The sequence below is a fragment of the Colossoma macropomum genome, unplaced genomic scaffold (assembly GCF_904425465.1).
Source record: "Colossoma macropomum unplaced genomic scaffold, Colossoma_macropomum, whole genome shotgun sequence".
Lineage (NCBI taxonomy): Eukaryota > Metazoa > Chordata > Actinopteri > Characiformes > Serrasalmidae > Colossoma > Colossoma macropomum.
Genome location: NW_023494809.1, coordinates 12,634,740 through 12,747,263, shown reverse-complemented (window position 1 = coordinate 12,747,263; position 112,524 = coordinate 12,634,740). Strand labels below are relative to the sequence as shown.

Here is a 112,524-nt window from a genome sequence, read left to right as displayed (position 1 = left end):
TTACGCGATGAGTTAGTTTCTTAGACAAAGATTAAGTCGTGTGCTAATACTCATTATCTTTACGTTAAAGAACATTTTTACTTGTTGGGTGATTATGTGACGATGACTATGCTGAATTATTTTCAGGGAACAGCCAATATGTGTGCTGTGTAATGGATGCTAGTTTCCTTCTGGTGAGTGTTCATTTCACAAAATGTTTGGTATCAGCGGTGACAAGATCTGCCCCATACAAATTAGAGTAGTCACTGTCTACATACCATGGATGATCAGTCTTGTCCGCAAAGGCTGCACGTTTTAATTCCAATCTAGCAGGAGCACACCTGATTCCACTTGTTTTATCAGTTAAGGGTTCCCACACGTCCTGGAAATTTATAGACTAGTTTTCCAGTCATGGAAAATCTAAAGAAAAATCATCAAATGTCATGGAAATATTAGTGAAAGCTTGTGGGCCATTAAGCCACAAAGATCGCATACTTTATGCAGTATTTTTTCTTGCATCCTCTAGTTTTACATGGACAGAATGGCAGGTAAAGCAAGGCTACATGAACACATGCCAGCTTCTTGCAATGTGTAATGTTCACTTATAGTATGAAGAACTTGGAATCAAATTATGATTGTTTGAGGAATGGTTTGTTTGACCGCATATGTCAGTATATCACATTCAGTAAGGGGTTTCTTGATTAGTTGGTCTCAGTCTTTAAACAACTGACTATGTGAGCTTCTGCTTTGCTGGAATGAAAACCTATCACATTGGCCCTTTCTGGATAAGACTGAGCAGCCCTGGTCTGTATGTTTTGTATGTGGTGCAGAAGTACCATGATGCTGTTACTATTAATAAACTGGGTAGTAAGAATGTGCAGATGCTTTAGATGTTAATTAGTATGTTTCAGGTGTAGATTCTGCCCTGGGAACAGAAGGAACCCGTGAGATGTACACATGCACAATGACCTAAGGAAAACCCCAGTGGTACTATAAAGAACATGGTAAGCAGGAGTGTTTGAAGAAGATATTTCTACTTTTTGCTTCTACTGATATACTTTAAATTCTGCTGAAATTCCTCCATATGGCAACTGAAGGAAAACATACTTTTAGATGAGTAGTGAAACACCTTTCTTAACTCACAAGCTGGTTACAAATTAGAGCTAACATCACTATACCAGCTACAAGTGGGATGCATATTTTTAATCTTTGAAGCTACAATTTTTCGAATTGAACAAAATGGAGGATGATGTCCTGTTCTGTTTCCTGACCATAGAGCTGTTGCTTCACTGTGATCAGTTGTGGAATCCTTGGGCATTACATGTAAGCATAAATCTAAATTAAATTCACATATGATTGTCTCTGAAAATGTGCTGTTAGAAGACACAATGAGGTGCAGGTTTTTGACAAACTTGACCAAATGGAAAAAAATGACACAAAACAACTGTTTTCTTGGAACCAAAGGTGTGTTTAATTCAAATACTGAGATTAAAAATGAACTAACATAAATATTGTCTTCACTGCTGACATTTTTGAAATATCACAGTTTGGCCGTAATAGTTGCATGAACACATGAGGGGCGCTCAATACAAAAAGTGCTATAATTCAGAAATAACAACTTTGAGGGAATTGCTTATGACAGAATAGAAGCTCTTTAAGAGGACACTATATATTATATAATGAAATCGCTCAATTTACCTTTAATCTAAACTTAATTCAGTTGAGTTTTTGTTAAGGCATAAAATAATGAGGTGTACTGGAAGTGACCTAAGTAAGTAAGTAAGTAATATAAAATACAAAACAAGAAAAAAAAAGCAAAGCCCACAGAACATACATCCATACAGACATTTTAAGCTCATATGATTTGTTGCAAGATGCCTTGTTACTTTTCTTTTGCATTTTTAATTCCAGGTGTCTAAGATTAACTGGAGTGACCGATTAAGCAATATTTCTTGTTCTCACGATTTTATTATTATTTCAAGAAATTCCTATCACAAAAAACGGCCCATCCCCGTTCCCCAACACACACGAACGGCGTTCTGTTCTGAGACTTTTATTTTGAAACGTAAGACTTCAGGAACTTCACAAACATGGCAACAGAAACAAGAGTTCATTCAAGTCTTGTGGCTTTAAGGCGTACAAAGCCCCGAATGCGTTAGATAATGCTATACGAACGTTTAGCATACGAAGGACGACAACGATATAAACTTATTTCGTTTGGTTATTCCATTCTGATCAGACGTCCAAAGCACTATGGCTCACATTGCTGATAATTCCTTAACCAAACTGTTTAATCTGCGGGTGCTGAGCAGCCTCGCGTTCGTTATACGTTTACTTCTGGTCGGCTATGGGGTTTATCAAGACAAAACCATGGTGGTCAAATACACTGACATTGACTATCACGTGTTCACAGATGCTTCAAGGTTTGTGACACAGGTGAGTTTCCTTGTAGAGCAGTGGTTACCAGTCCTGGTCTTGAAGTACCTCTTGTCCTGCACGTTTTAGTGTTTCCACTGCTCCCAATGCACCTGATCCAACTAACCTTCCCATTAACAAGCCCTTCATGACTTGAATGACATGAAGTGGGTATGATAAGAGCCGGAAAAACACTCAAATATGCAGGATAAGGTGTATTACACGAGCAGCGTTGGGGACCTATATTGTAGAGTAATGGATAGGCATGCTGTAAGTGCAGTCATCTATTCGTGAGGTTGTCCGATTGTTTGTTTTTCAAAGCAGATTGTCACAATGACGATATAGGCTAGACCTAAGAAGATCTCAGACATAATTTTTAGTCTGTAACATTTTCCAGTAATCCTGAAAAATGTACATATTTATGCGTAGTCACATGATGTTGTATTGCGTTATATAGTTATACATAGTAATATTGCACTCTGCTTATTCTAGTCATTATTCTTCTTGGTTTGAAGAATAGGGAATTCGGTATGTGCAAGGGTGGACAAAATAACAGAAACACCACATAGATAAGTCATTTTAGCTTGAATGCTAAAAAACAGCTACAAAAGTGTCACTTTGATATGTTTTCAAAGTAACATGAGGCAGCTAAACAGATCATTGGTTGCATGTCAAAGTTCTTAGACAGAGATAGACTGACAGTTAAAGGGGAATTCCATCAATTAAAAAAAATCTACATAATAAAATCATTAAGATGTAAACAAAGTCATTCAGAGAGGTTTGATATAAAATGCTCCGTTCTATAGTCAGAATTGTTCAGAGTGCTAGTGATGGGAACCAGACATCTGAGGAGTTAAATTGGGATAAAATAATAAAAACAGACATAATAAAAAAATAATAATGGAAATTGTAAAACAATAGTCAAGCAGCAACTAAACAGTAAAAGCTTATAATAAAGTACAACCCCATTTCCAAAAAAGTTGGGATGCTGTGCAAAATGTAAATAAAAACAAAATGCAATGATGTGCAAATCATTTTTTACCCTATATTTGATTGAAAATAGTACAAAGACAACATATCAAATGTTGAAACTGAGAGATTTTATTGTTTTTTGAAAAATATATGCCCATTTAGAATTTGATGCCAACAATACGTTCTAAAAAAGGTGGGACAGGGACAACAAAAGGCTGGTAAAGTTGTGTAATGCCAGAAAACACCTGGTGGTTGATTGGCAACAGGTCAGTAATATGATTGGGTATAAAAAGTGCATCAGAGTCAGAGTAAAGATGAGGAGGGGTTCACCAGTCTGTGAAAGACTGTACAAGCAATAGTGCAGCAATTCAAGAATAACGTTTCTCAACGTAAAATAGCAAAGAAGTTTTGCTTTTCATCGTCTATGATGCATAAAAACATTAAAAGATTTAGAGAATCTGGAGAAATTTTTGTATGCAAGTAAAACCAGTATTTGCTGCCTGTGATCTTTGGGCTCTAAGGCGGCACTGCATTAAAGACCACCCAGCTTGTTATCAATGCACAGTTCAAAAGCCAGAATTCATGATGGTATAGGGGTGCATAAGTGCGCATGGCATGGGTGATGTGCACATCTGTGAGGGCACCATTAATGCTGAACGATATATACATGTTTTGGCAACATATACTGCCATCCAGATGACGTCTTTTTCAGGGATGGCCTTGCTTAATCAGCAAGACAGTGCCACATTCTGCATGTATTACAACAGCATGGCTCTGTATTAAAGAGTCCGGGTGCTAAACTGGCCTGCCTGCAGTCCAGACCTGTCACCGCTGAAAACATTTGGCGCATTATGAAATGAAAAATACAACAAAGGAGACCCTGAACTGTCTCCTCAGTTCCCAAACGCTTACAGAGTGTTGTTAAAAGAAGAGGTGATGAAACACAGTGATAAACATGCCCCATCCCAACTTTTTGGGAACATGTTGTTGACATCAAATTCAAAATGGGCATATATTTTTCAAAAAACAATAAAATTTCTCAATTTCAACATTTGATTTGTTGTCTTTGTACTATTTTCAATGAAATATAGGGTTTTAATGATTTGCACATCATTGTGCTTATTTACATTTTACACAGTTTTTTGGAAATGGAGTTGTAGTGTACCACAAGTTTTCTTCATAAGACTCATTTATGACTGTAAATCATTGTAAGGCATTAAAAGAATACGGCAGTTTTTCCACTACCACACCAGTATAGTTGGCCGAGCAGTTCAGAATGGTGTCACTGGCATATAAATGTACTTTGCAATCAACAATGGAGGTGCGAATGTCATTAATATAGATATCATATACTGGTCTGAGGTGGTCTCAGAGGGACAACACGTTGCTGTCTCTCAGAGGGATCATTTCTAATCCAGTTATTAGCACTACGGTCAAACCCAATATTTTGCAGGCTTTTTAAAAAGTCAGGAATGTTCAACTGTATTAAAGGCTTTAGAGAGATGAATGAAAAATACTGCACAATGTTTCTTTTCATCAATGGCAGTGAAAAGATGAGTCTAGCAGCAGATATTGTGCTATGCTTTTCTCTAAAACTAGACTGGTTGACAGACAAAACTGAGTTTAGATGGAGGAATGTCTGAGGATCATTCACTAAAGATTCTAGGATTTTGGCTAATCATGATAATTTCAAGGTGTGTCTAAAGTTATTAAGATCTGAGGTGTCACCTCCTTTATGGAGTGGAATTACGTGTGCTGTTTTCCAGATTTCTGGGAATTCTGCTTGATAAAATAGATGTCCAACAGCTGCAAAGTGAGTATTAAATGCTTGCCAGAGCTCTTTCTGATCAGAATGTGATGATTATTAAGTAAGATACGGGTTGGAATAGGCACCCATTTGTTTTGAGTGAATTAACTCTCTTCTGGAACCTGAAGGAGTTTCAAGTGAAATTTGTAAATAACTGCAGGTAAAATTCTGCTTTAGCTTTTCTGATGTAGGAAGTACATTTAATCTTGAGCTGTCTGAATGTAAACCATTGGTCTCTCTGTCCCCGTTTCTTCTTTTGAGGGCCCATTCTTAATTTCTTGCATTGAGCAAGGAGGATTTTTCAGTGTAGAGCAAGAGATTAGATCTATTGTGAATTCTAACATGTTTATAAGAGGCATGCTTGTTTATCAGAATCACTAAGTTTCTCTACAATGAACCATTTCACATAAAGCCGAATGAATGTGTTTACGTCTCAATGATGGAATTCCCCTTTTGCAGGACAGTTGGTAAATGAAATCTGTGATTTTTAAAACAATACAAGTTTTAGCCTTTCTGAAAGCAAAGATTGTTATTTTTCCACCACTTCGTGTTATGGTATGGGTTAAAGGAATATTTAAGCTTTTTCTTTCGGGTCTCCATTTGCTGCATCTGTATAATACCGTTAATTCCTACAGAGAATAATTTGATTTGTTTCCCTGTATTTAGAAAACAGTTAATAAACTGTTCATTTGAAATTTGCTTATAATTGAAGCCTTTGGGCAGTTATTATAGTTGCATTTCAGGTCAACAGGTTTTTATGTTCTTTCCTATGTACAGGGAAATCTGTCTAAATAATCTACTCAGTTTGATCTATTATGGTGATCTACTGTATGTTACAGATGTGGCAGATAGATATTAGAATCTGGAGGATTCCTTTGAGAATTGAGATGATTTATGACGCTGTTCTTTATATTTCTTTAGAGCGAGTCTCCATACAACAGGTCCACCTACCGCTACACTCCACTCCTCGCGTGGATGCTGTTGCCCAATATCTATGCAACCCCACACTTTGGGAAGCTGCTGTTTGTCACTTGTGATGTACTCTCAGGGGTCTTGTTGTACCACATCTTGTGTCTTCGAGGTTTATCCAGTGATGCAGCCTGTCGTTTCTGTGCTCTCTGGCTGCTTAACCCTTTACCGATAGGTGTGTCCACACGTGGGAGCGCTGAGGCACTGTTGTCTCTTTTGGTCCTCTCCACACTCCTGTGTCTTGAACTAAAGAGACTTTTTATGGCAGCATTTTTCTATGGACTGTCTGTCCATATGAAAATCTACCCTGTAACATATGCCCTTCCCATCGCTCTCTACATATCAACTCATGGGAAGTTGGAGGCTCAGAAGAGAGATGTTTTCAGGATATTGCAAAGGCTTTTCAATAAGGAATTGGTCCTGTTCGCAGCTGTGGCAGGAGCTGTGTTTTTCGGGCTAACTTCAGCCTTTTATCTCTTGTAAGTAAAAATGGGGAAAAAAAACATATGTTGGGTGTTTGTTATTTTGCCAAAGGAAATCCAATTTTGCATTGAATGACTGTATGCATTTGTGGTCAGTTTTATTAATTCATTTGCTACTCTCTGGTAATTCTTCAGGTATGGCTGGGATTCCCTTCATGAAACCTACCTCTATCATTTAACAAGACGGGACATCCGTCATAATTTCTCTCCCTACTTCTACATGATTTACTTGACAGCGGAGAGTGAATGGAGCTTGGTATTGGGCCTGGTGTCCTTCCTACCCCAGCTTGTCCTCGTGCTCCTCACCTCTCTGGCCTTCTATGCGGACTTGCCATTCTGCTGCTTTCTCAACACAGCCATTTTTGTCAGCTTCAACAAAGTCTGCACCTCACAGGTAGTGTCATGGTCAACTTTGTTTATCATGTACCTTATAAACTGTCAACTCAGTATGCAGGGTGATTCAAAAAGATTCATCCGATTTCAAAGCGCAATATTTTTACAACATTGAGGCGCCTAGGAACCAATCACATACCAATTGAAAGAGGGGGCCATAGAGTTTCTGACTGTCTCCCTTCAGTCTGCGAGGAGATGGCGACCCCTGAGCAGAAAGCGTTTTGGCATGGAGTCATACACTCCATGCCCTAGAAGACTTCAAGCTAGCATCCAAAAAAGGCATATGCAACAAAATTCTAACCTAAATACAGTACTACACACTGACCTACATAAATGAAATAGACACTAATGTCTGTCTCTTTAATATTTCAGTATTTTTACTACCTTATTTAAGTTTTCTTATTTGAGTTTCACTTAGCAAACCTGGCTGTTATTGCTTGTTGTTATAATTTTCTTGATGCATACAAATGGAAAAAATGATGAATTCAGTAATAAATAGACAAGGCATAAATTGTATTTAGATGGTGTCTATATCTGTTTTGCTGTTATCTGAACTGAGTTTATGGAATGTCTTGTGTTCACAGTATTTTCTGTGGTACCTGTGTTTCCTGCCACTCATTCTGCCATGTTTGAGGCTCTCTATAAAGCAAGGGATTGGACTTCTACTGCTGTGGTTTGCTGGCCAGGTACAAAGTTTATTACTACTTTACATTAGGTTGATAGTGTCCTTTAGAATGATTGAAAACTTAGTGGGTAAATTTTACTATGGTTTATGGAATATATTTGATTTTTTTTTTGCCACAGGTTCATAGATGCTACAGTTATATCAGCATTTTTTTGGCATTTCATTGAAATGAAACAATAACAATTCCTGAAAACCTGTACAGAATTACAGTTTTTAGATTATTTACGTCAGACAACGGTGACAGACTCCAGTAGGACTTTCATTCTGGAGAAGTAATAGTGCCTCCTTATTCACCTTATGAGTGTTCCTCTTCACTAGAAGATGATTGATTTTTATGTATTTATATATGACCATATATAATCACTAGTAAAATAACATGAGGCATTTCACATTTTAAACAAAATGTGACTGGCCAATGTACATGTTCTAAATCTCAGCCGAAAATGGTGTTCCATAAAAACATTGTGATGTCCTTCAACTTTGTGAGCAAGTTAATGATTTTATGAACTTAGCATTCCTTATAACAAAATCTTTATACAACCAAATGTTTTGCCAATAAAGGAGGCCAGAATGTTGTTTTATTTACTGGAATTAAATGTAATATTCGATAGAATAACACGGCAACAGTGTGGTTGTAATTTGAGAAGACTTCACGCGTACAAAAAACTGAATGCTTTTATAAATAAAAAATTATTATCAATAACTAATGTATTATACTCATAAATAACTAATTGTTATTAATAAATAATGATTACCATGAATGTTAGGTAGCTAACTCTAGCTATAGGAGCTAGCTTGCCATTGGGCAACAAAATCAAGTTCTGTATGGCAACAGCTAACGTTAATATTAACGCCAGCTAATGTTATTTGTCTGTTAATGCATAGCTGGAAACTGTAATGATATTACTGAAGGTAGAGCTGACAGAATGGATTATCCTCTCATCAAACGAGTGCATCACCTTTATTCTTCCTCTGCTTCATAGTTTTGAATATTTCAAGTCATTGTCTCTGTGTCTTCACTATAATAGCGTTCACCCCAGTAATGGTTCATATCCTCTCATCACTTGTTACTGAGCAGCAAGAGTAGGTCTACTTTGTTTACGCTATATAGCTAACTAGTTGACGCAGGACAAAAACTGGATTTCAAAAACTGCATATGTACTATACACTGTAAAAGGCAGAACAGGGCAGTTGTTGATTTTCTTACATTTGCTTTAGTAGACTTTGCTTATATTTGCTTATAAAGCAAAATATCGCTTTTGATCATCTGAAATATTTTACTTTGTTTTGCATTTCTGGGGGTTGACAAAACATTGGTTACTGTGTGGGCAAAGCTTTTTTTTTTAATAAATAGGCATTTTTGCTGTTTAACTATAAAATCATTATTTTATCATTGATGAGCTTAAATTATGAATAGGTTCATTGCATTCATTAAACAACATGGTTCTTGTTACTCATATACACTATTGAAACTTTTTTGTGAACTTTTAAAAAATTGTTAAAATCTCCCTTTACAATGGACATCAAAGTGTCCGTTGAATGTTTTTGTGTATTTATTCTGACATGGGGTGAAATTTGCATTGATTTTATTTTTGGTTTATTTGCCTTAATAGGGTTTGTGGCTGATGCCAGCCTACTACTTGGAGTTTGAAGGACACAATACATTTGTGTACATTTGGTTGGCTGGTCTGCTGTTTCTCTTCAACAACTCGTTTATAATGGTCCAGATCATCTCCCACTACATACCAGAGACAGTCCAGCGAAGAAAAAAAAATGAATAAAAGACCACTGTGAATAAATCGTTGTGTAATGAGGCTGTCTTTGTCTGTCTGCCTCAGATTGTGAAGCACTATTATAAGAATCCCCTTTCTTTTACTTCTGATACCTACATGCAGTGGATATGTACAGTACTACGCAAAAGTCGAAGACCACCTTTTTTAGTAATGTCTTCTTCACAGCTACACATTTCAGACCCTTAGGTTAAGTTGTCCTTAGCGTTGAGTGGTCCACCAGGTCTAGAAAGTATTTTCCCATTTGAACTGCATATTGGAAACTCCTGTTTTTTATGACTAATAAGTTTTTAATACTTATTTTTCCTTTGACTATTCCTTATGAAAGTGGATTACCATGTTTCTAATCTCCTCTCCTTACTGTCGGTGCACTTCCCAAAACTCTTGACGTAATTCTCAAAATGGTGCCTCAAAACTCACAGGATTTATCACATTTCTATTTATTTCATTTCTCTTTGAATGCAAAAGAATAAATGCACTTCTTCTTAAACACACTTTTGGTTTACATATGCGCCTTTATAAAAATAAATGCCCAATAAAAAGCCCAACAAACAATGCAGCATAAAATCATGCAGAACAATGAGGTGCCAGAGCTTTTGCAGGTAACACGTACACCTCCAAAGTTCAGTGTTAGGCATCATTTGCATTTTCTGCTTGTCATGATCCAAGCAATCCCATTCTATAACACATTCAATTACATTAAAGGAGAGTGATACAGATGGAGCTTGGTTATACAAATTCAACACCGTCATAAAACAAACTCTGCGAAATAACCTTGTGCTTCCAACTCAGCGAACAACACTGATGACTTTTGCCAGCTAATATTAATACATTTCAATCCTACATTTGCATAGTGTAATGTTTTACGATATTCATATATACTATATTTGTATTGTTCAAAAATGGCTCGGTGTACTGCTCTGTGATCTTACAATACATTGTGTACATAGTGTATTTTGTAATTATTTTTTTTTAACTTTAGTGGTCTCTCAGTATTTTCAAATAAATTAGTTGCTTCTCTACTCACTACCATTAGGTGGCATAGAAGTTTAGGTCAAAAGACACTGCCAATGCAGGATGTTCCCTGAAGCGCAGTTCCTTTAACATGGCAGCAGATGGCGATCAGTAGCAGTTAATGAGGCTGATGTTGTAGGGACCTATCCTCAGACGCCCTGTGTCAAATTGAGGGCAAGCATCCTTCAATATGAAGGAAAACAAACAGTAATAGAGACTGCTTCTTTTCAGCTTGGATTATAAAGATTAGAGTATGATTATTCCTCCAGTAGATAGTAGATGCCAATGTTGGGGAACATGCTTGACCGTGTGTTTGTGTGTGTTTGGAGTGTAAATCTCTGATCTCATAACAATTTGATTCTTTAGGAAACAATTTTTCATGAAATTGCACATTTCAACAGGTTTGGTTATTTATAATTCAGAATTACCTAAAAAAAATACATTTGAGTACTGAAATTCAGACAATAAGTAAAAAACTCTTTGTCTTTCTTTCTTTTTCTTTCTTTCTTTCTTTCCATCAGTTTTAAAAGGTGCTAACAGTGTACTTGAGTGTATGAAGGAGACAAAACACAAAAAGACACACGGTGCGCCTTGTATGGACTCACGCCCTTGTATAGGCTTTGAGCTGCAAATTGTCAGAGCTAGCCTGTCTCTATGAAAAACATGCATACAACTGTTCAAATAAGTTGTCAAGTCTTCCTCAGGCCTTGTTGAAAGCCTACATTAAATCAAGCGTAGTTTATTGCTCAGAGGTGGGTAAAGCCTAAAACCACAGTCAAGGAAAAGTATTGGAACTTAATATTACATAATGAAATAATGAAGTGAAATACTGCTGCAAAAACAACTAGAGTAGGAGTAAATAGGTTTAAAAAAAAACTATCAAGTGAGAAAAAAGGACTTAAGTACTGAGATTCCAATAGAACAGGCATGCCAAACTGGGGACCTTTTACGGCAAAGCGCTGTGGAGATCACCATTTACCCTCATCTAACGTTCTTTATTCAGTTCAAGGCCTTGAAGGTCTTGCTAATTAGCTGATGAGCTGAATCAGGTGTGTTTAATGAGGCAGTGTGCTGAAGTCTGCAGGGTTTTGGCACATGAGGACTAGAGCCTGACACGTGCAATAGAACTAGTACATCTAAAAAGACACTGCCAATAAGGAATATCCTGTATTGGCAGTGTCTTTTGACATAAACTTACCACCTTATGGTAGTAAAGTGACTAATACTGAGACACCACTAAAGTTACAAAATTAATTACAAAATACACTTTACAATGTATTGTAGGATTTTCCAGTTCTTAGTACATCCAGCATCCATTAGTGTAAGAACTGAAATTTGTTAAGCACTTCTCTTTAAGTAAATATAACAGTTTACTCTCTACATTTGGCGTTGTTAGGTGTTTTCGCTGATAAAAATAGAGAAAAAGTGGGCCTCGACTCTGTCCCTCACATAAGAAAAACGCATAAAATGGTTATGAATACACAGCCTGATAACTGAGACATTGTTTTAAGATTTTTACATAAGATTTTGGTTTAAAATATTTTTTAAAAGTCCATCCGTGCGGAGGTGTGCAGGAAGTTGGATATAGTGCCCAAAGAAAGCATAATCTTTTAGATTTTTACCAGTATTTTAACATTTTCAGCAGTGCATATGAAAACTCAGACGACACATGTAGGTTCAGTGTTTTTTGGAAATCAAATAAAGCCCTTTTATTTACAATATAGACTTTGCAACCCCTGGTTTATATCACCACCAGCATAAAGAAATCCAAGTTGGTTAATTTCTCCATTTCTTTTCTATTAGTTTCAAATGGGTCAGTCTTTTACAAAAAGATGACTTATAGTCTCTAGCTGTACACTTAAAGGCATAACAACAAAAGTATGTTAGAAACTTAAGAAACTTTGTTAGTCCTACAAGGGAGCTACAAAGAAATAAATGTGTGACACATACGGACCACATGATCTCTAGTGTTTACCAGAGATGTGGCCATTAGAACATTTAACCATGGGGAGGCCAGTAGTACAGCTCCTTCAGTGTTTTTGAGTGGTATTTAAAGGTTCTGGGAGTTGATATGAAGGTCAGAATGTGCCTGAGGAAAGGATCATAGAGCCTCCCTTCCACTAAGCATGCTGGGCTTTTACCTGCTAGCCTGCTGTTGCTGTATAAGTGGCACAGCTCCCCTGGCTCAGAGAACCACACTCTCCTCTAAAACCTGGCCTATCACTTGTTTTCCAGTCACACACACCTGCTGAACTCCACTTAATCTCTTTAGTGTTTTGGATGCAGTAGTAAACTCTGCAGTTGCATGCAAATGGTCATGTAATCCATCAGACATGCACACACACAGGCTGCACCTTGTTTAAAGACGGGTGGAAAACAAGCAAGAGCTTCAGTGCTAGATGCTACATTTCCTACAATATATGACATGAAGCTTTGATTGCATTATATTAATACAATCATTTTATATTTGTCATTATACAGGGTAACTGTAGGCCCTTGTGGCCAGAGCTCTGTGTGTGAATTTTAAAGAGACAATAATAGGTTTATGGCCTGTGTAAATCTTTGGCCTTACCTGGACTTGACGTGTGCTACTGAGGAAATCCACAGGGTTATAGATCTGTCTAAATCTGCAATTTATCTAGTTCATACTGGGGAACTGTGTGGACTTTTTGTGAACTTCCAGAGAAATTTGGGATGCAGAAGGTCTTCCAGTGTAAGTAATACACAATTCATGTGCCATCACTGTGTATTTATTTTCAGATGCTGGTTGATCAGTTGTTTCTATTAATTCAGCTTTAAGTGTTTGAAGTTCCCTCTCATTAGCACTTTTTATACACTTGCAGACATGCAGATGTGATGTTTGAATAATGACATTTCACTTGGCACTTCAATAAACATTGCAGGAAGTAACCTGAAGTTTAAGTGAGCAGAGTACACAAGTGCGGTGTCTGGGGATTTGGAATAGGCTTTAGTCAGTATTAGAAAATGCAAGATACACAACACTGTTAGAGTATAATATTAGAAGACTACAAGAGTAAAATTAGCAAAATGACGACTCATTTGTGTACAATAATTTTATTGCATCATTTCAATTTTGACAAATAGAAGATAGAAAAAGTGAGAACATGCAATTTAAGAGTCGCTGCTTTGCAGCTACAGTCTCCCAAAGACGTGACGTGTCACTTCAGGTAATATTTTTGTAAATAGATAAAGAGGGGTAACGCGCCTTTTTAAAAACTTCCTGGAACAGTGCAAGGCCCTAAATAGTTCTGGTAAGACAATAAATACAAATAGTTCTATATCAAATGAGTTATACAATATAAAAACTGAACAAACTAGAAAAGCAGAAAGGGAGACCAAATTTACAATTGTGCATATTGATTGGACACTGAATTAAGAAATTTACTAGTCTGAGTAGTGCAACTTTAAAAATGAATTATTTAATGATTGCAGCAAACACAATATGTAAAGTTGTATGTGTGTGGGTGGGTGGTTCGAGGGAGGGCGTGTCTAATCACTATGATAATCGTGTAGGGTTAGTTGGGACTATTAATGTGCTGATATACAGTATTATATATAAAAATAACATTAATGGCAGGGAATAGCATTAGCAATGACCCTTACTCTCGTTTTAGCCTTTGGGCAGCTTATATACATTGGGCTAAGGGCACTGGTCTCCAAAGTTTCCATCTGGAAATTAAATAGCAATTTACGTTTTTTAGTACCTTTAAAACTTATCAGAACTTTTTTTGCCTGAAATACTATTTAAAAGCGAGCATGCAACACACAAACGTATTACTCACCTTACCAGGTAACATTAGTGTAAAACTTGATATTTGCAAGACATTTTTCCACATCACAGTGTATAAAACTAGTACAAATACTAACACAGACATAATGTGAGAGCCAGAAAAATAGTAGGATATCATTCTATCAAAAGTGCATACAATAAAAATATGTGGGGGAAAATTTTTTTTATTAAAAGAAAGCTTGATGCTCACTCTTTTACTACAATATCACAAAATATCCCTGCCCCTGAGCCATGTTCTGAAATGTAAAGAATGTGTGCGTATAAATGGCTTAGTTCTGTATGCTTGTCTGTATTAGCCGGGCTACTGAAAATATTGCTTTTCATGCGAATATAGTATGTATGGGTCAATAAAAAATGGGTTCTTCATTACAAGTGTTTGCTAACAAGTCATAATTAAAAATGCTGTCGTGGTAAACCTTTGGTTTAAGCATCTTGTTAGTTGATGATAAAAGAGGTAGCTTTCACTTCAACAGACAAGCATCCAGTATGTGTTCCACTATTGCTGAGGTATTCGGATCTAGACCTCAATTCCTTAATTAAGTCATTTCTAGTAGTTAACTGACCTATGCATGCTCTGCCCACAGATGCTTAGCTGGGTCCCTTCAATCTGATGAGAAATTGTGGCACTCATTGTTAAAGTCACTACATAATGTTGAGTTTTCAAGGTAAAAAAAAGCTAATCACTTAGCTAATCAAATCTAGGCAACTAGGAAACGATGATGACAATGTTGCCACCATTGTCTCATTAGCTTGATTACACTTTTTTTTTTTATTACATCCAATCTATCCAAACCGTGTCCACTTTCACATGAATACAAAATAAACATGATTTGAAATTAGAATGTATGAACATTTGTTGGCAGAGTATGGAAAGTCAGTTAACCTAGTTGTCCACTTTAACACACCTGGTTCCTAGGTAAAGGGCAGGTGGTAAATCTGTATTACCCAGACCTTGAGGGATGTGATCTGAATAGTTATGCACTATTGCATATAGATATATGGATTAGTTTTGGGCTGCCCACCATTCATTATGCAATTTGGCATAATATTCCTCTGTACGCCCATCTGGTCATGTTCGCCGTCATGCCAGGGTGGAGAATCCATGGGCTCACGCTTAATGGAGTGAAGCAGACCCTGCCCTTTGAACTCATATCCAAGTTTGTAATCCTGCTGCATGTAGCCTTTGTGTTCTACAGGCCCACCGCCATAGCTGTCCATGCAGTTAGTGCTTTGGCTGCTGCAGAGTGGGTCTGGGTGTCCCAGCTTCTGGGGGCTGAGAGGTTCTAGATCTTTATTGAACCCACATTTTGGCAGCCGTGCATTTATACCGCAGACATTTTGATAGTGGCCGCTGTATACCTGGCCATTACTCCCTTTGCCCCTCTGGCAGGGTGAGTACTGTTCATAGTAGCTATCTTCTGCTTTCATTTGTAGGCTATCGTAAGAGTTTGGATAACCCTCTCTGATTGTCCATGGCCTGCCATAAACATCACATCCATTTTCAGAGTCAGAGTCCTGCTCAACCTTAACTGGAAACTCACCAATTACACGTTCATCATAGCCTTGACCTTGGCCTTCATAACAGCCATTTTCGCTCTTGATGCTCTCCACATAACAACCATCCACTTCTCCTGGTTGTAGAAGACTTCCATAGAGCTTTGGAACATAATGTTCTGCCCTGTTGTTGTGATAACCTGGGGACATTCTGTAGGGCTTCCCGTAGTGACTGTACTTGCCTAGTTTGCCGCTCGGCAACAAGTTTACTCCATGATTCGTGCGAACAGACCCACAAGAGGCTCTCAGGGGCCACATGGTGTCCATGTGACGGACTTTCTGGCCACCAACAGTGGACTTGCAATAGTTGAGAGGCTCCTCTTGGCTGTAGTAGTCCTCCATCTTGTACTTGAAGTTGTCTTTAGAAAGAGGTGCCCAGGGGGTATGGTGGCGTGTGGTAGGAGTGGGGCAATTAATCAAAAGCGTGTCTCCACCTTCATTCATTGCTGACTGTCGTCTTAAGTGCTCTTCTCTGTCATTGCAGGCAAACACACAAAAGGAGAATGAAAATAGTGTTACAGAAAAGAATATACAGCTTTCTTGGTCAGACAAAAAATAGATGTGTGTAGATTTACATTTTTTCAGGAATCATCAGAGCAAAAACAGTGACTGTCAAAGGGGCCAAAAATGTACAACAAAGGTTTAGCCATACACTTTGTACAGTGCTAACTGGTGTGGTGTAAGCTTCTATTAATTGTTATGCACATTGGCCTAATAACTGTGCAAAACCAAACATATCTTGATTGATTACTTTTGAGGTACATGGAAGATGGGTAAATTTGCTCTTGTTTTGAAGAGCAGTTTAAACTATGCAAAAACTCAACATAAGATGGCGATTCATACCTATGATCTAATGCTGTGATCATGTTCATGTCTGTGTTTTTGTGCTTGCTCCTCATCATCATACTCTTCATCTTCATCTCTGTGATGGAGGGCAAAAGCAGAGGCACGGCCACACAGAACAGAGCCAGCTGTGGTGGCAGAGGGGTGCCTGATGCCGTCTTCTTTTTTTGGCCGTGCAAGAACTTCAGACGCCCCTGGAACTGCATTGTCTTCAAAGGAAAGAAACAGATGAAGAATCAGCTTAATCAGCCATCGTCCTCTTAAACATATCCTATTTTTTGATGTGTCTAGAGCACTGAATGGAATATTTGACCTACTTAACCAACCTAAAATGACCTATTCTCCAAAGAATAAGAATACTATCAGCAAAACATATTCAACCAGTCCCACCCTGGTGGTTTTCAGCAAACATACTCCAATCATATTAGCTGATTCATACTTTCCTCTTTGTGAGCCAAGAGCAATTCTAATCACAGCAAATCACACTAAGTGGTGGAAGAGCACCTTTACTGGTTAAATGATCCCTGATGGTTCCAAACCGCACTCTGAGGCCTCTACATTGAATAAACTGCCTGTGGTTCTTCTTTCCCTCAGCCCTCAAACTGTATCCAAACCAGTTTCAACTGTACAGTGGTGGGTTCCCACAATCAGTCTATGTTAAATTCTCTAGTGTTTTTTTTTCTCAGTAGCTTGACTCTATTTATAGAAAAAAATATATCTTTGGAATGTGCAATGAAATTGAGTCATTCTCAATATGTAAGGTGTGAAAATGGGCTCGAGTCAACAGTGCTGCTTTTTAAATAAGCAAGTCAGTGTATGCAGCATTTAAACAGGTCTAGTAACTGTTCCACTTTCATCTAGGTCTTGGGTAAACAAACATATTAATGTAGAAATCTGGAGATATTGTGGAGTTTCACTATAGTTTCTAAGAACACTAACTGTAGTAGATTGTATATATTCTCTATAAAAATGTTTTTCTAATACTGTCCTTTTCAGTCTTAATTATATCGGTTGTTTCCACTTCTGTAAAAAATCTAATAATAACTAATCTAAGGTAACGTGTCTCTGGGTTGAGCAGGCCATCACTTGCCAGGAATCCTGAGGTGCTGTCCAGGAGGCAACGTACTCTCGAGATGAAGCAACGATTAAGGAAGGAGGAAAATTCTGGAGGAACGCCACCTGTCTCTTGAGAGTGGAATAAGCTGCTGACCACAAAATCCTCACCTATGAGCCAGACATTTGAGAGATAAAAGGCATTGTTGAAGGTCATCTGTTGTTGTGGGGCCAAGTAGGAAGAAAAAACAACTACTGTAAAGAGAAATACTAATATAGTATATGAAGCATGTTTAGTGCACAAACAATACTGACACAATGCTTCTACTTTGGGTAACTAGTTAGGGTTTATGTACCCCAAGTTAAAGTATTTATGATGTTTAATGATGTGTAAATCATAACCCACCAGTTCCTGAGGCCAGGTGCTGATTAGAGGCCATCTGCTGTGAAGGGTTCATGGCCCAGTGGAGCTGTCGCCTAAACTCCTGCCTGTCGTCTACATGGATGTATTCAAAGACATTCTGGTGCATCACATCAGTCTACAAAAAGAGAGAGTGACAGAGGGTGAGAGGGAGGCAAGGACATACAATAAGATGGAGAGGGAGACCACCATATTAGGTACCAAAGGTGTTTCCTGGCCTGGAATATTTTTCCCATGAACCTTATAATGTTAACATATTACACGTTTCACCCTGGCACATTTGCACATCATTCTCAACATCCATTCTTTCATTCAAGGGCACATTCACCCACTCCTCAAACTCTGGAGCCATGAAATTTTGGTTAAAAAAAAATTTACTATGGAAAAATTCAATTAGAAAACAAGCCCAGGTCAAGCCCGATTTGCGAGTGAAAAATCAGCCCCTCACATACTTTTCTGGTTGAGTAGATCTCCAAAATGTTAATAAAGACACTCATTTTATCAGATACGCTTACTATATAGGCTCACTTTGTAGGTATGCAGTCACTATGCATTGCCACTACCTATATGATGTCATTGCTGTGCTAAGCACCACCCGAAAAAAATCATGTCCTGTGGTGGTCTGGGTGGCTGGCAAATTGTGCATAGTAGTAGATTGTCTGCAGTCTGTAATTGTCCTAATGGTAGATGTACCTGATAAGTTGACCAATGACTGTAGGTTTCAGGTAGGTATACCTAATAAACGGGCAAAAGATTTGAGAGAGAGGCGGTGACTGTGTTAATGAGGGCTTTTTCTTTGGTGCCCCTGCCACTTAACCTCTCTTCCACTTCAGTGAATCAGAGAGAGGAAAGGGGAAGGCAATATGTTGCAATACCACAAATGACATCTGACCCATGATAACTCTCATGCTGACCGCTGGCTTTACACTGGCAAACTCTTTCTGAACGACTTTTGTAGTTTTTAAAGTTTTGGTTATTACTTTGGTCACAGAATGCCTATCTTATTTGATAGATAAGTACTCACTGGCTCCTTTATTAGGTACACCTACCTTGTATCTATGCTCACTGTCCATTTTTTGAGGACACAGTACATGCACTTTGTAGTTCAACAGCTGTATCTCTGCATAATTTATTAGTCTTTTCTTCAACCTGTTCACCAATGGTCAGCCCCCCCTCAGGGCATGTTAGCGTGTGTGTGCTCTTGACAGAGTGCTGGTGGAGTTTTTAAATAACTCAGTGTCACTGCTGGGCTGTGAACAGTCCACCAACCAAAAATATCCAGTCAACAGCCTTCTGTGACCAGACGCTGACCCCTGATGAAGGACAAGAAGATAACAAATGCAAACTATGTAGCAACGGATGTATTATAGCCTGTAACTTGACATGTAGAAGATGAACAAATGTGGAAGAATAATATCGACACAACACTCACTAACATGCAAATACCATGTCAGTGCCAAGAATGATCTACCACCCAAATAACACCTGCGCAGTGGTGGTCCTGTTGGGTCCCTGACCATTGATGAACAAGGTAAAGAAAGACTAATAAATTTATGTAAATTATGTATTATGTAAATAATAAACGTAGGTATGCCTAATAAAGTGGCCAGTGAACATATAATTACAGTGAAGTGCCATTCATCATCGCAGATAGAATATTACACACAAATCCATCATTTTAGTGAAAGTGATTTCAATATCCATGGCTTCTTCGGTGTCTCTGTCTGACTTTACTCTCTGTTTACTTTTTTAGTTTTCCCCACCCAACATAGTTGAGATTCCCGGAGATTTAATGCCATGTTCTGTTGTTGAGTCAGTGTTACAGGACCCTACAGCAGTAGTACTGACAGTACTGACAGCTGACCCTACAGCAGTAGTACTGACAGTGAAATATCAATGAAGAAACCAGAAAAACAGAAGAACGACAGATAGAGAAAAAAAAAGTTTATTCCTGTCTCCAGCAACAGCTTTTTTGTGGACAGAAATGAGACATTCTTAAAAAAAAATAATAACCACACTTTGATATGTCCTGATTTTAGATTTTAAGCTTTTAAACATTTGTCTCATGAAAGTAATTCCTCCACATTTACTGTTTTTGTGAACTTCTCTCCTCTAGGATGATTCTATTACCCCACAGTGATTGTTCTTCAAAGCATCACTGCTGGGTCACAGATGGGGCAAAAAGGCATTATGTTGTTGTGATGCTTTCTTGTGGCGACATTCTTTAAAACTAACTGCGGCACTGTTACGTCAAGCCTGTCCCCTGTAATTTCATTTTTATTGTAATGTGTCTATTGTTTTGGTTGTCTAAGACTTTGCAGAGACACACACACACACACACACACACACACACATGTAACTAGAGATGGACAAATGTTTAGTGAAATCCTGAAATCCTACCACTTCTGTGCAGCTATTCCCATTTGGAAAAAAATACATAGGCATGTATGTCTACTGGAATGTATCCTGCATTACAGACTCTCTGAAATAAAGTCTAAGCCTAGTATAGCCTACAACTCAGAGAGCTTTCAATTTGAAAAGAGCTTCTTACTTCGCAATAACATTCACACATATATCCATCTCCCTCCATCTCTTTCCATTGCTGATATAAACAGCAAAGTTTCATCAGACTCAGAGTGGAAGCATTCAGCAACAGTGAGCACGAAAAACCTGCTATGCACTTAAGTGCTCCTTTCCGATTTCATTTTAATGTCGGTATCAGTGAATCGTCTTCCCCTGGGCGTCGGGCAGAGTGTCATGGTGGAATAATTCCCTACTTGTCTGGAGTGAGAGAGCTGGATTCATAATGTAGAGCACTTTATTCATTAGGTGGCGCCGGCAGTGGGGGATGTGTGCGTGATTTAAGTGGATGGTGTGGGTGCATATGCCCAGATTTGATACTGTCAATAATTAAGGAGCCTGGAAGACCAGCGAATGAGAGCACGGCCTGGGGAGTCTAGCACCTCTGTTGCTAGATCAGTTTCGCTGTTAAGCACTTGAATGATTTTAGACTTGAATTCTTGTGGACAGGGAAGAGTTGATGTTAGGTTAGCACTCCAGGACTTGGCCTTCCCTTTACAGAGAACAGACTCCCTCAGGACCCATGACATTATAGTGACCTCATCTTTTTCCTGAAAAGGACTTCAGGTGACATGATCTGATAAGCTCAAATATGCATACAGAGAGTGAGAGAATGATGTTTACAGTGAAAGTGAGACGGGTCAGCGGAGATGTAAAAGTGGAGTGTGTTTTATATATATATATAGTTGCATATCAAAGCCATTGGAAAAAAAGCCTTCAGATCAGTTTTTGTAATTTGGTACTTGTTTACAGTGAAATGCCAGTTGGTATCTCTGCAAACTGCAGCACCCTTTGGAAAAGCCAGCTGCCCTTTACATGAGAATGGACCAACAGACATTGCTCAAAATGACAACTAAATTAAAGCATTTGCAAGAGATAAACAGCATCAGTGTTCTTTTTATTACAGTTTCTATAACTGTGGGCACTTAAACAGAGCTTGAAGATGAAAGCGCATGTGTGCCATAGCACAAGGTGATACAGTAGAAGTGTAGAAAATATTATGATTTTTCTTGACACATTTCTACAGTTTATGGCAATTATGTATTTAATATGTGAATGAGGTGCTTAGAGGCCAATAATACAGGCTTATTCTGGCACAAATTAAGCACTGAGTGACAATATATAAAGAAAAAGTATCAGGGACAAAGAGTGAAGATGAAATAAAAGTGTTAACAGAAGGACAATTACGCCTTGGGGAAGTGTCTGTATCTGCATTAGAGAGACATAAACATGTACACAAGAAAGTTCTATTACATCTATAACTTACCTGATGGAAGCCCAGGTAGTCCACAATTGTGGAGGAAGCATAGAAGACCATTCCATCACTGCTCACAACCAGAGCAAAGCCAGTCAGGGACTGAAAAAAAAAAATCAAAACAGATAAATACAGATGAATTACATCATGAGATGCTTTCCTGAGTACATTGCATTTATCATAAAAAAACAGACAATGAGACCAATTGTAGAAAGCCATTGGTGATGTCACTGTCAAGCTACAAAAACTGTTTAGTAATAAAGAGCTCAATGGATAACTGGATATTATACCATTGTGTCATTATTTTCTTTATTTATTATTTAGCATAATACGTGACAGGAGGGAACTCATATTCCTTATTATGCTGGGGAAAAATAAAAATCATTGCATGTATGATATACACACAAACCAGCCCGTCTGGCACTGACAGTCATGGTCAAAATCACTGAGATCACATTTTTCCCCATTCTGATGTTGATGTGAACATTACCTGAAGCTGCTGGCCCATAACTGCATGATTTTATGGACTGCACTGCTGTCGCATGATTGGCTAATAGATAACATACAGGTGTCGCTAATGAAGTGCTCAATGAATGTAGTTTTCTGTGTTTTTTTTGTGTGTTTTGGGGAGGTACTACTGGCAGAAAAGATGATTTTGGATAAAATGCATTTATAACATGACTTCTCTGAATTGTTATCATAAAGATTTCAAAACGCAAAAGAAATACATTTATTTTAGCATGTTTAGTCAATTTACATCCACTTCCATCTGTTTTTTTTTCCCCAGAAATTATAAATTCACTCAAGGCTTAGCTCCACCCTACCTGGCCCATGGCATGCTATATATCTCTGAAAAGCCTGTCTCTTGTAGAATCTAAAAAGATTCATTTACGCCTATCTCTTTTGTAATTTTGACAACATTCACACAAAAAAATCTCACTAGCTTCTAGAACACCTATATTGATTAAATTTTACATTCCTTACCATATTCTGAAGATTTTTACAGAAAGATAATGTATTCATAGCTGGATTTATGCAAGCCTGTTCTATAAATTCACCTGAAAAGCTGAAAAGTTTTATATGAACAAATATAGTATAGACAATAAAATAGGTAGATTTCAATAATCTGTTCAGTGAAATCCTTTCTCTGAAGTGTGTCTTCACAATGAAATAAACCTTTTTAAATTCTAAAATCAACTGGCAAAATTAAATGGTGATATCTATTATTTCAAAAATTACCCTATTCATCTGAAGTGTCTCCCCAGTTTTTAAGAGGAAAAAACTACATACTGTAATACATACAAGTATCACAACACTGCATTTTTGCCATATTGCCCACCCCTGTCCTCTATACATAAGTAACATTGTTGATATTTTTGACAACACTTTGTCTTCCACAAATGCCAGCACTTTCTCCTCAGTCCATTCAGTGCCAGTCACTGAAGCTTTTGATAGGCCTCATCTTGGTGAACTTTTCTTCATGAAATCTCATTCACGCAGTATGCTTGTAGTGGACTGGGCCTGCAGCAGTCGAGGAAGGGAGGAAAGCACGGAGGTTTGGGCTCTGAGCACAGTCCTTTGTTAACTTGCCAGAACGTTTGTTCCACCGCCAACTTGCCGGCGATCGCGTGAGTTGTAGTGCGCTGTGGGCCAAGCCCTGTCACCTCCACTTTAATGTGAGACAGAGCAGGTCAGCACCACTAGGCTCTTCTCCTGCCAAGTGTGTGTGTGCTGCAAAAGCCATAAACACTGACAAAAATTAGACAAAAGTCTAATAAGCCTGTCTGTTGTGATGTTGAACATCATGTTATTGGAGTAGAATTAAAATGAATTTGAAGCATTGGTATGCCACTGAGGCGTATTTGTACAGTGTTAAAAAATAGTTTCATAGTGAAAGCGCTGTCAATTTTGCATTATTTTTTCTGTTTTTTTTTAACTGCAGAAAAATATAGGTGAAAATACAGAAAAGCACTGTTCATCCTATAAAGTTATAGCAATAAAATGTACATGTGAAAAACTGTCATTTGCTGTCAATTAACAGCATTGAATGTAATACAATTTACTTTTCTATGTTAATCACAAAGCTCCTATAAGCCATCCAAATGTAGCCCAAATTTTTAACACAGAAATTTCTCAGGGTTATTTATTATTTCACTCATAGCTTTCGCAGATGATGATCCATGAAACATGAATCTGTTTACAGCAATTGAAAAATGTGGTGCTATCCCTTTGTTTTGCAATTATGTGTTAATATACAGTCATTAACAATAAAAGTACATGGTATTTTGTATTTGGTTATAAAAAGATGGAATCTGGGTTGTTTAGCAGATTTCTACTGGCAACTTTGCTGCTAATACTTTTTACTTTTTTTTTTACAGAATTTTACTTAACAGTGTATGTACTACATGTGCAAAATGTTTGTAGATGCCTTTACATGCACACACAGGCTGTATGTCTACAGCAGCCATGTATGAGTCAAAGGTCACCATGCCCAATGCCAAGCATCAACAAGATGGGTAGAAAGCTCTCCAGCATTGAGCTCTAGAGTAGTGGAACAGTGTTCTCTGGAGTGATGTTGTAGTCACCATCGAATACCTGCTGTTTGCAATCCAGAACAAATCATTCAGCATCAGTACCTGATCTCACTAATGCTTTATGGCTGAATGCAATCAAATCTTCACAGAAATGTTTTACAGTGTTTTAACATCTAGTGTAAAGCCTAAATGGCTAAACATTTGCCATCCAGTAGGCTAGTCATTTACCAGGAAATCATCAGATCTCCTGGTAATTGTAGGTGGACACTAGAGAGAACTCTATCTACTTAGACTGGTCAGTTGCTAACTTATACAACGAGTGTGTTGTAGTCTGCAAGGCCAACAAAGATGTAAGGAGGTTTGAGCCTTTCAAACTTGCTATACATTATGTTGATTATGATGGGTCTCGCCTGGTATAAACCAGAGACAGACATGCCACCACTGAGAGCTTCTATGAATTTATATTACTGCTGACATGAAAATAAGTGTTAGCACAACTAGCAATCATTTCAGCACCACAGACACCATGAAATCACCATGCCACTTTGCCCATTTCTGTCATTCCAATTTGTGTTCTTTTTTTGTCAATCCAGTTTATGTACATGTCTGAAAAGGGGATGCAAAAACACTCAAAAACATGTCCTCGTGCCTAATGAATTCAGTGTCTAGGCTAGCAGCAACAAAGAATCCGACCGTTCTTACCTAGAAGTTCGATTCAAATGACCCTTTCTTCTTAAAATTTAATCGTCCTCTCGTCCGCTTTGTATCCACGTCTATTTTGATGTCTGTTGCTATGCAGATATTAAACTAGAAAGTGCGTCCAACCACATGCATGCTCAAAAACGAGCTCTATATCAATCTTGCAGCTCAGACATGCATACGATTAAATATTTAATGAGAAATTTTACAGCGATACTCAAGATTCTTAGTTTAGCGAGGCCATCAGAACTCACAATGTCACATGTCGAAATGGGTTGCAAGCATAACTAGCAACTAGCATGGAAAAAAAAGTTAGCTGGTGAAACAAATGGCTAGAGATAGAGAATGGATCCATAGATATTTGACAATGAAATATTTCAGAAAAGGTAAAACCATTCAGATAACATATCATCTAATAGTGGTGCAGCTACCTGTAAGGACAATTCTGCAAGGTTTGCTTTTTAAGTTGGCTTGAATGGTAGAACAAGATTTGGCCAAACTTGGTGCTGAACAAGTACTCTCTTGCTGACAAATGCACGAAGTGTGTGTTGAGCTACAAGGAATCATAAGATATTGATTGTGTGGTGTTTTAGATAGTGCATAGGCAAATTTATTTGATGCAACAAATAGAATTTTATTATCACTTTGGAACTGTTGTGTTTCTACTACAGTGTTCAGTGAACATTTATTGATAAAAAAAGGGCATAGAGGCAAACCCAGTGATTTGAATAGACTTAACCCTATAAACGGTGCACGGTTAATTTAGCTATTTCTTTTAAAGTGCGTGCTCTGTTGCATGGTAGCTTTAGAATGGCTGACAGAATGGTGTAATGAGTTATTAAAGTGTTTTTAACTTTTTTCTCTTATTCATGACTTTTATTAACCAAACATTTTTATTTATGAGTAATGATGCCACTACACTCTAATGCACAAGGCATTTTACTGCATTCTTTTCCATAGAACTGTAGGTAAGCGCAGCCAATTCAGAACAATTTAATATCTGGTTGCTTTGTCTACAGATACCTGTGTGAATATGACTAAATAGCTCTTACAAAGACCAATGTGCAAAGTTAGTACACATCATTCACTGTATTAGCAAAGGTTAACATTTTGTCACAGTGTACCTTTATCATTTACTTGTTGATTTCCCTTTACAAAGATGGACGTAGATTTCCGAGGAAATGTGTACATTTACAACAAAGATGGGAAACGTGTACATTTCCTAGGAAGTCGTATACATTTACTTTCCTAGCTGGGAAATGTATACATTTACCAGGAACTGAACACAATTCCTTTTTTACACATTTCTTGCAACACAAGCATATAAACCCATTTACAAGAGTAGATGCGCAAGAGTTGTTAGCGAGAGCATGTACGTGTCTGAAGAGATTCTCTAGCTCTCTCTCTCTCTCTCTCTGTCTTTCTTTCTCTTTGTCCCTTAGGCCCTATACTACTTTTCAAATAACAAAACTTATGAAAGTCTGCCTCCCTCTAGCCCACCCATCTGTGCATTCATCTACCTACCCATATTTCTCTCTCTCTCTCTCTCTCTCTCTCTCTCTCTCTCCCCTCTCCCTCTCCCTCTCTCTCTCTCTCTCTCTTTCTCTCTCTCTCTCTCTCTCTCTCTCCCCTTCTGGACAGTGAGTTGGCCTTCGAATGTTTGTATGATCTGCTTTCTTCCAGAATTCCATTTCACTCCAATCAGAACTAACTGGCCCCACAGAGTAGTCATGCAATCAGCATGATTCCCCATGTGACTTAAACAAAATACCTGTATACAAGGAAACCTGAAGGGTGCGGTGGGTTATAAACTTTCCACATTGCAGTACGAAAGTAGTAAGATAATGTGATTCATAAATTCATTCAAAGTTTCTGACCACAGCCTCTCTGTTTCTTAGTTTTTATTTGTTTAACTGACTAATCGATCACTGCACTTTCTACTGTTTCCTCTCATTTTGCCCCCATCACTGTACCGCCATTATTCAAAGTTCTATCAGTGCAGCAGGTGATTTCTTTGTTCATGGAGCATCAAAAACAACTGAAACTATATTGCCCTATTACCCTTTTTTTCTGTGTGTAGTATTTTGTCTTGCATTCTACTAATTGACTCCTTTCCTGATGAACTACCTTTACCTTTTTTTCTATTGCTAAAACTGTCATCACTCAGATAGGCCACTGCCTGTCACCGTGTTAAAATTGTTACCAAGACAGCATTTCACAAGACATCTTAATGGATCATCTTAAGTGTGCATAAAGTTTGTATAAAAATGAAATATGTAGTCCCTTTTGTGCCTTTCTCCAGAGATCAAACCCACTTGCTTACTTAAAAAATAAAAAATGCTGCCGTTGAAACGTAATCAGTTATAAAAACAGTGGATGCATAGCCCGAACCATCATTGGTGGAGAAGAACAGGTAAGTGAATATCTGGATATTTATAAATCCATTATTTATAAGGCAAAAATATAAATTGCTCTAATTTACAGCCCCCCACCGCCCCCATCCTGTGACTAGACAGTTTGGATCTGGTCACCTTAGGTTGTTTTGTTATGCTAGTTTTGTTCTAATGTCAGTCTCAAACGTCCAGCCTCAAAACAAAATCTCAATGTCTCTAAGAATTTCATATCCATGCTTCACAGAATTCTGATTTGATTAGCCGTTGGAAAGCATTCAAGCTCTTTGACCACAGAGAGCAAAGTACAGTTCCAACTCCATTACTAGTTGATTTCTAGTTTATGTACTTTTGGTTTTTATGATTTGAACTCTTTGCAAGAGTGACATTTTTTGCTTGAGATGCCAGGACTGCCACACATTCGGAAACTACGAGTCATGAGAAATCAGAGAAAAAAACGAGTGAAAGAAGCAGGCAGGCTTTTTTAAACCCTTTCCTTTTCTTCCACCAGCTGAGCTGACATCCTGGTCATTTACTTTTTTCTTGACATTGTTGGTGAGACTTCAAAAGAACATCACCAGGCTTTCCAAGCATTTTTGAGTCATCGAAGGAAGGAGGTGGGGGGACTCTCTGGAATATTCCTGCTCTCTGGAGGCTAGGCAACCCCCCTCTCCAGCATACACAATAGCAGAAGGCTAAAATCAGTGGTTTTTCAAGTCACGCAATGAGGGGCAACACATTACCACGGTTAACTGAAAGTCTATTCAAAGCATTTAATGGCTAAATGTCACCAGGCCTGTGAGCTGTTGAGAAATTCCTCTTTGTTTTTCCAGTGTTTTGCTTTCCTTTGAAGGAGGTCAGCGTTTCACCCGCAGCCATATTAGACTCCTGATTCAATCTTTTTTTTTAAGATGAGGGGAAAAAGTATGGTGGTTAATAGGCAGTCCCAAACTGTAAGATAACACAGGTACCTAAAACAGTCATGTTGAAATAAAACGCTGACTGGTATGATTTTTCACCAAGCACGGATTCTGAATTAGTCACATAATTTAAGCCAAAGTCAAGCCTGTCCAGTTTCTGCTTTGTGAAAACAATCCCATTCTAGACTTCATGTCCAGAATCTAAACCCATGTAATGCCCCTAACTTTCAAATTCAGCATGAACAAAATTTGATCCACAGCCCTTATTTTATTACACCCTTCACCTTTACAGTCTCAATAAAGGACAAACAGCTTGGAGGACAAAGTCAGAAACTTTGTGCTGCAGCATCAGACATAAAGGGCAGAATCCTGTTTCTGGACTTCAGTAAGACTGCTGACGGCTAAGCACATTTCCCACCATGGTCTTGTAAACCTGACTTTTCCACTGTGTTTTGTTGCTGGATGTGACCAAGAACTGCCTATTTTGACAAAAAAGTACCAGTTGACTGACAAAATAACCAACCACAAACCATTGTTTTTGTCTAACGTGTAGGGCAGACAGTTTTAAGAACAGCGCTACGACAAGACATTTGCGAGAAAGTTGTAGGCAACTGCTTGCAAAAAATGTTTCCCATTAGACAAATGGATATGCAGATAGCCAATCAGAATGCACCTTACAAAACTGTTACACTGTCCCTGCATCTCTAAAAGTCAACTGAATATGAACCAGAACTCATTTTTTTTATTATTAAATAAAATCTTAGTAATAACAACATTCTGATCAAACAAGGTTCATCAGTAACCAAATAATAACCAGTTAAGCCATCATGGAAAGGATCAAAATAGACCCTTAACCAGCAGCAAACAGATCTTTTATTTATGTATTTATTTATTTTTTTTATCAATCTCTCAGGTTCCACATTAAAGACCAAGTCAGGGCATTTCTAAGACTTTAACCCTTGAAAATGTCCTAGGGCCCATCAAAACCAAAATCTGCAGGAGTATGGAAAGCTTCTTGCCCAGTGTTACATCTCTGTAAAATCATCATCACTACCTGAACATCTACAACCCTTTCCATCTCAAATGTGCCTTTATAAAAACTCAAGTCACGTGATACATATTATTGCTTTGTGCCTGTAAAGCTGCAAATACACTAGAACAATTTTCATGCTTTAATATTACTTTAAGTAAGGAAATTTAACAGACACACACCTCCAGTAGGAGCTCACTCTCAGAGATGCTGGGTGCGGGTGACACACTCTCCTTCCTGACTTCCTGAGCGGATGAAGGGCTGATGTGCCTCCGAGATGGCTTCTCCTGATTGGCTGTGAAGAAAACACAGAACAAAAGGATTAATGTCATTCAGGAATCAAAAAAATGTCTTGCACCGCAACAGTATATGCAGTATACTTACCACGAGTCCATTCAGCCTACTTCTAGATGTATTTCACTTTTTCACATTATTTCAAGAAATACTCTCACTGCACTGTTTGCATCCACTACTGTATAAAGCAATAAGAACAATATGCATGTAGCTATATATCTATTGCAATAGGAAATAGGTACTTTTTTGCTGAATTGCCGAGGTGTAAGAAACGGTTTACTATTAAAAAATATTACGTTAAAATGTTATTCATATTCAAGGTGGCCCATTCATGCAAAGGATTTAATATAATTGCCATAAAGTGTCTATCAGAGAATGCATTAAATCATGCAAAAAAATTATAAGAACCAATAACTAAAACAGTAATAAAACTTTTTATATATACATTAATCACAAATAATTAATTTCCCTTTGAGTGCTAGTAATTAGAAATGAATTTGAAAGTCTGAAGAAGTATAAAAAAACACCATGTAGGTTTTCACGATTTTAAAGGATTGATTTTACCCATTATCCCCATGTTTTGCTCCTTATTTTGAAAAAATTGTCCTTTGCTGGCATTTAGAACATCTGACTTTCTCATCTGATTGGCAGAGACTCGGCACGCATTTTGGCTTTTTCCCAAGCTCGGGATAATAAACATCTTTTAATCTAGCTCTTTCCCAGTGGCTCTTAAAGAAACAGTACTCCCTAAGGAGGCCAGACAATAAAGATTACTGTAAAACACTGTCATATTTTACTGATTATCCAAAGGATTTCTGCTTGCAGTTTTCAATTATGAAGGATTAAATCTGGCTGAAATCAGAAATAAAGACGTCAAATAAACACACAAATAAAGAAAGGCTGAATACAATTTGGAAATAAATGTGTTGACTACTTCTTAACAAGGCAAGCAATCTTACATGAAACTGATTATCTTTAGACTGAAACCAGTCATGGCTTACATTTCCATGTAAAAATGTTTCGTGATTATGTGGATGAAAGTTCGCACTGACCTGAGATCAGAGCCTCTAATCATGGCACTTCTTAGAGTAGGAGTGCTGATCTAAGATCTGTTCCTGTCCTAGATCTGCACTCCTAATCTGAGAAGCTTTATGAATATGGGCCCAGTTGTCAGGTTTTCACTCACCGTGGCTTGGATGGGGGAAAGTGTGCAACACATGGTATTGTGAGAAAGGTGGTATATATTAAATATTGATAACACACCAAAAAAATAAAAAAATCGTTAGACATCATAATATATGCACCTGGAGTAAAACAGGTGGTACACCTCTAGCTTAAAAATACACTCTAATCAGGTCTGACTGCTCAAGGAGACTAGAGGGAGTGTTTTGCGACTGTGACTACAAACTAGAATTGACACGTGCTGCGTGGAAGTGCAGTGCAACCCACACACTCAAAGCAGACTTACAAAGCAACCACAAAGTCCCTGCATGCATTTCAATCTGTATTTTTGTACATTTAAAGTATTTTTCATCAGTAATAATGAAACAATGAAAGCAGCAAAATTTAGCAAAAATGATTTTTATTGCTGAAGACTTTAACAGTTGCTGTTAAAATGAAAGGACATACAAAGAGTTTTTTACGATTTGAAACTAAATTCTTTCCCTTGGTTGCCATTATGCAGGATTTTTAATAGAAGTTAATTCTGTCATTAATGGTAGTAAATTGGTGCATCATCATGATGGTTCTACCATTGCCAGTTCATCAGCATATGGCACTGTGCAAAATTCAAAGGCTACCCTTAATTTATTTCATCTGACAATCTTACCTTCACTTATTTCATTTCAGGTCAAAACACACAATAATTTGAAGTTATTTCTGATATTTCTGAGGAGAATATATATCAAATAATCCACTAGCATAAAGAAGGTAATGGTTAAAAAGGGAAAACACAGGGGTTTCCAAAACCGGAGTTCAGAAATCGATTAAAGGTTATTAAGAACATGGGACTAACAACCATACAAGATCCGGTAGACCACCAAAACTGTCTCTATCAGATAAACACTACTTAAATCTTTGACAGATAGGAGAAAATCCATTCTTGCTTCATATCTGAAAAAACCTTCAGCTGTGAGAAGACAACTCAACGCTATGGGTCTGAAATGACATGTAGCTGTCAAGAAGTCATTCCTGACAACATTATATAGAGATTTTTGCAAATCAAACAAACAAGCTCTTGATGTTCTCTTTGCCCCAGACCCCAATCCTCAGCATTACTGAATGTGTTTGGGATTCCTTGGCACTTGAGAAGCAAAAAATATAACTTTCTTTTAAGACAGAATTTTGGAGGTTTGAAAAAATATGGAGATTTCTTTGAAAAACTAAAGCAAGCCTCCTGTAAGTGAATATCCCACTGAAAAAGTCTCTGTTTTAAGAAATTTCACATCTGCACTCTGGCCACTTTAGGTTAGAGATCATGAATAAAGGTGGATATAACCACCTGCTTATTTAAAGCTTGAGCTAGTTATATTCTTCTCCTTCTCTCTGTCAAACCGTGCCACATGTAATATGCCGTTGCGTGACGCCATGTCAAAAGATGTCAGTTACTGTTCAGCAATCCAGACAGAAAGGAGTTCAAATGTCTGTTCCAAAAACCTACACACAATCACACACACACACACACATACACATTTATGCACACATGGATACACAACTTGGATTAGTCACGAAACATCTGTAAGCACTGCCAAACATTACCCACTTGGTCACTATGTCATGCAACTGTCACTGCCTAGTAACAACCCCTAGAAACAACCTATCCAATACAACCCCCCCCCACACCACACCCCACACACACACACACACACACACACACTCACTCTAGCCCACAATCTAGCCCGGTAACACCCAAAAGCTTCTATATGCCCCTCCTCTCAATCATCCCCTTCACTGCCACTTCCGTGACTCCTGACAGTTTTCTTTCCTGATACGCATCCAACCACAGCACGCAATTTGCTCATTATTTTCTCCCTTATTTCTATTCCTTCATCACTTTACTCATCACATGCCACCAGTTCTGGGTAATACTAGACCATTCAGGTCATCTCAGCAATTTATTTCATGCCAGCGCATTAAAGACACTCACCGGTTTCCTTCCCATTTATTTCCTCACCCATGTGCAGTGGAATTGCAGCTTTAAAAAATAAAGGTGCCAAAAAGGTTACCCTAGAAGAACTACTTTTGGTTCCGCAAAGAATCTTTCAATGGATGATTCTTTAAAGAAATAATACAGCATTTTCCAACCTAATATCTGCCGCATCTGTAGCAAAAAATTGATAACTACTGATAAGGAACTACTGACAAAGAACAGAAGCCCATTGACTCAAAACACACTTAGATGTCAACTCCAGGCTTACATTATAAGTGTGTTTTGGGACAACAGGTCTTCTGTTTTTTTTTTACTAAACACAGGGTAGTGTGTCTAAATTATTATTTGTGGCAATCAACTGTATGGCAGATAGAAATTTGGTTGAAAAACACTGGAGTATTCCTTTAAAGAATCATCCATCAAAAAGTTCTTTAGGGAACCATATGCATTTCTTTTCATGCTATTGCTCCAAAGAACTCTTTTACCTACCTTTATTTTTAAGGAAGTATAATAACCTTTGTGGTCATTATAGAAAGTGAAGAAGGAAATGAATCAAATTACCTTCTCAGCCTCTGCCATTCACTTGTACCTTCTGAAACTGTGGCTTAAAAGGGTGGTCAGGAAAGGTAAACATACAGGATGATTAATCATCGGGCCCTTCCCCCTCTCACTAACACAGGCCTTATTCATGCTGTTCACTGGGAAATGGAGAAGCTAATGGCTGAGTGTTCAGATACAGGGTTTTGGGAGCGTTTGGTGGGGGATGACATCAGGAAAGGTCCACGCGACACTTAAGAGACCGTGGAGCTTTTCTATAACGTGAGGTAATTACTTCCAACAAGAGACACAACATCCCGCCAAACCAGACGCAGGTGTTTTCTAGAAGGCTATTTCTAAGAACTCACTGTTCCAAACAACAAACCGTATGGAATACGTTGCTACTGTTTCCATGTGTCAGACACTAAAGTTGGCATGGAAACCAAGTGTAAGCGGCACCAAGTTCAGTGTTAAATTGCAAAAGCTCAATTAACTCAGTGAGACTTATTTAGTAATGGTTAATGCCAAATTCAAGAATGTCTAGCCAGTTTTGCTTACAACACATTGATGCTGTATTATCACAGATTTTCCAGATTTTGTAGAGGATCTGAAGCAAATAAATATAAATTGTGCACTGAAATGTTCAGAAATGTTTTCAGAGATGTTTTTAACATATTGGAAAAAATTGAACATACAGTATGAAATGTGCCATAACTTTTGCACAGGCACTGTACAAAGGGATGATAATAATACACATGCACATTTATAAATGTAGGTTTATACTCTTAGGAAGGAAATCATTTATATGGGCCATTGTACTGAATTAGTTCAAACCATAGCCCCACATTAACTATTCAGACCACAGATATATACAGGGATTCAGCTATAATCTATTTAAACCAAAGGCATTTATTGAAATAATAATATGCCTCTCTCTCTCTCTCTCTCTCTCTCTCTCTCTCTCTCTCTATATATATATATATATTTTTTTTTTTTTTTCAAAAATTTGGGACTGTGTGTGAAATGCCAATAAAACACAAAGCAGCAATTAGTAAATTCTTTTTTAACCTGTATTATATTATAAATGATACAAAACCACAATATTTTATGTTTTAGCTGATGATGTTATGCCTGCAACAAGTTCCAAAAACATTGGGACAGAGGCACGTTTGCCACTGTGTTACATCATCTTTCCTTTTAACAACACTTAATAATTGTTTGGGGACTAAAGACCCAAACTTGTCCAGTTTTGAAATTGAATCTTTTTTTCTATTCTTCTGTCATACAAGTCTTTACCTGTGCAACCGTAAAAGGCCTATGCTGTTGTATTCTGAGCTTAAAAAAGCTTTTCAATGGAGAAAAGACCAGACTACCACCCCACTCTCTGATTATGTAGCCATGCTGTTGTAACATCTGCAGGATGTGACTTGCTGTTGTCATGTTGAAATAGGCATGAATGTCCTAAAAGAAAAAAACAAAACAAAAAACAAACATTGCCTAAAAGGCAGCATATGTTGCTCCAAAATGTGTTCAGGTCTTCTTTGGCCCAGAGAAGATGACATCCATTATTTCCATAAACAATCTAAAAGGTTGACTCATCAGACCACAGTGCATATTTCCACTGTGCATCGGTCAATTTCAGATGAACCTGAGGTCAGAGAAATCGGCAGCGTTTCTGGACATTGTTAACTTGCATTTATGGATGCAGCTATGGAGTTGCCCCAACTTTTTTAGAATTGAGTTTGTACAAATTCATCATTCACAGGACACTTTCTACTGGGAGGTGGCTGTCCTGAACCCTAGCCCCTAAATTTCAACTTTTGAAAATAATATTTTCACTTTTTTTTTTTTTTCAATGTTTTAAAAACATTTAGGTTCATCATTAGTTTATTTAAAATATGCTGTCCCATGTTTTCATGTCACTACTGAAAAAGTTTTAGTCGATGGCCGGAGCCTTATTTTAACAACACTCCTGCATTTTAGAGCGGAAAGTATATATTAAATATTATGATTTTATGTGTGTACAACTGTTCAAAGCTGTGTTTGCTAGTGGCTAGTGCTTTTGAGTTATGTTCAAAATTAGCTGAAATTGTTACTACCAAAACATTTGGTAAAGTTTCAGTGGTGTTATGATTGTTTTGGTAGCAATAAATAGGATAGAATTATTAAGGCATACAGTATTCAAAGCAAAGTTTGAAATGTGACTTTGAGTCAACTTGGTCTGAAAGTAAGGGCAGAGATGGGAGAGGGTGGTGCGTTTAGCAGGCTTCTTCCTTATGCTAGGTGTAAATGAATGAATGAGCCCGCTTTGCCACTTAGTATTACTAAGTACTTGCATTGTGCTGTCTTGTCCATGATGTGGATGACATTTGTTGAACTGATTGAGTTAAGTGTGGTGCAAAGCATCTGGCCTCTGAGAAAACTGCTTAGTGTATAGAACAGTCAGGGTTGAGGTGGTGGTTGACAGGGGGGTGTCGGGGTTTGAGGTTCTCAGTAACATCTGTGTTCTCGGTCACGCACGCTCCATCTCCGCATTCCTCAATTTGGATTCTCACCCTCCCTTCCATCAAGTCGCAAAAACAAATCATTAATTCATCCAACTGCTTTGAAGCATGCAGATTGGAGGAAAGCTACACGCAATATCTGACTGCATGAAGAGACAGACATGAAAGTTTTGGGAACTGCAGTGAAAGATTGGCGCACTGTCTACTTAAAATGACTAGCGGTCATGCTCTAGCAGTTTTAACTCCTTAATGGAATACTTCTGCATTTTTCAACTGAATTGGTATCTGCTGCATCTGTATCATACAACCCATTATCATAAACAATAATTATGATCCATTTCCTTGTGCTTTATATAAGAACAGATATTTAGAGCATGGGCTTTTATTAGAAATTGTGAGTCCGTCAAAATGTTCTATTCTTTTCTAAGTACAGGAAAGTATTATTCATGGTAATCAACTATACACTACAGATACGAGATAAGAGATTAGGCTAGAAAGCGTTAAAGTATACATAGAATTTCAGTAAACATGCATTTTTGTGGCTTCGTTGTTCGTAGTGCAGTCCAAATATATATATATATATATATATATATATATATATATATATATATATAGTTGGACTATATATACATATATTGCTGCTCTCAGAACAAAACCTAATCTAAACCTAATCTCCATCTTTGTCGTTTTGACATAATTCAAATGTACCAGTTGCCCTTTACATCATGTGTAAATTTCATGATGAATGGACCAAAAGTAATGGCCCAAAATGACTTGGGAAAAATTCTGGTTCCATTGACTTTGAATTACATTAAAAGTAAAGTAGTTTTTTCCTTCTCCTGTAAAGTTATCATTTTGGAGATATGGGGTTTTGTTCCAACAGCAGCTGCCAGCAGATAATTTGTCCTTTGTCCCCCTTTGCTGTTCATAGACTAAAATGCTGTACACACACTATATTTGTCTCAAGGCAAAGGGGCGGGTTCACTGGCTGGCTGCCATCTCTTTTGCTTAAACTTCACTCGTAACCCCTCCCCCATTCAACCAGGCCAGGAAATCCAGAATAGAGCGAAAAAGAGAGAGCAAAAGAATGAGCAAGCGAGAGAGAGAGAGAGAGAGAGAGAGAGAGAGAGAGAGAGAGAGAGAGAAAACTAATGCTGTTTTTAGAGCCAGGATCTGGCTGACCAAAGTGCTGTTGTCACGCGAACAAGCCTTCTGTCAATCTCCCAGCGTCTCTGACAGACTGTTGGCACCCAGCCAAGCCCTTGCGTGCAAGCCTGCAAAGCCACATTAGCCTATAAAGAATTTCATAAGAACAACAGCTGTTAAATATTGATGACTGCTGGCAAGGCATGAATGCTCTTCGCAAAAGGTTAAGCCTGCAATGTAATGGAACTTAATTCTTTAACATATGTTAAAGAATGTGCCTGGGACTTCTTTCTCTCTTTCTTTCTTTCCTTCCTTAGTGGTATAAAACCAAAGTCATCCGAAGAGGCCTCCCTTTTTTTTTAGGTTTCTTGTTCCTCTGAGAAATGTGTATATATATATATATATATATATATATATATACATACATTACAAGTTTCTGTTCTTTAAATTCTGTTCTCTAATGCGTCCTGATATTAAAATGAGAGCTAACAATCCTTCTTGGTAGCATTATCTCTTTTAGGTTTTGTTCAAATTATTTTTTTACTTATTTTTTTATGAACACATGAAACACACAATACAAAAAGGACAGTGGTATCAGATGTGATAAATGTGCAGCTATAAGTTAGATGTTGAGGACTCTCTTAAATCTTTAGTAATGTATTTGAAGCCACTACTGTGTTACATTTAGAGAACTGTTCCAATATTTTGGAGGAAACTTCCACTAGTAAAGTTGGTAGCGGAACAGGCCTAAGTTACATTAAGTAGAGTAGGCTAAAGGGATGAAGAGCTAGATTTTCCTATGCAGTCATTAAATTGCGATCCTGCAGTACTTCTGTTGCGTGCAAGGCACTGTTTCTTGCTCTCAGTTGCACCTTGCACATAGTTATAATGATTAAAAAAAACTTTAAGAGCTTTGTGTATTTTTTCATTTTAAATGTTGATTGATAACATTTGTTCTTCTTTGTTCTTTTTTCACATTTCTGCATAAAAACTCTCAGAGGGAATAATTAGCTGATAAAAATAACTAGGATTAAAGAAAACTAAAAAGCTTCCAAAGCCTAAGTCAATGCTTGGGAATGTACAGTATCATAATCAAAGAGAACAGAGCATAACACTGGATAAGAAGACTTTTTGTGGATGCTTTTTGGCTCTTAACAGTAGTCTCCCATTCTCTATACTCAGCCAGCACTTCCACTCACAGTAAATACACAGTTTCCTGAGATACATTTGCAGAAAATATAACTTCTGTTTTTTTTTTTTTTCCTCAACAGATGGCAAAAAGTTGTGGGGTTAAAGACTGGTCAAGAGGATCACCTTTAACTCCTTCATGGTAATTCCACACAAAGTCATTATAACACTGTATATATTCTTGTTACTGCATGTGTCCAGGAGCTGCTTTATGATGTTTCAAAATTTAAAACGTGATATTCACAAGCCCACAGCAGTGTGTGTGTGTGTGTGTGTGTGTGTGTGTGTGTGTGTGTGTGTGACTATAAAATATCGGTTAAAAACCAGTTACATGCCTTTTTTAATTTATGATCTATTGTCAGCGGTGGTGCAACTAAAAATCAGTCAAAACTAAAGAAAGCAAAACCATGTACAGTTATAGATAGTCAATAGAAAATACATTTTTTTTAAACGTGAGCCATTTGCCTACAAGCTGAAGACTGAAAAAACAAAAACAGCGTGGTTTAGTCAGTTGATTTAGCTTAGTTTGACTAACACTTTCCTAAATGAGTCATATTTTTAGGCCTGTTTTTAAAATGACTAAAATAGTGCGGCTCTTGTGTCCCAATCTTGGGAACATAAAAGACAAGAAAGGAGTACCTCATGGCTCTGTATAGGGACCAGTTCTGTTTTAGGCAGCGTCTTCCTTTACAGGCTTTGAGGACCAAAAACAGCTATAACACCTGTTGGTGAAATACCACCTAACCAAACTTGATACAGTCATTGCCACCTTTTTTGCATGTCTCACTACAGAGCAGTTGTATCTGTAAGGCTACTAATTACAGCTAAATGGAAAGGAATTCAAATTTACAAATGCTGATATTTGTAAATATGTAATCTGTAATATGCAACTGGTAGTTGTATTGACTGTCAGTAAGCCACTGCCTCCAGATTCTCTTGTTCTGTGGCTTTTCAGAAATAGCATTATATTAATAATTTACCAAGTACGAATGATATGGACAAAGGTATAACAATATGATGAAACAGCAAGCATATCATTGTGCAGAAAGCTCTAAAATGCAGATTTAAAAATGCTCAAAGGAGAGAAATGAACACTTCCTGGATGTTGGCCAATAGTCTTACAATACCCACATAAAAAACACCTGCTTGGCAAGTGCAGTGTGAAGTCACACTGAAAAGACCGTCACCCAACACTCTAGGGTGAGATGTCAATTTGGCATTAATGATGCTCTTTAATCAGCTATGCAGATATGGATCAGTGCTCTCACTTGATCCCTGCTGAACTAATGCAAACTTAAAACCCAGCCTGCATGCTTTAATTAGGTTGTACGACAGTGGGGGAAACAGTTTTTACATCTCACTAAAAGCTTGCCAATATTCTTGTATACATATATAAAGTTTATCAACCCAGATTAACAATAGACTTTCTGTACAATAACAGACCCTTGAGTTTGCTAGATTTATTATATTTTTTTTTTTTTTACATTTTTACACGTTCCACTGTTTTTCTTAGTCAATCAAATGAAGTGTTTACATAGATAACAAATACAGATGGGAACCATCTAGATATGTTTTGAGCGGTAATTAAAAATAGTAATTACGTATTTATATGATTGCATTATATGACATGGTGCTGAAATGATTCTTATAAACACACTGAAAATTAACTTTCATAGTCCTCAAAAGACAAATCATGGGGGTTGTTACAAACTAAACAAGAAATAGGTTAATTGCAATTGCACTGAATTCTGAGGTATTTAATGAAATGGAGGCGATGTCACATAATTAAATGCATGTTCATTAAAAAAATGTATGTTTTTGAATGTGGTCACAGGCAACAAACCCACCAAAGGGTTTTACAGTAGGTGCTGCAGCCAATCGCCAGGCTCAAGGTCTGACTCCATGGACTCCATGGACTAGCTGGCTTTGTCCTGACAGCTGTATCCTGAGAAGCTCTGGAAAACTGAGCACAGCCTGACCTTGAGCTGTCAACGAAATGACCCACCTGCATCTACACAGAAAAGGCCCGGAAAGCTGGCAAACACTTGCGTTCCCAATACTCCTGGTGTTAGCATCCTCTATCCAAAAGAGAATGGAGCTTCCAATTCAATTTTTCTTTTGTTTGGTAAACTTAACTGTTTTGTAGAGTCAATCAACAGCCCTTTTGTGATATGGGTCTGCAGCAGTTGAAATACTAACCCCTAGAAGTTAAGAGTAAGTGCACAATTAAATGATTACATAGTGAGTTGTGTAAGAAATTACATTTGTTTTGCATTCTGTCACTTTTTTCGTTTTTCCTCTTTTTTTCCTACTAAACAAGCTAGATGCACAATAGTAAATGTTCATCAAATTCAAATCATAATAAAACATATCATACCTTTGAAAAACAAATGTGGTATCGATTGATACTTGTTTCAGTTAGTTATGAGTACGAGTTATGAACTTGCAAGAAAATGATTTTGTTACGTGCTTTTGTTACGGCCAGCAATAACTGTGACTTCTAACGGTTAATCTAGCTATAAAGGAAAACAGATTTCTCTTTGGCGAACTATGTGAAGATAGTTGATCACTGTTTGATTGATTGACTAAAGGTACTTAAGCCCTATAACGCTTTCTTTATTTGTTGACTGTGTACAAATAAAATGAGGCTTTGTGATTTCAAATGATAAGGTGATGGATAACTTGATCCCAGCGCCCACCTCTATCTTGTGATGAGATCCATCTGTGAACACACCAAGCTTTGTTAGATCTCAGCATCTAGCACTCTCAGTATACTGCTTTTCTTATAACTGGAGAGGAGAACGAGTGGTGGAGAAGGGGGGTTGAGAATTGGAGAAGGAAGACAGTTGATTAACGTTGCTCTCTAACTGTGCAATCTAATCTTCAACTCTTTTGGATCACTATTCCCTTAGTACTGTTATATTAATGGCTATTGTCAAGTACCAGCCAAAGCTGTAGGCACCATCAAGAAAGATTCTATTATTCAACAGCAGCAGTCAGTTTGATTTCATGATTGAAACCATGAAGCCTTCATGTTCCCTTGTCTTCAAAGACACTCAGGGGCAGATTAAAATGGATGGAAGCTGGATAAGTGGTGCACATGGCAGTAATTCGTGGCACGCTTTGCAGATACCGGTAGCATTTATTGCTACCAGAGTAATGAATTTCCTATAGTGCTCTGAATAAATAAACAGGATTTTGGTGGCTTGCTAGAAGGCAGATGCCTGTGGTGTGACAGGTTTGAATCTAGGCCCATGCTGCTGACAGTGTGGTAGAATGTGACATCTACAACCAGCTGTGCAGATACAGCCGTCAAAACTGATGGCATGAAGTGACACTTGTTTAAAAACAAAACTGGCTTGAATTTTAGCATGTTTGGAGTGGATTTCAGAAGTTTAGATGCCTAATAAAGCGGATATATAACAGAACTCTTTGACCTATCAAAGCAGCCTATACATGGTGTGATTCTGAAGAGGACACTTCGCCAGTGGTTGTCTACTTTGACTCGCTCTGGACTGAGGTGTCAGCACATGTTGCTTGTGTCAAAGTTCTGCATTCAAAAAAGCCACAGAGCGTGGATCCCAACATCTCTTGCTCCAGCACATTCATGTTTATTACAGTGAGCGAATTGAATTTTGCTCTACAGTATGAAAATAAAGCTTTTGATGTATTAAAATTTGCATCAGTGTCATTGATAAGCTTATAAGCAAGCACCACATGACCCCTGGGCCTTTATGAGAGGCATCACATAATTTCTCCAAAGCCCATTGCCTGCCTTTTTCCCCTTAGCGGAAGTTTGATTTATGACACTGCCACAGGAATTTCTCTCAAATGGCTTCAGTATGTGTTACCACGCAGGGGGAGCAGTGCTGATTTTGCAAAGCATTAGTAGCTCAGAAATATCTCTTCTTGCCACTGCAGAGTTCCTCACGCAAACTCACAACAATCCCACTGAGAAGAGTAGCAGTTAGCTTCCCTTTGTCTCTTTGTGACCAATCTGTCTCTGTCTCACAGCAAGGCCTCTGAGGTCTAGATCAACATACAGGGACAATGTAGGAAGAGACACAGGAAGTTTTAGGTTGAGAGTGCTGAAATTTGACATACAACCCCATTTCCAAAAAAAAATAAAAATTAGTCACGACGCTGTGCAAAATGTAAATTAAAACAAAATACAATGATGTGCAAATCATTGAACCCCTGTATTTAATTGAAAATAGTACAAAGACAACATATCACATGTTGAAACTGGGAAATTTGAGTGTTTTTTTTAATATTTGCCCATTTAGAATTTGATGCCAAAAACACTTTCCAAAACGTTGGGATGGGGGCAACAAAAGGCTGGTAAAATTGTGTAATGCTGAAAAAAACACCTGGTGGTTAATTGGCAACAGGTCAGTAACATGACTGGGTACAAAAAGAGCATCCCAGAGAGGCTGAGTCTTTCAGAGGTAAAGACAATGAGGGGTTCACCACTCTGTGAAAGACTGCACGATCAAATAGTGCAACAATTCAGGAATAACATTTCTCAACGTAAAATAGCAAAGAACTTTTGCTTTTCATCATCTACAGTATATAATATCATTAGAAGATTCAGAGAATCTGGACGAAACTCTGTATGCAAGGGGACAAGGCCAAAAAAGTATTTGCTGGTCATGATCTTCGGGCCCTCAAGCGGGACTGCATTAATAACAAGACATGATTCTGTAGAGAACATCACTGTATGGGCTGAGAAACACTTCTAAAAACCACTATCTGTGAAAACACTTTGTCGCTGCATCCACAAATGCAAGTTAAAACAAATGCAAAGAAAAAACTGTACATAAACAGGATCCAGGAATGCTGCCGCCTTCTCTGGGCCCGAGCTCATTTAAAATGGATTGAGGGGAAGTGAAAAAGCGTCCTGTGGTCCGACAAATCAACATTTGAAATTCTTTTTGGAAATCATGGACGCTGCGACCTCTGGGCTAAAGACCACTCAGCTTGTTATCCGTGAACAGTTCAAAAGCTAGTATTCATGATGGTTTAGGGGTGGATTAGTGCGCATAGCATGGGTGATCTGTGAAGGCACCATTAATGCTGGATGATATATACATGTTTTGGCAACATATGCTGCCATCCAGACGACGTCTTTTTCAGGGAAGGCCTTGATTATTTCAGCAAGACAATGACAAACCACATTCTGCATGTATTACATCAGCATGGCTCCATATTAAAAGAGTCAGAGTGCTAAACTGGCCAGACTGCAATCCAGTCCACTACAGCAATTTGTCTCCTCAGTTCCCAAATGCTTACAGGGTGCTGTTAAAAAAAGAGGGGGTGAAACACAGTGGTGAACCTGCCCCCGTCCCAACTTTTTTGGAATGTGTTGTTGGCATTAAATTCAAAATGGGCTTATAATTTTCAAAAAACAATAAAATTTCCCAGTTTCAAGATTTGATATGTTACCTTTGTAATTTCCCTTAAAAATATGGTTTACATGATTTGAATATCATTGCATTGTATTTTTATTTACATTCTGCACAGCATCCCAACCTTTTTGGAAATGAGGTTGTATTATACATATGACACAGACTGTGATATCATGTTAAAAGTATGCCAAATGCTCCATAATCTCTGTAGCTGCAGTGGTAGGAATAGCTATTGTAGAAGTAAAGAACTAAGCTGAACCGATGGATTGGTCTGCTCTCTCGTTGTGTCCAAGGCCAATGGTGCACTTAGTGTACACACATTATGTTTTTGAAGACCAAACTTGTGGAAACTGAACCACTGCTTGTCCTCTTTAAGTTAGAAATTCTTTTCTGCAACACCATCAAAAGCAAACTGCCAAATTTATGTCAACAGTGCACGACTGAGTGAACACAAATGACAACAGCAAAGGTGACATGCTACTGCAAATTTGAAAAAGATGTAAACGTAACTTTGTTAAAATGAATCAAACTTCCCATCGCTATCAAAAATGCACACACAGAAACATCAAGTCCCGTATCTGTGAATGGTGTGAATGGTGTGAACCATGAAGTCATGAAGTTAACACTCACCCAACACACATACCTCTATTTTGCCACTGACTCAGGGTACTTAACCCCTATGACACATTTCTTTATTTGTTAACTCTGTACAGATTCAAATGAAGCTTTGTGATTTCAAATGATAAGTTGTTGTATAATGAACTTGATGCCAGTGCCCACCTCTATCTTGTGATGAGATCCATCTGTGAACACACCCAGCTTTGTTAGATCTCAGCATCTAGCACTCTCAGTGTACTGCTTTCCTTACAACTGGGAAGGAGAATGGGCGGTAGAGAAGGGGAGGGAGGCCATAGCGTGCAAAGGGCTATTTTACTTTGGACTGGTAACATCACTGGCTGGCAAGCAAATGGGCCAAGCTTTTCATGCTCCTACATACATCTCAGAGGCGAAGAGAAGGCTTTCTTCCTCATGTTTTGAGTTACAGCTTACTAATTTTGGAGGCTTACTAACTATCGAAGTGGAAGTGTGTGAGAAGCTGGTGATGATGTAAGCAAAGCTGATGTATAGTGGGAAACAACCTATTTCCATGGAATTTGATCACTGGACTTTTTGCCTTTACTCAAGCATGCTGAATGTCAATTTTTTTCATTTATAAAATAGTCTCCATACTAATTTTAGCATAAATTGCATTGTACACTGTTCACCATGTTCATATTTTCATCAAAAGCAAAAGCTGATTCAGAAACAGCACTGTTAGAGACTGCATGTATCTATCTATCTATCTATCTATCTATCTATCTATCTATCTATCTATCTATCTATCTATCTCTTGTTCTCCTAAGAAATACAACTACTCTAAACTCTGACTCATGCCAACCTTTCTCTTTTCATATTCACATTGCACTTCTTTCAAATGATTTTATCCATAGAGACATACAGTTTTATTCATGCTACAGAGGTAGGTAAATGCAGTGCTAGGAATCTTGCACAATGACTTTTTGATGCAGCAGAGAATGGAACCCTAATCTGCCATATGATTGGCAGCAGCACTACACTAAACCAATCCCTGCATAACCAGTCAAAAAAATTACATCATTTAATGCGGGATATATAAATTACACTCCATGTGCTAAGTACAGATACGGATATGCTACAGACAGGCCATGTGACTTTTAATATTATCCATTATGTACAAATATGAAAAATCAACCAGCCCGTCTTTAACACATCAGTAACTGTCCCGTACTGTACAAGGGGTTGGTGTGGTATTGTGGTTAACAGTGCTGCCCATCACACAGCTGACCATGGTTCAGTTCCCTGCTTGAGCAAGAACACCATGCTACATGACCTGTTACCTGACATGTATACATTACTAAAGTATTTGTGAAAAACAAAGGTAGATTACTATAGATTTATTTGTGTTTCTCTACTGGACAGGGCCAGTGCCAGGCAAGCCTAGAACTGATGGCTCTGGTCACTGCAGACTTAAGCAAAGCACTTAACCCCATTCTACACTGTGCAGTTGGCTACTGTAAGTTGCTTTGGCCAACAGAGTCGGGTGAATGGATAAATCCCTCTAAGCTATCTCGCAGCTTCCACAAACTGAAGGATCAAGCTGTCCAAATATTTACATGCCACAGTGGAGGTCACATGACCCAGTGGGTGAGATCCTCTGCTGAATGGCGTTTTATGCTTCATGTCTTTAATAACATTAAATGTATTTTAAATTGTCTCTGTGAAATAATAGTTGATTTATTTTATACTACAGGCATATAAAATCTCTTGTAACTGGTAGTGTAAATATACACTCACAGTTTTACCAGAAATATTTTGCCCGTGACATCTTTGGGAGGGAGGGTAAGGAATGTCAAGGATTCCTGCAAAGCAAATCAGCTTCTTGAACATTGCGTGCATGGAGGTGGGGCCCTTATACTTTGGCACAACCCATCCAAATGGACAGCCAAGAGGTCCTGCCCAGCCCAGCTCTTTCTCCAGCACTCCCTTCTTTTTAAACCCACAGAGTCTTGTCTAAGACTGACTTTGCTTAAGAAAGAATGCTGGTTTAGGATCAGTTTACACATCATATGCGATTAGAATATGAGGCTGATCTTGTGTCTTGTAGTCACTCTGAGATGGAGAGAAATATATAATAACATTCTTAAAAATAAGATTAAATTCTAGGAAAAAAACTTTCATTTGTACAGAACTATGTGGAAGGTACTTTACTTTGAAAAACATCATAGTTTTTCCATTGAACCAAATGTGGTTGTACTGTGGCCTCATTCCAAAAACCTTTTTTTTTTTAAGAGTGTGCTTCTGAATCTCTTCTGAATTTTAAGCAGAATTAGTTTGGAAAATGTTCTCTTAAGAAGGTCAACTGTGTGTAAAGATCAGTTCTCTCCCAAAGGACCATTGGGGGATTTTTCACAAGTGGATAATTGGGTGCACTGAAACTGAAAAACAGAACTTTCAATTGCAGAACAATGCCTTTGTGGAGCTCTCCGTTTATTATGTTTAAACACAGAGTCTCTTACTGAGATAAATAAGAACAGTCACCATGGGGGTAAGTGAACACCAGTTCTCCACTGAATTCACAGTCCCAGGTAATTCCTCATGAATGGCAGGTCTACACCTGCAAGTCTGATTATTCATGGACTTAATTGCATGGCATTAAGGCCTGCAATTAGCTCTAATGGCACGCATAGGGATATAATCAGAAAACATGAGATGATTCTTCAAGTGTCTTCACTCCTTTTGCTGAAGGTGTTTGCTTTCATGAGAACTAATATTTAAGGAATGACCTCTCACAGAAAAAAACACTACAAACAAACACCTTAACCTCATTATTCAGCAATTAATATTAAGCTTGAAACAGTAAGTTATGTAGCCCCATTTAAGCTCTGCTACTATTTAGAGACAGCAGTTACTTCTCTCTCTCTCCTCTCTCTCTCTCTCTCTCTCGCAGCAGTAGGAAGACCCCAACCTCCATTACAATACAGAGAAAACAGCACCTGTGTAAACAGCTCCACTGAGGTGTCCAAAGTGAAGCTGGCCTGAAGTTAATATGAATTAGGAGCACATGAACACTAAGCAATCCACACATGGATCTGTTAATTGCCTTACATAGTCTACTGATGAATTGCACTATATATGAAGTGATGTTTTCTCTAGCGTCTGTTTGGTGTTCAAAAAAAGCCATCATGTTTATAGAGAAAAAACCTTTCAGTCAGGGAAGGAGAGAAAAATGTCCAAATACGCTAAGATTTATAAACTGCTGGTGAGTTATGCAATGGTCAAATATGAGGCCTACATGCAGAACAAACCATGGCACGCAAACCGTGGGGTTAGCTTTGACACTGGATCTAGATTGCCTTATTGTACCTGTCCTGCTCTGGATTTGGGCTGCTGAAATAACCAGCTCCTTCTTTCTTCTACACTGTAAACCTCAGACTGTATGAACTTTAAAATATTAAGGCAACTGACAAATGTACGCCATGTCAACTATTGTGCCTGCATATGTGTGAATATGTGTGTTATAGGTCAAATATTTTGTCATTATCAGTTTTTGTTCATTCTTCAACAGAATGGCTAGGGGTTTCTGGGTGAAATATCTAGAGCAATACTTCCCCACATTGTTCTTGAACTGTCTCAAACACTCACACCCATGATACTAAGGATGATGAAGGTCATAAGTAAGACATCAACTGAATCTGAAAAATGTCTACAGCTATAGTTAGCTTTTCACAACAGACACACAGCAGCTTTCCAGAAACCCAGGTCAAGAACCCTTATGAGCAAACCGAAGGCAGCATATCAGGAAAGACTTCCTAAATGCATGAGGAAGATCACTGAGAGGAAACAACACTCAAAAGGGGGCTCCATCCTTATCAAAGTGATCCAAGGGGAACAGTCGTGTGATTGCAGTATTGTCAGGTCCAATGTAAACTGAGCTAAAGTAGTTTGAAAATACTATGACAAAATACACCTGCATTTAACAAATATCTAAATTTATTTTGAATAATAATTGCATGCATTTTTAGATCATTTCTGTTGGTGTATAGAGCATGACATTTTAGGACATACATAGTGTGTGTGTGTGTGTGTGTGTGTGTATGTGCTATTTTTGCCTTGTGACTTCTTTATGTGTAACAGATATAACCTTATTGAAGTTAATCTTAGTTTTAAAATGTGTGTGTGTGTGCGTGTACTGTAGCATCCAAGGCTAAAGTAATGCAGACTGTGTTCGTGTGTGTGTGTGTGTACTGTAGCATCCAAGGCTACAGTAATGCAGAGTGTGTGTGTGTGTGTGTGTGTGTGTGTGTGTGTGCGTGTACTGTAGCATCCAAGGCTAAAGTAATGCAGAGTGTGTGTGTGTGTGTGTGTGTGTGTGTGTACTGTAGCATCCAAGGCTACAGTAATGCAGTGTGTGTGTGTGTGTGTGTACTGTAGCATCCAAGGCTACAGTAATGCAGAGTGTGTGTGTGTGTGTGTGTGTGTGTGTGTGTGTGTGTGTACTGTAGCATCCAAGGCTACAGTAATGCAACCACACTTAAAAATGTGTTCTTCAAGGGTTCTTTAGTAAAGAAAACGATTGAACACAGAATCATGAACACTTCATGATGCAAACAAAAGAACTGTTTGCATCATGAAACGGTTCTTCAGACTGATGAAGAATGTGTTGCATATAGTTCTATATAGAACCTTTTTGAAAAGGTTTTTACATAGCACCAAAAAGCTTGGCACTGTGACAATAAAACCCTTTTTGTTGCTATACAGAACACTTTTCATGTTTAAGTGCGCAGTAGGCCTTGGATTCATGCAAAACCTTTACAGTGCTGTGAAGACCAGCTGTGGGCCTAAAATTACTGCAGTAACACCACTTGCTCTGCTGATGGCACAATCCTCTTCAAAGAACTAACTTGAATCTTACAGATCAGTAATTCGGTCCCAGAGACAGCAGTGCACACTCAGTCTTTGACATTGCCTTTCTCTCTTTCTCCATTTCCCCATTTTTATCATTTTGATAAAGGTTTATCTCAACATCATCTGCTATTGAAACTTTGTTCCAGAATTCCTTCTGGCTCATCCTCTCTGGAAATCCCAGTCTAGCCTTTCTGTTTTTGGTGCTGATAAGATCTTTAAATCACGATACTTTCACACTGTCTACAAGTTCTTTAGATGCAATTTTAGAGTCTTTCTTCTTTAGTTTCTTGCTTTTCTTGGCTTAGGCATTTTTCCTCATAACCTCAAATGGCGGCTTCAGCAGCCTTTTCAAACCTACCTACACACTGACAACTCTTTTATGTGGGCTCATTGACAGGAACACAGAACACTTCAGAAATAAAAACACCTGTGACAGGGGTGCACAGTGCATTGATATATCAGCCAATACAATAATTGTTGATAAATGGGAAAATTATAATTATTGGTCCAATATTGAAATTACAGTCCATAATTTAGTGCCATCATTTTAGCTTGTGCATAGACTGATGCATGTGTATGATCTAATGTGGGTAATTTCCATTCTTTTCAACTCATTCAAATGGAGAGCATAGTGGATAACACCAATGCCCCACTACCACAATTTTTCCAAAAAGAGTCCTAAAGAGCAAAACAAGGACTAGCATTACATTACATTTACCTGCCAATGTAAGTGGCTCTGGATAAGGGCGCCTACTAAATAATGTAAATAATTTACATAAAATACTGTAAAGGTTTATAATAATTGTAATGTCTTATCTAGCTCTGTTGGTTGTGTGAAATTAATCAATGATCGATCATTTGTGTTTTAATCAGTCTTACCCTCATTGTACTTCACATCTGGATTACAGTGTTTTAAAATGCACAATAATAATAATAATAATAATAATAAATGAATCTTTAGCCAACTGTGTTTGAACACATTGGAATTAGACCTCCGCATTTAACCCATCTGTGCAGTGAAACACCCACATACATGCACACTAGTGAACACACTAGGGGGGCAGTGAGCACACTTGCCCAGGGTGGTGGGCAGCCCTATCCACGGCACCCGGGGAGCAGTTGGGGGTGAGGTGCCTTGCTCAAGGGCACTTCAGTCACATACTGTCAGCTGGGGGGATCAAACCGGCGACCTTCCAGTCACAAGGCTCCCTCACCTCCAGCCCACGACTGCCCCCTTTCAAACACTGTAAACTGTAGTATAATAATAATAATAATAATAATAATAATAATAATAATAATAAAAGCATCAAATACAAACAAACATTCTATAGATTAGCTTTTAGTTCATTGTTTGATCTGAAATTGACATTTCATGAACAAGCACAAAATAACCTATTTTCCTTTATTCAAACTTGTCATGAATTCTATCAGCAGCTCTCAAACACAAGATGTTTACAGAGATAAAACAATAATGAATACAAATACACTGCCTTATACATTTGTAGTAGCTCTAGATACAGAATTCAACAAAAACTGCAACACTCTACCCTCTCAAGTTGTATTCAGAAACTGATTACAATTACATGGGCTGAACTGACAATACAGTATGCTTTGTCTCCAACCCCAACATCCAGCAAAAGCTAGACTAAAGTAGATCAGCACCAATGTAGCCAATAGTTCAGTCACTATGAACAACAGCTGGAAAAACAAGAGGAAAACATCCTCCAGAGCCTTAGTTCTGGGCCATGCTGAAAAACCGAACTATGGTAAAGCACAAGGCCAAGGACTGTTGATGAGCAGCAAATCGAACCATTCAATGTTTTCAAAGTCTGCATCATTCATGAAAAAACACCTAAAAGAATGGAGCACAAAGTGCATTTGTTTACAGCATTTGAAATTGTCAGCTGCACTTTTTTTGTATTTTACAAAGGATATACAAAGAGAAATGGCCCACCATTACTTAAAATAATAAAATCATTTTAAAATAATTTCAAGAATGGTTTTTCCTTCTCCTATAAAGTTCCATTTTGGAGTTACAAGGTTTATTATATGATATCAAATAAGACTAACAGTTAATTAAACTGAAATGGATAATGCACAGCACAACATGAATAAATAAATCTCATTGTGTTTCTATAAGTAACTGTAATTTTCTCCAGTAGTTAAGATGACATAACACTGCTATGCAGTTCCAGTCCTAGAGGTACGTGTTGCAGGTCAGGGCTGGTGTTATAGGCCAGGAATTGGACACCTGCAGACCTGTGAATACTGACACCTGAGTGCTAATCCCCTATTGCTTTGCTTCATTGCTGTCTTATTATATCCAGCTTAAGCCAGTGTACATTTGCTTCGACACCTTTTTTAGACTTCCTCTTTTTTAAGCACTCTCTTTCTGTTGCCTTTGTGGTCATGGTCTGTTTTGGCAGCGAGATAAAGATCAGCTGGCAGTTAACAGAATCTCACACTATCTTTACAAGTGTCATATGTTCCTGAATATTCCGAAATAAAAACACCTCTACATTCATCTCTATTTAATGATCTAAACTGCTGGGCCAGTGTTTGTCTTCAACAGGACGTTCCTCTTCTTCTCGGTCTCAGTATAGATCTCTGCATGTAAAAGCGTGTGCACACAGAGGAAGTGCCCCGTCATTTTTGCAAGGCTGGTCTCCTGCGCCGTTCGACAGATCGTTTTCATAACCACTTCTCTGAGGTCAGCTCCTCGTCTGCTGCAGTCACGCAATCCTCCCCTCCCTCTTCCCCCGCTAATACTACACACACACACTCTTAAAGAGACAGTACTTTTATTTCCCTCACAGCCTGCCACTGCACGTTAAGCCTTAACCTCCTGCTGCCGTTGGTGCCGCTGTCTCTTTCTCTGCACACTACAGTATAAACATAGCCTTACAGGCCCACTATAGGCATGGCTGAAAAGGACCATTTATAAATATACATCAGGCACAGCCAGCAGGCCAAGTCTAAACATATAAAGTCAGTTTCCCAGATAGAGATTAAGCTTAAATCCAAAACTAGGCTTAATCTGTGTTCTGGGAACCAGTGCCAAAAGACTAAATTAGACTTTGATTTTTATTATATTATCACACTTAAGTGCTATACTTACCACTTAGACATCATTTTACTAACAATTTCAAATAGCGAACACCATCTATTAAAAAAAGATGGTCAAATTAAACTATGAATCTGATCACAACAGCCATATCAAGCAGATTTGTACTGAACACACACCAAGACTGCACTGTAAATGGTCTTGTGTAAGCCATTCCACTGTACAATGCTGTGAAGCTAACAGTTAATTCTGTAATTTTATGTATATATTCTATAGTTTTACATATACACAAATTTGGATTCATATTGCAGCTCTTTTGCTACATATTGTGATTGCAAAATATATTGATTACAAATATATTGACTGCAATATATGAAAAGCACACTGATGAATGAACAATTTTCAGTGGTTGGCCTACATTAATTTGACCAAAATAACTGACCTTTGTTAAATTATATGAACACTTCTATTCAGCAAAACACCTACAGAATCCTTATCTTGAACTGTGATTGGTCAGAATGCTCACGACACACATTTTGATTGGTTAGAGGGCTGAGTTGCATACTGTTGCCTTACGTGGTATCAGTAAAGGTCAATGTTGGGTTCCACTGTATTTGGATAGCACACTGTAGCTCCCTATAGATCCGGTGAAGTTCAGTAGATTTTAAAAAGTTGGTAGCATTGGATTAGGACTTGAGCCGTATTTAGGGCCAGGACCAGAGTGAGGGTTGGGTTTAAGATTTGGGTTGAAGGTAAAGTTAGGGTTAGGATTAGAACCAGATTTAGAGGTAAAGAAAATTAGCTGAATGTAAGGTAAAGGTAAATAAAGTTTCTAAAAAAAGTTTTATTCATTTCTGAAGTTCACAGTAATTCATAATGTCTTCGAAATCACACCGACAAGTTTGCATGGCTTTAATAAAGACCTGGATGCATTTTATATGTTCAGATAAGTTTTGGGCATGTATTTATTAAAGTTGTTCATAAATATTGTTACTGGAATCTTTAAGTTTCCCCTGTCCAGCTATGCAAACAAAATAGTTACAACTCGAAGAAGTAAAATCGTTTAATCATTAGGTGCAATAATGCTATACGTTATTGACTGACAAACCTCTAGACCATCAGCCATGGTAACAAAGAATGTTGTATTCAATCAAATAGTTTCTTGAGTCATCTCTCACTGCATTCGTGGTGAAAATGGAAAGGGGAAGAGAAGGTGGAAGTGGTCATTTGAGAGGGTTGCGTGTGAGCGCGGAGGCTAATGTCACATGTGCCTGAGTTAAGTCTCTTAATTGAATCCAAACTCTACACCAGAGCAGAGCCAAAGCCTCACAACGCATGCCGCACCACCGTGGCTACAGTCGTTTGAAGTATTTCTGCGCTAATTCTGTTAGCTTCCCCTTCCCCCTGTTATTTAACCCTGTTATTTACAGTAATGTCCCGTCTGCACGAAATCCCTCATTCACCCTTTCAAAAAGCATTTTACACCTCTCTGAAAAGAGCACAACTTGACTTGTGGATCTTTTATTTTTAAAATCTTTCTGTGTGAATTTGTTCGTGATTGGACAAAATTCTGTTGAAGAATGCCTCAAAAAACTTCAACAAAAAAATAACCGACCCAGTTACTCAACTACAAGGGTATGTAAATGTGGTTTTGAGCATTGGTATTGTTGTTCCGCGTCGTTTGGAGAACTTATGTACAGGAATCTTCTGTTTGCTTTGCCACATCATTACTCAAGTGAACTTTCAATCCAAAGAGTGAAAACCTATGTGGTTCCTGTGGGAAATCGCTGCATGACAATTCATAACAATGCTTCCCTAACTCCGAATAAACAACTACGAGGCTTGTTGTGTAGATACGAAGTCTCAAGGAGAAGTAGGGAATCAAATAGTGCGACAAAATATTACCAGGGAATAATAAAGGTCAGTTTGTCCTTTCTAATACAGTAGTTGTTGGTGGCAAATAATAATAAATAATATATGCATAATAATACATATATACACTTACAGCACCAATGGTTCCAATTAAGAGTACATTGGAGATCTATTTATATTTGGTGGTACTTTTCATCAAGTCAAGCTTAAACTTTTTACAGATTTTGGAATAAATGCGATTCCCATATTTTGCAATTGCTCCTTGTTTATCTCAGCATAAAGAGAATGAAGAGAGCTAAAACAGGTGCTGGGAAAGTCCAGTTCAGTGAGGAAGCCATGGATGAAACAGCATATCCCAGAGGATTGAGCTTCTAACTTCTTTTCCATGGTGTGATCTAAACAATGTACAACCATGTGAGTCATTTCCCCAGCTGACTAAGTGTGCACGCAAACACACACACACACACACACACACACACACACACACACACACACACATACACACACACACTTGTTTTTATGTCTTGTCAGGACATGGGGTCAAATATATGTCCCATATGTATTATATCTATGTATAATAAATATCTATATATAATAAAAATTTTCTATGTCAAACCCTAAATCTAACCTTGCCGTTAAACCATGAAATAAACGGTCTTAGCCTTGCAATTTAAAAAATAAATAAATAAATAAATACATTAGCTTTTGCAAGGACAAGGACATGCAAGGTTTCATTGGTTTTGACAAATTGGTTACTTCTGTTTTTCTCTGCATTTCCCACAAACTCAGGACTTTTTGTCCTGAGAGTGTACGGAAAACAAACAAACACACATACACAGACACACACACGCACAAGTCTTCCTATGTGTCTTTTCAAATATGTTTGAAGATCCATTTTACGCCACTGAGAGACAACTAGGAAAGAACCACCATGTTTCATTTCTATTCAACATAGAAAAAAGTATGCTGTTTAGCTTCCTTTGTCGGTAACACTTTTCTGTAGGGTGCTGTTCATAAGGCTAAATGAAACCTACATAAGCTTGTCATTATAAATGCTAATTCCAATAGACATCATTCCCTAGAAAGGTTACATTTACCAATTTTGATCAAAGTTAGCTTAAGTAGGCCTTATGACATACAACATGTATTGGAATAAACATGTATAAACATTTATGTGAGATTATGTCAATTGTCATGACAAGCTTATGTAGGTGTCATGTAGCCTTATGAACAGCACCATACAGTAAAGTGTTACCCCTTTTTCTAACTCTTTACTAGGTGTCTATGCATTACAGCAACAGAGCAAAGCAGCTCTGAAACTACTCTCTCTTAGCCAAAACAATCAAAACATATTCATATACTTCCTCCTGTACCACCAGATCAGCCATAGCCCTGTTCATTCACTACAATGAGAAAGAGCCAATTAAACATTTGGAGAAATGTTTCTCCTTCTTCATTTTGTGTCTACAATATTGGTATCCAATGGTTAAACATGCTGTTGGGTCCATAATGGTATGGGCAACCATCTCTTGGAAGTCAGTGGGTTCAGTAACTGTTCTGCACTGTTCCACCCCCCATCATACACCTTCAAGTCTAGTGCTTTTCATGACCCTAACTTTCACCATTTCTAAATAGCACTGAATCAATAATGGAAATTGTGGCTTGCAAAGAGCTTTTTTTGTCCTTCAGTAATTACCCAAGACCCTATACACATTTCAGAATTTGTATGGCCGCGTTCCAAGAAGGAATATTCTGTTCAGAAGCTATTCTCAAGTAAAAGGGGGAAGGGGAGCTACTCATTATTAGGTATTAGATAAGAATATATTGTTAGCTGTTTCCATTATTTTGTCTACAACTTGCCTGTAGCTACTGTTGTATGAAAACCTTGTGTTAATGAACAAGAATCAGTCATTAAGGATTTTAAGTCACATTAAGAGATGTTAGGTGAAGAATGTTTTGTCCCTTCTGCAATAAAGTTACCGTTTTAGAGATATGAGGTTTAATTACAATAGTGGCAATATGTTAATTACAATTTATACAAACACTTTAAAGGGTTTTTTAAAGGGCCCTTGATTCAAATGTGTTTATGTACAACCACATTTCCAAAAAAGTTGAGACGCTGTGCAAAATGCAAATAAAACAAAATTCACTGATGTGCAAATCACTTAAACCATATATTTCATTAAAAACAGTACAAAGACAACACATCAAATGTTGAAACTGACAAATTTGATTATTTTTTGAAAAATATATGCCCATTTTGAATTTGTTGCCAGCAACACATCTAAAAAAAGTTGGGACGGGGGCATGTTTACCACTGTGTTTTATCACCTCTTCTTTTAACAACACTCTGTGTTTGAGAACTGAGGAGACCAATTACTATAGTTTTGAAAGTGAAATGTTTTCCCATTTTGCTTAACGTAAAATCTCAGCTGCTCTCATTTGTCGTGTTTTTCATTTTATAATGTGCCAAATGTTTTCAGTGGTGACAGGTCTGGACTGCAGGCAGGCCAGTTTAGCACCTGGACTCTTTTAATACAGAGCCATGCTGTTGTAATATGTCTTTAGCCCGGAGGACACAGCATACATGATTTCCAAAAAGAATTTGAAATGTTGATTCGTCGAACCACAGGACACTTCCCCTCAGTCCATGTTAAATGAGCTCTGGCCCACAGAAGTTGGCAGCATTTCGGAATCCTGTTTATATATGGTTTCTTCTTTGCGTTTAAAAGTTTTAATTAGCATTTGTGGATGCAATGCTGAACTGTTTTCATAGACAGTGTTTTTCAGAAGTTTTTCTCAGCCCATGCGGTGATTTCCACTACAGAATCATGTCTGTTTTTAATGCAGTACTGCCTGAGGGCCCAACGATCACGGAGAGCAAATACTGGTTTTTGGCCTTGTCCCCTGCATACAGAGTTTTCTCCAGATTATCTGAATCTTTTAATGTTATTATGTACCGTAGATGATGAAAAGCAAAAGTTTTTTGCTGTTTTATGTTGAGAAACATTATTCTTGAATTGTTGCACGATTTGATTGTGCAGTCTTTCACAGAGTGGTGAACCGCTCCTCATCTCTACTTCTTAAAGACTCAGCCTCTCTGGGATGCTTTTTTATACCGACTCATGTTACTGACCTGTTGCCAATTAACAACCAAGTGGTTTTTAAGCATTACACAACTTTATCAGCCTTTTGTTGCCCCAGTCCCAACTCTTTAGGAATGTGTTGCTGGCATCAAATTAAAATGGGCATACTGTTTTTCAAAAAACAATAAAATTTCTTGGTTTTAACATCTGATATGTTGTCTTTGTACTATTTTCAATTAAATATAGGGTGCAAATTATTTGCACGTCATTGCATTTTGTTTTTATTTACATTTTTCACACCAACTCTTTTGGAAATGGAGGTATTAAGACAACCTTAAAACCATTTATATTTCAGTGCGGGCTACCGCGTTAACTCGTGTGCTCATTTGCATGAATGTCCAATGTCAGTCGCATTTGCATGTACACATTTGTCAGTCACCGTAAATAGAATAGACAAGATTTTTTTTTAATATTGTAATCTCAGATGCAGATCAAGTACAGAATAAAAAAGATGGAGTCACATAACATCTTACTTTTCTGTGATTCACCAGTGTGAACTCTATGATCTGAATGAGAAAAAAAAATGGCATTAACTATAGCATTTTATGCCATACTGAGGTTGTTGACCCAAGTTTACAAAACATTGCGTGCGAAGGCCTGGCTATCCTGAAGATCCGGTTGCCCGCTGGAAGGGAGGCTGCATCTTCATGAATGTATCCTTTGAGTGGCGGCAACCATGGACAGGCTGCATTTATGCTCTAATGGGGGGTGATGGAACTTCAAACAGGGCCGTCACTGTGAACTGCTGTTATTATGGTCTATCATAACGGGCCAGCTTAGTCATGTCCATGCCCTCTGCTCTTCTTGGCCTTAAATTACACTGTTACAGTGTGTGACTGAGGGTTTGCAAGAGTGTAAATCTGGCAGAAAAAAATGGGAGGAATTAAAATTGAAAAACTGCTCCAAAATGCTCTTTATTAGTGTTTAAACCTTCTTAAAAAATTCTATAGCTCCTGTTTCTACAGCAGTAAGCCCCCATAAAAATCTCATGGTTACTCTCCCCATCTGGGAAGCATCGGATTCCTGATTGGGAAAGACTGAGCAGTATGTGTGTGTGTGTGTGTGTGTGTGTGTGCAATGCATATTTAAAATGAGGCATCAGATGAAAACAAACCCTCGCACCATTAGCACAGAGAATTTCTAGCTCCGCACGCGAGGTTGTGATGGTGAAGTTGAGATGCCAGCCAGGCATCGACAGCTGCAGAATATGAGCACAACAGTCCTCAAACACACACACACACACACATACACACTCTCTCATGTGACAAGCATATTTAAACTTGATACTCAGGGCCATATACACAAAACTGGCATTAAATTCCTTTGTGTGATGTTTCCATGTCTTCCACTAAAAAGGAGAAAAGATGCTTTTCAGTTTTGATTTTTCAGGAGGTTGATTAATTATTTGATTAAACAACTCATTCACTCATTCACTCATCAATGAATCAGTATGTCAACCTGTACATGCACATTGCATGTATATGTTAAATTCCATCACCAGCACATCTGAATTAATTTGACAAAGTATTGATATATTATAGAACATTAGAACACTGGAAATAACTTAATGGAGCGTTTGCAGTACCTAAATCAGGGTGCCATATCACTCGGTTTCTAAGGTTCTTTAGGAAAGGCCACGGTTCTTTAAAGAACCACTATATAATGGTTATACATAGCACCAATAAGTTAAGCTTGTTAAGAGTGAACTATACTATACAGACCCTTTTCGCTTAGAGAGGGAGACACAATAATTATAACAAGCTGCCCGATATTAGTCATTTCTCTGTATATTCTGTCCATTTTCTTTTTCAAAAAGAAAAAAATATGCTTGCAATTTGTTATTGATTCAATAAAACAGAGTTTTTTGAAGAAATGACATCATTACATTAAGCATTTTCAGGTGGCCTGCAGCAAACTTTGCATACTTAGTTATTGTAGTTGGGTTCTTTTCTGCAGTACAGTCTATACTTTTTTATCAGCCCCTCTGGTTTTTGCCATGTGTGTCACCTCATATTTGTACCCCATTGAAAAAGGTCATGAATAATGAGCTTGACTCATATGAGCTTAAATGCTATAGTAAAACTTAAACAGAAGGGCATTTTTAACAAATATTATATTCATAAGAAATTGTGTACATTAGAACTTTTTGTTTCTATTTTTTTGTCTCACTTCTCTTTTTTGTCTCTGAATGTTTTTTATCTGACCTGTAACACTCTGTGAAGAATTCTCTCTCTCATCAAGTGCACCATGATGTCATTAAACACCGCCAAGTGTGTCAAACCTTTGCAGACCTCAAGCTGCAGTGGCGGGGGGACGGGAGGGGTCAGTGAGAACCTTCTGTTTACTGCAGAAGACTTAAGACATACCTTCCTCTCTTCTGGCTTACAAATTATGCTTCAGGCCACGAGAGGTTCGCTGCCAAGAAGTAGTCACGCAACAAGCCAAGCAGTGAAGAAACGGAGCATTCATTACCCAGCAAAACTGTCCTCTGCCACTTCACATTCAGAGCAATTACTCCCTTATGGGTCTGGAAACCTACCCTCCTCCCCAAGCCCCCCCCCAACCTCCCACACACACACACACACACACACACACCCATACACAATGAACAAATCTCTCTTGCTCGTCTGTGCTTTAGCTATTTTTATTATTTTTTCTTGCTCACTCACTGAATTTGTTTTCCCTCAGATCTCATATGTTCCCATTACACATAGATAAACACAATGTTTTCTTAGGAAGTCCAATAAGAAGAGCACTGCACTTTATATTAAGTGTCTCTAATAACTGTGTCGTTACACATGAATAATATATGCAACAACACTGTAACTACTGATGATTTAGTCAGTGTTACAGATGAATTACAGAAGTACAGCCTATGTAATTACACATATGTATCAACTTCAGTTCTGCCTCATGTAATTACACAAGTGTATCTTCTACATATTAACTGTCCTGTAGTGTAGTGTTAAAGTTACACTTCTAAATAAGTGGACAGTTCTTATGTAATTGTTATATAGGTACTTTGTAATAATGGTAATATAGAAATTGTTTTGGGGTATTGCAACACATTGAATTAATATTATAAAAGTTACATGTTAAGATAAGGGGATATCTTCTGTTCTGTCACATATACATACAGAATGGTTTAAAGCTGAAACTGGTTACAATGTCACAACACAAACAACATTAATGCTAGCTAAATGTTAGGAAAGCTGGCAGATACAGTGTAATGTCTTATGTAAGTAATGTCTTAATGTAAGTTATTACGTACTTCCTTTTACTGCTGAAAAAAAAAACTTCTGAAAAAACTGCTGTTCCAGTCTGATTAGAAATATAATTACATTTGTGTTATTACACTTGTGTTATTACATGAGAGAGAAAAGGCTGTTACGATTATTAAGATATATTTGTGTAATTGCATGAGGCAAAACTGAAATTGATGCACATGTGTAATTACATAAGGCGTACTTCTGTAATCCATCTGTAACAGTGACTACGTCATTCGTAGTTATATTGTTGTTGCATATGTTGTTCATATTGTTTATATTACGTGTTAATTAAGACACTTCTATAAAGTGGTACCCACTGCAGTAATCAAGTCTGGTTGGAACAAATGCATGAACAATTTTCTCTGCGTCACTCTGAGATAGAAAAGGCTGAACTTCAGCAATATTTCTCAAATGATAAAAAGCTATTTTAGTGACTGTGTTTACATGTGAGTCGAGCTTCTTATAAAGCAGCTTTCTCTGAGTTTTAGTACAAAGGATCAATATTTCAGTTTTTTCATGATTTACTTGAAAATTTTGTAATTTTGTAACATCCACTGAGAAATATCTGACACACAGCTAGTAAGCCTGTCTTGATCGTCAGAGGGAATGGAAATGTATAAATGTATAAATGTGTTGTCAGCGTAGCTATGAAAATTGATATTATATTTTCTAATGACATCACCTAGAGGGAACACGTACAAAGAGAAAAGCAAAGGCCCTAAAAGTGAACCTTGTGGGACTCTACAAGAAATGTTAATTTTTTTTGATGAATGATTCCCAGTGAAACCACGAAGTGTCTATTAATTAAATATGATTTGAACCATTCTTAAACTGTGCCTGAGAGGACAACCCAGCATTCAAGATGGTGGATTAAAATCTTGTGATCAACAGTTTCATAGGCTGCACTAAGATTCAATAAGACCAGAATAGAGGGATTTTGTGCATCAGTGCTGAGCCTGAGGTCACTGACAACATGAACCAATGCTGTCTCTGTACTATGATTAGAATGAAAACCTGACTGAACCTTTTCATATAACTTGTTTCATATTAGATATGCATTTAATTGTTTGAAAACAACCTTTTCCAAGACTTTACTGAAAAAGGAAGGTTTGAAATTGGTCTAAAATCATTAAGTATGGAAGGATCCATACTTTTATAAATTTGTTTATAACAGTTGTAAGCTCCTGATAATTGAAAACAGAGAGAGATGTCATTACTGATGTAGGTGGCTTATCAGGAAGGTTATATAAGCTTGTTTCAGCTATGTCCAATAAAACACCCAATGTTCTGTTATTTGTTTTCTTATTAGGTAAAATAATAGAAAATAATGTGACAGCCTGTCTTACTTATGAATTGTACTAGATGTGTTTTTATCCATTATCCATTTATTTATTTATTTAATTTTTTTTACATTTTTCAAAATGTATATCTGCTGCATATTTTTTCATTAATTAATCTTACAATAGACATGGTGAAGCTTGAAACTCCAGCTGAATCCCAACATTGTAATTTAATCTACTATACAGTGCACACTATTTTTCTCACAAGCAGGTACAATGAGCATGGTCTATGCTTCTACTTCTAGAACCAATATACATCATATTTCTAACTGATGATCAAAATAATGAAACAGTTATGAAAATGAAAAAATAATAATGAAATTACCATATTTAATGATACATTTATATGACTGATTAAATAAGCTAATGACAGAAAGTCACAGTATTATCAACAACTCTGACTTCTTTAGGTTTTCCAAATGAAATTCTTTCTACACACATTAACAGCAAATTATATTTATTTAACTTTCATCTATTCAAGTTCACTAAATTCAGCACCTCACAAATAAGTGATTGCGAAGGGAGCCATCAATTTTGTAAGGAATGCACTAAAACATCTCCTCAGGTTCCAAATCAGCAGCCCTGCATCAATATTCTTGAATGCTCTCTTCTGTTGTGCTTTTTCTTTTCTTTCTTTCTTTCTTTCTTTCTTTCTTTCTTTCTTTCTTTTTTTTGTTCAGTCATGTGAGAGTTTAAGTCATTGTTTGGTTGTCTTGGTATGTCCAGCCAACATGTATCATAGTGGAATGAATTCTGGACCCAGTCAAACTCTGTCATACCCAGGCCTGGAAAAACAGTGGTTTAAGCACTGAAGATGAATCATCACGTGTGGGGCGCTGGTCGCTGCTGTGGTCTGAAACAAACTTGCCCAGCTCGTGAGTAGGGTTAATAGGTTACTTTTGAAAAGCTCTCTCCAGAAGATCATTTTATGGATATTTCTTTTCCAGGGGATTCTTGTCTGATCGGATAGATTAATTATGTGACGGAAACAATGAAGACACATGTTTAAGGACAGCGTACGATATTGACACCATGTAACGCAAACCTGGTGTGCCTATCATTCACACTGCCTGACATCTCTTCATCTGTGCCATGGTATAGATTACTGGCAAGGGGCCAGGCAACAAGATCCAAATGACATTAAAGAAACATCTACAACACTTGAGGTTCTGTACTGTCAAAGCAAACCAATAAACTGAGGTGGCAGGCTGTTGGATTTCACAGCTATACTTCAATTAAAGAAAAGCAACTATTTGCCTTAGTTAGTCCTACAGTGCCGTCCAATATATTCACTTTTTCAATTCCTTGCTTAATAAATTGAACAATTTTCATTTCACTGGTAAAAAAGAAAATTTTGATTTGCAATATGTTTCAGTATTTTTTTTTTCTCTAAAAAGAAACGGAGGACAACGGAGGTTCGGTAACACAGCCATTTCAAGTGTCTAGGCCCAACCTTCTTGACTATTATGTCCACTGACAAGTTCCAACAATGGTGTTGGACCAACAAATCATTTCCCCTCATATCACAGGGTACAAATGCACAAAGCAGCACTTCCTGTTGTGAGCTTCAAAACCTGGTCTTACTCAGTGATAATCTGTGTCAGTGCTGGGTCACTGACCATGCAACACCCCCGGGTCTTTTCAAGCGCACTCATGGAATTGACTCCTGGATCTTTGTTAGTAGCAGTGATTGCCTTTGATTTCTAGGGACATAAGCTATAGTAATGTGATAGACTGGTAATGACAACGTGGACCGCATGGTAATGTACAGTACTGTGCAAACCTAGAAAGCACCTTTAATTTAGTTAAAGTGCCATTAATTACAAATTACTTATTTTCCAGGAAATAATTCAGGAATAATAATTCACAGAAGATTAGATGTAAGGACTACTAACATAATGAAAGTGAAAGCCAAAGATAAATAAGTGAAAAAACAGGAGCTTCTAAAACTGGACTGAGAAAATATGTAGAGAAAATATGACTCCTAACAACCAACGACCACCAAAATGGTCATCATCAGGTAAACAGCATTTAAAGCTTTCGTCTTTGAGCGAAAAAATCAAACTCTACTCTTGCTTCAGATCTGAAAAATCCACAGATATTTCTGTCCATCCTTCCACCATGAGAAGACAACTCATTGCTACAAGTCAGAAAGGGTGTGTAGCTGTCAAGCAGCCATTGCTGACGAAAGGAAATTTGCAAATCAACTGACTACACTAGAATTTCAGACATCACTTCTCAACATCACTGTATGTGTTTGGGGCTATTTGGATCATGAGAAGCAGAAAATGCAACCAACTTCTAAGACTAAACTTTGGATTTGTGGAAAATCAATGCAGTTTTCCTTGAAACATTGAAAACAAGTCAACCAAAAGGAATGGAAGCTGTGATAAAGGCAAATTGTAGACACACTAAAGACTGAACGTTTTTAGATGTGAAAATTACACAAAGCCTCCAACACAATTTACATAGCAAAGGTTGCAAAAGTTACTGGGAAAAATTTAAATGCCTTGAAAATGTTACATCTATGCTACACTTTTTTAAAACTTAAAAAAAGTAATACTCTTTTCTAGTAATAGTCTTTTCTCTGAGTCTCATATTTTTACCTGAGTGCAACTAGGAGATGCTAAATATCTACAACAGTAAAACGACGTTTGAAAAAAGTTAATGAGAAAAATGAAATCAGTTTTACATGCATGTCCCAAACTGAACTATATCAGGCAAGTTGTGTAAGTTGCATATATACTTCTCATGACTGATGTTTGACTCTATTCAACAGCTGAATGAATCATTATTACATGGCATTAATTTTCCCATGTGTTTAGCAAGGATGTTTTCTACATAGCAACTGCACAACCATTTGTGCCTCACAAGACCACTGTTTTTTCCACACAAATAGCTGACATCCTACATCCAGTGCCGGCACTTTCATATCCAGTGAGGACAAGAGTCCATGGCCTGACAGGAAAGCCTTTCGAAAGCGGACCCCTGTCTGGGTTTTGACGTGAGAATGACGTGTGTAAGCCACAGGGACCGGTTCCTGTGGCTGTTATCCTTCCTTATTCTGGATCCTAGTTTTGAACTAGGGAGTTTGAACTAGTTCCTCCCAGGACTGCAGAGTCATGGCAAGGCCCTAAACTTAACAAGGCGTATTCCGATGATATAAACACACATTCTGGCATTGTAATAGAATGACATAATAATTCAATTAAGACTTATGAAGGGTCATTAGAGAAGATCTGAAGAGTCATTGTTGCTTTTATATTTATTTAACAAGATATATGCATGCCAGTGTATGCAAATTTTGTCCTTTTCAGGATCTGGTTAACAAAGGCGTGCAAAGAACTGGAGAAGTGGAGCATAATATGAGCATCCAAAGTCAATTTTGGAGTTTTGCTCCATAGACAAAAACAACTGTTACCACTGAGCCATGGTAGAAGGGCAAGGATGATTGTACAACTGGTCAAAAACAATGACACATAAAATGATGACAGACACAAAGCAGATGTAAGTAAACTGTTGAACACGTTTCTCTACACACTTTCTGTGACCCCTACCAGAGATGCTCTGGACTGGACATGAATTATAGCCCATCAGTCTCAAAGGAATAATGTCAACTAAATAACAGCTAACCCAAGTTTATGCTTAAATTTATCAATAACAACTTTAATATCTCAAGTTCTCCCACAATATTGAGACACACTACGGCCTTAGACTTAAGGTAAATGCATGAAAATAGATACACAATAGCCTAAACAATGTCACCATGTTCACAATTCAAAATATAAATAAAAATGTCTTCTGGAAGTAACTGCTAACTGCATTTCATCTGTAAAGCCAGATTTATCTGTGTCATGGGATTTAAATCTCATGTCTCACATCTTTATAGTAATGAAAGCATCCAGATAGAAGAGCAATGCCTGTCTTTCTCAGCCCTACAGTGGGTCAATCTGCAATGCCATGACAATGCTGGAGATCAAGTAAGAAGTTCTGAAAATAGGCATGCAAAACTTTTTATACTCATATTTATGCCAGAAAAGTGAAATAATTTCTAAATGTGTTCAGTACTACAAGATTAAGAACTGTAAAAATTACATACTGAGCTTGGGAAGTACCTTCATATATATATATATATAAATATATATATATATATATATATATATATATATATATATACAAAGACATGATCTCCGCACTCTTTAAACATATGCTTTCCTTGATTTTACAGTGTCCAGTAGCTAGCAATATATTCGCTGAGATGAGATTTTCCAATTAGATATTATGGCAAAATTAAAGCAAAATAGAGCTAACACTAATAAGCAGCAATAGCATAAAAAACAATGAATGAAAAGCCAGTTCACATGAGCACTTTGTCAAAATGGAAGTATAAAGCCAAAAATATACTTGAGTGAGAAAAAGTATTAATGTTAAAATTATTATAACAAATAATTTAAAGGTTTTATTTGTCTGGAGGTATGTGATCATTTCACAGTGATGTTTTAATAAAACAATAAGTTCAAATGCACGGTATTTTAACTGATTGACAAGAGACTCGTAACGAGAAGGGAAATGACAATGTAAGGAGTTCAAAGGGTAAGGAGTAAAAATGTTTTTCCTTCTCGGAAATGCAATTGAGTAAAAATACAAGTGCAAATCAAAATAATATGTAAGTATAGTAACAAAATGCAGTTACTCAAGTATTTTCCAGCTGTGCACACAGGCTTCAAGCTAAGTGTTAGGATTTAGGGAGAGTTTAAGTCCTCTCTAAAGGTCCTGTTGTGCTATACTGTATACTGCACCTCTTTCAAAAATATATAGTTTAAAAAAATGCAGGTGTCAAGGTTCCTCCCCATTTTGAACTGTTCAACAGTGAATCATAAGATAACATCAAACCAATGAAAGCAAAGGCTACACCCCATCTTGAATATTTAAAAACTAATTAGTGTCAACACTGAGCAGCATCATAACCTTGGACACAGACTGAAACGTATGCCACACAGAAGCCTAAAGAGGGACTTCTTGGATTACTGGGTGCACCAGGTTCAAGTGTACTATCTGCTTTGATTTATTCCAGACTCCAGCCTGATGTGGAATCCACATAAGAAATGTCTCACATGACCCTCTCAGAGTAAATCTTTTGTGCTTCATTAACAACAGATAAAATAAAAAAAAAAATCAGTATAGGATAGTCTGACATTATTTAATTAGCACTACTAACAGCATCTTATCAAATCACCAGCATTAAACATTGAGCTTCATTTATGACAGACGGGACTGTGATAGGATGGAACATTTCAGGCTAAACTGGCTGCAGCACTCCCTGCTATCAAGTTTAGTTTTTCAACAGCAAATTACATTTTTTTTTCCAGATAATACTGCAGAAAAACTTTTAACTATTACGTGTGATGTGGTGGAGATGTTATGCTTGATGAAGCCTGTCATGGAAGGAGCAAACAACAGATGATTTATGTTGAATAAAGGCAAAAGTAAGCATCTTTTCAAGCTGACTCCCCTAAAGATTTAATAGATAACACTTACTGCTCAACATGTCCCTTAATGTAGAAGTACATCTTTATTGCTATCAGTAAATTGGTGTAATAAGGGGGGGTGTGGCAAAAGGACACAGATAAATGATTACATTTCACTTAATGTGTTTTACTGATATTTAAGTATGGCAAAAGTTTGATCTTAAAACAACTTTTATTTAATAATATTGAAACTGTTCTTCAGGCATGCAAAAATGCCTATATTTGTAATAAAATTATTACTGTTAATGATCTTTAAATTAACATATTTAAGCCAGATTTTTTTTTCCTTGTACTTGGCATCAAACGTTGTGGAGAGATAGATCTCTTCTCATGGAATGACTGAACTAACATTCCTAATCCTAATTCCAATCCTCATACATTCTCCAAGATTTACAGAGTATAGTAAATTCCAATGGCATAAATATTAAATGTCAGCTCATAGCCCCTGTGGAGAGACTTGGCAGTTTAATTAAGAATCATCGCCCTATCCCTAATTCATTAGACATCAATGACCGTGCCGAGGACACATAAGTGTTTTATTACCCAATAATTATGATCATATTAACAGGGGTTCTGATATTCGATCAGTATTTGGCTGATATTGAGTTCAACTACATGAGGATCAGGTTAAAGTGGGACTAAACCCATTCCTGTGTCAGTGGATCCGGAACTTCCTGACAGGAAGATCACAAGGAGTACGGGTGGTCAGACATATCACCCTCACCCTCAGCACTGGAGCCCCAGCTGTACTCACTGTACACTGTGTGGTCACTTCCAACTCTACCACCAGTGTCAAGATTGCTTATGACATTGTTGTGGTGGGCCTGATCTCTGAGAATGACGAGAAGGCCTACCTGGAAGAGATTAAGCAGCTGGACAACTGGTTCGAGGAGAACCACCTCCTCTTGAAAGTCAGCAAGACAAAGGAGTTGATGGTGGACATCATCAAGAAGCAACAGAGAAGCTAACACACTGTCAGGGTCAAAGGTTGGTGTCCACATCATACAGGACCTGTCATGGGCCTGCCACATCAATACCAGCATCTTTACCACCCACCTTACATGCTTAAACTGCCCTCCACGGTGTTAAAGAGCTTGTACACCTGCAACATCAAGAGCATCCTGACGGGAAACATCACAGCCTGGTTTGGGAACAGCACCAGGCAGTACACACAGGCCCTCGAAAGGGTGGTGCAATCAGCTGGGCACATCATCCAAATGGAGCTCCCTGACCTGTAGTCTATCTACAGCAAGCAGTGCGGGACCAAAGCCAGAAAGATAGTGAAAGACCTCAGCCATCCCAACAATGGACTCTTCTCTCTTTCTTGGTCAGGGAAACGCTTCCGCTCCTTGAAGGCCAAGACAGAAAGAAAGGGGAGGTGCTTTTTCCCGCAGGCTGTTCGGGCCCTCAACCAGGACAACTAGGACTATTTATACATACACAATTACACACACATGTAGCTGGACTACTGCACAACACCCAAACACCCTATATACATATTCTTATCTTATTTTTTTCTATTGTACACTCTGTTTTTCATGGCAAGACTCTCCTGACATCTGGTTCCTGTCACCACCACTGTGAACAATTCTGACTCAGTAAGTTTCTCTGAATAACTCTGTTTACATCTCAATGTTTAAACTTTGCAGAAATTTTGAAAAATCTTTGGAATTCCCCTGTTAGACAAAGCAATGGCAGACAAGTTTTGACATTTAATGAAGAAGTGTGTACAAGAGCCAGTCTAACCAAACAGGTGCATTACACTGGTTTAGGATTAGGCAAACAAACAAACAAATACGCAAACAAACAAATAAATCTATTTATTAACTGTAATCATATTTAATTAGGAGAAGATCAACCGAGATCAACGCTCAGTGGCTTTTACACTCTAACCCATATATGTTCTGTTTACTAATGCTTTTCATCTTTTTACCACTTCCTATGCAGAAGAAGAGATGGCTTTCAAGCATGGATTCAAAATCAATTTTATTTTCCTCCTCCTTTCAGTCAGCAGGTAACATTTCACATCTGGTGTTGAGACAGAATTGGCGCCCAGGACTACTTTACAAATAAAGTACAAGCTCATTTCCGAAAAAGTTGGGATGCTGTGCAAAATGCAACTAAAAACAAAATTCAATGATGTGTAAATCATTTAAACCCTATATTTCATTGAAAATAGTACAAAGACAACAAACAGAGAACAGAGAAACAGAGACATTTTATTGTTTTTTGAAAAATATATGCCCATTTTGAATTTGATGCCAGCAACACGTTCCAAAAAGGTTGGGATGGGGGCATGTTTACCACTGTGTTTCATCACCTCTTCTAAAAGACATTTTAAATGAGCTTGGGCCCAGAGAAGGTGGCAGTGTTTCAGGATCCTGTTTATTTATGATTTCTTCTCTGCATTTAAGAGTTTTAATTAGCATTTGTGGATGCAGTACCAAACTGTTTTCATAGACAGTGTTTTTCAAAGTGTTTCTGAGCCCATGCAGTGATTTCCACTACAGAATTATGTCAGTTTTTAATGCAGTGGCATCTGAAGGTCCAAAGATCACGGCCAGTAAATACTGGTTTTTGGCCTTGTCCCCTTGCATACAGAGTTTCGTCCAGATTCTCTGAATCTTCTAATGATATTATATACTGTAGATGATGAAAAGCAAAAGTTCTTTGCTGTTTTACATTGAGAAATATTATTCCTTAATTGTTGCATTATTTGATCGTGCAGTCTTTCACAGAGTGGTGAACCCCTCATCGTCTTTACCAGGTATTTTTTTTTAGCATTACACAACTTTACCAGCCTTTTGTTGCCCCTGATCCAACTTTTTTGGAATGATTTCTTGGCATCATATTCTAAATGGGCATATATTAAAAAAATAATAAAATTTCTCAGTTTCAATATTTGATATGTTGTCTTTGAAGCATTTTTAAAGAACTACAGGGTTTAAATGATTCGCACATCATTGCAGTTTGTTTTTATGTACATTTTTCACAGCGTCCAGACTTTTTTGGAAATGGGGCTGTATATAATTGAAAAGCCCTGAGTAAAAATAACAACATTCTCTCTCTCTCGCTCTCTCTCTCTCTCTCTCTGTGTGTGTGTGTGTGTTCCTCTCATTCACAAACAGAGCCTCTAGTGGTAAGGGAAAAAAACGTCATATTTCCTAAAGCTTTAGACTTCATAGTACTTTTTAAACACTGTGAAAAAGCGCTGCCTGGCAAAACATTTAGTACTGACATCTTTACACAAATACACTATTCGCCAAACATTTGTAGACAGCTTTTCAAAATGTTTGAAATAAAAAAGAATGCTTTCTTTCTTGGTCTACAATCACATATTAAACAAAAAATGTTTAGTTCTTGCTATTCTTCTTTGCAAAAACTGCAATGCTGAAGGAACAACAAACAGAAAATGCTACCTTGCACATAATGCCAGACCTCATGTATTGTATCCCCTTGTTATGATCTCGGCACCCAAACCCTTCATTTACACCACCTTTGGGCCAAAAGATTTTCAATCTGTGCTGTTAAGAAGAAGTCATTTTTAAAGGCTAAATCTACTCTTCACACCAAGAAAAGACACCTTCATCAAGTTTTTTTTAAATAGTTTTCATGTTAAATCCTTTGAAATGCCCTTTTTCTTACTTTTCAGTGAAAATGAAACATTATATCTCAAATTAATTGAGTCAAATACACTGTTACATTGTTGGTCCACTGTAAGTTTGCACATAGCTGGTCTGGTTATAAGCAAAATATAGGGAAAAATTAGAATCTTACAAACTACTGTTTTTTTGTTTTAGCTGAGTATTAGTCCTGTTGCACTGCAATCTCATCTCAGTAAAGTGTAAGCTAAACAACACTGTCTCAATATATATAGTACTGTGCAAAAGTTTTAGACACCTGAGACAGCTACATTTAAAGAAGCTGTCCATTTGGGTCTGTTCATTTGTCTGGGCAGTAAGCATATATTGTTGCTGTCCGAAAAAACAGATGTATTGCCAAAATGGTAAATTTACTAGAAAAGAAGTTAATGTAAAGAATTTTTAAAACATTTTTATTGGTCCATTCATCATGAAATGTTCACACAATATAAACAGCAGCTGCTGAGTTTAAAAATTACAAAAAGAGAAATTGAAGAAAATGGAGACCTATTTTTTGGACAGCGACAATATTTTCCTAGGGTTTAATATAATATAAAGCTGTCGGCCATGACTATCAACGGTTTGTTAGAAAGTTCAACTTTCACATTAATATTAGACAAACACAAAGACTATTAAAAGTAATCTCTCAGAAGTAAATCTATATAAGTGCAGACGTTCAAACGGTGTTTCTGAACAGGGAGATTATGACACTGGTATTCACACGACATCCCCGCAGACGCCTGCCGCAACTTTTAAAGAGCCTGAAGGCATGCACTCTAGGACATTACCTCGACGGATGATGCTTGGAGAAAGTGAACCCCATAGCTTCTGTACTTCAATAGAAAATGCACTTAAGAACCAAAGTGTGTGAAAGCCAGTTCTTGTTTAGATCTAAGTCACTTACTATGTTATGACACTGAATGTGATGGAGATGCTATGCTGCAAAATGTTATCAGATTTCTCAGTGAAGTGCTCGATTAATAATAAATCTGAAAGGACCACAGGGGGGTTTGAGCGTGTGTGTGAATATGTTTGTGAATGAGTTTGAAACTTTTTATGACACATGAACACAATGGATAACTTGCGAGCCTGTCACTATACATTTTATCTTTTGTGGAAGTAGCAAACATGGGGAAGCTCCTCAGGCGTGAGCTCTGAGTATCGCGATTATCTTTTCTCACTGTCACTGTTGATTCAGTGATAAAGCCAAAAAATGTGCAAAGCGGCCTCATGCTTCTAATTAATTGATCCAGTAGTAAGCTGGCAGTTATATAAAATCATTGTCATAGTTATAGGTTGGTTTTAAGCAGTGACTAACAAAGTATACAAATCCTGTGCTTAAGCGAAATGCGTGATAAAATATTGAAGTACTGAAGTCCTGCTATATTTCTACCTAAGTTACTTGCTTTTAGATGTACTTTTATCAAATGTGTCAAAAATAAAGGTACTGTGAGTTGTTCTAATTATTATACCATTTTAATAAACAGTTTCTATTAAGGAGACTGAACACATGAAAAAAAAAACCTGTTTAATAACACTTAATATCATAGTTACATGTTTATAAGTAGCTTACTAGCTTCAATATGGGTGCAACAGGTCAAATAAATTGGCCAAACAAAGGGTTTATGTTTTGCTTCAACTGAAAGGGCATCATATTCTTCGAGTTGTTAGATAGTCCAGTGTTTTTCCCACTTCAGAGTATTAACATATGCTGCAGAAAGAAGTGGACTGAAAGTAAGAAGTCTTCCAAAATGGAAATATCGTTAAAATACATATACTTGTATAAATAAGCTAATGTGTTACTATCCACCAATGGCTTTGAGTACAGTGTTATCTGACACCCGTTGCCGAGTTATCTCTTTCACATACACAAGACTTTCTCTGTGTTGACTGCATTTCTCTCTGCATTAGGAAGGTATGAGTTTAAGGCCAGACTGCCGAATGGCTGGTCAAATCCACCGAGAATTCCAAATCACTCAAACACCACTGGAAAATTCTCATACTTGAATACAGTAAAATATTTTCCGATTACTGGACCGACAAAAGCAAACACTTTATCCAGAAAAATCTCTCAATCTTAGGGACACTGTTCTGCATATGCACTGCAAGACTCACAGAAGTAGTGTTTATGCAAAAGCTTTACGGAAAATTTGGGCTTCCCTAAAATCAACATACAAGAATTAAACTTATGGCATCTCAGATGAGTCACAGTGATTATTTTCCATTGTCTCATTTGCATAAATCCAACTAATCAAGTTTTTGCTGTGTATAAAGGAACAAAGCGCATTGAAAGCAGGTGCCTTACCATGGAAGAAGCTTTTGACGCGAAGGTAACTAACGCTGAGACGGAGCACAGACAGCTTGTCCAGTTTGGTGATAATTTCAGGAGAGAAAGGCAGTAGGCTAGCCAGTCTGTCCAGTTCCGCATTCAAACGATCTCTGTGGCGTTTGGACGGGTTGGATTTCTCTGTCACAGGGGCTGGTTTTCTGCTGGACAAAAGAAAATACACTGTTGACTATTTTAAAGGAAACACCTACCTTGTACCTACACTCATTGGCCATTTTATCAGGCTTATCAGCTGCCATATAGCCAATCTTTTGTTATGCACAATTTGTCAGTCACTCATCTGTTGAAAGGGACCACTATAGGACCACCACTTACAAGATATAATGTGGGTGATAGATCATTGTCAACACAGCAGGAATATCAACATGGGAAAGGCATATTAGTGCGGTTTCAAACATCTCAGTGTCTCTGCTGGGTTAAAAACAGTCCACCAAAGCAAAAATATTCAGCCAACACTGGTACTGTGGTCTTTAACTGTATACGTGTAACAGCACTCCACACCTTGCTAGTGTATTATAATGCCACTTTTATGTTAGTGTCACTGGTGCACTGAGAATGATCCACCACCTAAATAACATCTGGACAGCAGTGGTCCATTTCCACTGGCTGAGGGAGTGTGATACATTGTGCAGCAACTGAGCAAACAACTATAATGAGTAATGGTACACCTACAAAGTGCACCTATGTAGCTGTGGGTACCAGGTAGGTAATAAACTGGCAACTCTGTGTGCAGTACAGTCTAAACATAGCTGTTTTTTACCTAGTACATTTACTTTTGTCATTTTTGGTGAATGAAGTTCAAATCTAGGATCAGTACAATATACCAGTGATAAAAAATAAAGAGTAATAATAATTACTCTTAATAATTACCCCCCCAAAAACTTCAGCTAGCCTGACAGCAGGTGTTTCATTTGGAGTTTCTGTCTCAAATCTCATGTGCAGCAGGATGCCATCAGACTATAGCTGGCTGGGTTTTAGTCTATGTTGTGGTTTAGGAGTCTGATTTCTGTCAGCAAAGCCCAACTGTAGGAAACCACAGCTTTAAATAAACCCAACATATAACTTCAATTTGTGGACCCCACCGCCAGCTGGCTCAAAAAAGCTAGTCCATGTAATCCTTTAAAGGCAACTGTATCAATGAAAAACTTCCACAGATTTTATTAGCATACTTTACAATTACACTGTCCAAAAAAAAAACCAAAAAAAAAACAAGTCTCTCCAAATTAGTAACTTTGCAGGAGAAGGCAAAAAAAGTCAGTGGAATGATGTTTTATTACAAGTGATTTTAGATGCATTTCCATTGGTCCATTCACTATGAGACACAATGTAAAGGACAGCTGGTGTGACAAAATGAGGTAGAAAAATATAAATTGATAAAAATGGAGATACATGGTTTTCCTTGGAGTCACTAGCTTCTTTTAAGTGCGCCGGTCAATAGAGCAAGGTCAATGGACTTTAGTTCAGAACATTTCAAATACATCAACATAGTGTGAATTTCAAAAATACATAATACAGAGCGGACAATTATATAATGTCTTGACCAAAATACTTTTTGATTGTGTACATAAATGGAATAATACTAAAAATTGTCCTTAATGCACATAAATGTAAAACATATACTGATTTTTTTTTAAGTAGAAATTGCTTTAGTCATTTGCTACTGAAAAGTCAGTCAGCGTAAACTGTTCTTTCTCTGCAGACTCTCACTTGCAGCCCTGAGCCACTTTATTATCACCTAATAAGAATGTATAATAATAATAATAATGATTGTTATTGTTAATAATAATAATAATAATATTGGTTTTGTTGTTGTTATTATTGTTGTTGTTATTATTATTATTATTGTTGCTGTTGTTGTTATTGCAAGTCATTAGGTTTTATAATTTGATGCAAAGAAACAGACATCAGTCTCCATAAAAGCCACATCTGTTCGTTTTCAGAGAAACTAATTGCTAAGGTAACTGTTGCTCAGGCATAGTATGCACAGTCTGTCCTCTCACCATATAATATCCGATATTTCTCATTCTCGTATCACCAATTTACCACTTTTCTATAAATTAGACAGTGTAACTGTTAACACAGAGCTGAACACTGTGTGTGTAAACGGTCTGTGTATAAGAGACTAAGCTGGGGACTCACGGCAGCTTATCAAAACTTAGCTCAGACAAGACTGTTACTTTAAGACGTTTCTCTGAACTTCAGTCATGAGGCAGCGACTTTATCAGGCAGCATTTCCAGGAATGCTCAACCAGACCCAGATTTATACTTAAAAAGAACTAGAAAAATACTTAACTGCTTCTGAATGGGCTTCCTCCTTTTCCGACCGGCGTACATGCAGTCCCCCGGTGGGATCATCTTGCGCTCTTTGTAGGTAACAGGTGCGCTAAAAGAGTGATGTGGGACACATGCAAAAGGTTTCATCTCCCAAACGCAAGTTCAAACAAGTGAGTCGGCCCTGTTTGCTAAACATATAGAAAGTGGATGACCCTGAAGCTGTGCAACATCAGTACCACTGGTCAGTCTGTTTAATAACTTGCATAGGCTACATATTTAAGTTGCCTGTGAGTGTGCGTAACGTGCGTGTTCTAATTTGCTCCAAATGTTAAGTCACCACTGAATCAAGACATGTTTACACTCAGCAGCCAATGGCCGAAATATCCTGATAATGAACAGCGCGTGATGATGATTTTTTTTTTCAAAATATATATTAACATTTACAGCCTTTGTGACAAAAAGTACATAAAATAATTCAATAAAATAAGAAAAATAAATGAATAAATAAAAACACTTACCAGGACACTCCACCAGTATTTCTTAGTTCCAGTATATAAGACGTGTCATTCAAAGCAACTGAAGAATTATTATTACTCGGAGCTGAATTAACGTTTTATCATTCTGCCGGGTTGAGCAGTGCCGATCTGAGCTGTCCTAAACTGAGGCTTTCATCAGTGTGCAAAGCTCGAGGCAGATGTGGTTCATGTTTTATACCCAATTGCGTCGCCTTCGTTTCCTCGCGTTTCAGGTGGCGGATTCCTCTGAATGACAAGCCGGTCTCTTCGCACGCAACTCTGAGCCTCACAAACTGTGCGCGCGCACACACACACACACACACAAGAACGCACACACACGCGCAGGCACGCACTGGGGCTGAGCTAGGGGAGGGATTACACACAAAGCAGTCTGCTACAAATCTCTCCAGAAGTCAAAATGTTCAAGCAGTAACGCACGGCTGTCCAAGACGTCTGGCGCATAACTGGATATGGGAATGAGAGCGAATGGACGGACAAGAGGAATTTAGCACTCTTTGGAAATAAACGGGAATGAAAATGGTCGTTTTGACCCATATGGACGGTGCGTCTGCGGAGAGCTAATATCAGATTCTACTCAAAATATAGGCGTATGTATAGCTTCGTACTCATAATTAAGACGATATCATGGTTAGTTGTATTCCTGTTCGTGCGAGGCTGGCTAGCAGCTACAGGCTAATATTTATGAGGCAGAAATTAGCCAGACGTTAGCCGAAGACGAGCAGCTTGTGGGTTTTCCCAGCCAAGTCCAGTCAGAAGTTGATGTGAGGGTCACACATTGATCCATGCAGTGTGCTGTAGGCGATATATTAACAATTCATAGTGTTTAACTGCCTTTCCTTAGAGGTGTGCTTGAAATTAGGTCGACTGTGCACGAAACGTTCGACATAACCTCAGGCTTTTGCTGAAAATTAGCCTAGGTTATATGTGTGATTGTTTTGGGAGGTTACAATAAACCAAGAAAATGAAAATAAATTGATTGCAAAAGCTTATCTTTTCTTTCGACACTTTTTTTTCTGAGGCGCGACTAAAAGCAAGGAACGTTTTCCTCAAGGCCCGCTGCGTCGGAAATACAGGCTAAGCTACCTGTATTATTACCGTATGAGTTTGAGGAGAGTTTCAGAAGACGCTACAAGAGCTGGTCATCTTTTCACAGTTTGTGAGAACAAAGTATTAAGACCTCACAGCCTGGTTCTTCAAAGTTCTGACTGATTCCAAGCTTTGCTATGAATTCTAGCAGATGACTATTCTGTTATTCTTAAATCACCATCAGTACGTTTTATGGGTTCTCCTGTAAGAGGTTGTCCAAGGCTGTTGTTCGTCTTAATAATTAAACGTTATGACCGTCTCAGTTGAGCATGCGCCTTAACGTCAAAACTGCTCATTGTCTGTATATTAACTCATTTCTTTTAGATGCTTCATAAGCTATTCGTAATCACACCTTACCAAAATTCCCTAAAACAGTACTTTGAATTTCTTCTTACGCATTCTTTTCTTTCAACATTCACCCCTCCCCCCCTGCACCCACAACAAGCCAGTGGCCTGAATTGTTTCTGGTCAGTGAGCTTAACCCAGCATGTTAGCTGAAGCTGATATGTCAATGTTGTGACAGGCCGATGCAAAGGCCTGACAACACTCAATTCACTGCTATTGCAGCAAGGAAGCTGGGGGAGCGTGTAAGCCCAAATCCCAGCACAGCCCTATCCATAGAATCTGGAAGATTAGCCCTGGTTTAAGCACCAATAAGCCCAGGCAGTTGGAGCAGGGAGGCAAGCCTTTGCACGCAAGCTGGCTAGTGTTTAGAGAATGGTCCTTTAAACAGACATCTTATCAAATTACTCCCAGCTGTCAGGCTCAATGAATGGCCAATATGATGGGTGAACAGTGTACACTATTCCTTTACAATCTTACTATAAAATCCAGCAAATATTGTTGCATTATTGTGTGCCATAATTAAATACAGCAAGGGTCAGAATTCAGAGTTTGACCTCCTTGTTACATAAAGGCAGCAGACACCAACATCACATGACCCTCTGCAGCCTGTGAGCACAAATACAAAATAATCCTGATTTAAGGAGCAAGAGAGCGCAAGCGATTAAATGCACTCAGCAAGCATGTCTTTCCACTTCTTTCAGTTCATTTTAGATGAGCTTATGTAAAGCTTTCAATGGAATGCAGCATAATATAAATTCAGAGTTACCAGTTTTTCGGAACCAGTACTACCTCACGTCAATTCCGGAGATTCAGCTACCCTGCAGTGTTTTCTACTCCTGTTTCAAGCACGTCATGAGCTGGATTGGGTACATCAGAAATCACGGGCCTGTGAAAAGCAGCACCTGTCACAGGCTCATGTATGGCTGCTCCAGAATGCTCCATTTTATTACCAATGCTTATACCAATTTTTTCCTTTTTAAAATAAGGTAGAAAAGGGAAGACTGACAGTAATACTAGTTAAGAGACAACTGTGTTAACAGTTCTAGAGACATTATCAGAAAAGGAAAAGAAACAAAAAATAAACATAAACAAAACTAACAATCACAAAAGTAGGCTGTGTGTGTGCAATTGAATGCCTGCATCAGCAGTGGGTCCACTTTAAATGAGCTAAATTCACTAATTATAAGACGCATTCAGATATTTTTGGGCATATAGTGTAAATCTACATACCTATGCACCTTTGCTGTTGTCTCCAAAGTAGTATAAGAGCAGAAAAAAAACATTTTTAACTTTCTCATATGTCAAGTTAGCAAGATTTTATTTTTAGAAAAGACACCAACAGTGTTGCAAGATATTGACAAGACGATGACAATCATTACCTGCAACTGTAGTGACACTACAATGGAATAAAGTAATCAAGCATATTTTCAAGTGAATAACGGAAGCAGAAACATGTTGTGCTGGATTTTCCTGCCTTCTTCCTAGGCTCAGATTACTCAGCCAGATCCATGAAATGTAAGACTTGACTTATGCAGACATGTGGTGCACTTTTTATCTTAAATGATTCATTTGATGATCTTTGCAATCATACAGATATTAACTGTGAAAAAGTGACGTTATTTGTTCATAGGTCAAGGTTTTTTCTGTAGTAAACACACATTTATTTACTCAAACTAATTAACACCTATGCCAAAGTAATCACTTTCATACAACTTGGTGTTTGCAGTATCTACAAATGAAATATTGCATAATTTGTTTCCGTCTAATGAATTTCTCACCACTTTAGTATGTTCACTGCTTTTGAAAATGCATTGTTGATGCTCCTTGTTTAATGGCATTAAGTATGGAGTATGCACTGTATCTCTTTTTGGCCACTTAAAACATGATTATTGCAGACATTTTATGTGACTAATGTCTAAATGTCTGGAATTAGTTATGAAGGATTCAAATTATTATTGAGGGATTTCAATATTAGTATGTTTTGCATGTGGAAGGATTTAATGTTCTCTCAAATGCAAAACACACAATCACATACACACCTTTACCTTAGGCAGAACAGTGTTGTTAAAAGATGTAACTTTACTGTCTTGTTGGTTAAGTGATTATTTTACGTGGCAGTTTGCCAGCACAGTCGGCTGTCGTCCAAGTGCATGAAATACTACACAAAGCCAAGCAGGAAGCCAGTCAGAACCACACTCGCTCAATACAATCAGGCCAAATCACATGATTTTGTTAAATGATTTCACTGACTTGCCGTTACCGCTTCCTAACAGATATAGCAACACACACCACAGTACTTATACAGCTTTGACATTAACAGGACTAGAAAAAAAATGACAAAGCTTCCCCTAAAACCTGTCATTACAAAGAGTTAACATATGAAGCAAGCCTGAAATTACGTTCTGATTTTATACAGGACTCTTTTAAATTGTTCAGTTTAAGGCACTTTTAATGCTTTACAATGTTTATTAGAGCTGAAAGTATTGAGTTTGTGAAAAACAAGTCAATATTGTTATATTTTATATGGTTAGATGTTTACATCTTGTGGTGTAACCTTGAAACCTTGATGTAATTATGCTTCGGCAAACTGTAAATCAATCCTGAACTCTGGTGGTTTTGGGTATTTGAAACAGTTTTTTTCCCCCCATAGCTCTGATATTATGACTAAGTTCTGCTTACCAACCTATTCAGCATGATTTCCCTCTTTTCAATACTTCCCAAATAAATGTAAGTCTACAGCAAACAACTATGTTCACTTCCAAAGCACTGGGGCTTGCATAGTCCCACATGTGCTTGGTTTCATTTAACCTGTATGTAGAAAGCACTTTTACAAGCATTTTAAGCTTTACAATAAATAGAATGGAAGTAAACAGAAAACAGAAATTACAGAACATCGGTTTCAGTTTCTCCTCGTCCACCTTCAAGGTTATTCCATTGTTTCACACTTGTAGTTTGCAGTTCCAAAGCAATTCTGGATACTGCAAAACGCTCTCGAGACAGAGCCAGTTCTGGTTGGCTGGGGCAGGCAGGGACCAACCAAATTTCAGACTTAGAGAGTATATAAGGGTTGTAATCAATTTTCTGGTGAAGGTTTCAAACCTGGATTCCTGTGTTCCATCGTCACACACCGGTCAAGAACAAGGAACATCTTTGTGTAGTGAATCATGTTTGAAGCAGGAGAAAAGCATTATGCAAGCTACAATGGCATATCCATCCAGAATTTAGTTAAGCAGCTTATGCATAAACATACAGAACCTGTGTGTATGAGATTTGAGCAGCTACTGTTATAGCGTTAGGTGGCATGACTGTTTTATTCAGTAAGAGCCAAAAAGAGATTCAGTTCTGGCTAGTGTGATTGGGAGAGCAAGGCTTGACACAGACTGACAGCACTCACGAGCAATACAGTAGCTGCTGTTAAGCTCAGTTTGAAACACTAAACGGCAGCTTGGAAAATCTGCTGAACACTTTTCTGCATTTTACTCAACTCCTTAAAGCTACGCTTGAGTCAAAAATGTGCCCAATTTGACCCCCTTAACCCAAATGTAATCAATCAGCTAAGACGCGTTTGGTGTGCCAAGTTTACTTCCTTAGTTTTGCACTGGAGGTATAAGTCTAAGGTAATGAAAGCTTATAGCCACCAGGTAGCACTGTGCTATCTGCATGCCTAAATTATCACACACTTGCCTCAAATTATGTCAAAATCACAAGCAGACTTTGTGGTTTGTCATTGTACGACATACTGTTATCAATAAAAAAGTGTCAAATAGCTAAAACAGTAGTAACAGTCATCTTGAAGCAAAAGCTTTGCCTGTACATTCACCGTTATAAATAACAGTGTCAGAAACCACATAAAGCAAATTCAAATGAGACCACTTGTCCGCTACATTAGCCTTGTAGATCCAAAATTAAAGCAGCAAGCTTCAGGCACATGTTTTTATTGATTGATTACATTTGGGGCAACAGGAAAATTGTGTAACCTTGATTTCTGACCGAAGTCCGAAAACAAAGATGGTGTCAAACTGAATGGATTTATGTCTTTGTCTGTCAATATATCTTACTGTGCATTCATGAGTTCAATGCAAGAAAATTAAGCAACACGCAATATGTATTCCTACAGTGGGTAGAACAAGTCTATACCACCTTATTACAATTACAGGATTTTGTGTGTTTTTTTCCATCTTTAATAGAATCTAACGCAAATATTAAACAGAAAAGGAAAGATATTTTTTAGGAAAAATATGTACAAGTAAAATATCTACAACACCATGGCTTTGGACAGTGGGAGGAAACCCACGCAGACACAGGGAGAACATGCAAACTCCACACAGAAAGGACCCTGGTCACCCAGCCGGGAATCAAACCCAGGCCCTTCTTGCTGTGAGGGGACAGCGCTACCCACCGTCTACAGAATATTTATGTTGAAAAGGTTAAAATCAGGAAAATTATTTAAAAGCATATCAAAAACTTCTTTTCAGTTGGGACAGGGGTTAGTCAAGATAGATGGGTAGCTCCAAATATCAAGATATTTGAGATATATATATATAAACTGCTGGCCTCTGTAAAAGGAGTTTCACCTTCCAAATTAAATCATGACAATGATCCAAATCATATACCCAAGTCAACCAAGGAATGGTTTTAGAAACTAAAATCAGTGTCTTGGGCCCAATGACCCAGTCAAAGTCCAAACTTCAATCTCATACAAAACATGTAAAATAACCTAAATTGAGCTGTGCACAGATCACCTGGCAATTTGAAGGAGCTTGAACTTCTTCATTTCTGGCTTCACATCGTAAAAACCTGCGATTCAATGAGGGTGTATAGATTTTTAACATCCACTTTTAAATCACATCTTTTAAAGAGCTCAATACCGTCTTCAAACGACTTTGCATTCAGTGGTGCCATGTTTTTGGTTTGCCTCTGTGAGGAAAAGAAACGCATGTAGTTTTCATATATCTTATAGGGGCGCAAACAGCACTCTCCAATTATGGAAACTGATGAAGTCAGTATGCAATCTAACGCACCCATACCTCAGTAAAAGCGCTATCATATTTCCATTAAGTCCTGGCTTTAGATTGGATTTTCTGGCATAGCTGAACAGCATTCCATAACACTACACAACACCTCCATCAGTCTTCATTAGTTATGATGTGCAGTGGAGAGGAGCCAGAGATATGGAGCTCTGGCAGAAACACTTCAGACAGCTGTCTGAAAGACAACAGCTCATGAGTAATGATTCCCTTTTTTTATGCTCACTTTTGCTTTTTTGACACTGATCACGATGGAGATGTCATGCCACAAAATGTTTTTAGGTTTCTCAGTGAAGTGCCTAATTAATAATGAACAAGAAAGGGGACAAGGCACCATAAAGGGGATGCAAGTGCGTGAGTGCATGAGTGAGTGACAGACAGAGTGTGTGTGTGTGCGCGTGAGAGAGAGCGAGAGAGAAAACAGGCTACTGCTTGCATGTGATATGGGGTAGAATTTCACGAATATCTTTAGGGGAAAGAAATGTATGGCAAGTCTTTTCATTTTTATTTTCATTCTATTTCTCATTTTTTTTTAACAAATTAAAGCATTTTCTTTATATTGTGACAGGTATAAAGTGCTGCACACTTTTTTTTGACAACACAAACAAATTGTAATCCTGTAAAATTGTAGTCCATTGTAATACTACAATGTACTATACTACACGGCCTTCATAAATACATCATACACTTTACAATCATAATAATCTGAGATACTATGAGATACATATAAAATACAAAGTAACTGCACATTAAAACAGAAGATATGATGAATGATCCACCTCTGACAAGTTAACATCAGCAGTCTATGAATGATTTGTCTGTGATCTGCTCATCGTGCAGCTTTTACACTAATATCCAAATCTACTATGAAGCATTTTTCCAAAAAATCCTAGTAAACATAGATGCAGAACACTAATTTCTTTAAAATTTAAATACTGCAGTGTATCACTATACTAAAGCATGTGTCGATATGTATTCATTTATACTGTAAACAAGCAGATTTATAAGTTTTATATGTTTTGGCATACATTGGCAAAAATTTGTAATCATTTGTACCTTTTAGTTTATAACTTTATATACTGTGAATGGCCTAACAATAATCATCCCCAGTAAGTACCACCAGTTTCTTGAAAAATGTTAACTGGACATTGAACATGAACCATACAAATTTTAAAGATAACCAAAATGAACTCCATGAAACAGTCTAATACTGCATGACAGTGCTCCTCATCATGACCTTACTGACTGCTCACATGAACTAAAAGCATGATTCATAAAAACCTCTTTCATTTTCCCTCATTTGGCCTTAGACACATCATCTAACAGCTCAATCACTGAAAAGGGGGGAAAAAAACACACATTCTTGACCCAAATAAGACGTGCATGTATTTTTAGAAGCCCTGACATGACTGCTTAACCAAGCTTGCCAGTTCAGGTCATCTGAGACACTTCAGTGCCCTCTGGTGGTTGGTCTGGATAGGACAATGCAAGTAGTCTGGTTGTACATTGTCAGAAAAGTTAGATCTTTCAGTAGCTCCTTTTTCAGCACTGCCTTTCACAATTTGAATAAAAACTGGAACACTGACAGAACTCAAAGTTCTGAAACCAGCACTGTGAGAACACTCCATTCTGGCATTCCTCATCTGGCTAGGTGTTACCTCTTGTTAGGGGTGTGAAGTTGATGCCTGGCCCAACCTGTTGGAGCTTAGGAAATGAACAGAAAGGAAAGGTCTATGGAAACTGCCAGATAAACTCTAATAGCAAAGAATACATGAAGATGAACATTCCAAATACAGAGTAAATGTCAGAAGGATGATGTTTGTGTACACTCACAACGTGAACAGCCTGCCGGTCGGTGGTTACTGGCACTGCTCCCAAAAGAAGACTGGAAATTATGGATAGTTTCCTGCAGTAATTGTCTCTCTCTCCCCTAAAATTAAATAGTTCATTGTAACAACAGAAACTGAAAACAGGATGCACTACATTGAGTTGGCAGTTTATAAGGAACATAACAAAACTTTGTACCATTTCCTTTACCTTTTTCCTAACCTAACAAAATGGCCACTGCATGTAGGTAGCAGGTGGGTGTAATAATACTAATAAACTGGCAAATTAGTGTACTTTTTGGGTACAAACACATCTATACAGTATGTAATACTGTACAAGGAAAACAGTATACGATTTCAGAGTTACCAGCTATGAAGAGAATGAAAAAGAGAAAAGGGAAAGGGAGGGGGATTGATACCTTGCCAGCATTAAGTTCAGAAATGGCTGCTAAGATCTGCTGTCTGGGTCCATCTGTTTTAATCCCCAACTCTTTCAGATCTCCATCAGTCAGAGTCAAAAAGGCCTCCATGTCTACCTGCAGTTACAAGATGAACTGTAAATGTCACAGAGAAGTAATAAATAAATGCAGATGTGTAATGTATCTGTTAACAGTATTGCACATGCTTATTCTCAGACTTGGGACTGTGTTCCTGTGCCAAACACAGACATAGTTATTGGCTTCTTCAGCATAAAATCAATTTGAATCACTCGCTTGCAGACTGCAGACTGAATGATGTGGACAAGGTTTATCATTACAGACAATCAAACTCATACCTCCTGTTCTTCAAAGATGGGCTGATATTTTTCCAGAGAAAGTTTTCTCAGGATCCCTGACAGCTCATCTGTAAAAACATTTTTAAATATTTATTAAACTACAGAAGGAAAATAATGAATGAATAATGACACAAATAACAAACCACCATTTAGTCTATACAACCCAAGCACTTAATTTCCCTCAAACTGACCCTCATCAGTAATGGTGCCACTGCTGGATCCACCACTACTTTTGGAACGTGGCTGGGAGGATGCTGAAGAAAGCGTGTCCCCAGTGGGAGGTTTCGGGGTCGGGGAGGGAGATGGGGTCAGGGTGGGGGATGTGCTCTTGGACGTGGAAGAATTCCCAGACTGCGGCCTCTTCTTTAGGTCCACCTTCTGGGGGGAGATTTATTGGTTAAATAGTGAACAATAGGCACTTCACTCTGCTTAAAAGCAACTTTTTGCTGAAGCTAAGATAGTCTACTTTATCGTAAATCATTTGACGGAAATATATATAATATGCAAGTAACAATATAGCATGATCTAACAAAAAAGGGTTATAATAACAACAATAATCATTCATAAACTCTGTCATTATTTAATGAAACATCAGTGCTATGAGGTTCCTTCCTGACTTTCTGCAATATGGTGCAAATGTATAACAGAAGCTTTTTCAGATTCTTGGACATAATAATGATACGTGCTACACATTCTATGCTGCTCTGCTCGTACCCAAGCTTTACTTTAGATTTATTTACATACAGAGATGCCCACAAGTTCCCATCTATGGTAAACAATGTCCATCTACAAACCCTAATTTAATTAGAACAAGTAATAAACATTTTATCATGTCATAATTATTATTTTTTAACTGATTTTTTTTTTGTTAAATTATTTCTACCATGAAAATGAATTGGGAGGCACAAATTTTTACTAGTTCTATCTAAATTTGTAAATGCAGCAACATATTTCCTACTGACAAAAGTCAAACTAACATTTTAGAAAAATTATTTACATTTCAAATTTCATATTTACTAGTACCGATAACATTATGTCTTGACATAACATTTCTGATATCAAGAAAGTGTAGATAAAAAGCTTTAATGCCTTGCCAGCAACAAGCTCCCAGTAACTCACTTATGGCAGAGCTTCAAGCAAGGTAAGGTTAGCCACTGTCTGCATCATCACAATGTTTATATGTGCCTTTTTACCTTACATTTGCTAAAACCTTACATAGCTGTCATCTGTGTCATTTGCCTGCATTTCATCTATATAAACAACACAGTCGACAATCATTTCATCTGAAATGGTAGACACTAAATTTACCCATGACTACATTTTTCTACCACTAGGAGTTTGTGTACCATGGTTAGTAGTGGTTCTAAATGTACATTCATTTTCATGCAAAAGAAAACACAAATCAGACTCTGCACGTAGAAATGCACTGCTCGTTTTTTTCAGTTTATGCACTAATTCTGTGTATGCATGGTGACCCCTTGACCTGAACCTGAGCAGGAGCATACCCGTCTGGAGTGGAAGTCACTAGCCACCAGGCTGGGGTTGCTCTGGAGGCTGGGGAGGCTAGTATCAGGCACTGTTGGCAGGGGCGTGGGAGCAGGGCTGGATGCCTCTGGAGCCGGAGCTTTAACATCAAGCAGGCCTGCAGCCCTCTTCCTCTGGGCAGCAATTTGAGACAGCACACTGTCAGATGCACTGCCTCCTGGGAAGTCAGGGGGTTTGATCCAGAAAATGTAAGACAGAAAATAAAAGGTCAATCTGAGGCAATGTGTGCGCATGCGTGTATGTAATACTTAAACTCCTTTTCAGCTCATCGAACACATTTTCTATGGGATTTAGGTCAGGAGACTGGGGTGCCCATGGGTTGGCAAAACCTTGATTTTGTGGTCTGTAAAGATTTTTTCACTGATTTTGAAGTCTGCTATGGATCACCCTCCTGCTGGAAGATCCAACAACGGCCTAGTTTAAGGTTCCTGGATGATGCAGCAGTCAGGTTTTGCATTAATATCTGCTGGTACTTGATGGAGTCCATGATACCATATATCCAAACAAGCTGTCCAGCCCCATAAAATAACAGATCCACACTGTGAAGTAAAGTGTTGGATGACGTACTTATTTGCATTGTTATCTTTCTGTCTACGCCAAAAAAAAAAAGCTCTATTTTGGTCTCATCTGACCATAGAACACAGCCCTACTGAAAGTTCCAGTAATGTCTGGCAAAAACTGCATGCGCTATAGTTTGTTGGTCCTTGACAGCAGAGCCTTTTTTCTGGCAAGATCAAAAGGATAAGCAATAAAATCATGTTTTTACAGTTCTTTTTGCTCACCCTTACCAGGGTGCCAATATTTGTGTAGGGCACTGAACATAGGGTGTGGTTCACGTGTTTATAAACAGTACCTGAGCGGTTGTGAGAGTCTGATGCATGGCGGTTGACTCCTCCTACTCCGTTGGATCCCCCAGATGAGTGAGGAGAGTTATAATTTCCCGAGTTGGAAGGGGAGGAAGATGGCACTTTACTGATGCTGGGAAACTTCATGGATCTACTCACTACTCGACTTATGGATGTCTAAAACAGCAAAAAGCATTCAAACAATTAGAAAAGACATACAAGCAAATACACACCACATGCTCATACATGTAAACACTAACAGCGGAAGACAAAGATTTAAGCCACAAGAGGCCAAGCATTCCTGTGGGTTTTATCACAATTAAGGGCTGTTAAGCTCAACACAAAGCCGAGCTTCCATAAATGGAAGCTTTTTTTTTGAACCAGGATTATTCGCTTATAATTATCACTTCTAAACATCACTATGAATTTCATACGAGATGAATCTCATACTGTTTCAATGAAATACAGTTCAGTTTAAATGAAATACAGTACAGACTAAAAATTTTATGCTGTTGCCATGGATTCACTGACAAGAGCCTTTGTCAAACATCTCAATACCGTCATAGACAGAGCCTGTCTGAATGCTTACAATATCAGAGTTTCCACTGCTGCTGAAGTTGGCTTTGCTGGGTCTCTGAGGCATGGGCAGGCGAGGCTGCTCACTGGTCTTGCCCCCCTCTTTCATCACCCGTGAGCGGTCGGAGTTCCATGGCTCAAAGTTGGACGGCGGTAGGAAGGGTGGGATGACTGCCTTAAGCTTGTCATTGGGCAAGCGGGTCAGAGGTGCACCATTTCTTAGCTAAAGTAAGAGGAAGTGTAGAGATAATTATATATGCATTCACGGTAACGGTATCAGGCCAATATCAGCAGAAAATGCCGGATCAGGTATTAGAAGAATAGTCTTGTAACAAATTTAAAATGAAAACACCACACGTTCACTCATTAGCAATGTTACTTAGCTTTCTTTTAGATGCTCATCTAAAGTGAAGTGCTTCAGTTAAAAATAACTCATTTTAAAGCTTAGGAACTTTTAAACAAGAAATGTTGGATCAGTATTGGAGTGACTGATTCTAAAGGTCTCAGTATTGTGTCAGGAAAAAGAAAACATGGTATTACTGCATCTCTAATTCCAACGAATTCTATATTTACCATTGTGGTAATCACAAAGTCATCTTTCTCACTGCTGGTTCTGCCAAGACCTTAAAAAAAAGCAAAATACTACAATTGACTATCATACATCATAAATGTTTTTTTGTAAAATGTGAAAGAATTTGTGAAGTTAATATTGGTTATAATGTTTTTTTTTACTTTTATCTAGCGTTCTCTTCAGTAAATGACACATACACTGCCAACGGTTTCCCTTCCAGATTACAATGTCAGAATTAAACTAAATTCATTTTGTCCGAATAAGCCTCACTTGAGACTGAAAACTTAAATCATGTGGAAAAAGTAAGCGCCGCCCATCTGAAATCTTATCACTTCAATAAAGAGTATCATGATTAATGATCATCATCATACCACTGTCTTTGCTCTTAGCAGTCCATGCAATGGTGATGTCATTGATAGCAGCTCCAGCAGAGGGTGCCACTGTACCACTGGGATCAGAGCTGTTTGAGTCCGGCCTACGCTCCGCCTTCATAGTGGCATCCAGTGGAACCTCTTGGTCATCAGGGAAAGGAGCTAAGCGATTGGGAGAGAGCCCATGCCTCAGTGTGTGCGTTAGCTTCAGCTTACGAAACCGATTTGACATCCGGTTCCACCAGGACTAGAGAGGTAACAGGGAACCAAAAGAAAAAGAAAAGCATAGGGTAAACAGTGTCATGAGAACCAAAGGAGCAAGGCAATTCCGTGGTATGATAAAGTAAATAAGGTAGGATCCAGGCCACTTTGGTTGACCACCATGCAGGCAGCCACTGGAACGTATACTGGAAATTCTCACAGATCACAACACAGTTCTACAGACATTGTCTTAGCTGATTAACTACTTGGATAAGCAGAAAATGAAGGAAATTTGATTTCTCATCAAATATTCCTTTTATATTTCATTATCCTTATTTTGCACTTTGCACAATAGTAAATGCATGGTGCTTTCGTCATTTTGGATTTTTTGCTACTTTCTGAAAGAAAAAATTAGTTACATCTCTGGACCAAACCAAAATAGGAAGATGTTTAAGTCTAAAGTTTGTTTACTTAAGAACAACAAAAAAAAACAGCTCCTGTATTTTTCTTTATTTGCATGAAACAATTTTGAACAGAACTGTTTTTTCCCCCGGAGTCTTTTTTCATATGAATATGAAGTTCAGCTTCATATTTTGCTTTAAAATTCAGATTTATTTACACTTGGAAGGTGTGGGACAGACTGGGCTGGAATTTTATTTTAAAATTATGGCAACATGTTTATTTACAAAAATATATACAAGAGAGGGAGTTGAAAGCTCATCTTTTAGCTTTTTAAAATTATATAAAACAAATACATTCACATAAAAAATGCTTTCCTATGGACATCCTAAAGCAACATGTTAAGCGTTAATTTTATAACCGCCAATGTTAAATGCATGTACTGTACAAAAACATTATCAGAAATACAAACACAATTCCAAAACAGTCAGGACAGTACGTGAAATGCTAATTAAAAAACGGAAAGCAGTGATTAGTAAATTCTGTTGGTACAGTTCTGTATTAAACTGAAAACAGTACAAAAGTATATTTGATATTTTGTCTTATTTCGGTAAATTATATGCTAATTCCGAATTTGCTGCCTGCAACACTTTCCAAAAAAAGACAGTAGCATGTTCGTCGCTGTGTTAAATCACAATTTTGTTCAGCTGCGCAAATGTATGGGGCCTTTGTTGTCATATTTTGAGCTTTACAATGCAATACTCATTTTCAGTGAGAGACAGGTTTGGACTGCAGACAGGCCAGTCCAGCATCTGCACTCATGCAGGTCATGCAGGCATTCTGTTGTATCGTGCAGAATGTGGCTCGGTGTTGTCATGTTGAAACAAGCATGGGTGTCCATGAAAAAGATGCTGCCTAGAAGATCATGCTGTGATATCCAACACAGAAGAATGCTGGTTTTTAATGCAGTGCCATTTGAGGGGTCAAAGGTCACAGGCATGCATTTGCAGTTTTTGGGCTTGTCTTTCATGCACAGAGATTTCTCTAGATTCCCTAAATCTTTTCAGAATATTATGCACTGTAGAGAGTGAAATACTTTAAATTCTAGCAATCCCTGGCTGAGAAACATTATTTTAAAACCGTTGGATATTTTTGCTGATGCATTTTTGCCAAAGTAACCTCAACCCATCCTCACTTATAAAGGAATAAGTCTTTCCTGGATGCTCCTTTTATAACCAGACATGACTGAAAACCTTTAAAAATACCTTTTTTGCAATGTGTTGCAGGCATCAATTTCACAATGACTGTATATTTACGAATAGCAAAGTTGATAAGATAAAACAGTAAATATCTTGCCTTTGCACTGTTTTCGTTCAAATACAGGTCAAAGTGGATTCATAAATGTTTTGTAAACGGGCCATTTCAGTGTGAACCAAGTGTGTGAGCCCCACCTTCAGGCCACCTTTATCATCTGGTGGTTCCGGTACATTGGCAGACAGGCGCTTCTTGATCAGCGTCTTGCCTCTGTGTTTACTCTTGTCTTTATCTACCATCATACACACAGAAGCCAAAAGCCTCACCAGCTCAGTGTCTGAAATGAATATATAACAGGGAAATTAAACTATTGAGCTACATAAACTGCAAGTCAGTGCCCAGATAAAAAAAGTTATTACTTCACCAGTAGTATGAGGGTTTCACCTGGGTCATTTAATAGCATCACAAGATCAAAGGCTGTATATCCATTTTTGGCTCTTAGATTTACATCAGCTCCCTGATTCAGCAGATATTTCACGACATCCTTATTCCTGCAGACAAAAGACAAAATAAAGAAAGAGGTACACTTAAATTTCAGTAAATTCCATCTTTAAGAATTTTAAAATCCAGTCAGAAATCAAGTGGTAGACTGATTTTTTTGTACTGATTTAAAACAACAACACTGAGACTGATGGTGTATTTTCTTGAATTACATGAAATGACAGTTTAAAATTTCGAACTGGGATGCATTAATAGCCACGTAAATCACTAAATTGCATGTTACATGTTTAGGGAGCATGCATGGCTACAAATTAGCACAACAATATGCCCATTTTTAACCATTTAGGATATGTCTACCATTGCCTCTATGATATGCTTGTGCAACTGAGGAAAGATTTCAGAAATACATTGTTCCAAACACAACATAACAAACAACACTGAAAAAAGTCACTGAAGCCATTTCCAATCAGCTTTATAACATATAAATGTGAGTATCTTGAAACATGTGTAGTACAGTAATATCACTGATCTCCATTTTTCATGTCTTGTATTTTCTCTGGATGTATTTTACTGTAGTCATATTTTTTATTTATGTGATTACTAATGTACTATATTATTGCAACTCGTACAACGGCAGACACAAAGAACTGCTCACATGTACGCATATATTCACTGACGTTTAGAAACAGTCCTGATGTGTTTATCCTCTCTTTTCACTTAAAGGAAGAAAATCATAAAGATACTCTAATACACTAAAAATAGCTAAGCAAGATGCTCTACAGTTCATTAATGAAAAAAGTCATATTTCAACGACATGAATGAGCATGAACCAGTGTGGTTTCTGTAGTATTTCTATGTTGCAGTTTATCCAATGCACTTCATTATGTAAATGGGTTTGCTAAAGGCTGCTGATCAGAATAGAGAATACAAGGCTAAATATCTGGTATTTTTGCAGATTTTTCATTTTATTTCTTATTTCAGGTCTGAGTAGGGAAGAAAAAAAAGGAAAGTTGATGACGGATAACAAAAGTGTTCATAAACAACTAACAGAACTGTTTTTTCTCCGTTTCAAGTTTAAAACCAACATGTCCTATCTGTTCAGAGTCTGTGGCACTAGTCTAAAGTGAAAATATTAATTGCCAGCAGCACCACAAAACACAAAACTATCCACAAAATTCAGTTCTGAGGACAAATAATATGAAGCCAAAGTTCAACATGAAAGGTCCACCAGAGTGACATAACAAAAGCATGACATGCCCAGTAAGCTCAGTTTTCATTTTAATTTATCTTAGTGGGGCTGCCGAGTGTTAAAGCGCACAGTGCCTCCCCTCTGTTGAATCACTCACTAAAGAATTCCAAATTGTCTCTGGAAGCAACATCAGCAAAAGAATTGCACATTAGGAGCTTCACCAAATAGGTTTTAATGGCCAGGGAGTTGCACACAAGCCTAAGATCAAAACGCACAATGCCAAGCTTTGGGGAAGTGGCGTTAAGCACGGCACCGCCAACAATGTAGTTTTCTTTATGGGTTCAACAAAGTATTAATGTAGCTATATTATTTAGCTAATACTATGTAGGCACCATCACAACACATCAATCAATCTATCTTTGACTCAAAATCATCTGTTGTTCTTCTTTCTGAGTATACACTGTGTGTGTGTCCTACCCATGATATGTGGCCTGCATAAGAGCTGTCCAGCCATGGACCCCATCCTGTTTGTCAATGTCTGCATTCTTCTCCACCAGCAGCTGCACCACCTCTAGCTGTCCACTCACAGCTGCAATCATTAAAGGAGATGCTCCATCTGCATTAGCCATGTTCACCTGCGATGGATCCTCTTCTAATATCTCCTTCACCAGCTGAGCATTTCCTATAACACACAAACATACAAATTGATCATATTTATCCCGACATTTTTTTCTCCAAAATGTATTTGGATTTATATAATTTAACCAACATTTACATTAATGTAACGTTGTTCAGATGTTACTCATGTGCTCCGTGTTACCCACCTAGCTTTAAAGCACTGAAAACATCAGGTCTTTTCTTTTCAGCATCTATTCAGGATTAAAGAACAGAAAGGAAAAAATAATAATTAAAAATGTTGATGAGTTACCAGGGTTATAAAAGAAATGCTAAAGTGCTTTAATTTCTATGCAAAAAAAAATAGAAAGGTTCCAGCATAGTAAGATGACATAACCATAATATTAACAGGAAATTCACCACCAGATGTTAATTCAGTTAATTTTTTTTCAGCGTATGATCAGTTATGAAGCCCATTTAAGCCCAAATAAAAGCAGGCAGAAAAAAGTGACCGTAATACGTTTAAAAATTAGGGATAACTGTTTCCCCCAGTAATCACTTAAACACCACCTTAAAAACATCCACAAATGGCAATTTTCTCGAACATTAGCTAGCTAGCTTTGTTTGGGATAAACATCTAAAGCTATCTGGTTAGCAAATACTATTGGATGTTGGTGATCTAGAACTTTCCCCACAAGGGTGCATTCTCTGACCAAATACATATTAGCCTGGTAACTAGGGCTGGGTAAGCAATTTCACAATGCAATACGCATTATAACTATGAAATTAGATTTAGCCGACATGGTATACATATTACAGATGCCTGTTGCTCATCAGGCAAGGCGGTTATTAGACTAGGGTACTCGATTAGGTTATTAGAATTGATTTTTAAGTAGCAAGCATGTCAACTGAAGGGAAAAAATACATGCAGAGGTTTATAAAAAAAAACAAAACAAAAAAAAAAAAAAAAAAACAAAACAAAAAAAAACACTAGCTTGCTAGTTTCGATCAAAGACTATCCGATTTAAACCGCAGGTTTCAACATGTTGTGCATGGAACTCCATGGGATTGTGCTTAGTTGCCAAACAGGTAGTCATAACACCATATGGCAACGTTAATGAATAATGACAACATTGTGACAACCTTGTTCAGACAATGCAAAACAGCACCACCTTCTGACAACATTGTAGCAATGTTGTAAGAAAGTAGAGAACGTTGTGACAATGTTATGTGTTTGCTTGAGTAGCTTAGTGAGTAGTTTAATGCAGAAATACAAAGTTGGGGTTCTTCGCTGGTTATGCTGTTCAACTTGCTAACGTTGCTAACATTCACATGGGCTGAACAGGAAGAATTAAAACTTGATGGAAAACTTTATCTTCCTTTAGCTTCCTGCCCCTAACACTTCGCTCCGCTCTGCTCAGCAAAACTTAGGGCGGATTCCTTGCAGTTCTGATGCGGATGTTTTTGCAGAAGACACTGCGCCATCTGAACACAGCTGCTTTCACACTGAATGCATAAAATTGAAAGATTTGCTTTTAAACGCCTTATTTTCAACGGGATTCGCAGTACAAACATGGATTTTGGCTGCACACAGCTCAGTGGCGAGTGCAGGCACTGAGTACACTGAGGCAGACCATGCATGGTCATACAAAGTTTAACTGTTTTTAACTTTTACGCAATGTGCTTTGGCCAAGCCATCCTAGCATTTCATACATGTTGAAGGGATCTACCAGATGCGTCAACCACTCTATTGGGTGCACCGAGACTTGCCCAAAAGAAGATTTGAGTGAGAATCTCCAGTGCAGCTCTGTTAAACGGTGGAGGTAGAAATTTGACAATGCTACTTTTTTGATCTTCACTCAAACAGTTTGTCTGAATTTTTCCTTTTGATGTTCCTTTTGATTTTATTTATGTAAAGCAAAATTGAACTGCCTTTGTGTTTAAAAAGTGCTATTTACAAAACCTCCTTGCCTTACTATTTACAGCCAGGTGTGACGATGCAGCAACTGTGAGAAGGGTCTATTCTACTGATCCACAGTTTCCAGACATGGTCAATTTTTCACAACAATTAAGTGACTGTAAGATGGGCTAGAAGCAACCTTATCCCCCTTGTATAGTATAAGAACATATAAACATTGTATTCAAACTACTTTTTAACAGAGTTGAAAATACATCAAAAAAACCAAATCTACTAGTTTAGTAATCTTCATTAACCTAAACACTACATTGGTCAAGTCGGGGACATTCTGCACAGGGCTAAAATATGTCAGATTTGACACTAGAAGATTATGTTAAGCACAAAGGCACCCCATGCCTGCTCTAGAACATATCACATCTGTTGGTCTTACCTGGTTGTGGACGAACTGTTGTAATTGAGTCAAGATAGCTTTTCACCTCTTTATGTTTAAGCTGTAGTGCCACTTCAAAAGCCGTTTTAGACAAAACATTGATATGGTCAGGGTCAGCACCTCGCTCTACTAGCTGCTGAGCTATGCTAGCCTTCCCGTTCAACGTGGCCAGCATTAGCGCACTTGAGCCCGTCGTCTTCTGAGAAAAGTTCACATCAGCACCCCACTCTAAAAGCAGTCTCACCATGGCCTCATGACCATGCTGAGCACTAACCAATAAGGATGTAATATCTAAGAAGTTCTTCCCATTATCACTGTGGTTACTGTTATTGCCGTTAGTATTTCCTTCAACTGCAGAAAGGTGGTCAAATTCGTCCACAAAGGCTCCATTCTCAAGGAGGAGTTTGGCCACATGAGTGTGGCCTCCACGGGCTGCCATTGTGAGCACGCTAGCACCCATGCGATTCCTGCCATTGATCTCTGCTCCATTCTCCAGCAAGATGTGAGCCACGTTTAGATGTCCAAACCTGCAGAGGAATACACACAGTTAATCCACTTCAGTGAATCAAAACTGAACTGACTTCACTCCACTGAAAGGAAATATAGGTCACTGACATTATATTATAAACCCCATATATGACAAAATCCCAACATCTTCACTGGTAGTGTGGTGTGGAAGTGAGTCTGATTACCATCCAAAACGCTAGTTATGAATGTAACGTGGTTGTGAGTAGTGAACGACCTCCAGGAGCAGTACTTACTGAGTGGATATTTCCCTGCGTATGCAGCTTTACACCGAGGGACGTATACCAAATAAGTCACCATGGCACGTTTGCATGTGATGTCACCAAGGCTATGTCATTCCATGGCTCACTTCGAAACTTCGTTAAAGTCCTGAAACTTCTCGCTCACTCCAAGTGACCAGGAACCCTGGTGGTCATCCACTACTCACATAACTACAGTTACCTTTGTAACCAGCGTTATGTTTTGGATTTCCTGACTGCCAGGAGCTGTATTACTGATTTGATGACTTGTGCCCACTCCATCATGAGAAGTGCATCAGACACAGCCCGTGGCAAGGGACAGGACAAGATTATAGAACTGAAAAAAAGTGCAGGGCGTAGACTGTGTGGCTGCTGCATAGATGTCAATGATAGGAACCGCTTTCAACGTGGCCCAGAATGTGGAAACTCCACTGATAGAGCGACCAGTGCCAGTTTTGGACAATGGACAGTTGGCAGCTGCGTAGGCCAGCTCAATCGCCTCCATCAGCCAGTGTGAAAGATGTTGCTTTGAGAGAGGAGAGCCCCATTTAGCTTCCAAAAAGGTCTTCCGCACCTTTACAGCAGAGCTGTTGCACTTCAACACCCTGACAGGACATAAGAGCTATCTCCTGGGGTCTGACCTGTCGGTGTACACTGCAGGCTGACTGACTGGTTAATAAAATGAGGACTGAGAAGTTTCATCAGGAAAGCCAAGGTAGGCCTCATTTGCATGGTCCACAGCCCTCTGTCGCTCCCTGTACTTGTTTTTGATGTAATTTAGGCTCAAAAATCTCAGTTCACACACACACATCGTAGAGAGTTGTACAAGAATTGCAGTGGTGCTACCTGAAACTATCAAAACTATTCATCATTACTTGCTCTTGTCAGTTTGTTTAGCCTGTGGCTCACACTAGGCGCCAAGCTTGTTTAATAAGTTCTATGAAAAGGATTCTTAGCTGAGCCAAGGCCCCAGAAAGCTGTTACTTAACACACTGGACCATTTTTTCTTAAGAAGCTTCTTCTCCACTCCACCTAGAAGCCACTGAGCCGCCTTCCTTACAAAGCACAGTGGCTCTGGCAGTGCAGCTTTGCTCCCAGCTTCCAGACATGCTAACCTCTCAAGGCAGCAAGCTAAAGTAATGACTGTGCAGTTTATACATGGGTTACCTGGCACCACATGGACAAAGTCTAACCCAAGGCACAAAAGTCACAAGTCATGGCCATCGTAAGAGTCCAGTATGACTGGGCACTGTGTGCAGCAGCCCTGGGAATACATGCTGTCTGGCCAGTACAAACTCCCAGCAGCATAGTAGCTGTAGCACACCAACTTGCTGTAGTGCAAAGATCTTCCAATTCCAACACTGGAGCCAGGGGTTCTGGAGCCCTAGACACTTACCCGAAGGATGAGGAATTGTAGGCAATAGCCTTTAGAGGACTAAAAGAGTTTAGAAGCTCTGACACTATAAAACGGTGCTGAAGGGCTGCACTGTCAATCTGATAGCAAGAAAAGAGGTAGCTTGTAGTGAGTCACAGGATGATATAGCCTTGGTGACATAATGTGCAGGGGGCACAGGGTGACTCATTTAGTATACATCGCTTGGCCTAAGGCTGCATATGCACGGGAAATATTCGCTTAGTACGTACCATCCCTGGCAGTCAGAAAATATGAAACACAGCAGGACTATCAGGTACCGGTTGGTTCTGATCATGTATTATTTATGTACAATAAATAATAATCTTGTTTATTTTGTTAGGCACCATGTAAATGTATCCAATGAGATATGACAATTACAACCCCATTTCCAAAAAAGTTGGGATGCTGTACAGAATGTAAATAAAAATAGGATGTAATGATATGCAAATCATGTAAACCATATTTTAGAGGAAAATACTACAAAGACAACATATCAAATATTGTTTTTTTGAAAAATATATGCCCATTTTGAATTTAATGCCAAGAACATGTTCCAAAAAACATTGGACATTGGGACAGGGGCATGTTTACTACTGTGTTTCATCACATCTTCTTTTACCAGCACTCTGTAAGCGTTTGGGAACTGAGGAGACCAATTGGAGACCAAAGGAGACCACACTCTGTAAGCGTTTGGGAACTGAGGAGACCAACTGCTGAGGAGACCAATTGCTGTAGTTTTGAAAGTGAAATGTTTTCCCATTCTTGTTTGATACAGGATCTCTTTTGTCATACTTTTCATTTCATAATGTGCCAAATATTATCAATGGGTGACAGATCTGGACTGCAGGCAGACCAGTTTAGCACCCAGACTCTTTTAACATGGAGCAATGCTGTAGTAATACATGCAGAATGTTATTTATTGTGTCTTCACAGATGTGCACATCACCCATTGCCATGTGCACTAATGCACCTCTATACCATCATGAATACTGGCTTTTGAACTGTGCACTGATAACAAGCTGGGTGGTCTCTAGCCCAGAGGACACAGTGTCCATGATTTCCAAAAATAATTTCAAATGTTGATTCGTCAGACCACAGGACACTTTTCCACTTCCCCTCAGTTAATTTTAAATGAGCTTGGGCCCAGAGAAGACGGCAGTGTTTCTGGATCCTGTTTATATATGGTTTCTTCTTTGCATTTTAGAGTTTTAACTTGCATTTGTGGATGCAGTGACTGTTTTCACAGACAGTGGTTTTTAGAAGTGTTCCTGAGTCCATGCAGTGATTTCCACTAGAGAATCATGTCTGTTTTTAACGCAGTGCCGCCTGAGGGCCCAAAGATCATGGGCAGCAAAAACTGGTTTTTGGCCTTGTCCCTTGCATACAGAGATTTCTCCAGATTCTCTGAGTGTTTTAATGTTATGTAACGTAGATGATGAAAAGCAAAAGTTCTTTGCTATTTTACATTGAAAATGTTATTCTTGAATTGTTGCACTATTTGCCCACACACTCTTACTGAGTGGTGAACCTCTCCTCATCTTGACCTCTGAAGGACTCCACCTCTCTGGGATGCTTTTTTAGACCCAATCATGTTACTGACCTGTTGCCAATTTTGCATTACAATACTTTACCAGTCTCTTGTTGCCCCATCCCAAATTTTTGGAGTGTGTTGTTGGCATCAAATTCAAAATGGGCATATATTAAAACACACACACAACACAATTTCAACACAGTTTCAACAGTTGATGTTGTCTTTGTACCATTTTCAATTAAATATAGGGTTTAAATGATTTACACACATAATTGCACTTTGTTTTTATTCACATTTTGCACAGCGTCCCAACTTTTTTGTAAATGGGGTTGTACTTCAGGTTTACTTTTGCTGTTTTAATTATGGTTTTAATTTCTTATTTGTCCCCACTCTCCAAAACAAATGAAACACATAAGAAACTACCAAACTGTGGATTTGGAGAATCGTTACACCTCTAAATAACATTAACACTGTAATCAACTAAGTGTAAAAATCAAACACGCATCTATTCAACTCCCTAGAAAGTTAACATTTTCTGAATTACAAATGAAGCTTACATACTTGGGATGTAATAAAATAATGCATTGTATTGTATCAAGTTGTGTGTTGCATCGTTGTATCATGACAACCATGTTAGCTTGTCGCTAATGTGAAGGCATGAGGCTATTTATAATGTTGAATGCTCTAATAAAAGAAAAAGGGAAACATTAATGTAAGTCACAATTTCAGCCATTTCTTTTTTCTTGCTTTATATTGATCTTATTTGGACATATTTGGGTTCTATCTGTGAAACATTACAGCAACTGCCACATTTTCTAGGAATAAAATCAGTTTAAGGACCATTGGGCAAGCTGTGAACCCAAAGGAACATGAAGTTATACATTCTATCAATTAAATGCAAAAATTTGGAAGAGGATACAAAATAAAGTCTAATATTTTGGGAATCACAGTGAGCACCAATTTATCAGTATTCAAGGAACTGAATTACCCCATTTTGTAACTAAAAAGGACACGTATCCCTTGTGAGAGAAGCCGTAGATAGGCCAACAGTACCTCAACTGCACTTGTCCACACTATTAAGAGTTTATCCTTTATGCAGAATGGCTTAAGAACCGTTTAGCATACATTACAGCGACCCGTCTAAAACGTGGGAAAACAAGACCAAGTGGTTTCTTTCATTCCGAACACTTAACATTGCTAGTGCCTCAAGAAATACCATCCTTACATCCCTACAGCACAAAGCTGGAGTTAGCTTCTTATTCTATTTTTTCCGTTCCACCTTAAATTGTGCGGCCGTTGCATTCTCAGAACCAGAGCCGGTTTATGAGGAGCCTGGCCACTTCCTATTCCCCCCGTTATATCAAAAACAGGACTGCTAAACAGCAGAGGGCGCCCGCGAGTGAGTCCTAAATGAATGGGAGTAAACGGAGCTCAACGGCTAAAAACGAAAAGTTAAAATAGTTTCTAGTCACTTGCCCAGAACGTTTCTTTAATTTTAGAAAGTAGAAGGATGTATTTCACTAAAAAAACAAAGAAATCTCACCTACATGTTTCCTTTTTTCCACAGCAAACGGGTTTTGGGCAGCAGGAGGCGGGCATTACTGCTAGAGCGTGATGATTGATTGGCGAGCGGAGCAGCTCATTGGCTGTTCGCGCTCACAGACGTCATGGACGTAGATGAGGCGCCGTTTTAAACTCCTTTAACTCGAGTTTAAAAGCTCTTAAAAATATAACAGCAGTGTTGAAATGTTTTATGATATTCAGTGTTCAGGAAATGACTGCATTCTTTTACATTAAAAGTGTTTAAGCATTTATAAACTATGATTTTGCTCAAATGCTCCACCTCAACCCATTCATTTTGGACTCACTCGGGAGCGCCCTCTAGCGTTTGAGAAAACCTGTAGAAATTGCAAAGTGATAATTCTCCTCTCTACCGGTTCTCTGTCTCAGAACTTCTACTGATAAAGCGCAACGGCACCATTTAAGGTGGAACGGAAAAGTTGAATGAGAGGCGAATAGGAGGTCCACCGCAGCCACGTCCCTACAGTGAAGTGTGACACTATGAAATTATGGGGATGCTTTTCATCAATAAGGAAAGGGCATCTTGTTAAAAGTGAGGGAAGAATGGATGAGCAAATAAAAATATAGTGAAATACTGCAGGAGAATCAGCAGTGGTGGTGTGCTAAGAAACTGGAGCTTTGGAGAATGCTCACCTTTCAGCAGCAATACTGGAATAGCTTAAAAAAACAAAGGCAAAAGTCCAACAACGGACCAGTCAATGCCAGTGAGGATTTGTACCACTATTTGAAAACTGTAGACCACAACATGAATCAATCTGAAAACATGAATAGAGAGAAGTAAATCACCCCAGTGTGTTCCAGTGTGCAAAGCTAGAACATAGAGAAAAGACTTGTAGCTGTTAGCGCAGCAAAAGGTGACAACAATACTGTAGGTTGGAATACTTATGCAAACAGCATATTTCAGGTATTCATTTTTTCAATATCTGCAGACGAATAACATTTTGCCTTCGAAGGCAGTGTTTAAAACAGTTCAAAAATATAACCCAGAAACGGTTGATCATTCTCAAGGGGGGTCGAATACGTCCGCAAAGCACTATTAGTAACGAAAGAAAGCAGTCTGGGGATTAAAAATGCTAGCTATATAAACACAACTTGTTAGACGCGGTTATAATAAAATAAGCATACATAAACTTTTAACAAAGTTAACCTCCGAGAAAATATATGCCTCACCTCGCTGCTTGCATGAGCGGTGTCCAGCCATAGTTATTCCTGCTATCCACTGACGCCCCTTTTCGGAGTAAAAATCTGACTAGCTGTTCGTGCCCACTAGCGGAGGCAAAATGTAAGGCCGTGTTGCCTTCTTCGTCGGTACAATCTACGGGCACAAGAGGTGGTCCTCCCCGGACGGAGTCCACATTACACTCCGAGACGGAATCCAAACGTGTTCTGGACTGCCTCCCCGATTCATTCCCAGCAGGCTCAAGAATCCGCTTTGCGCTTTCATAGTCGCCCTCGTCGCAAGCACGGAACAACAACAGTGAATTTGCTGGAACTCCGAAATTCATCTCTGATGGTCCTGTAACGTTACACTCCTGCTGCGACGCCACGAAAGTTTCAGCGTGCTGTTTCCAGTGTTTACTGGCGGCCCATACTTAACATACATTGTGAGAACGAACAAACATTAATATTACTACAGCTCGAAGAACACAAAAACACACGAAGTTGCGGATGTAACAAAGAGAATGACTGAATTGTTGGTTATGTATAGATAAACTACGTTCTTCAGCCGGTATATCTGCTCCTTAACACTTGGAAACTTCTTCCACGGCAACGCTGCGTACGCGCATGCGTCAGCGCTGCCTCTCAGAAGTATGTTTTTTGCCCAATCCCAATTCGGTCTCCACTGACGTCATCATGTCACGTCCACTTGGGAAAAGCCATGATGAACAAAACTGTTTTTAAACCCCACAAACGTTTACAGAGCCTTTTCACTGTTACACCTGATCGCTGGAAGCCATTACTTGAATTAGTTAGTGCAGATTTGAAAATGACATTGAAATTTTTCTCAAATCAATAAACTTATGTTTATTATGTTTATTATTATTATGTTTATTTCACTTAAGGAAGTGAAAATCACCAAACTGTATTCCTCATGTTCCTGCTATTTTCCCCAAACCAATCCCCCTCCTCTCTTACTTCACTCCACATGAAGTTTCACTCATGGAGGGCATTCCTAATAAACAAAGAGGGCATACTTTGGGAGTTTTTATCTGGGTAAACTTTGGGACAATTTTGGGAGGCCCTTGCCATTTTTCAGCAGAAGGAGCACGCTGCCTTCAGTATGACAACATAGACTTTCTGCTTGGCAAGCTTTTACAAGAGGCAAGGATAAAAGATTAGAAATACATTTAAAATGTATGAAAATGGCCAAAAATGTTTTTCACTTTTTCTTTAATTTTTCTTTGGGGACTTGTTTGCCTTACAACACCCTATACATGCACACCTTTGCTGTTAATGTGGATAGAAAATGATGTTTTAGGCCAAAACTTTATCTCAGAACTATCGTACAACAGTGTCTACTTTGTGATGTAGCTTTTAGAGTCATTAAATGCTTTGGACATCTGGTGACTTTCACCACCACTTTGAATAGTTCTGACTCCATATGTTTTTCTAGAATAGTGCATTCCAAATTAAATCATTCTGGATCACTTTATTTATATCTTAACCATTTTTTTGTACAGAAATGTTTGAAACATTGTTGGAATTTCCCTTTAAGTGTTTGAGATATGATAGGACATCTTAATTATAAGGCATCCAGTATCTTATGTAATGAGAAACCTTTTCATTTTAATGAAATAATGCTGTTCGTTTTCATACAGAGTCACAGCTTACACTCTTTTTACTGTACCTAAAATGACAAGTCAAGCAAGCTAGCAAAAATAGCTAAAAGCCTGTAATGACAAGTTGATAAATCCTAGTAAACTGCATGAAAAAGACAAAAGGAAACAAATAAACAGGCACTCTCATAAGTCAGACAAAAAGAGACCGACACTCAGCTAAAAGGACAGTCTGCTTTTGCCCTTTCTGATAACTAACTTGCTGTTGCACCTAGTGCATCTCTGGATTGTTTTCAGCAAATTCATTGGTAATAAAAGCCAACCATAAAGCTGATACCAAAAACTTTGGCTATCACTAAACTGTGGCTATGTCACACCTCGCTCTCAGATGAGGAGCTTCAAAGATGGTAAGAGTCCTTAACACAGGAAAGTCAAATTCAAGTACTAGAGGGCCAAAACAACCCTGATGAGATTAGCATTTTCCCCTCTTGTACCACTCTCACTGTAAATTGGGAAGTCCTTTCGTAATTAGCTGATGAGTTGAATCAGGTGTTCTAAATGAAGTAGAATGGTTAGCGCTCACCCCCTTGCCTTAACATAAGTCTTGCCTTATCATGTCTCAAAGTGAAGGACGCAGCCAAAGAAGAGACCTGACAAGCACTGGTATACAGAGGCTCCTCATCAGTGGTCGCACATTTTAAAACGGCCTCAATCGTCTACACCCACAAATCATGGCTTACTGATGTAATCAGAAAAACGTGACCCTAAAAATGGGAGAGCCTTAATTGGCATAACAGCTGAGAAATGCAGCCTTTAACAACTGCATCCTCGGTTTTGAGACATGGCTATCCTCTTTCTCGTTTATACATTAGGCAGATTATCCCATCATTAACTAAAGAAAGGGACCGCAGAAACAGGTATAGCACACGTTCACACCTAAATAGACATCCATGAAGTGTCTTACAACCTCGTTGGGAAACTGTGCAAAATGTAAATAAAAACAGAATGCAACAATGTGCAAACCATTTAAACCCTGTTTTCATCTGAAAATAGTACAAAGACAACACGTCAAATGTTAGAAAAGTGAAATTTTATTGTTTTTTGAAAAATATATGCCCATTTTGAATTTGGTGCCTGCAACATGTACAGCCAATTGTATCTATCCATCCAGCTATAAAGTAAAACATCAGTCTTAAGAAGATCAGTCTTACCCACCCCATAACAGCAATCTTTTACAATGATTAACATCTATTATGTGTGATTTTATTAATCCCCAGGTGTCCCCATTTTTGCTGAGTTCCCCACAACAGCAGCCAGTTGTAGTACATACAGTAGTAGCACAGCCAGTACATACAGCACAAAAGTAAGATCAAATTAGAAATAATGCTGTTAGTAAGATCAGTCCTACCCTGTAAAGATAACAGTCACTGAATTTCGCTGAATATTAATTTACCTGAATATATAAGTAGTGCATTTCCTGTCTTTTACTGGTGATAATATCAGTGTCTTCTTTTCAGGTTTCCATGTCTACTGTGCCATTTAAAGTCTGTTTTAGAGTATTTAGAAATTCATTCAAGCTTGTTTGGTGAAAGGTGACAAAATAAAAAAGTGTGTTTGAAAATCCTTTTAATAACTCTCATTTATAATATTTTGTACAGGATTCTTCAATTCCAGCCCTGGAGAACCAATGTCTAGCATTGTGTGGTAATTTCTCTGGTCAAACACATCCACTAAACCTGGCAATAAACAGATTAGTTTAACCAGGTATATCTAATCAGGAAAATAACCAATCTGTACTGGACTCTGACCTTCCAGGACTAGAATTGAAAAACCTTGCCATTTAATGTAATATTCCTACAAATGTATGTAACAGCAGGGTGAAACATATTTCAGCATAGAAGAAGATTCTAAACCAATAGACAGTGAAACTGAGAGGTATATTTGTAAAGTTCCATAGCTTGTGTACTAAGATGGAATTTTATAATGTATGGATCTCTTTATGTTATTGGTATGTGTATATTAACCTTGCTGATCTTCTTCAGACAATCAAAGCTGCAGTATCCACAGATGGCAACAAATTTGACATCACAGTGTCCTGGCACAATATGGTGGAGACAGAAAAAGTAATCTCCAGTGAACCAGATGAAAGTTGTCTTTTCAGGTAAGGGTTTCTGACAGAGTTTCTGACAGGTGAGAAAGGGTCGGATAGAATTGCTCATCGTGATGAATGCAGTTGGTTGTAGTGTGAATTGATGTACCCTCTGATTGAAGGAATGAAAGGAGGCATTGAGAAGTGTTCCTGCCTTCTGCCCAATGACCGCTAGGCTACCGTGACCCAGAAGGATAAGAGGCTTAGAAAATGTGTGTGTTAACTAGAGGTCTATTTTAATAAGGCTGGCTAGTTCTGCTAATGCAGACAAACCTGGCCATCTAGGTTAGCCATAGCTATATCACAGGGCTATGTATAATATATATATATAATATATATGTAATTAATCACATTATCTGAGGCCATTGACTGTCAACCCATGGTGAAGCAAGCTACAGATTGTGGGTGTGTTCACCATACCTGTTCCAACTACTAAAAATGTAGAGGAGCAGGAGGAACAATTTCATCGGTCATAATTTGTTACTTCTTTCTGACTGGCTGACAACGGGTGCGCATTGTTGCCCTCTATGCTGCCTCACTGCAGCCTTTGACAAAGACTGCAATGAAGTAAGGGCTTAAAACTTAACGTCATGACCTGGAATGAGGCCTAACACCTGGATGTCAGGGCTTGTGTCACCTAGGTGTGAAATTAAAGAGAAATCAACAGCATGTCTCAAACAATGCAGCCTCTATTTATTCTGTTGTTTGGGTCCTGTACTTCGACATGCTATGTAATAAGCACATATTAGGCTGGAGATGTGAAACAGGAGAATGCAATATGCAAGCATTTTCCAAAAGAAGCTGGATTCCCAGATGGGCTATCAGCAGCCCAAATGTAACATCCGGCAAGTCACATGGAGCTCCCTGTGACAGCCTCAGTATAATCTCCAAAAGGTTAAGGGGCAGCCCAAGTGGGCTCACCAGCAGGAACGCCCACCATGTCTAGCTTAAGTAGACACACAGACAGATCCAGTGGTTTTCCTACAGTGGCATTAAAAGCACTCAGAGCTAGAGAATTTTATTGCAAAGCAGGACAAACATGTATTATTATTGAAACAGTAAGAGTATTAATTCTTTCCATTCATCCTCAATGGGACTAGGACTGTCAGATGAGATTAGAAATCAAATTCAAATTTTCTCCTTCCTTTTTTTGTCAAGTATTTGAATATGCCACTTCATGGTTAGATTGGCAGTAAAATAACATTTGCATTACACTAACGGTGTTAATTGAATTAAGAAAATTTTTAAATAGTGAATTCATTGTATGTATGTCACTGACGTGTAACTGAAATGACTGCATATTCCTTTCCAAAAATGACAATATGCCTAAGCCCAGAATAATGGGTGAGGTGCTCAGTCATTGTTGTTGATACCAGAGATTGCATCATTGCATGCTGTCTCCACATTCCTGCTGCACATGAGGTATTAAGCTTAGCTTAAGCTTAGCTCTTGTGGGCCTGCAGTAGGATGTCCTATTTCTCATTTTGGCATCCAAAGGGGTACTCACTAGTGCCCTCTATGCACCCTTACTGCAGCCTTCGGTGAGGACTTCACTGATGCAGTCTCAACAATGGCCTCTTCCCCAAAAATCTGGTATCCAAGATACAGGTGATCATTATTGAGGTAAATTTAGTTGTTGTGATAATATATATAAAGATATAATGGATATTGTTAGTACACTGATCAACTGCATGTTTTATTAAAAGAGAAGATAAATAGTCCTGTTTAATTGCATTTATTGCTGTCCAGAGTGGAAAATGTTGATTCAAAAATATTCTGCTGTGCATGTGTCAAAATATGTGATACATATCATGTATCATAAAATAGCTTGTGATATGGTATTTTTGCAATATCGCCCAACCTTACTTTGTACCATCTGAATACACTGAAGTAAATATCTTGTAGATGTACTGTTGATACGTTACTTACGTTAAGTAGATATGTTAATATGTTACTTTTGTTACGCAAAACCTGACCTTACCCAACCTTACCCAAAACCCAACCCTAACCCTGGCCCTAATGCTAACCCTAACCTTAACCTCAACCCAAAATCTAACCCTAACCCTCAAATATTTTTTGACATGTTGCTGCGAGTCTGTTGAGTGTTTGTTCCATTTATAAAGGACCACTCAAAATAAAGTGTCACAAATTTGCTTATCTAAAAAAAGTGCTATTTTTCCAGAACCATAAAAACATAAATAACTTTGCAAAACATCTTTCAGCTCTGTATAATTATTCAGCTACATTTCTCTGTTAAAAGCACTGTTGTAACAAACTTACACACATGCAATCATAGACATTAAAACAGACCAGTGGGGGGCAGTCAAACATCATGCTTTGACAAAGGCCCATGGAGTTCTTTCGTCAACATTACAGGTAAAGAATTATGTGCCGTCCACACTTTGGCATTTGGCTACCAAAACAGACTGTCAGATACTGACTCAATGTTTGTTCATTACACTCCATTGATGAACAGCTGAAAGTCAGAAGCAGAGTATGGGGATTTATTTTGTGAAATTCCAAAATATGTTTGAGCACCACTGAATATCCATACATTGATTACCTGTGAATAGCTAATAATTAGACTGACATGCAACATTTATTTTTTAAAATAACTAAATAAATAAACTCATCCAAGGCAGTCACTGTGATATACAGCAACATCTTTAATTACTGACACCCTTGGTTAAAAAAAAAAAAAATTTGCGATGAAAAAGTGATTTTTTTTAGGAATTTTTTCTTACACTGAAAAATTATGAGAGAACCTTTAGCACGGCTGAATTATTCAGAAAACAAACGGCATATCGTCACTGTCAAAACAAAATCTTGTATCTCCAAAATGGTAACTTTACAGGAGAAGGAAAATTTTATTTACTTATAAAGGAAATTCATGTAAAAAATATTGAGAAAAACAAGGAAATATTGGAGAAACAAGTAAAAACAGGTTCTGTTGTAGATATAACGAGGACAGAACATCCTGACTCTGCAAAAAGAACCTTCCATCTCCGGCTTTCCAAATACAAGCCCAATTCCAAAAAAATTGGCACACTGTGTAAAATGTAAATAAAAACGGAATGCATTGATTTGCAAATCTCATAGACATAGAACTTGATGGCAGCAACACATCTCAAAACAATTGGGACAGGGGCAACAAAAGGCTGGAAAAGTAGGTGATACTAATAAAAAACAGCTGCAGAAACAATTTGGAGAAATCTGGAGAAATCCCTGTACGCAAGGGACATGGCCGATGGTCAGTACTGGATGCTCGTGATCTTTGAGCCCTCAGGTGCCACTGCATTAAGAACAGGCATGATTCTGGAAATCACTGTATGGGCTCAGAAACACTTCCAGAAATCATTGTCTATGAACACAGTTCGCCTTGCAATCCACAAAAGCAAGTTAAAGCTGTATCACACAAAGAAGAAGCCATATGTCAACACAATCAAGAAACGCCACCATCTTCTCTGGGCCAAAGCTCATTTGAAATGGACTTAGGCAAAATGGAAAACTATTCTGTGGTCAGATTAATCAAAATTTTACATTTTTTTTGGAAACCACGGATGCCATGACTCAAGAGGAGAGGGACCATCCAACTTCTTATTAGCACACAGTTCAAAAGCCTGCATCTCTGATGGTATGGGTTTGCGTTAGTGCCTATGCCGTGGGCAGCTTACACATCTGGAAAGGCACTATCAATGCTGAACAGTGCATAGAGGTTTTAGAACAACATGCGCTCCCATCCAGACAATGTCTCTTTCAGGGAAGGTCTTGCATATTTCAGCAAGACAATGCTAAACCACATACTGAATCCCTCACAACAGCATGGCTTCACAGAAAAAGAGTCCGGGTGCTGAACTGCCCTGCCTGCAGTCCAGACCTTTTATCAGCAGAAATCATTTGGCACATCATGAAACGAAAAAAACGGAAAAGAAGACCCAGGACTGTTGAGCAGCTAAAATCCTACATTAGACAAGAATGGGACAACATTCCTCTCCCAAAACTCCAGCAAGTCTCCTGACTTCCCAGATGTTTACAGACTGTTGTTTAGAGGAGATTAGAGGATATGCTATACAATGGTAGACATGTCCCTGTCCCAACTTTTTTGAGATGCATTACTGCATTCAAGTTCTAAATGAGTTAATGTTTTTCACGAATCATCTGATATGTTCTATGTTCTATTGTGAATAAAATATGGGACTATGAGATTTCCAAATCATTGCATTCTGTTATTATTTATATTTATTTACATTTTACACAGCATCCCAACTTTTTTGAAATTGGGGTTGTAATATGTTGTTTTGGAGGTGGCATCCCACTGTAGTTTCACAGACTTGATAACTCCAAAATTACAATCAGTACTGCCCCATATTTTTTGTGTTTTGTTTAGCTTTGTAGAGGTGCTAAGTAAAGCTGTGTTTTCACTGGAAAACTGTGAAATTTGTGCTGCACTAACATTTGACCATCTAAGCGAAGTCAACCATTGAGGATGTTTTTGAGTACAAGAGTGTTTAATTTTTTGTCATAATGGTAAAGATATGTATTTCAGATGTAAAGTTATTTATTTACTGTCAATGCTTGATTTATGAAGGAGATCCTTGTGGACTCTTTTGCCTCTCTTACAATCCTCCTCACTGTGCATGGGGGCAAAAAAAACTTGGGTCTGCATCCCAGGAAGTTTGTCACAGTTCCACTTGATTGGAACTTTTTAATTATTGCCTTAACATTATAGGCATTTTCAGACAAGTTGCTTTTTGTTATAACCCTTTTTACTTTTCTTTAACAGGGTTGCTAATAATTGTGAAGGAGAATGTAGATGTTGACATGCATATCACTTTATAATTATACTCCAGTGAAAAAAGCTTTGCTTAGGGCCCGAGGACTGGCACTGATTCTATCAGAAAGAAAGCCACCTGAAGAAGTTCTGCTTGCCAAATGACACAACATACAATGTATCAGTTATGCAGAAAAGAACATCGCTGTTAATCTACCACTTCGGTCAAATGCCCATAGGAAAGAAAAAAATCTAAAATGAGATCTTCTTTAATTTCAACTAGACAATAATGAGATCAGATGGAAAGACAAAGGAATTTTTGCTCAAGTCTCCTAATGGTCAGATATTTTTCCTAAGGAAAAGAGCCCAATGATCTTCCATGTGTCTCCTCTTGAGTTTCAGTACATATCTCAAAAAAAGTCACAAATTGTGCTCAGATTTTACTAAGATAATAATGTTTGTTATCTGCAACTGAACAACAGAAACAATCATTTTTCTTGAGCCCTCTTCTAAGCATCTACAACAGTTTTGATGCTGTTTTAATTTCTCTCTGGAAGTGTCTCTTTTCTGTCTAATGGTATTTTTTTCACAAGGAATTTTAGGAGAATCACCAGATTAATTATGTCTCCTGAGTCATTAAAGAGCAACTTCTGAAAAGTAAAGTTTTCCTCTGGGTGAGGGTTAAAACCACCAAACTGCAGACGTTTTTTCCTCATGCTATTAAACTGATAAACAACTGTTGCACATAAGCATGCTGAATGACTCTATACTGTTTTTGTACTTAACCCTTCCCAGAGGAAAATTTTATTGCTCAAATATTGCTCTTTGATGGTTCAGGAGACTTAATAATGATTCTCCTAAAAGTCAGAATTAGATCAAAAGGATACATGATATATGGAAGATATAAAGGAGAGATGAGAGTTCAGTTGCTGATACACATGAGTGGTATTATTTTGGCCAATCTGAGCACAATGTGTGACTTGATCTCTACTAAAACTCAAGATGAGACACGTGAAATTACAAGGGTCTTACAATATAATTTTTGCTGAATCTAACTCCAATTTCAATATATTAAACAGTACTCATAGCCAGGAGAGAGGTTAGCATTAGCTTAGCTAGCATGCTGCCAACTCTGTTCACTACAGAACAGGTGTAATTCTGAATGACTAAAGCTTTACTGACACAAGTTTAGATGATAATGACTCAGCTCTGAGGAAGCGAAGTTGAGCGGGCGATGTTTTTGAGGGAAAGGAGGCTGAAATTAAACCTGTTCTTGTGTGTCTGGAACTGTAGCCTAATGCTAGCCTGCTCCTCTCTCCTAGCTAATATAGCATAGCTGAAGAGATCCAAACACCCCAGTGCAGGCTTTGACTTACAGCAGGTGGAGTTACAGAAAGCTAAAATCGAACCTATTCTCTACTGCTTTAAGCTGTGGCCTGCTGTAGGCTACATGAGTGCACGATGCCTCCCGCTGCAGTACGGTTCTAGCAAACCAATGATTAAAAACACCATTTGTAGGATAAAACATTTGTATCTATGAGCACAAATTCAAATGACCGGTGTTTAAGTTACAGAAAGATAGTGCTCTGTGGTGCTTTGAGCTGTACTCTGCCAGGCAACGCTAATGCTAATGTGGCTAGTTATTTGTCTACAGATGAAATCCACTGCAGTACAGGCTGTTTTAGTAATAGATGCTCAAATACAACCCGGTTATATGAAAAAGTTGATGAGAGCATGCCAA

General features: G+C 38.1%; 3 protein-coding genes and 1 long non-coding RNA gene across 9 annotated transcripts; 2 read left to right on the top strand and 2 right to left on the bottom strand.

Moving 5' to 3' along the window:
* The first annotated feature begins 2,060 nt into the window (after nt 1–2,060).
* Nucleotides 2,061–10,359, top strand: pigm (phosphatidylinositol glycan anchor biosynthesis, class M). 4 transcript variants are annotated; one of them, XM_036558409.1, is made up of 6 exons: nt 2,305–2,415; nt 5,133–5,179; nt 6,095–6,621; nt 6,760–7,018; nt 7,602–7,703; nt 9,316–10,359. In XM_036558409.1, exons 2-6 carry the CDS (start codon nt 5,162–5,164, stop codon nt 9,481–9,483), a joined length of 1,074 nt encoding a protein of 357 aa, XP_036414302.1. In that variant the 5' UTR covers nt 2,305–2,415; nt 5,133–5,161; the 3' UTR covers nt 9,484–10,359. The 4 variants fall into 4 exon arrangements, with proteins under 4 accessions (XP_036414301.1, XP_036414304.1, XP_036414302.1 ...); XM_036558408.1 differs by lacking the exon at nt 5,133–5,179 and having other exon boundaries at nt 2,061–2,415; nt 9,316–10,327; XM_036558411.1 differs by lacking the exon at nt 5,133–5,179 and having other exon boundaries at nt 2,290–2,402; nt 9,316–10,358.
* Nucleotides 10,360–14,004: 3,645 nt separating this feature from the next.
* On the bottom strand, nt 14,005–76,589 carry LOC118798832. Of its 2 annotated transcripts, none has more exons than XM_036558406.1 (9): nt 76,305–76,589; nt 75,806–75,895; nt 73,471–73,655; nt 29,779–29,891; nt 22,036–22,125; nt 18,174–18,306; nt 17,805–17,938; nt 16,715–16,923; nt 14,005–16,343 (listed from the first exon to the last, which is right to left on the bottom strand). In XM_036558406.1, exons 2-9 carry the CDS (start codon nt 75,865–75,867, stop codon nt 15,299–15,301), a joined length of 1,971 nt encoding a protein of 656 aa, XP_036414299.1. In that variant the 5' UTR covers nt 75,868–75,895; nt 76,305–76,589; the 3' UTR covers nt 14,005–15,298. The 2 variants fall into 2 exon arrangements, with proteins under 2 accessions (XP_036414299.1, XP_036414300.1); XM_036558407.1 differs by having other exon boundaries at nt 73,471–73,652.
* On the top strand, nt 33,741–40,408 carry LOC118798841. The gene is made up of 3 exons (XR_005006082.1): nt 33,741–33,862; nt 38,497–38,555; nt 40,248–40,408. It is a non-coding gene; the product is annotated as an uncharacterized LOC118798841 (long non-coding RNA).
* Nucleotides 76,590–83,305: 6,716 nt separating the features above from the next.
* Nucleotides 83,306–102,591, bottom strand: LOC118798831 (ankyrin repeat and SAM domain-containing protein 6-like). Of its 2 annotated transcripts, none has more exons than XM_036558403.1 (16): nt 102,257–102,591; nt 95,797–96,323; nt 93,658–93,702; nt 93,311–93,515; nt 91,588–91,694; nt 91,341–91,480; nt 89,290–89,536; nt 88,921–88,970; nt 88,361–88,570; nt 87,780–87,948; nt 86,887–87,083; nt 85,573–85,759; nt 85,382–85,449; nt 85,026–85,142; nt 84,614–84,710; nt 83,306–84,484 (listed from the first exon to the last, which is right to left on the bottom strand). In XM_036558403.1, exons 1-16 carry the CDS (start codon nt 102,589–102,591, stop codon nt 84,435–84,437), a joined length of 2,751 nt encoding a protein of 916 aa, XP_036414296.1. In that variant the 3' UTR covers nt 83,306–84,434. The 2 variants fall into 2 exon arrangements, with proteins under 2 accessions (XP_036414296.1, XP_036414297.1); XM_036558404.1 differs by lacking the exon at nt 102,257–102,591 and adding an exon at nt 101,720–101,832.
* Nucleotides 102,592–112,524: the final 9,933 nt, after the last annotated feature.

What these genes read in the sequence shown, in the direction of transcription:
- pigm (XM_036558408.1), top strand. Translation starts at nt 2,233, where the DNA reads ATGGCTCACATTGCTGATAATTCCTTAACCAAACTGTTTAATCTGCGG. An exon ending in CTTCAAGGTTTGTGACACAG is followed by an intron (nt 2,416 to 6,094) that starts GTGAGTTTCCTT and finishes ATATTTCTTTAG; the next exon opens with AGCGAGTCTCCATACAACAG. An exon ending in ACAAAGTCTGCACCTCACAG is followed by an intron (nt 7,019 to 7,601) that starts GTAGTGTCATGG and finishes TTGTGTTCACAG; the next exon opens with TATTTTCTGTGGTACCTGTG.
- LOC118798832 (XM_036558406.1), bottom strand. Translation starts at nt 75,867, where the DNA reads ATGATCCCACCGGGGGACTGCATGTACGCCGGTCGGAAAAGGAGGAAG. An exon ending in CGTCAAAAGCTTCTTCCATG is followed by an intron (nt 29,892 to 73,470) that starts GTAAGGCACCTG and finishes TTTTCTTCACAG; the next exon opens with CCAATCAGGAGAAGCCATCT. An exon ending in ACTACCTGGGCTTCCATCAG is followed by an intron (nt 18,307 to 22,035) that starts GTAAGTTATAGA and finishes CTCTTTTTGTAG; the next exon opens with ACTGATGTGATGCACCAGAA.
- LOC118798831 (XM_036558403.1), bottom strand. Translation starts at nt 102,591, where the DNA reads ATGAATTTCGGAGTTCCAGCAAATTCACTGTTGTTGTTCCGTGCTTGC. An exon ending in ATGATAAAGGTGGCCTGAAG is followed by an intron (nt 89,537 to 91,340) that starts GTGGGGCTCACA and finishes TTACCTCTCTAG; the next exon opens with TCCTGGTGGAACCGGATGTC. An exon ending in ACTTTGTGATTACCACAATG is followed by an intron (nt 88,571 to 88,920) that starts GTAAATATAGAA and finishes CTCTTACTTTAG; the next exon opens with CTAAGAAATGGTGCACCTCT.